This window comes from Pseudophryne corroboree, chromosome 8, assembly GCF_028390025.1.
Source record: "Pseudophryne corroboree isolate aPseCor3 chromosome 8, aPseCor3.hap2, whole genome shotgun sequence".
NCBI classification, from domain to species: Eukaryota; Metazoa; Chordata; class Amphibia; order Anura; family Myobatrachidae; genus Pseudophryne; species Pseudophryne corroboree.
Genome location: NC_086451.1, coordinates 485,904,966 through 486,026,861, shown reverse-complemented (window position 1 = coordinate 486,026,861; position 121,896 = coordinate 485,904,966). Strand labels below are relative to the sequence as shown.

At 49.7% G+C, this 121,896-nt stretch overlaps 1 protein-coding gene across 1 annotated transcript; it reads right to left on the bottom strand.

Moving 5' to 3' along the window:
- Positions 1 to 12,200: 12,200 nt before the first annotated feature.
- Positions 12,201 to 85,020, bottom strand: ITM2A (integral membrane protein 2A). Its single transcript, XM_063938415.1, has 6 exons — positions 84,906 to 85,020; positions 44,991 to 45,125; positions 44,156 to 44,338; positions 43,260 to 43,370; positions 23,957 to 24,107; positions 12,201 to 13,586 (listed from the first exon to the last, which is right to left on the bottom strand). The coding sequence occupies exons 1-6, from the start codon at positions 84,981 to 84,983 to the stop codon at positions 13,498 to 13,500; spliced, it is 747 nt and encodes a 248-aa protein (XP_063794485.1). The 5' UTR covers positions 84,984 to 85,020; the 3' UTR covers positions 12,201 to 13,497.
- Positions 85,021 to 121,896: the final 36,876 nt, after the last annotated feature.

Genomic DNA, 121,896 nt, shown 5'->3' with positions numbered 1-121,896 from the left:
GGAGATTGCGAGTTTAATTCTAACGGTTTTTTCCTGCACCGAGCACCCCCACCTTCCGTTCTGTACCAACCCACCACCCAGCAGTCTCTGAACGCTGCGCAGAAACCACTTCCCCTGACTTCTACTTATAGAATGTAAATACAGAATGTTGTAAGTGGTGTACAGAGAATACACGTGTAGTGGGGGCACAATGAGAGGAGTGATAATAGTATTATACATATATAATCATTTATACGGATGGAGTAATATATTCGGAGGAAGTGTCATTATGTCACTGGCTGTCGTTATTGCTCCAGTCTGTGTTATGCTGGGTAAAGGGGTCTGGGGTCCTGGAGTGGGTGCGGGGGGGGGGGGGCTACACTGGAGACCGGTCCTGATCAGTCAGAATTACCATTTCCTCTTCTGTGGTTATGGCACTGTGGCTGCGCTTTTACAATTATCTCAGTGTAGTCAGAAGGAAACACCAGGGTCTGGGCAGAGCCCCCACCTACATGGTGCATATGGCGGTCTCCCACCCCCTCCATGTACCAACCGCTCTGCATGTGGTGGGGTCGTGGGAATGGTCACACAACACCTGAGCTGCCGGGGGGAGGGTCACTGCATCCTGGCCCCAGACCACACGTAGGGCCCCTGTCGCTCCGTGGGAAAATGTTACAGCGGGACCGGGAGGTATCTGAGCCATACGTGTCTGCGACGGTCTGCCCATCGTGGAGTCACTGAGCTGTCCCTTATCCCTCCTCAATGGCCTGACGTTGAGATCATACTTATTACTGCCCCCTATTGTATACCGCTGTGACATCAGAGCAGATTGCGCATCACTCCTATATGCACCAACAAACGCCGACATGCTGCGTTATACAGGGAAAACAAGATGGCGCTTGGCACAGCTTCGCCCCACATGGGTCAGTCAGAGAGTTATCTGGCTGCTCCGCCAGGCGGGTGTCATGTGTGAGCCTGCGTTCCTTGCTACAGCTCTGCAGTCAGGGCATGCTGAGATGTGTAGTTCCACAGGTTGCCTACCTCTGCCTCATACTATGGCCCTCATTCCGAGTTGATCGGTCGCAAGGCGAATTTAGCAGAGTTACACACGCTAAGCCGCCGCCTACTGGGAGTGAATCTTAGCTTCTTAAAATTGCGACCGATGTATTCGCAATATTGCGATTACTAACTACTTAGCAGTTTCAGAGTAGCTCCAGACTTACTCTGCCTGTGCGATCAGTTCAGTGCTTGTCGTTCCTGGTTGACGTCACAAACACACCCAGCGTTCGCCCAGGCACTCCCACCGTTTCTCCAGCCACTCCTGCGTTTTTTCCGGAAACGGTAGCGTTTTCAGCCACACGCCCCTGAAACGCTGTGTTTCCGCCCAGTAACACCCATTTCCTGTCAATCACATTACGATCGCCGGAGCGAAGAAAAAGCCGTGAGTAAAAATACTTTCTTCATAGTAAAGTTACTTGGCGCAGTCGCAGTGCGAACATTGCGCATGCGTACTAAGCGGATTTTCACTGCGATGCGATGAAAAATACCGAGCGAACAACACGGAATGAGGGCCTATATCTATACATAGGGGTCTATTCATAAAGCAGAGAAAAGATCGGCTTTGTGGAAAACGGGGCTTTTCTCAGCTTCCTGCTACTCCTGGAGCTGGTTACCGTGCAGCGGTCCCTGACTTTCCCAGCAGCCTCCCTGCTCCGCGGCTAAATCACTTCACCATACTGCAGTATGGCGAGTATAATTTATGAAGGAGCGGAAGCCGTTTCTCCATGGAGTTCAGGTTATCCGTCTCAGGATGGCGTAACCTGAGCCATGGTGCGGTAACTGCAGAGCTCTCTGTCCGCACCCGGCGCTGGCTCCACCCACTGACCTCCCTTCAGCCTCTGCGGCCTTCCGGGAGGTCAGCCGGCAACACATGCACAGAAGGACTCGCCGGCTGACTCCAAGCACCGCAGAGGGGAACCGCCGGAGAAGAGCGTCACTGGAGCCCGGGACATTGCATCACTACGCCGGAAGGGCGAGTATACATGAATTGCTACGTATAACAGCTATATACCGCATTGGACCGATGCGACGCATAGTGGGAAGTATCAATTCATTTATCCTTTTTTTATGAATATACCCCTATATATATATATATATATACTACCCCCACCTCGTATGCTACTCCTATCCCAGTACTAAGGCTAGCCCTCATATGCAATAACTACCTTATATATATGGCAGCACAGATGGTGTAATGGTTAGCATTGCTGCCTCACAGCTCTGAGGTCATGGGTTCAATTCCAACCATAGTCGCAACTTTGTGGAGTTTGTATATTCTCCCCGTACTTGTGTGGGTTTCCTCCAAGCCAAATATATACTGGTAAGTTAATTGGATCCCAATAAAATTTAATGTGAGTCTGTGTGTACATGTGGATTGTAAACTCCACTGGGGCAGGGACTGATGTGAATGGTCAAATATTCTGTGTACAGTGATGCGGAATATGTGTGCGCTATATCAATAATTGGTAATAATAATATAATACAGGTTGCATATCCAAATATTCCAAAATACAGATTTTATTCAGTGATAGTGAAACATTTGTTTTCTGATGGCTCAATGTACACAAACTTTGTTTAATGCATAAAGTTATAAAAAATATTGTATTAAATGACCTTCAGGCTGTGTGTATAAGGTGTATATGTAACATAAATGCATTCTGTGCTTAGACTTAGGTCCCATCGGCAGGATATCTCATTATGGTATGCAATTATTCCAAAATACAGAAAATAAGAATTTACTTACCGATAATTCTATTTCTCATAGTCCGTAGTGGATGCTGGGGACTCCGTAAGGACCATGGGGAATAGCGGCTCCGCAGGAGACTGGGCACATCTAAAGAAAGCTTTAGGACTAACTGGTGTGCACTGGCTCCTCCCCCTATGACCCTCCTCCAAGCCTCAGTTAGGATACTGTGCCCGGACGAGCGTACACAATAAGGAAGGATTTTGAATCCCGGGTAAGACTCATACCAGCCACACCAATCACACCGTATAACCTGTGATCTGAACCCAGTTAACAGCATGATAACAGAGGAGCCTCTGAAAGATGGCTCACAACAATAATAACCCGATTTTTGTAACAATAACTATGTACAAGTATTGCAGACAATCCGCACTTGGGATGGGCGCCCAGCATCCACTACGGACTACGAGAAATAGAATTATCGGTAAGTAAATTCTTATTTTCTCTGACGTCCTAGTGGATGCTGGGGACTCCGTAAGGACCATGGGGATTATACCAAAGCTCCCAAACGGGCGGGAGAGTGCGGATGACTCTGCAGCACCAAATGAGAGAACTCCAGGTCCTCCTCAGCCAGGATATTAATTTTGTAGAATTTTACAAACGTATTTGCTCCTGACCAAGTAGCTGCTCGGCAAAGTTGTAAAGCCGAGAGCCCTCGGGCAGCCGCCCAAGATGAGCCCACCTTCCTTGTGGAGTGGGCATTTACAGATTTTTGGTTGTGGCAGGCCTGCCACAGAATGTGCAAGCTGAATTGTACTACAAATCCAACGAGCAATCGTCTGCTTAGAAGCAGGAGCACACAGCTTGTTGGGTGCATACAGGATAAACAGCGAGTCAGATTTCCTGACTCCAGCCGTCCTGGAAATATATATTTTCAGTGGCCCTGACTACGTCCAGTAACTTGGAGTCCTCCAAGTCCCTAGTAGCCGCAGGCACCACCAATAGGTTGGTTCAGGTGAGACGCTGAAACCACCTTGGGGAGAAACTGAGGACGAGTCCTCAATTCCGCCCTGTCCGAATGGAAAATCAGATAAGGGCTTTTTCAGGATAAAGCCGCCAATTTTGACACGCGCCTGGCCCAGGCCAGGGCCAACAGCATGACCACTTTCCATGTGAGATATTTTAACTCCACAGATTTAAGTGGTTCAAACCAATGTGACTTTTGGAACCCAAAACTACATTGAGATCCCAAAGTGCCACTGGAGGCACAAAAGGAGGCTGTATATGCAGTACCCCTTTTACAAACGTCTGAACTTCAGGGACTGAAGCTAGTTCTTTTTGGAAGAAAATTGACAGGGCCGCAAATTTGAACCTTAATGGACCCCAATTTCAGGCCCATAGACACTCCTGTTTTCAGGAAATGTAGGAATCGACCCAGTTGAATTTCCTCCGTCGGGCCTTACTGGCCTCGCACCACGCAACATATTTTCGCCAATTGCGGTGATAATGTTTTTGCGGTTACATCCTTCCTGGCTTTGATCAGGATAGGGATGACTTCATCCGGAAAGCCTTTTTTCCTTCAGGATCCGGCGTTCAACCGCCATGCCGTCAAACGCAGCCGCGGTAAGTCTTGGAACAGACAGGGTCCTTGCTGGAGCAGGTCCCTTCTTAGAGGTAGAGGCCACGGATCCTCCGTGAGCATCTCTTGAAGTTCCGGTTACCAAGTCCTTCTTGGCCAATCCGGAGCCACGAATATAGTGCTTTCTCCTCTCCATCTTATCAATCTCAGTACCTTGGGTATGAGAGGCAGAGGAGGGAACACATACACTGACTGGTACACCCACGGTGTTACCAGAGCGTCTACAACTATTGCCTGAGGGTCTCTTGACCTGGCGCAATACCTGTCGAGTTTTTTTAATCATGTGGACGACTTCTGGGTGAAGTCCCCACTCTCCCAGGTGGGGGTCGTGTCTGCTGAGGAAGTCTGCTTCCCAGTTGTCCACACCCGGAATGAATACTGTTGACAGTGCTATCACATGATTTTCCGCCCAGCGAAGAATCCTTGCAGCTTCTGCCATTGCCCTCCTGCTTCTTGTGCCACCCTGTCTGTTTACGTGGGTGACTGCCGTGATGTTGTCCGACTGGATCAACACCGGCTGACCTTGAAGCAGAGGTCTTGCTAAGCTTAGAGCATTGTAAATGTCCCTTAGCTTCAGGATATTTATGTGAAGTGATGTCTCCAGGCTTGACCCTAAGCCCTGGATATTCCTTCCCTGTGTGACTGCTCCCCAGCCTCGCAGGCTGGCATCCGTGGTCACCAGGACCCAGTCCTGAATGCCGAATCTGCGGCCCTCTAGAAGATGAGCACTCTGCAACCACCACAGGATGGATACCCTTGTCCTTGGTGACAGAGTTATCCGCTGATGCATCTGAAAATGCGACCCGGACCATTTGTCCAGTAGGTTCCACTGGAAAGTTCTTGCGTGGAATCTAACGAATGGGATTGCTTCGTAGGAAGCCACCATTTTTACCCAGAACCCTTGTGCATTGATGCACTGAGACTTGGTTCGGTTTTAGGAGGTTCCTGACTAGCTCGGATAACTCCCTGGTTTTCTCTTCCGGGAGAAACACCTTTTTTCTGGACTGTGTCCAGGAACATCCCTAGGAAACAGAAGACAAATCGTCGGAACCAGCTGCGATTTTGGAATATTGAGAATCCAATCGTGCTGCCGCAACACTACCTGAGATAGTGCTACACCGACTTCCAACTGTTCCCTGGATCTTACCCTTATCAGGGAATCGTCCAAGTAAGGGATAACTAAAATTCCCTTCCTTCGAAGGGATATCATTTCGGCCATTACCTTGGTAAAGACCCGGGGTGCCGTGGACCATCCCTACGGCAGCGTCTGAACTGATAGTGACAGTTCTGTACCATAACCTGAGGTACTCTTGGTGAGAAGGGTAAACTTTGACATGAAGGTAAGCATCCTTGATGTCCCAAGACATGTAGTCCCCTTCTTCCAGGTTCGCAATCACTGCTCTGAGTGACTCAATCTTGAATTTGAACCTCTGTATGTAAGTGTTCAAAGATTTTAGATTTAGAATCGGTTTCACCGGGCCGTCTGGCTTCGGTACCACAATAGTGTGGAATAATACCCCGTTCCCTGTTGCAGGAGGGGTACCTTGATTATCACCTGCTGGGTGAATGGCTTCCAAAACTGCCTCCCTGTCAGAGGGAGACGTCGGTAGAGCCGACTTTTGGAAACGGCGAGGGGGAGACGTCTCGAATTTCAATATGTACCCTTGAGATATTACCTGAAGGATCCAGGGGTCTACTTGCGAGTGAGCCCACTGCGCACTGAAATTCATTGAGAACGGGCCCCCACCGTGCCTGAGTTTGTAAGGCCCTAGCGTCATACTGAGGGCTTTTGCAGAGGCAGGAAAGGATTTCTGTTCCTGGGAACTGGGTAATCTCTTCAGCCTTTTTCCTCTCCCTCTGTCACGAGCAGAAAAGAGGAACCTTTTGTCCGCTTGCCAACAAAGGACTGCGCCTGATAATACGGCGTCTTATTTTGAGAGGCGACCTGGGGTACAAACGTGGATTTCCCAGTTGTTGCCGTGGCCACCAGGTCTAAAAGACCGACCCCAAATGTCCCCTTTTAAAGGCAATACTTCCAAATGCCGTTTGGAATCCGCATCACCTGACCATTTTACTGGTAGAATTGGACAACGCACTTATACTTCATGCCAGTCGGCAAATATTCCGCTGTGCATCATGCATATATAGAAATGCATCTTTTAAATGCTCTATAGGCAATAATATACTATCCTTATCTAGGATATCAATATTTCCAGTCAGGGAATCCGACCATGCCAACCCAGCACTGCACCTCCAGGCTGAGGCGATTGCTGGTCGCAGTATAACACCAGTATGTGTGAATACATTTTTGGATACCCTCCTGCTTTCTATCAGCAGGATCCTTAAGGGCGGCCATCTCATGAGAAGGTAGAGCCCTTGTTCTTACAAGCGTGTGAGCGCCTTATCCCCCCTAGGGGGTGTTTCCCAACGCACCCTAACCTCTGGCGGGAAAGGGTATACAGCCAATACTTTTTAAGAAATCATCAATTGTTATCGGGGGGAAACCCACGTATCATCACACACCTCATTTTATTTTTCAGATTCAGGAAAACTACAGGTAGTTTTTCCCTCACCGAACATAATACCCCTTTTTGGTGGTACTCGTATTATCAGAAATGTATAAAACATTTTCCATTGTCTCAATCATGTAACGTGTGGCCCTACTGGAAATCACGGTTGTCTCTTCACCGTCGACACAGGAGTCGTATCCGTGTCGGCGTCTGTATCTGCCATCTGAGGTAACGGGCGCTTTAGAGCCCCTGACGGCCTATGAGACGTCTGGACAGGCACAAGCTCAGTAGCCGGCTGTCTCATGTCAACCACTGTTTTTTTATACAGAGCTGACACTGTCACGTAATTTTCAACAGTACATCCACTCAGGTGTCGACCCCCTAGGTGGTGACATCACTGTTACAGACACTCTGCTCCGTCTCCACATCATTTTTCTCCTCATACATGTCGACACAAACATACCGACACACAGCACACACACAGGGAATGCTCTGATAGAGGACAGGACCCCACTAGCCCTTTGGGGAGACAGAGGGAGAGTTTGCCAGCACACACCAGAGCGCTATATATATACAGGGATAACCTTATATAAGTGTTTTTCCCCTTATAGCTGCTGTATGTTTTAATACTGCGCCTAATTAGTGCCCCCCTCTCTTTTTTTAACCCTTTCTGTAGTGCAGGGAAGAGCCAGGGAGCTTCCCTCCAACTGAGCTGTGAGGGAAAATGGCGCCAGTGTGCTGAGGAGATAGGCTCCGCCCCCTTTTCGGCGGCCTTATCACCCGTTTTTCTGTATATTCTGGCAGGGGTTAAATGCATCCATATAGCCCAGGAGCTATATGTGATGCATTTTTTGCCATGTAAGGTATTTTTATCGTGTTTTATTGCGTCTCAGGGCGCCCCCCCCAGCGCCCTGCACCCTCAGTGACCGGAGTATGAAGTGTGCTGAGAGCAATGGCGCACAGCTGCAGTGCTGTGCGCTACCTTATTGAAGACAGGAACGTCTTCTGCCGCCGATTTTTCCGGACCTCTTCGCTCTTCTGGCTCTGTAAGGGGGCCGGCGGCGCGGCTCCGGGACCCATCCAGGCTGAACCTGTGATCGTCCCTCTGGAGCGAATGTCCAGTAGCCAAGAAGCCCAATCCACTCTGCACGCAGGTGAGTTCGCTTCTTCTCCCCTTAGTCCCTCGATGCAGTGAGCCTGTTGCCAGCAGGTCTCACTGAAAATAAAAAACCTAAACTAAAACTTTCACTAAGAAGCTCAGGAGAGCCCCTAGTGTGCACCCTTCTCGTCGGGCACAGAGATCTAACTGAGGCTTGGAGGAGGGTCATAGGGGGAGGAGCCAGTGCACACCAGTTAGTCCTAAAGCTTTCTTTAGATGTGCCCAGTCTCCTGCGGAGCCGCTATTCCCCATGGTCCTTACGGAGTCCCCAGCATCCACTTAGGACGTTAGAGAAATATCCAATATCCAAAATACCTCTGGTTCCAAGAATTGTGGATATGGGATACTCAACCTGTATACATCCCCAATATAATATACCTCCCCCATGTAGTACACCTTTTCACTGCACCTACCTCAGCCATACTTGCCTACTGTTGAAGACTAGTTTGAGTTGAGGGGGCGTGTCATGTACCACATATGGGCGTGTCTAGGCCTAAATGCTGTTGCGGGATATTTCTATATAACATTAGTAACAATGTTGGCACATTTATTTAGGAATTGCCTTTCTGTGCGAGAGGGATATTAGACATTACTGGCACTATATACATTGCACAGACGTATATCGCGACAGACAGCGACATAGCAGGTGTCTCCTGTTCTCCCCATCACACAGAGCGAGACGTGCAGTAACAGAACTATACATAGATTCTTATACTGGAAATGAGACAGCAGAAGTCGCAGTACGCCTGTCTTACATGGGAACCCTCCCTGGAATAGTGCTGCCATCCAGTGGTATAATGAGAGCACTGCACATACACATCTAGTGCCTGGAACATCTACAGAACCACCAATATATTATTCCAAACAGGAAATACATGTGATCACAGTCACATTACCAATCAATAGAACATGATATATAAATCACCTCCCTTAAAATAATAATGCTGTTCCTTCTAGAACACAATGAGATTGTCAGCATCCCTAAAAACAGCGACAGCCGAGGAGCGCAGAAACGTAATCCCCAGTAACGTTATATAGACAATATAATATACAATCATAAGAAATACATGATAAGAAGGGAAGACGTTAGCTTCCTGATGGACGGGATCCAGCCGGTCGATAAACAAACGTCTGGATCCCGACGGAGGACGTAAACCCGGCGTCTAGATACAGACACCGCATGCCGGCAACCCAATCATCTGGACAGTGGGAGGTGCAGCCGTGGAGTGGGGGGTGTTAGGTTTAGGCAGGAGAAGGCGGGTTAGGATGCCGGGAAGGTTAGGGTTAGCCACAAAGAACAGGTTAGGTTTAGGCACCAACTGGGGAAGGGAGGGTTAGGGTAGGGTGCATGGGAGGGTTAGGCACCCACAAGGGAGGGTTAGGGTAGGGTGCAGGGGAGAGTTAGGCACCCACATGGGAGGGTTGGGGTAGGGTGCAGGGGAGGGTTAGGCACCCACAAGGGAGGGTTAGGGTAGGATGCAGAGGAGGGTTAGGCACCCACATGGGAGGGTTAGGGTAGGGTGCAGGAGAGAGGTTAGGCACCCACATGGGAGGGTTGGGGTAGGGTGCAGGGGAGGGTTAGGGTTAGGCACCCACAAGGGAGGGTTAGGGTAGGGTGCAGAAGAGGGTTAGGCACCCACAAGGGAGGGTTAGGGTAGGGTGCAGGGGAGAGTTAGGCACCACAAGGGAGGGTTAGGGGTTAGGCACCCACAAGGGAGGGTTAGGGTAGGGTGCAGAAGAGGGTTAGGCACCACAAGGGAGGGTTAGGGTAGGATGCAGGGGAAAGTTAGGCACCACAAGGGAGGGTTAGGGTGCAGAGGAGGGTTAGTCACCCATAAGGGAGGGTTAGGGTAGGGTGCAGAGGAGGGTTAGACACCACAAGGGAGGGTTGGGGTAGGATGCAGAGGAGGGTTAGGCACCCACGAGGGAGGGTAGGGTGAAGGGGAGGGTTAGGCACCCACGAGGGAGGGTTAGGGTAGGGTGCAGAGGAGGGTTAGGCACCCACAATGGAGGGTTAGGGTAGGGTGCAGAGGAGGGTTAGGCACCACAAGGGAGGGTTAGGGTAGGGTGCAAGGGAGGGTTAGGCACCCACAAGGGAGGGTAAGGGTAGGGTGCAGTGCAGAGGAGGGTTAGCCACCCACAAGGGAGGGTTAGGGTAGGGTGCAGAGGAGGGTTAGGCGCCCACAAGGGAGGGTTAGGGTAGGGTGCAGAGGAGGGTTAGGCACCACAAGGGAGGGGTAGGGTGCAGAGGAGGGTTAGGCACCACAAGGGAGGGTTAGGGCACCACAAGGGAGGGTTAGGGTAGGGTGCAGAGGAGGGTTAGGCACCACAAGGGAGGGTTAGGGTACGGTGCAGTGGAGGGTTAGCCACCCACAAGGGAGGGTTAGGGTAGGGTGCAGAGGAGGGTTAGCCACCCACAAGGGAGGGTTGGGGTAGGGTGCAGGGGAGGGTTAGGGTAGGGGGCAGAGGAGGGGGCTGTCAGGATTCTGATGTACGGTATGCCGCTGTCTGTATTCTAACCTCCGGCATCCAGTCAATAGGTAAATCATACTGAACCTGATAAGAATCACACATAATTACGCAGACATACAGTATATGGACTCAGTGTTCACCAGTCGCCCCCACACCCCTGCAGAACTAGTGCCCGCCGCTCAGTGGGGTGTGCTGGTATTATACTGTAACTTGCCCGCAGGAAACGGCATTTGGCTGATATAGGACAAGTAATAACACACCACCGGGAGACTCTGCTGTGTTCTGGTCTCATCTGTACATGGGCTCCAGTGTATAGGTCGGCAGTCACGAAGTCCACCCCTTATTATCAACATGGATTAGGCTGACAAGGTCAAAAGGTTGTCAGGCAAAAGGTAGACAGCGCTTAAAGTCAACAGGTGCAAATGGTCAACACATTTTTTTGGTGGGTGGGTGAAATTTTTCCAACTTCGGCTTTATTTACTATCCATATAGACTGTGATTGGGAATAGCACCCTGTGGCGAGAGGGGCAGGGGGGCTGCTGACACGGCGCAGGGGGGCTGCTGACGAGGCGCAGGGGGGCTGCTGACGAGGCGCAGGGGGGCTGCTGACGCGGCGCAGGGGGGCTGCTGACGCGGCGCAGCGTTACCGCTCACAACGTGCTGTCAGGAAACTGGATTTAATGCAACAGATGAACTGACAATATCCCCGGCCTTCTATTTATAAACCAAATGCAGAAGTGTCAGCCACACACCCAGAGACGTGCGTCACTTCTGCTCATAGGACGCTGTCACCACTCAGGGTGGGGCCGTGTGACTAGCAGCGAGGTCTTTTCTGGGCAGAGGCGGTATTAAGTAACGCAACGCTGCCCCCTGAAAACTGTTCTTTGAAGTTCTGTCTAAATTCTTATACGGTTAGGCGTAAGAGAGATCAGCGATAGTTGCCGACATTCTGGTTGCCCCCTTTGGGAGGCGGCACAGCAACACGAGATGGGGGTGTGGCCTCGTACAGTGAGCGGGCAGAGGGCGCGATGCGACGACAGGCAGTGGGTGGGGCATATCTTTACAATCGTTTCATCATAGTCACACCCCCACTATGCTATGACGACGTGAATTGCATCATCAGCCACCCAGCGGGCAAATCCAGGAGACTTGCCCACTTTTCCGGAGGTCCGGGAGTGACACCCAGTTTTCAGGAGCCTCCCAGCGGTTCCGGGAGAGTAGGCACATACAGTATGCATCAATAGCTGTGTACACACATACACAAGTTTAGCATCCAGCGGCCATTTATCACCACAGAGCTTGCGCTCAGACCCCATTCTGCCCCCTAGCCACTGTGCGCGCAATTTCCCAGCGCAGACGTTTTGCTGATGATCCGCTGCTGATAGAGCCATCATTCAGAGCTCATGCGTCATAAACCCATCACGTGACGTGTGATGTCATTAGCCTGTATATACCTTCCCCTTTCCAGTCTTATACAGAGTCATCCTATGTCAGCATTATCTGCAGAACGGCTGCTAATCACACAATGGCCACTGAGTGTATACACCCTTCTCTTATAAGCAACGGTTACTTGCCTATGTACACCGTCACGGCCTGTATAGGTCACATCTGCATATAGCGGAGGTTTGTCACGTTCCCTCGTCCATACACAGAACAGCCTCCCGGATTGTGGTGTTAAATAACAAAGCAGAACGCAAGTTAGAGAAACATATTTATTTCAAAGGTTAAAAGGAATTTTCCAAATCACACCAATAGACACATCTTTATCCCCTTCACCACCTCCGTACAGAGAGGAACAGCTATAAACAGACCGGAATATGGAACTTCTAAAGACACGCGTCAGGGATATTCCTGACCAACCCCCCCACAGACAAAGGACGGCAGAGTCACAATTTAACATACGTGGGAGAAACACAGCCATTGTATGTGAGTAGCGTTAGCTGGATTAACGGCATCTCCTGGCTATAAAACAATGTAGTGCTCTGCTGCCATATGGATGAAATACAGCAACTAGGAGTGACTTATAAACAGTCTTCAGTGGAAAACGGAGTTCCAGATACAAATAGTCAGCGCCTTGTAACAGCGGAGGCTGAGAATGAGAGGGGGGTGTACTGAAGACTCGCTGAAGATCGCCCCAGCGCAGGTCTCTGAACAGCACATAATGTTCTCGCTGCTTATGGCTGAAATGCAGCACTTCTACAAAAGGAGCGGAGTCTTGGAAATATGGATTGTTATTCTAGAAACAAATTGCGATGTCCTGGAGTGTAGTGATAACAATTGGCACTTGGATGTTATGTAACAGGAGAAAATGGGCGCTACGTTTGCTGAAGAGTTGTTAGGCCGCTTACTGAAGGACTATCGGATAAATACGGAGAGGAAACACAACCCCCCCCCCCCACACGTCTATTGGGGTACAGCCATTTCAGAGCGATGGAATACATACATAACAACAGCGCCGACTGAAGGCCAGGCCAAGCTACTGCACCCCTGCAATACAACTGAGTACATGGGTGCAACGCTAAATGGGAGAGTAAGAAGTAGCCAGTATACGCAGTCTATAACCAATATATTACACCACAACCCCAACACAATACTTATGGTCACTGTACAAAGTCTCCTGTCATACATCTAATGATACGTATGTATATATGGGAGAGCTGCACATATACATATATGAAGGTAATACAGTAGTAGCACAGAACATGCGTCCACCTAGTAGCAGGAGGGATATATGCATCTTATTGGAGAAGGATTGTGCAAAGAATACAACTTTTATTGCATCCACCATCATCTAAACCAAAGTGACATTTCATACAGAACAGTGCGTTACGGCCAGTAAGTGTCTACGTGAGTTATTCCTGAGGTTCCTGTCGCAGCAGGTCCTTACAGAAGCTAAAAGCAGAAAGCACACATCAAAAAATGCTCTGATTATCACTGCACGTTATACGAGGAGTCAGCAACCTCTTAGTGACTACGCGAGGACAGCGCCTTTCGCTCACTGCTCGCAGATCTTAGTATGCGTCGCAAAGAAGTTTTCAAAGTGAAAGATTTCGCGGCACGTCTCGGCCGACCTCTTCTGGAACCCTGCAAGACAGACAGATTTGGTGGGTCAGTACGGATGGCACGTGAGATCTCACCCATGTATGAGAATTACCCGACAGAGGGAAGCTTGCGTCTCTTTATATTGTGTGCAGTTATTGATAATAGGATTTTGGTACTTACCAGGTAAATCCTTTTCTTTGAATCCATAGGGGGCACTGGAGTACTCTTGGGGATATGGACGGGCTTCCGTAGGAAACAGCACTGAATATTTAAATTAGTAACACTCCACCCCTCCATATCCCTGGTCACTACCCAGTGTTTTTTACTGAGCCGAACAGGAATTAAGAGAGGTTAATAATGGAGTATTACATATAACATAACTGACAATAACGAAGTTAACACATAACGTTAGTGACAACTAACAGTTGACACCCTAACCAGCACTTGTAACTTGAACCAGTCGGTGAAAGTGTGTTACCATAAGATCCTCAGAACTAACCACAAGTAGGTAAAACTGCTCTGGGTGGGCGTCCAGTGCCCCCTATGGATTCAAAGAAAAGGATTTACCTGGTAAGTACCAAAATCCTATTTTCTTTTTCATCCACTAGGGGTCACTGGAGTACTCTTGGGACGTACCAAAGCTTCCCCCGTGGGCGGGAGAGCTGTTTGGCACTTGTAACACTAGGCGGCCAAAGCTAGATGCTGATGCCGCAAAAGTATCAAACTTGTAAAAGCGCACAAACGTGTGCACGGAAGACCATGTAGCCGCCCGGCAAAGCTGTGTCGCAGAAGCCCCACGACCAGCTGCCCATGAAGTTCCCACAGAACGTGTGGAATGAGCGGTTACTGACGTAGGCGGTTGTAACCTAGCATGAAGGTACGCCTGGCGTATGGTCAGTTTTATCCATCTGGATAAAGTTTGTTTAGATGCTGGCCAACCCATCTTGGCAGCATCATAGAGAACAAATAACGTATCTGTCTTACGAACTGAAGACGTTCGGGATACATAAACGCGTAATGCGCGAACCACATCCAGAGTTCCGGAATGTGCTGTCAACACAGGAACTACTATTGGTTGATTGATGTGAAAAGATGACACTACCTTTGGTAAGAAGGCGGGATTCGTCCGAAGTTCCGCTCTGTCATCATGAAACACCAAATACGGTGGCTTGCATGACAAGGCACCCAAATCCGAAACACGCCTTGCCGAAGCTAAGGCTAAGAGAAAAATTGTTTTCCAAGTGAGAAACTTTATATCCACTTGTTGTAAGGGTTCAAAATATGAAGACTGTAAGAACTCCAAAACCAGATTCAAGTCCCATGGCGCTGTAGGTGGAATGAATGGAGGCTGTACCCTGAGTACACCTTGTAGAAAAGTGCGTATAGACGGCAATAGAGCCAATCGTCTTTGAAAGTAAATTGACAAAGCAGATACCTGTACCTTTAGTGTAGATAAACGCAATCCTCCATCTAACCCTGTTTGTAGAAACAACAAAAGGCGGGATAACTTGAAAGCTGATGTCGGAAATTTCCGAGCTTCACACCAACCTATATAGGCACGCCATATTCTGTAATAATGAGCTGCCGTAACCGGCTTCCTAGCTCGTAACATGGTTGGTATAACTGAATCTGGCATGCCCTCTCTTTTTAAGAGGGCGGTCTCAACAGCCACCCCGTCAAACGCAGCCGCGCTAAATCGGGGTAAAGAAACGGACCCTGTTGTAACAGGTCTGGACGTATCGGGAGCGGCCACGGATCGTCTGCGAGTAATCCTCGAAGATCCGAGAACCAAGCTCTCCGAGGCCAATGCGGCGCCACCAGTATGACTGTGAGCGACTCTCTTTTGATCCGTTTTAGCACCAGAGGGAGCCGCGGAAACGGTGGAAACAGATACACAAGACTGTACGGCCACGCGACAGTGAGAGCATCCACCGCGACTGCCTTTGGATCTCTTGTTCTGGACACATACTGGAGCGTTTGATGATTGTGTCGAGATGCCATCAGGTCCACCTGAGGATAACCCCATCGCTGAACCAACATGTGAAACACTTCTGGATTTAATGACCATTCGCCTGGGTGAAAATCCCGACGACTGAGATAATCCGCTTCCCAGTTGTCCACTCCCGGAATGAACACGGCCGACAATATCACCTGGTGGCATTCCGCCCAATTGAGGATTCGAGCTACTTCCCGCATTGCCATGCGGCTTCTCGTTCCTCCTTGTTTGTTGATGTATGCGACCGCCGTCGCATTGTCCGATTGCACTTGGACAGGCTGAGAGCGAATCATGTGCACTGCTTGTCGTAGCGCATTGAAAATTGCGCGGAGTTCTAGAACATTTATCGACAGCAATTTCTCGTGATCCGCCCAGAGACCCTGGAGCTGACAATTTTGAATGACCGCTCCCCAACCTCTGAGACTGGCGTCCGTAGTTAGAATTATCCAATTGCAAACTCCGAACCGTCTTCCTGCGGTTAAATTGTGTTCCTTGAGCCACCATAGCAGAGAAACTCTTGCTATTGGTGACAACCTCACTCTGTGGTGAATCTGCAGATGCGAGCCCGACCACTGGGCAAGCACGTTCAGCTGAAATGGACGAGAGTGAAATCTCCCGAACTGAAGCGCCTCGAAAGCTGCCACCATTGTGCCTAACAGGCGAATGCACAAGTGTACCGACACTGTGCGTGGTTTGAGTACTAATTGTACTAGATGGCGTAGCATTTGTACTTTTTGTTGTGGTAGGTAAATCCTTTGATTGACCGTATCGAGAATCATACCTAGGAACTGAAGGCGTTGAGACGGAATCAGATGTGATTTCTTGAAATTTACAATCCAACCGTGGTGAACCAGTACATTGTAAGTTAGCAGCGCATGTTGGGTAAGTATCTGTTGAGACGGAGCTTTGATGAGCAGATCGTCTAAATACGGAACTATTGTCACTCCCAGGGATCTGAGGTGAGCTATCATCACCGACATTACTTTGGTGAATACCCGAGGCGCTGATGACAGGCCAAACGGCAGAGCCTAAAACTGGTAATGGTTCTGGCGTATTGCAAATCGTAAGAATTTCTGATGAGGCTGCCAAATTGGAATGTGTAAGTACGCATCCTTGAGGTCTAGCGCAATCAGAAATTCCTTGGTCTCTAACCCCGCAATCACCGAACGTAGAGACTCCATTTTGAATCTGTAGTAAGTTACGTACTGATTGAGGCCCTTTAAGTTCAATATTGGTCTGACTGAGCCATCCGGCTTCGGGACCACAAATAGACTTGAATAATAACCCTGACCCTGTTGGTGTACAGGGACTGGAATCAACACTGCCGAATCCAGTAAGGACTGAATGGCAATTTGCAAAACTGTCCTCTTGTCGTCCGACAGAGGCAAGCCTGTCTTGAAAAACCGCAGAGGCGGCAGACAGTCGAACTCTATTTTGTAACCTTTTAACACTAAATTGCGAATCCAGCCCTCCGCGGATGTGCGGAACCACGCCCCCTGGAACGTCTGAAGGCGTGCTCCCACAATTGGAGAACCGAGATGGGCTGGTAACCCGTCATGCCACTGGCTTGTCGGTAACCTTAGCGTCTTGGCGAGTTGTGTTGGTTTGATGGAAACCACGTCCTCGACCACGTCTAGCAGGCGTGGCTGATCCTCTGCCACGTCCTCGAAAGGGCTGAGGTCTAAAGGATCTGAACGAAGGTCCAGCGTACCTTCTTCTTGGCGCAGGTGGAGGCAATGGTAAGAACACAGACTTACCTCCCGTAGCCTCCTTAATCCATGCGTCCAATTCTGGCCCAAACAACTTCTTGCCATCGTAAGGCAACGCCTCTATACTTCGTTTGACCTCTGCCTCCGCCTGATAAGTACGCAGGTAGAGTGCTCTTCGTGCCGTAACTAGCGAAGATGAAATACGAGAAGTGAGCTGACAGACGTCAGTGGACGCTGTACAGAGATACTCTACAGCCTCAATCATTTGATTTACCTGAATTATCTGGTTTTCGTCCTGTAAAACAGATTTGAGTTCTGTAAGCCATATTATGAGCGCCTTAGTTACCCAAATGCCAACCAATCCAGGTCTTAGCATCACACCTGCTGCTACATACATGCTTTTTAGCATAGTTTCTATCTTGCGATCTGAAGGATCTTTAAGCGTAGTAGCTGCTGGCACTGGTATGGTTAATTTCTTGGTAAGCTTTGACACTGAAGAATCAACTATTGGTGGATTCTCCCATGTACACATTACCGAGTCTGGAAAAGGATAACTAGACTTAAATCTGCGAGGTATAGAAAACCGTTTATCTGGATTCTGTCTTGTTTCTACTAACATCTGATTTAGAGAATCCGACACAGGAAAACTTACTGGCGTCTTCCGTCGTTTAGTAAATACGACCTGATCATTGGTGAGAGGCTGTTCAGCTTCAGGAAACCTTAGCGACTGCCGTACCGCTCTGATGAGATCATCAATGCCGGAACTGTTAACATCCTCGCCATCTGACTCCACTTCGCCCTCCTCCCCCTCATCGTGTTCCGTGAGGTCTGGGATGGAATCGTCAGAATGCAACATAGCAGACACTGGAAAATCATAAGACATATGAAAATTATCCCGTTTGCCCAAAATGGATTTGGACCGTACGCAAGGTTGAGACGCCTCCGGTAGTTCTGGCGGTCTCACCCTAGACTCAGATCTTAACGTTTCTCGTTCCAGACGAGCCGCGGTCATTTCTGTCTGAAATCTCTCCAGTACATTTACTAACATACCCCACGGAGGGTCCGGTGAGGAAATTGGTTGTAAAACAGGAGGAGAAATGGTATTCTGAACGGAATCCACAAAACATACTTTACATGTAGCAGATCCATCCGGTAACACACTGCCACATACTTTGCAAATATGCTTTTTAGTTTTTGCTGGTGCCTTACTCATTATGGCGACAGACAATACAATACACAAAAAACAGACACTTGCACGACTCAGTAAAATAGCAGTAAGGTGTCTCTGTATATATATCTGGCCAAGTGCAGTACACGTGGCCAGTACTATGAAATTTGATCCCAAATTCCCACTAACACCCCTGTGCCTCCGGTGGTGTAGAGATGTAAGACAGGAATCTTCTGGAATCACAGAGGAAGACACAGGAAGCATGTTAAAAATGGCTGCCATGTTATACTTATACATATAATCACAGTGCTGTTACATTCACTGATTATACTGTAACATTCCTCTGCTGCTTATTATTATTGTCCCCCATGTAAAGGCTGCCTGCTCTTTTAGCTTATTACCGCAGCAGCGCAGCGTGTGGGCCCCCAGCGGGTATCGTAGAGCGCTATGTGCCTCGTGTTTCCCAGCGGTGGGCTCCTGTATAATAGCGTCAGCTAATCAAGTTAGCGCTGCGGCGGGCGGCGGCCTGTCGAACAGCGGTGCCTGCACGGAGCCTGAGCGGGGAGATCTGCGGTGCCTGCACGGAGGTCTGTGGCCGAACGTGCGGGCGCCTGAGCGGGGAGAGCCGCGGTGCCTGCACGGAGGTCTGTGGCCGAACGTGCGGGCGCCTGAGCCGCCTGAGAGGGGAGAGCTAGCGCGTCATCAAACACTATGTCCCCACACGTCGGGGCGGCAGCGGGAGCTGACCGCCCCGTTTCACATACCTTACTCCTGCAGACGTGCGGAGGCTCCGACGGGGCTTTTCAGTAAGCGCCGGCCAGCCAGTGCAGGAGGATGTGAGGGCTGTGAGGGAGCTCTTTCAGAGAGGCCCGACACGCCCGTGCTGCTATCAGCAGCTGCACTATCCCTGACCCTGCCTTTTGGAAGGGGGAAAGGGATGTGTACAAATAGTAGAAAAAATAAAAATAAAAGTTTCTTCAACAAAACCGTGACTTCAGGTATTAAGCTGCTACCACGTTCAGCACAGAAAAAACACTGGGTAGTGACCAGGGATATGGAGGGGTGGAGTGTTACTAATTTAAATATTCAGTGCTGTTTCCTACGGAAGCCCGTCCATATCCCCAAGAGTACTCCAGTGACCCCTAGTGGATGAAAAAGAAAAGTATATTTCAGCACAACTGTAACTCATTAATTACCTCCATTATGAAAGCGGCTCTCGTATTAATACAGCGCTAGAATATTCCATTGAGCTGTGTAACTGGGAACAAAACAGCTATAACATGAGACTGGGGAATAACAGACAGAGGTGGCAGTGCAACCACTGCCAACTCTCCTGCCTGTGCCACCTGAGGGCCCATCCTACAGTGCCACCTGCAACCACTGCTCACTCTCCTGCCTGCGCCACCTGAGGGCCCATCCTACACTGCCACCCGCTACCACTGCTCACTCTCCTGCCTGCGCCACCTGAGGGACCATCCTACAGTGCCACCCGCTACCACTGCTCACTCTCCTGCCTGCGCCACCTGAGGGACCATCCTACAGTGCCACCTGCAACCACTGCTCACTCTCCTGCCTGCGCCACCTGAGGGCCCATCCTACACTGCCACCCGCTACCACTGCTCACTCTCCTGCCTGCGCCACCTGAGGGCCCATCCTACACTGCCACCCGCTACCACTGCTCACTCTCCTGCCTGCGCCACCTGAGGGACCATCCTACAGTGCCACCCGCTACCACTGCTCACTCTCCTGCCTGCGCCACCTGAGGGCCCATCCTACAGTGCCACCTGCAACCACTGCTCACTCTCCTGCCTGCGCCACCTGAGGGCCCATCCTACACTGCCACCCGCTACCACTGCTCACTCTCCTGCCTGCGCCACCTGAGGGCCCATCCTACAGTGCCACCTGCAACCACTGCTCACTCTCCTGCCTGCGCCACCTGAGGGCCCATCCTACAGTGCCACCTGCAACCACTGCCCACTCTCCTGCCTGCGCCACCTGAGGGCCCATCCTACAGTGCCACCTACCACTGCCCACTCTCCTGCCTGCGCCACCTGAGGGCCCATCCTACAGTGCCACCTGCAACCACTGCCCACTCACCTGCCTGCGCCACCTGAGGGACCATCCTACAGTGCCACCTGCAACCACTGCCCACTCACCTGCCTGCGCCACCTGAGGGACCATCCTACAGTGCCACCTGCAACCACTGCTCACTCTCCTGCCTGCGCCACCTGAGGGCCCATCCTACAGTGCCACCTGCAACAACTGCCCACTCTCCTGCCTGCGCCACCTGAGAGCCCATCCTACAGTGCCACCTGCTACCACTGCCCACTCTCCTGCCTGCGCCACCTGAGGGTCCATCCTACAGTGCCACCTGCAACCACCGCCCACTCTCCTGCCTGCGCCACCTGAGGGACCATCCTACAGTGCCACCTGCAACCACTGCTCACTCTCCTGCCTGCGCCACCTGAGGGTCCATCCTGCAGTGCCACCTGCAACCACCGCCCACTCTCCTGCCTGCGCCACCTGAGGGCCCATCCTACAGTGCCACCTGCAACCACTGCCCACTCACCTGCCTGCGCCACCTGAGGGCCCATCGTACAGTGCCACCTGCAACCACTGCTCACTCTCCTGCCTGCGCCACCTGAGGGCCCATCCTACAGTGCCACCTGCAACCACTGCCCACTCACCTGCCTGCGCCACCTGAGGGACCATCCTACAGTGCCACCTGCAACCACTGCCCACTCACCTGCCTGCGCCACCTAAGGGACCATCCTACAGTGCCACCTGCAACCATTGCTCACTCTCCTGCCTGTGCCACCTGAGAGCCCATCCTACAGTGTCACCTGCAACCACCGCCCACTCTCCTGCCTGCGCCACCTGAGGGACCATCCTACAGTGCCACCTGCAACCACTGCTCACTCTCCTGCCTGCGCCACCTGAGGGACCATCCTACAGTGCCACCTGCAACAACTGCCAACTCTCCTGCCTGCGCCACCTGAGGGACCATCCTACAGTGCCACCTGCAACCACTGCCCACTCTCCTGCCTGTGCCACCTGAGGGCCTGTTCTTCCAGTGCCACCCGCAACCACCGCCCACTCTCCTGCCTGCGCCACCTGAGGGCCCATTCTACAGTGCCACCTGCTACAACTGCCAACTCTCCTGACTGTGCCACCTGAGAGCCCATCCTACAGTGCCACCTGCTACCACTGCCCACTCTCCTGCCTGCGCCACCTGAGGGCCCATCCTACAGTGCCACCCACAACCACCGCCCACTCTCCTGCCTGCGCCACCTGAGGGCCCATCCTACAGTACCACCTGCAACCACCGCCACTCTCCTGCCTGCGAAACCTGAGGGCCTGTTCTTCCAGTGCCACCCGCAACCACCGCCCACTCTCCTGCCTGCGCCACCTGAGGGCCCATCCTACAGTGCCACCTGCTACCACTACCCACTCTCCTGCCTGCGCCACCTGAGGGCCCATCCTACAGTGCCACCAGCAACCACTGCCCACTCTCCACCCTGCGCCACCCGAGGGCCCATCCTACAGTGCCACCCGCTACCACTGCCCACTCTCCTGCCTGCGCCACCTGAGGGCTCATCCTACAGTGCCACCCGCTACCACTGCCCACTCTCCTGCCTGCGCCACCTGAGGGCCCATCCTAGTGCCACCAGCAACCACTGCCCACTCTCCTGCCTGCGCCACCTGAGGGCCCATCCTAGTGCCACCAGCAACCACTGCCCACTCTCCTGCCTGCGCCACCTGAGGGCCCATCCTACAGTACCACTCGCAACCACTGCCCACTCTCCTGCCTGCGCCACCTGAGGGCCCATCCTACAGTGCCACCCGCAACCACCGCCCACTCTCCTGCCTGCGCCACCTGAGGGCCCATCCTACAGTACCACTCGCAACCACTGCCCACTCTCCTGCCTGCGCCACCTGAGGGCTCATCCTACAGTGCCACCTGCAACCACTGCCCACTCTCCTGCCTGCGCCACCTGAGGGCCCATCCTAGTGCCACCAGCAACCACTGCCCACTCTCCTGCCTGCGCCACCTGAGGACCCATCCTACAGTGCCATCCGCAACCACCGCCCACTCTCCTGCCTGCGCCACCTGAGGGCCCATCCTACAGTACCACTCGCAACCACTGCCCACTCTCCTGCCTGCGCCACCTGAGGGCTCATCCTACAGTGCCACCTGCAACCACTGCCCACTCTCCTGCCTGCGCCACCTGAGGGCTCATCCTACAGTGCCACCTGCAACCACTGCCCACTCTCCTGCCTGCGCCACCTGAGGGTCCATCCTGCAGTGCCACCTGCAACCACCGCCCACTCTCCTGCCTGCGCCACCTGAGGGTCCGTTCTTCCAGCCAATTGGGAGGGAGGGAGGGAGGGGGGGGGGGGGGGGTTCTATTGGGATTTCAGTTGTGGACTATGTTCTAGGACAGAAAAGTGCCTCTTGGTTTTATAATGACATTTTATGTTGGTCACATTCTATCACGGTATGAAACCTTGTATGGCAGCACGGATGGTGCAGTGGTTAGCATTCCTGACTCACAGCACTGCTGTCATGGCTCTGAGGTCAATCCCCACCATGGCTCTGTGTGGAGTTTGTATATTCTCCCTGTGCTTGTGTTGACTCTCAAAAAAAAAAAAAAAAAAAAAAGAGTAGATGGTCCAAGTAGTTCTTATCAGTCATCAAATTCTACCTTTCTATGTTTATATCTTCCCAAGTAATGCCTCCGGTCAGCGGAGGTGGTTACACACATGGGAGTATATACGTGTGAGGTCACTATCTAGTGCACTGCCGCACATCAGAGGAACTCACCAATGATCTGATCTCTCCGGTCAGCGGAGGTGGTTACACACATTGGAGTATATACGTGCGAGGTCACTATCTAGTGCACTGCCGCACATCAGAGGAACTCACCAATGATCTGATCTCTCCGGTCAGCGGAGGTGGTTACACACAGTGGAGTATATACGTGTGAGGTCACTATCTAGTGCACTGCCGCACATCAGAGGAACTCACCAATGATCTGATCTCTCCGGTCAGCGGAGGTGGTTACACACATTGGAGTATATACGTGTGAGGTCACTATCTAGTGCACTGCCGCACATCAGAGGAACTCACCAATGATCTGATCTCTCCGGTCAGCGGAGGTGGTTACACACATTGGAGTATAGACGTGTGAGGTCACTATCTAGTGCACTGCCGCACATCAGAGGAACTCACCAATGATCTGATCTCTCCGGTCAGCGGAGGTGGTTACACACATTGGAGTATATACGTGTGAGGTCACTATCTAGTGCACTGCCGCACATCAGAGGAACTCACCAATGATCTGATCTCTCCGGTCAGCGGAGGTGGTTACACACATTGGAGTATATACATGTGAGGTCACTATCTAGTGCACTGCCGCACATCAGAGGAACTCACCAATGATCTGATCTCTCCGGTCAGCGGAGGTGGTTACACACATTGGAGTATATACGTGTGAGGTCACTATCTAGTGCACTGCCGCACATCAGAGGAACTCACCAATGATCTGATCTCTCCTCTGCAGTCTGTACGTCTCCCGTCCAACACAGTTCTGATAGATAAAGATTCCCAGGTCGGATACATCCGTGATTCTTTCTGTCACCACCAGCTCCTCACGGACCAGGTAGGTCTGGGGCAGGTAGGTACCAGCCTGAGGTAAAAAAATCAATGACACATCCATTCATTGTTAGATAAACCCCACTCTCAGATAATGATCCCTGTGGCTCATTCCACAGGTTACACATGTCCAATACCACCATCCCTCCCCCAAAATTCATGTCCTGGATCTATACCTCCCCCATCTATCCCGCCGTACACAGCTATACTGTATAAACCACCCCACAGCCAGATCTGTAATAGATATAGATAGATGTCTACCCACCCCAAGCAGATCTACTACGTATACATCCCCACCACCAGCCAGATCTGCAATATACGAGGGCTGGTAGAAAAGTAATGAGACGGTCTCTGGTATACATGGCTGCGGTTATTGTGACGCTCATACATGTATCTGACCCCAAGGTTGGACTGTTGGACTCCTCTTTGTTTGGTCACAGAAGGTCTTCGAACGTTTCGCCATAACGGATGAGGAAGACGCATCTGTGAGATTACGTCAGAGATGTGTGATTGAATTTTGTGTTACAGTTGGAGAAAGCGGAAGTGAAACTCATGTAACGTTGCAGCGGCACACGGTGGAGACACGATTAGCCGTGCTGGAGTATTTCGGTGCATTTTCAGGTCCTCTGTCACAATGTGCTGAGCCTGTGCCAATGAGACGCAAAGTGAAGCCGGAAGTTTGCATAAAGTTACCCTCCTGTTACTGCAACGTCTCCGCAGCTTTGGCTGACATCTGTAACCGCGGTGGATGGTCTCCCAGAGCGACCTGCGCCAGTCACTCACATATTACCCTCTTTGTAGTGCTTCCACCACAGAAATAGTGCAGCGCGGCTAATTGTGTCTCCTTCGCACGCTGCCGTAACATTTCATTTCCTTTATCCAATTTAACACAACATTTAATCACACAGACAAGTCTTCCTCATCCGCCATGCGGAAACGTACGAAGACCTTCCAGCGACCAAACAGACGACTACAGCAGTATATACTCCCCACGCAGATCTACTGTACATATCCCACTACCACTCAGATCTAGAATGTACACATACCCACCCACCAAAATCTACCATGTGTTCACATACCCACTCCACCTCCCAATCTACCATGTGTACCCACTCCACCTCCCAATCTACCATGTGTACACCCCCGCCCACCCAGACCTACTCAATCACATGCAGATTTATTGTATACAATCCCAATACCACCCAGATCTACTATGTATATAACCCTTCCCAGCCAGATCTGCAATATATACCCCCCACCACATAAGTCACACAGATAGCGTTTGGGGAGAGGGGGAGAAGAAAAATACAGCAAGGATTGTAAGGGGGGGGATTAGAGAGAAAGGGTCACACATACAACGAGTGGTAATTACACATACAGCGTGGGGGGTGGGGGTGGAAAGAGTCACACATACAGTAAGTAGTAATTACACATACAGCGTGGGGGGGACTGGAAAGTCACACATACAGTAATTACACATACAGCGTGGGGGTGGAATGAGTCACACAAACAGTGAGTAGTAATTACACATACAGCGTGGGGGGGAGTGGAGAGTCACACATACAGTAAGTAGTAATTACACATACAGCGTGGGGGGTGGAAAGAGTCACACATACGTTGAGTAGCAATTATACATACAGCGTGGGGGGGGGGGGGGTGAAAAGAGTCACATGCAGTGAGTGGTAATTACACATACAGCGTGGGGGTGGTGGAAAGAGTCAAACATGCAGAGAGTAGTAATTACACATACAGCGTGGGGGGGAAAGAGTCACACATACAGTGAGTAGTAATTACTCATACAGCGTGGGGGGGGGGGTGTAAAGAGTCACACATGCAGTGAGTAGTAATTACACATACAGCGTGGGGGGTGGAAAGAGTCACACATACAATTAGTAGTAATTACACATACAGCGTGGGGAGGGGCTGGAAAGAGTCACACATACGGAGAGTAGTAATTACACATACAGCGTGGGGGGGGGGTGGAAAGAGTCACACACACAGCGAGTAGTAATTACACATACAGCGTGGGGGGGGGAAAGAGTCGCATGCAGTGAGTAGTAATTACACATACAGCGTGGGGGGGGGGGGGGGGGGGGGGGGAGTCAAACATGCAGAGAGTAGTAATTACACATACAGCGTGGGGGGGGAGAGTCAAACATGCAGAGAGTAGTAATTACACATACAACGTGGGGGGGGGGGTGGAAAGAGTCACACATACAGCGAGTAGTAATTACACATACAGCGTGGGGGGGGGAAAGAGTCACATGCAGTGAGTAGTAATTACACATACAGTGTGTGGGGGGGGGGAGGGGAGAGTCACATGCAGTGAGTAGTAATTACACATACAGCGTGGGGGGGGAGGGGGGAGTCAAACATGCAGAGAGTAGTAATTACACATACAGCGTGGGGGGGGAAAGTCACACATGCAGTGAGTAGTAATTACACATACAGTGTGGGGGGGGGGGGGAGTCACATGCAGTGAGTAGTAATTACACATACAGCGTGGGGGGGTGGTGGAAAGAGTCACATGCAGTGAGTAGTAATTACACATACAGCGTGGGGTGTGTGGATAGAGTCACACATACAGTGAGTAGTAATTACACATACCGCGTGTGGTGGGGGGGGGGGGACTGTAAAGAGTCGCACATACGGGGAGTAGTAATTACATATACAGCGTAGGGGGTGGTGGATAGAGGCACACATACAGTGAGTAGTAATTACACATACAGCGTGGGGGGGGTGGGGTGGAAAGAGTCACATACAGCGAGTAGTAATTACACATACAGCGTGGGGTGTGGAAAGAGTCAAACATACAGTGAGTAGTAATTACACATACAGCGTAGGGGGGGCGTGGAAAGGGTCACGCATACAGTGAGTAGTAATTACACATACAGCGTGGGGGGGTGGAAAGAGTCACACATACAGTGAGTAGTAATTACACATACAGCGTGGGGAGGGGCTGGAAAGAGTCACACATACAGTGAGTAGTAATTACACATACCGCGTGTGGTGGGGGGGGGGACTGGAAAGAGTCGCACATACGGGGAGTAGTAATTACATATACAGCGTAGGGGGTGGTGGATAGAGGCACACATACAGTGAGTAGTAATTACACATACAGCGTGGGGGGTGGAAAGAGTCAAACATACAGTGAGTAGTAATTACACATACAGCGTAGGGGGGGCGTGGAAAGGGTCACGCATACAGTGAGTAGTAATTACACATTCAGCGTGGGGGGGCTGGAAAGAGACACATACGGAGAGTAGTAATTACACATACAGCGTGGGGGGGTGGGGGTGGAAAGAGACACATACGGAGAGTAGTAATTATACATACAGCGTGGGGGGGGTGGAAAGTCACACATACGGAGAGTAGTAATTACACATACAGCGTGGGGGGTGGAAAGTCACACATACAGTGAGTAGTAATTACACATACAGCGTGGGGGGGTGGGGGGTGGAAAGAGTCACACATACAGTGAGTAGTAATTACACATACAGCGTGGGGGGTGGAAAGTCACACATACAGTGAGTAGTAATTACACATACAGCGTGGGGGGTGGAAAGAGTCACACATACAGTGAGTAGTAATTACACATACAGCGTGGGGGTGTGGAAAGAGTCACACATACAGTGAGTAGTAATTACACATACAGCGTGGGGGGGGGGGGATGGAAAGAGTCACACATGCAGTGAGTAGTAATTACACATACAGCGTGGGGGGGTGGAAAGAGTCACACATGCAGTGAGTAGTAATTACACATACAGCGTGGGAAGGGGCTGGAAAGAGTCACACATACGGAGAGTAGTAATTACACATACAGCGTGGGGGGTGGGGTGGAAAGAGTCACACATGCAGTGAGTAGTAATTACACATACAGCGTGGGGGGGGGGAAGTCACACATACAGTGAGTAGTAATTACACATACAATGTGTGGGGGGGTGGAAAGAGTCACATACAGTGAGTAGTAATTACACATTAAACATACAGCGTGGGGGGGTGGGGGTGGAAAGAGACACATACAGTGAGTAGTAATAACACATACAGCGTGGGGGTGGTGGAAAGAGTCACACATACAGTGAGACGTACAGCGTGGGGGGGTGGAGTCACACATACAGTGAGTAGTAATTACACATACAGCGTGGGGGTGGGGGGTGGAAAGAGACACATACGGAGAGTAGTAATTACACATACAGCGTGGGGGGGGGTGGAAAGAGTCACACATACGGAGAGTAGTAATTACACATACAGCGTGGGGGGTGGAAAGTCACACATACAGTGAGTAGTAATTACACATACAGCGTGGGGGGGTGGGGTGGAAAGAGTCACACATACAGTGAGTAGTACAGCGTGGGGGGGGGGGGGGGGAGTCACACATGCAGTGAGTAGTAATTACACATACAGCGTGGGGGGGGGTGGAAAGAGTCACATGCAGTGAGTAGTAATTACACATACAGCGTGGGGTGTGTGGAAAGAGTCACACATACAGTGAGTAGTAATTACATATACCGCGTGTGGTGGGGGGGGGGACTGGAAAGAGTCGCACATACGGGGAGTAGTAATTACATATACAGCGTAGGGGGTGGTGGATAGAGGCACACATACAGTGAGTAGTAATTACACATACAGCGTGGGGGGTGGAAAGAGTCAAACATACAGTGAGTAGTAATTACACATACAGCGTAGGGGGGGCGTGGAAAGGGTCACGCATACAGTGAGTAGTAATTACACATACAGCGTGGGGAGGGGCTGGAAAGAGTCACACATACAGTGAGTAGTAATTACACATACAGCGTGGGGGGGGGGGGAAAGGGTCACGCATACAGTGAGTAGTAATTACACATTCAGCGTGGGGGGGCTGGAAAGAGACACATACGGAGAGTAGTAATTACACATACAGCGTGGGGGGGTGGGGGTGGAAAGAGACACATACGGAGAGTAGTAATTATACATACAGCGTGGGGGGGGTGGAAAGAGTCACACATACGGAGAGTAGTAATTACACATACAGCGTGGGGGGTGAAAAGTCACACATACAGTGAGTAGTAATTACACATACAGCGTGGGGGGGTGGGGGGTGGAAAGAGTCACACATACAGTGAGTAGTAATTACACATACAGCGTGGGGGGGGGGATGGAAAGAGTCACACATGCAGTGAGTAGTAATTACACATACAGCGTGGGGGGTGGAAAGAGTCACACATGCAGTGAGTAGTAATTACACATACAGCGTGGGGAGGGGCTGGAAAGAGTCACACATACGGAGAGTAGTAATTACACATACAGCGTGGGGGGGTGGGGGGTGGAAAGAGTCACACATGCAGTGAGTAGTAATTACACATACAGCGTGGGGGGTGGAAAGAGTCACACATGCAGTGAGTAGTAATTACACATACAGCGTGGGGAGGGGCTGGAAAGAGTCACACATACGGAGAGTAGTAATTACACATACAGCGTGGGGGGGTGGTGGAAAGAGTCACACATGCAGTGAGTAGTAATTACACATACAGCGTGGGGGGGGGGAAGTCACACATACAGTGAGTAGTAATTACACATACAGCGTGGGGGTGTGGAAAGAGTCACACATACAGTGAGTAGTAATTACACATACAGCGTGGGGGGGGGGATGGAAAGAGTCACACATGCAGTGAGTAGTAATTACACATACAGCGTGGGGGGTGGAAAGAGTCACACATGCAGTGAGTAGTAATTACACATACAGCGTGGGGAGGGGCTGGAAAGAGTCACACATACGGAGAGTAGTAATTACACATACAGCGTGGGGGGGGGGGGGTGGAAAGAGTCACACATGCAGTGAGTAGTAATTACACATACAGCGTGGGGGGGGGGGGGAAGTCACACATACAGTGAGTAGTAATTACACATACAATGTGTGGGGGGGTGGAAAGAGTCACATACAGTGAGTAGTAATTACACATTAAACATACAGCGTGGGGGGGTGGGGGTGGAAAGAGACACATACAGTGAGTAGTAATAACATACAGCGTGGGGGTGGTGGAAAGAGTCACACATACAGTGAGTAGTAATTACACATACAGCGTGGGGAGGGGCTGGAAAGAGTCACACGTACAGTGAGTAGTAATTACACATACAGTGTGGGGGGGTGGGGGTGGAAAATAGGATTTTGGTACTTACCAGGTAAATCCTTTTCTTTGAATCCATAGGGGGCACTGGAGTACTCTTGGGATATGGATGGCTTTAGCAGAACAAAGGCACTGAATATTTAAATTTAGAACTCTCCTCCCCTCCATATCCCAGGGTACCTCAGTGTTTTTTACCGAGCCGAACAGGAGCGATAGAGAGGTTGACAATGGGGAATTACATATAACATAACGGACAACAACAAAGTTGACACATAACGTTACTGACAACGAAACAGTTGACACCATAACCGATAGAACCTTATAATTTGAACCAGTCGGTGAAAATAAGATTTTACTTACCGATAAATCTATTTCTCATAGTCCGTAGTGGATGCTGGGGACTCCGTCAGGACCATGGGGAATAGCGGCTCCGCAGGAGACAGGGCACAAAAGCAAGCTTTTAGGATCACATGGTGTGCACTGGCTCCTCCCCCTATGACCCTCCTCCAAGCCTCAGTTAGGTACTGTGCCCGGACGAGCGTACACAATAAGGAAGGATCTTGAATCCCGGGTAAGACTCATACCAGCCACACCAATCACACCATACAACTTGTGATTTGAACCCAGTTAACAGTATGATAACAATGAAGTAGCCTCTAAAAAAGATGGCTCACAACAATAATAACCCGATTTTTTTGTAACAATAACTATGTACAAGTAATGCAGACAATCCGCACTTGGGATGGGCGCCCAGCATCCACTACGGACTATGAGAAATAGATTTATCGGTAAGTAAAATCTTATTTTCTCTAACGTCCTAGTGGATGCTGGGGACTCCGTCAGGACCATGGGGATTATACCAAAGCTCCCAAACGGGCGGGAGAGTGCGGATGACTCTGCAGCACCGAATGAGAGAACTCCAGGTCCTCCTCAGCCAGGGTATCAAATTTGTAGAATTTAGCAAACGTGTTTGCCCCTGACCAAGTAGCTGCTCGGCAAAGTTGTAAAGCCGAGACCCCTCGGGCAGCCGCCCAAGATGAGCCCACCTTCCTTATGGAATGGGCATTTACAGATTTTGGCTGTGGCAGGCCTGCCACAGAATGTGCAAGCTGAATTGTACTACAAATCCAACGAGCAATAGTCTGCTTAGAAGCAGGAGCACCCAGCTTTTTGGGTGCCTACAATATAAACAGCAAGTCAGACTTTCTGACTCCAGCCGTCCTGGAATTATATATATATATATATATATTTTCAGGGCCCTGACAACGTCTAGCAACTTGGAGTCCTCCAAGTCCCTAGTAGCCGCAGGCACCACAATAGGTTGTTTCAGGTGAAACGCTGACACCACCTTAGGAAGAAACTGGGGACGAGTCCGCAGTTCTGCCCTGTCCGAATGGAAAATCAAATATGGGCTTTTGTAAGACAAAGCCGCCAATTTTGACAATCGCCTGGCCGAGGCCAGGGCCAACAGCATGGTCACTTTCCATGTGAGATATTTCAAATCCACAGATTTGAGTGGTTCAAACCAATATGATTTGAGGAATCCCAACACTACGTTGAGATGCCACGGTGCCACTGGAGGCACACAAGGGCTGTATATGCAATACTCCCTTGACAAACGTCTGGACTTCAGGAACTGAAGCCAATTCTTTCTGGAAGAAAATCTATAGGGCCGAAACTTGAACCTTAATGGACCCCAATTTGAGGCTCATAGACACTCCTGTTTGCAGGAAGTGCAGAAATCGACCTAGTTGAAATTTTTTTGTGGGGCCCTCCTGGCCTCACCCACGCAACATATTTTTACCACATGTGGTGATAACGTTGTGCGGTCACCTCCTTCCTGGCTTTGACCAGGGTAGGTATGACCTCTTCCGGAATGCCTTTTCCCTTAGGATCCGGCGTTCAAACCGCCATGCCGTCAAACGCAGTCGCGGTAAGTCTTGGAACAGACAAGGTCCCTGCTGGAGCAGGTCCTTTCTTAAAGGCCGATGCCACGGTTCCTCTTGGAACAGACATGGTACTTGCTGAAAGCAAATCCCTTCTTAGCTCCCGAGGCCATTAGTCCTCTGTGAGCATCTCTTGAAGTTCCGGTTACCAAGTCCCTCTTGGCCAATCCGGAGCCACGAGTATAGTTCTTACTCCTCTATGTCTTATAATTCTCAATACCTTGGTTATGAGAAGCAGAGAAGGGAACACATACACCGACTGTTACACCCACGGTGTTACCAGGACGTCCACAGCTATCGCCTGAAGGTCTCGTGACCTGGCGCAATACCTGTCCCATTTTTTTGTTCGGGCGGGACGCCATCATGTCCACCTTTGGTCTTTCCCAACGGTTCACAATCATGCGGAAAACTTCCCGATGAAGTTCCCGCTCTCCCGGGTGGAGGTCGTGCCTGCTGAGGAAGTCTGCTTCCCAGTCGTCCACTCCCGGAATGAACACTGCTGACAGTGCTATCACATGATTTTCCGCCTAGCGAAAAATCCTTGCAGTTTTGCCACTGCCCTCCTGCTTCTTGTGTCGCCCTTTCTGTTTACGTGGGCGACTGCCGTGATGTTATCCCACTGGATCAATACCGGCTGACCTTGAAGCAGAGGTCTTGCTAAGCTTAGAGCATTATAAATTTGCTCTTAGCTCCAGTATATTTATGTGGAGAGAATTCTCCAGACTTGATCACACTCCTTGTGTGACTGCTCCCCAGCCTCTCAGGCTGGCCTCCGTGGTCACGAGCATCCAATCCTGAATGCCGAATCTGCGGCCCTCTAGAAGATGAGCACTCTGTAATCACCACAGGAGAGACACCCTTGTCCTTTGATATAGGGTTATCCGCTGATGCATCTGAAGATGCGATCCGGACCATTTGTCCAGCAGATCCCACTGAAGAGTTCTTGCGTGAAATCTGCCGAATGGAAGCGCTTCGTAATAAGCCACCATTTTTACCAGGACTCTTGTGCAATGATGCACTGACACTTTTCCTGGTTTTAGGAGGATCCCGATTAGCTCGGATAACTCCCTGGCTTTCTCCTCTGGGAGAAACACCTTTTCCTGGACTGTGTCCAGAATCATCCCTAGGACCAGCAGACGTGTCGTCGGAACAACTGCGGTTTTGGAATATTTAGAATCCACCCGTGCTGTTGTAGAACTACTTGAGATAGTGCTACTCCGACCTCCAACTGTTCTCTGGACCTTGTTCTTATCAGGAGGTCGTCCATTTTCTTTGAAGACGAATCCTCCTTTCGGTCATTACCTTGGTAAGGACCCGGGGTGCCTTGGACAATCCAACGGCATCGTCTTGAAACTGATAGTGACAGTTCTGTACCACGAACCTGAGGTACCCTTGGTGAGAAAAGGCAAATTTTGGGACATGGAGGTAAGCATCCCTGATGTCCCGGGACACCATATAGTCCCCTTGTTCTTTGCTATCACTGCTCTGAGTGACTCCATCTGGATTTGAACCCTTGTAAGTGTTCAAATTTTTCAGATTTAGAATAGGTCTCACCTAGCCTTCAGTACCACCATATAGTGTGGAGTAATACCCCTTTCCTTGTTGTCGGAGGGGTAAATTTATTATCACCTGCTGGGAATACAGCTTGTGAATTGTTTTCAATACTGCCTCCCTGTCGGAGGGAGACATTGGTACAGCAGACTACAGGAACCTGCGAGGGGGGAAACCTCTCGACATTCCAATCTGTACCCCTTGGATACTACTTGTAGGATCCAGGGGTCCTGTACGGTCCCAGCGTCATGCTGAGAACTTGGTAGAAGCGGTGGAGGGCTTCTGTTCCTGGGAATGGGCTGCCTGCTGCAGTCTTCTTCCCTTTCCTCTATCCCTGGGCAGATATGACTCTTATAGGGACGAAAGGACTGAGGCTGAAAAGACGGTGTCTTTTTCTGCAGAGATGTGACTTAGGGTAAAAAACGGTGGATTTTCCAGCAGTTGCCCTGGCCACCAGGTCCCATGGACCGACCCCAAATAACTCCTCCCCTTTATACGGCAATACATCTTTGTGCCGTTTGGAATCTACATCACCTGACCACTGTTGTGTCCATAAACATCTTCTTGCAGATATGGACATCGCATTTACTCTTGATGCCAGAGTGCAAATATCCCTCTGCGCATCTCGCATATATAGAAATGCATCCTTTAAATGCTCTATAGTCAATAAAATACTGTCCCTGTCAAAGGTATCAATATTTTTAGTCAGGGAATCCGACCAAGCCACCTCAGCTCTGCACATCCAGGCTGAGGCGATCGCTGGTCGCAGTATAACACCAGCATGTGTGTGTATACTTTTTAGGATATTTTTCAGCCTCCTATCAGCTGGCTCCTTAAGTACGGCCCTATCCGTAGATGGTACCGCTACTTGTTCTGATAAGCGTGTGAACGCCTTATCCACCCTGAGGGGTGTTTCCCACCGCGCCTTAACTTCTGGCGGGAAAGGGTATACCGCCAATAATTTTCTATCGGGGGAAACCCACGCATCATCACACACTTCATTTAATTTATCTGATTCAGGAAAAACTATAGGTAGTTTTTTCACACCCCACATAATACCCTTTTTTGTGGTACTTGGAGTATCAGAAATATGTAACACCTCCTTCATTGCCCTTAACGTGTGGCCCTAAAAGAAAATACGTTTGTTTCTTCACCGTCGACACTGAAATCAGTGTCCGTGTCTGGGTCTGTGTCGACCGACTGAGGTAAATGGGCATTTTACAGCCCCTGACGGTGTTTGAGACGCCTGGACAGATACTAATTTGTTCGCCGGCCCTCTCATGTCGTCAACCGGCTTGCAGCGTGTTGACATTGTCACGTAATTTCCATAAATAAGCCATCCATTCCGGTGTCGACTCCCTAGAGAGTGACATCACCATTACAGGCAATTTGCTCCGCCTCCTCACCAATATTTTCCTCATACATGTCGACACACACGTACCGACATACAGCACACACATAGGGAATGCTCTGATAGATGACAGGACCCACTAGCCCTTTGGGGAGACAGAGGAAGAGTTTGCCAGCACACACCAAAACGCTATAATTATCCAGGGACAACCTTTATATAAGTGTTCCTCCCTTATAGCATTTTAATATATATACATATCGCCAAATCAGTGCCCCCCCTCTCTGTTTTAATCCTGTTTCTGTAGTGCAGTGCAGGGGAGAGCATGGGAGCCTTCCCACCAGCTTTTCTGTGAGGGAAAATGGCGCTGTGTGCTGAGGAGAATAGGCCCCGTCCCCTTTTCGGCGGGCTTCTTCTCCGGAGTTTTAGATATCTGGCAGGGGTTAAATACATCCATATAGCCTCAAGGGCTATATGTGATGTATTTTTCGCCATACAGGTATTATACATTGCTGCCCAGGGCGCCCCCCCCCCAGCGCCCTGCACCCTCCGTGACCGCTGTGTGAAGTGTGCTGACAACAATGGCGCACAGCTGCAGTGCTGTGCGCTACCTGATGAAGACTGAGAGTCTTCTGCCGCCTGGTTCCGGACCTCTTCATCTTCAGCGTCTGCAAGGGGGGTCGGCGGCGCGGCTCCGGGACGAACCCCAGGGCGAGCCCTGTGTTCCGACTCCCTCTGGAGCTATGTCCAGTAGCCTAAGAATCCAATCCATCCTGCACGCAGGTGAGTTGAAAATCTCTCCCCTAAGTCCCTCGATGCAGTGAGCCTGTTGCCAGCAGGACTCACTGAAAATAAAGAACCTAAAAACTTTTTCTAAGTAACTCTTTAAGAGAGCCACCTAGATTGCACCCTTCTCGGCCGGGCACAAAAACCTAACTGAGGCTTGGAGGAGGGTCATAGGGGGAGGTGCCAGTGCACACCATGTGATCCTAAAAGCTTGCTTTTGTGCCCTGTCTCCTGCGGAGCCGCTATTCCCCATGGTCCTGACGGAGTCCCCAGCATCCACTAGGACGTTAGAGAAAATGTGTTACCATAAGATCCCCTGAGCTTAATACAACCCAGGTAAAACTGCTCTGGGTGGGCGTCCAGTGCCCCCTATGGATTCAAAGAAAAGGATTTACCTGGTAAGTACCAAAATCCTATTTTCTTTTTCATCCACTAGGGGTCACTGGAGTACTCTTGGGACGTACCAAAGCTTCCCCTGTGGGTGGGAGAGCTGTTTGACACCTGTAACACTAGGCGGCCAAAGCTAGATGCTGATGCCGCAAACGTATCAAACTTGTAAAAGCGCACAAACGTGTTCACTGAAGACCATGTAGCCGCATGGTCAAGCTGCGTCGTAGAAGCTCCACGACCAGCTGCCCATGACGTTCCCACAGAACCTGTGGCATGAGCTATTACTGATGTAGGCGACTGTAACCTAGCATGAAGGTAAGCCTGACGTATGGTCAGTTTTATCCATCTGGATAAGGTCTGCTGAGAAGCTGGCCTCCACTTGGCAGCATCATAGAGAACAAACAACGTATCCGTATTACGAACTGTAGACGTTCGGGACACAAACGCGTAATGCGCGTACCACATTCAGAGTTCCAGAATGTGCTGTCAACACAGGAACTACTATTGGTTGATTGATGTGAAAAAGAGGACACTAGCTTTGGTAAGAAATCGGGATTCGTCCGAAGTTCCGCTCTGTCATCATGAAACACCAAATACGGTGGCTTGCATGACAAGGCACCCAAATCTGAAACACGCCTTGCCGAAGCTAAGGCTAGAAGAAAAATTGTTGTCCAAGTGAGAAACTTTATATCCACTTGCTGTAAGTGTTCAAAATATGAAGACTGTAAGAAATCTAAAACCAGATTCAAGTCCTATGGCGCTGTAGGTGGAATGAATGGAGGCTGAACTCTGAGGACACCTTGGAGAAAGGTGTGTATAGACGGCAATAGAGCCAATCGTCTTTGAAAGTAAATTGACAAAGCAGATACCTGCACCTTTAGTGTAGATAAACGCAGTCCTCCATCTAAACCCGTCTGTAGAAATAGCAAAAGGCGGGATAACTTGAAAGATGATGTCGGAAACTTCCGAGCTTCACACCAACCTATATAGGCACGCCAAATTCTGTAATAATGAGCTGCCGTAACCGGCTTCCTAGCTCGTAACATGGTTGGTATAACCGATACTGTAATGCCCTCTCTTCTTAAGAGGGCGGTCTCAACAACCACCCTGTCAACCGCAGCCGCGCTAAATAGGGGTAAAAGAACGGACCCTGTTGTAACAGGTCTGAACGTAGTAGGAGCTGCCAAGGATCGTCTGCGAGTAGTCCGCGGAGATCCGAGAACCAAGCTCTCCGAGACCAATGAGGCATCACCAGTATGACTGTGACAGACTCTTGTGATCCGTTTTAGCGACAGAGAGCAGCGGAAAACGGTGGAAACAGATACACGAGGCTGTACGGGCCCGCGATTGTGTGAGCATCCACCGCCACTGCCCTTGGATCTCTCGTTCCGGACACATACTGGGGCGTTTGTAATTGTTGCGAGATGCCATCAGGTCCACCTGAGGATATCCCACCTGTGGACCAACTTTTGAAACACCTCTGGATTTAATGCCCATTCTCCTGGATGAAAATCCCGACGCCTGAGATAATCCACCTCCCAGTTGTTCACTCCCGGAATGAACCCTGCCGACAAATCACCTGGTGGTATTTTGGTCAATTGAGGATTCGAGCTACTTCCCGCATGGCCATGCGGCTTCTCGTTCCTCCTTGTTTGTTGATGTATGTGACTGCAGTCGCGTTGTCTGACTGCACTTGGACAGTCTGAGAGGGAAGCATGTGTAATGCTTGTCGTAGTGCATTGTAAATTGCGCAGAGTTCCAGGCCATTTTTAGACAGCAATTTGTCGTGATCCGCCCAGAGACCCTGTCGCTGACAATTTTGAACTATAGCTCCCCAACCTCTGAGACTCACGTTCGCCGTTAGAATTATTCAATTCCAGCCGCCGCCTGCGGTTAAATTGTGAACCTTGAGCCCCAGAGTAGAGACACCCTCGCCCTTGCCGACAACCTCACCCTGTGGGAAATCTGCAGAATGCGAGGCCGACCACTATTGTTGAAATGGACGAGAGGGAAAACTTCCGAACTGAAGCGCTTCGAAAGCCACCACCATTGTTCCTAATAGGGGAATACACAAATGTACCGAGACTGTGCGTGGCTTGAGCACTTATTGTACCAGATGAATAATCTGTACTTTCTGTTGTAGTAGGGAAATTATTTGATTTACCGTATCGAGAATCATACCTAGAAATTGAAGTCGTTGAGACGGAAATAGATGCGATTTCTTGAAATTGACACTCCAACCGGGGTGTATGTTAGCAGCGCAAGTTGGAGGAGCATCTGTTGAGACGGAGTTTTCATGAGCAGATCGTCTAAGTACGGAACGATAGTCACTGCCAGGGATCTGAGATGAGCTATTATCACAGACATCACTCTGGCGAATACCCGAGGCGCTGACGAGAGGCCAAACGGTAGGGCCTGTGTGGCGTATTGCAAAACGCAAGAACCTCTGATGAGGTGACCAAATCGAAATGTGTAAGTACGCATTCTTGAAATCAAGCGCAATCATGCAATCTTGTGGCTTCAAATCTGCAAATACTGACCGCAGAAATTCCATATTCAATCTGTAGTAAGTGACTTACTGATTGAGACAGACGGAGCCCTCCGAAATCAGTACCACAAACAGATGGGAATAATAACCCTGACCTTGTTGGTGTACCAGGCTGGAATTAAAAACTGCTGAATCCAGCAGAGACTGAATGGCAATCTGCCAAAACGCCTTCTTGTCGTCCGACAGAGACAGTCCAGTTTTGAAAAAAAAACCCGCAGTGGCGGAAGTCTTTTAACACTAAATTGCGGATACATCCATCAGTGGATGTCTGGAATCCCGGCAAATGTAACATCTGAAGGCGCGCTACCACAATTGGAAATCCAAAATGGCCTGGGAGCCCGTCAAGCCACTGGCTTGTTGATGATTTTAGCGCCCTGGTGTTACAAGGCGTGGCTGTACCACAGCCTTGACAGGACTGAAGTCTAAAGTGAACGCCGGACCAGAGTATTTCCGTCTTGGTACCAGTGGAGGCAATAGCAGGAAACTAAACTCTCTTCCCTCCGCCTTGGCCTGAGAAATGCATCTGTCAATTTTAGGACCAAACAACTTCTGGCCACCGTATTCTTTTGACCTCTGACTTCGCTTGCCAAGAACGCAGCCAGAGAACCTGTCGTGCTGTAACTAGCGACGATGAAAGGCGAGAAGCGAGCTAACAGGCGGCAGCAGAAGCTGTACATAGCTACTCAGCAGCTTCTCCGATTAACGATAAGTATAACGTGATTGTCATTGTTTCCATACAAAAAGCGCCTTAGTGACCCAAATCTATCTTACGTCTGAAGGGTTTTCATAAGGTTGACACAGACGAATCCACCAATGGCGGATTCTCCAATGTAGATGTCACTGTGTGGAAACGGGTAAATAGAATTAAATCTGGGAGGTATAGAACCGGTTATTCGGTTATTTTGCGTTTCTACTAACATCTTATTAAGAAATCCTAAATAAGAGCCCGATTGCTCCTTAGTCTCTGTAAACTTCAGAGACTGACGCACTGGTCATTATCAATGTCTGGGCTGTCAAAAATCGCACTTCTGACTGCTGGTCTAATATGCCCTCCTCACCCTTATGTAGCGTCGTGAGGTTTGGCATAGAATTGTCAGACCGCAACACAGCAGAAACGGTTAAAGTATAAGACCAATTAATTAATATCCGTTAGATTTGACGGTCTTCTCCGAGACTCGGATCTAGCCGCTCGTGTCGAACGGTGGCCAATTGTAATTGCAACCCAGCCATTACATTTAGCATAGGAATGAAAACCTGGTTCCGGAGTGGAAACCACACAATAAACAAAGACCGACACTTGCACGCTCAGTAAAAGCGTTACTTAAGGTGTATAATATACCTATATATATATGGCCGAAATGCATTCACTTGGCCAGCCTATATAAAAGCTGAAACAAAAATTCCCACTAACACCCCTGCGCCTCCGGTGGAGTAGTGTTGTAGGACAGGAACGTTCTGGAATTAGAAAGAGGAAGAAACAGGAAGCATGGTTAAAATGGCCCCCATGCCATGCTTACACTGATAATCCCAGATCAAGTTACAATACATTCTGTGTGAATATAGGCTCAATAGTCTATTATACAGGGAGAATCACAGGTTAGGTTATTAATATAACCTATATGAATGTGGCAGCCTGTCATATTTTACTAACATATCTTCCCCTGCAGCAGCGCTGCCTGTGGCTTGTCCCCCCCCACCTCCCCCTGTGTTCCGTGTCTCAGCGGGGAGCGGGTGCCGGGAAGCTGATCTTGCAGGGAGGCAGGGGATGTTGTGAGAAGAGCGGCCGAGTGTTCGGCTGGCTGGAGCGGCGCGTAGCGGCTTCCGGCGGCTCTAGTGAGAGCGCTGTGCTGCGGCGGTCTCCCTGTCTTTGAAGTCCGTACAGCGCGGACGGAGCGGCTAGGGCGGGCGCTGGTATTAGCGGCGGGTGCGGGTAATGAAAACAGACCCCCACACAGCGGGGCGGCAGCGCGCGCTGACCGCCCCGTCCCCCCCCAGCATACCTTGTCTCGTAGGAAGGGCTGCGACGGGGCTTCTATCTGTAAGCTCCGTCCAGCTCTTGTTCCTGGCTGCGACGGGGCTTCTATCTGTAAGCTCCGTCCAGCTCTTGTTCCTGGCTGCGACGGGGCTTCTATCTGTAAGCTCCGTCCAGCTCTTGTTCCTGCCAGCTGATCACTCCTTCATGGCTGCGACGGGGCTTCTATCTGTAAGCTCCGTCCAGCTCTTCCAGTGTTGCAGTAGGCAGTGGGCTGCCTGTGAGGGTGCTCTTTGTGAGGACCGACACGCCATGCGCTGTCCGTGCAGCGGCACTATCCCGGACCCATGTTTTTACAGAAACTGGGAAGGAATGTGAAAAAGTAAAAATGTAAAAGTAAAAATGAAAAATTTATAAAATCTTCAACTAAGTGTGGGAACTCCACACAAGCCTTGTTAGTGCTGTGAGCACAGAAAAAACACTGAGGTACTCGGGGATATGGAGGGGAGGAGAGTTCTAAATTTAAATATTCAGTGCCTTTGTTCTGCTAAAGCCGTCCAGTGACCCCTAGTGGATGAAAAAGAAAAAGAGACACATACGGAGAGTAGTAATTACACATACAGCGTGGGGGGGGGTGGAAAGAGTCACACATACGGAGAGTAGTAATTACACATACAGCGTGGGGGGGGGGGCTGGAAAGAGTCACACATACGGAGAGTAGTAATTACACATACAGCGTGGGGGGTGGTGGAAAGAGTCACACATACGGAGAGTAGTAATTACACATACAGCGTGGGGGGGGGGGCTGGAAAGAGTCACACATACGGAGAGTAGTAATTACACAAACAGCATGGGGGGTGGTGGAAAGAGTCACACATACGGAGAGTAGTAATTACACATACAGCGTGGGGGGGTGGGGGCTGGAAATAGTCACACATACAGTGAGTAGTAATTACACATACAGCGTGTGGGGGGATGGAAAGAGTCACACAGAGTTAGTAGTACAGCGTGGGGGGGGTGGAGTCACACATACAGTGAGTAGTACAGCGTGGGGGGGTGGAGTCACACATACAGTGAGTAGTACAGCGTGGGGGGGTGGAGTCACACATACAGTGAGTAGTACAGCGTGGCGGGGGGTGGAGTCACACATACAGTGAGTAGTACAGCGTGGGGGGGGGGGGGTCGTCACACTAACAGTGAGTAGTAATTACACATACAGTGTGTGGGGGGGTGGAAAGAGTCACACATACAGTGAGTAGTACAGCGTGGGGGGGTGGTGGAAAGAGTCACACATACAGTGAGTAGTACAGCGTGGGGGGGGTGGAGTCACACACAGTGAGTAGTACAGCGTGGGGGGGGGGGGGGGGGAGTCACACATACAGTGAGTAGTAATTACACATACAGTGTGTGGGGGGTGGAAAGAGTCACACATACAGTGAGTAGTACAGCGTGGGGGGGGTGGAAAGAGTCACACATACAGTGAGTAGTACAGCGTGGGGGGGTGGAGTCACACATACAGTGAGTAGTACAGCGTGGGGGGGGGGTGGAGTCACACATACAGTGAGTAGTAATTACACATACAGTGTGTGGGGGGTGGAAAGAGTCACACATACAGTGAGTAGTACAGCGTGGGGGGTGTGGAAAGAGTCACACATACAGTTAGTACAGAGTGGGGGGGGTGGAGTCACACATACAGTGAGTAGTAATTACACATACAGTGTGTGGGGGGGGTGGAAAGAGTCACACACAGTGAGTAGTACAGCGTGGGGGGGGTGGAAAGAGTCACACATACAGTGAGTAGTACAGCGTGGGGGGGTGGAGTCACACATACAGTGAGTAGTAATTACACATACAGCGTGGGGGGGGGTGGAGTCACACATACAGCGAGTGGTAATTACACATACAGCGTGGGGGGGGTGGAGTCACACATACAGTGAGTAGTAATTACACATACAGCGTGGGGGGGTGGAGTCACACATACAGTGAGTGGTAATTACACATACAGCGTGGGGGGGGGTGGAGTCACACATACAGTGAGTAGTAATTACACATACAGCGTGGGGGGGGGGTGGAGTCACACATACAGTGAGTAGTAATTACACATACAGCGTGGGGGGAGTCACACATACAGTGAGTAGTAATTACACATACAGCGTGGGGGGGTGGAGTCACACATACAGCGAGTGGTAATTACACATACAGCGTGGGGGGGGGTGGAGTCACACATACAGTGAGTAGTAATTACACATACAGTGTGTGGGGGGGTGGAGTCACACATACAGTGAGTAGTAATTACACATACAGCGTGGGGGGGGGGGGGGGGGGGGGAGTCACATACAGTGAGTAGTAATTACACATACAGTGAGTGGGGGGGTGGAGTCACACATACAGTGAGTAGTAATTACACATACAGCGTGGGGGGGGGTGGAGTCACACATACAGTGAGTAGTAATTACACATACAGTGTGTGGGGGGGTGGAGTCACATACAGTGAGTAGTAATTACACATACAGCGTGGGGGGGGGAATTAATGATACGTACTGCGAGTCTCTTGAAGAGATCGATCAGGTTCTTGGGAGGGAGAACCACTGAGGTGTTCAGGGCGATCACGTAGCATTTCTGCAACTCGAGGTCCAGGTAAGCAGTCAGGAGCTGAGCGGGACAGAGAGACAGTGATCAGAACCCGTCTCACAAGAGACCGCAGGCTGGGGAAATCACCAGGAGAGGTCACGCTACATGGCCCTCGGCAGAGATAAGAGTCCTGCGCACCTGTAAGTATTATTCTGCAGGCGATGGGCACTACGGCCAGAGCTCACGTATCAGCCACCAATGCTTACATCTATGTCCGGCAGCCTGAAGCCGTATGGCAACGCTCGCCATCAGCTACGAGGACACTGAACCCGTCTCATGCCGACACGCGAGGAGGAACGTCCTGCTCTGTCATGGTCAGTACATAGAATTATTACTGTGTCTATTTACCATCTATTCTAGATAAAGTCTTAGAACAGTGCCAATGACAGTTTGCGCCAGACTCCTCCTACAGCGAGTCCGTGCAGATGAGCCCCAGTGGGGCACTGACCTATCGGGGCCATTCCCTGCGTGGGCTCAGCGGCACTCTATGGTTACGTCTTTCTCCCATAACCTCTCCGGCTTTTCACAGGCTCCCTTATAATGGAGGACAGGGAGACCGGCGGTAGCGGTCAGGATGGAGGAACTTTACACGAGACACGGGATGAAGAGTCAGCTCATCAACGTATGTCCGTGTTCTAGGAGACGGGACGGGTTCTCATGACCCCAAACCTGTCTCGTTTTTCCAGGTCACCCGTGGAGAGTTGGTAAAACACCTGTGCCCAGCTAGGTGACCCGGAAAACATGACCTGTTTGGGATCCCGAGGACAGAGTTGGATCACCGCTGATTTAGATTATGTGGAACTTACTCTATCGAAGTCGTGTACGATGGCAGCGGAGTCGCCTACTGAGAAGGACGGCACGGGAACATTGATCAAAGCCAAGTTGTCGTCTTCGCGGATATCGGCTTCTTCGGATATTGGAAGGTAGTACGGCTCCTCGTTCTGGTCGCTGTGCTCTATGTAGGACAACTGGCCTTCAAACAACTTGTGCTGAAACAAAGAAGATGAAATCAACGCGTTTACTCGTTACACGATGAGTCAGGCGCTTCTCTATCTCTGTACGAGACACCCCCCCCCCCCCGGAGGGTCCCCGCTGTATGTGCAATGTCCCTCCCGCCATCAGAAAGACGGCGAGGAACCAACAATGGAGATTGTTTTACTTAAAGAGCATCTCTGCGTTTCCCAGCTTATTGTATGTGCTGCCTGGCCACCCTCCAGCTGCCCCTAGTGGCGAGATACTGGTGTGGATGGCAGAAGCGGGCACTGACGCCCAACAGTAGTAGTCAGGGCAGACATTTATTATTTATTAACAGTTTCTTATATAGCGCAGCAAATTTCATTGCGCTTTACAACTGGACACAATTAGAAGACAAAACTGGGTAAAAACCAACAGTCAGAGGTAGGAGGGCCCTGCTCGCAAGCTTACAATCTTGGGGACCATACCCGTGCCCATACAGAAAAACCCAGAGCGCAGACGCTGGACAGGAAGCTTAGCATTTACTTCTATAGCGCACACATTATCCGCAGCGCTGCACAGAGAATGTATCCGTCCCTGCGCCAGAGGAGCTTACACTCTATATTCCCTACCACATGGGGGAGAAGGTGTCACACTGACCTGGCCCTCCCGTCACCGGTTACTTACCCTGGGCATAAAGAACTTGTAGATGCAGGCGCCCCCGACGATCAGCCCGGCCAAAATGAACGCCAGACCCAAGAGGGTGAGCAGGCAGCGGCCAGTGGAGGTACTGTCTGTCCCGCGGGTAGCAGCCTCAGGATCCTGCAATAAGACATAGGACAGCCCTGATTACCACGTGTGTGACGGGGAGAATGTGCGGGAACTGGAAAATAAGAATTTACTTACCGATAATTCTATTTCTCATAGTCCGTAGTGGATGCTGGGGACTCAGTAAGGACCATGGGGAATAGCGGCTCCGCAGGAGACTGGGCACATCTAAAGAAAGCTTTAGGACTAACTGGTGTGCACTGGCTCCTCCCCCTATGACCCTCCTCCAAGCCTCAGTTAGGATACTGTGCCCGGACGAGCGTACACAATAAGGAAGGATTTTGAATCCCGGGTAAGACTCATACCAGCCACACCAATCACACCGTACAACTTGTGATCTGAACCCAGTTAACAGCATGATAACAGAGGAGCCTCTGAAAAGATGGCTCCCAACAATAATAACCCGATTTTTGTAACAATAACTATGTACAAGTATTGCAGACAATCCGCACTTGGGATGGGCGCCCAGCATCCACTACGGACTTTGAGAAATAGAATTATCGGTAAGTAAATTCTTATTTTCTCTAACGTCCTAAGTGGATGCTGGGGACTCCGTAAGGACCATGGGGATTATACCAAAGCTCCCAAACGGGCGGGAGAGTGCGGATGACTCTGCAGCACCGAATGAGAGAACTCCAGGTCCTCCTCAGCCAGGGTATCAAATTTGTAGAATTTAGCAAACGTGTTTGCCCCTGACCAAGTAGCTGCTCGGCAAAGTTGTAAAGCCGAGACCCCTCGGGCAGCCGCCCAAGATGAGCCCACTTTCCTTGTGGAACGGGCTTTTACAGATTTTAGCTGTGGCAGGCCTGCCACAGAATGTGCAAGCTGAATTGTACTACAAATCCAACGAGCAATAGTCTGCTTAGAAGCAGGAGCACCCAGCTTGTTGGGTGCACACAGGATAAACAGCGAGTCAGATTTCCTGACTCCAGCCGTCCTGGAAATATTTTCAGGGCCCTGACAACATCCAGAAACTTGGATTCCTCCAAGTCCCTAGTAGCCGCAGGCACCACAATAGGTTGGTTCAGGTGAAAACGCTGGAACCACCTTAGGGAGAAACTGAGGACGAGTCCTCAATTCCGCCCTGTCCGAATGGAAAATCAGATAAGGGCTTTTACAGGATAAAGCCGCCAATTCTGACACACGCCTGGCCCAGGCCAGGGCCAACAGCATGACCACATTCCATGTGAGATATTTTAACTCCACAGATTTAAGTGGTTCAAACCAATGTGACTTTTGGAACCCAAACTACATTGAGATCCCAAATTGCCACTGGAGGCACAAAAGGAGGCTGTATATGCAGTACCCCTTTTACAAACGTCTAAACTTCAGGGACTGAAGCTAGTTCTTTTTTGGAAGAAAATTGACAGGGCCGAAATCTGAACCTTAATGGACCCCAATTTCAGGCCCATAGACACTCCTGTTTGCAGGAAATGTAGGAATCGACCCAGTTGAATTTCCTCCGTCGGGCCTTACTGGCCTCGCACTACGCAACATATTTTCGCCAATTGCGGTGATAATGTTTTTGCGGTTACATCCTTCCTGGCTTTAGATCAGGATAGGGATGACTTCATCCGGAATTTTTCCTTCAGGATCCGGTGTTCAACCGGCATGCCGTCAAACGCAGCCGCGGTAAGTCTTGGAACAGACAGGGTCCTTGCTGGAGCAGGTCCCTTCTTAGAGGTAGAGGCCACGGATCCTCCGTGAGCATCTCTTGAAGTTCCGGTTACCAAGTCCTTCTTGGCCAATCCGGAGCCACGAATATAGTGCTTTCTCCTCTCCATCTTATCAATCTCAGTACCTTGGGTATGAGAGGCAGAGGAGGGAACACATACACTGACTGGTACACCCACGGTGTTACCAGAGCGTCTACAACTATTGCCTGAGGGTCTCTTGACCTGGCGCAATACCTGTCGAGTTTTTTAATCATGTGGACGACTTCTGGGTGAAGTCCCCACTCTCCCGGGTGGAGGTCGTGCTGAGGAAGTCTGCTTCCCAGTTGTCCACTCCCGGAATGAATACTGTTGACAGTGCTATCACATGATTTTCCGCCCAGCGAAGAATCCCTGCAGCTTCTGCCATTGCCCTCCTGCTTCTTGTGGCACCCTGTCTGTTTACGTGGGTGACTGCCATGATGTTGTCCGACTGGATCAACACCGGCTGACCTTGAAGCAGAGGTCTTGCTAAGCTTAGAGCATTGTAAATGGCCCTTAGCTTCAGGATATTTATGTGAAGTGATGTATCCAGGCTTGACCCTAAGCCCTGGATATTCCTTCCCTGTGTGACTGCTCCCCAGCCTCGCAGGCTGGCATCCGTGGTCACCAGGACCCAGTCCTGAATGCCGAATCTGTGGCCCTCTAGAAGATGAGCACTCTGCAACCACCACAGGATGGATACCCTTGTCCTTGGTGACAGGGTTATCCGCTGATGCATCTGAAAATGCGACCCGGACCATTTGTCCAGTAGGTTCCACTGGAAAGTTCTTGCGTGGAATCTAACGAATGGGATTGCTTCGTAGGAAGCCACCATTTTTACCCAGAACCCTTGTGCATTGATGCACTGAGACTTGGTTCGGTTTTAGGAGGTTCCTGACTAGCTCGGATAACTCCCTGGCTTTCTCTTCCGGGAGAAACACCTTTTTTCTGGACTGTGTCCAGGAACATCCCTAGGAAACAGAAGACAAGTCGTCGGAACCAGCTGCGATTTTGGAATATTGAGAATCCAATCGTGCTGCCGCAACACTACCTGAGATAGTGCTACACCGACTTCCAACTGTTCCCTGGATCTTACCCTTATCAGGGAATCGTCCAAGTAAGGGATAACTAAAATTTCCTTCCTTCGAAGGGATATCATTTCGGCCATTACCTTGGTAAAGACCCGGGGTGCCGTGGACCATCCCTACGGCAGCGTCTGAACTGATAGTGACAGTTCTGTACCATAACCTGAGGTACCCTTGGTGAGAAGGGTAAATTTTGACATGAAGGTAAGCATCCTTGATGTCCCGAGACATCATGTAGTCCCCTTCTTCCAGGTTCGCAATCACTGCTCTGAGTGACTCAATCTTGAATTTGAACCTCTGTATGTAAGTGTTCAAAGATTTTAGATTTAGAATCGGTCTCACCGAGCCGTCTGGCTTCAGTACCACAATAGTGTGGAATAATACCCCGTTCCCTGTTGCAGGAGGGGTACCTTGATTATCACCTGCTGGGAATACAGCTTGTGAATGGCTTCCAAAACTGCCTCCCTGTCAGAGGGAGACGTCGGTAAAGCCGACTTTTTGGAAACGGCGAGGGGGAGACGTCTCGAATTCCAATATGTACCCTTGAGATATTACCTGAAGGATCCAGGGGTCTACTTGCGAGTGAGCCCACTGCGCACTGAAATTCATTGAGAACGGGCCCCCACCGTGCCTGAGCTTGTAAGGCCCTAGCGTCATACTGAGGGCTTGGCAGAGGCGGGAAAGGGTTTCTGTTCCTGGGAACTGGCTAATCTCTTCAGCCTTTTTCCTCTCCCTCTGTCACGAGCAGAAAAGAGGAACCTTTTGTCCGCTTGCCAACAAAGGACTGCGCCTGATAATACGGCGTCTTATTTTGAGAGGCGACCTGGGGTACAAACGTGGATTTCCCAGTTGTTGCCGTGGCCACCAGGTCTAAAAGACCGACCCCAAATGTCCCTTTTCAAAGGCAATACTTCCAAATGCCGTTTGGAATCCGCATCACCTGACCATTTTACTGGTAGAATTGGACAACGCACTTATACTTGATGCCAGTCGGCAATTATTCCGCTGTGCATCATGCATATATAGAAATGCATCTTTTAAATGCTCTATAGGCAATAATATACTATCCTTATCTAGGATATCAATATTTCCAGTCAGGGAATCCGACCATGCCAACCCAGCACTGCACCTCCAGGCTGAGGCGATTGCTGGTCGCAGTATAACACCAGTATGTGTGTGAATACATTTTTGGATACCCTCCTGCTTTTTATCAGCAGGATCCTTAAGGGCGGCCATCTCATGAGAGGGTAGAGCCCTTGTTCTTACAAGCGTGTGAGCGCCTTATCCCCCCTAGGGGGTGTTTCCCAACGCACCCTAACCTCTGGCGGGAAAGGGTATACACCAATACTTTTTAAGAAATTTGTTATCGGGGGGAAACCCACGCATCATCACACACCTCATTTTATTTCTCAGATTCAGGAAAACTACAGGTAGTTTTTCCCTCACCGAACATAGTATCCCTTTTTGGTGGTACTCGTATTATCAGAAATGTATAAAACATTTTCCATTGTCTCAATCATGTAACGTGTGGCCCTACTGGAAATCACGGTTGTCTCTTCACCGTCGACACAGGAGTCAGTATCCGTGTCGGCGTCTGTATCTGCCATCTGAGGTAACGGGCGCTTTAGAGCCCCTGACGGCCTATGAGACGTCTGGACAGGCACAAGCTGAGTAGCCGGCTGTCTCATGTCAACCACTGTTTTTTTATACAGAGCTGACACTGTCACGTAATTTTTTAACAGTACATCCACTCAGGTGTCGACCCCTAGGTGGTGACATCACTGTTACAGACACTCTGCTCCGTCTCCACATCATTTTTCTCCTCATACATGTCGACACAAACGTACCGACACACAGCACACACACAGGGAGGACAGGACCCCACACTAGCCCTTTGGGGAGACAGAGGGAGAGTATGCCAGCACACACCAGAGCGCTATATATATATATATATATATATATATATATATATATATATATATATATATATACAGGGATAACCTTATATAAGTGTTTTTCCCCTTATAGCTGCTGTATGTTTTAATACTGCGCCTAATTAGTGCCCCCTCTTTTTTTAACCCTTTCTGTAGTGTAGTGACTGCAGGGAAGAGCCAGGGAGCTTCCCTCCAACGGAGCTGTGAGGGAAAATGGCGCCAGTGTGCTGAGATAGGCTCCGCCCCCTTTTCGGCGGCCTTATCTCCCGTTTTTCTGTATATTCTGGCAGGGGTTAAATGCATCCATATAGCCCAGGAGCTATATGTGATGTATTTTTTGCCATGTAAGGTATTTTTATCATGTTTTATTGCGTCTCAGGGCACCCCCCCCAGCGCCCTGCACCCTCAGTGACCGGAGTATGAAGTGTGCTGAGAGCAATGGCGCACAGCTGCAGTGCTGTGCGCTACCTTATTGAAGACAGGAACGTCTTCTGCCGCCGATTTTTCCGGACCTCTTCGCTCTTCTGGCTCTGTAAGGGGGCCGGCGGCGCGGCTCCGGGACCCATCCAGGCTGGGCCTGTGATCGTCCCTCTGGAGCTAATGTCCAGTAGCCAAGAAGCCCAATCCACTCTGCACTCAGGTGAGTTCGCTTCTTCTCCCCTTAGTCCCTCGATGCAGTGAGCCTGTTGCCAGCAGGTCTCACTGAAAATAACAAACCTAAACTAAAACTTTCACTAAGAAGCTCAGGAGAGCCCCTAGTGTGCACCCTTCTCGTCGGGCACAGAAATCTAACTGAGGCTTGGAGGAGGGTCATAGGGGGAGGAGCCAGTGCACACCAGTTAGTCCTAAAGCTTTCTTTAGATGTGCCCAGTCTCCTGCGGAGCCGCTATTCCCCATGGTCCTTACGGAGTCCCCAGCATCCACTTAGGACGTTAGAGAAATACAGGTTATACACACCGACAGGTTATCCATCATGCCGACATCACTCAGAGACAGCCAGCCAGACTACACCAGCCAGACAGCCACACTACACCAGCCAGACAGCCACACTACACCAACCAGACAGCCACACTACACCACCCAGACAGCCACACTACACCACCCAGGCAGCCACACTACACCACCCAGGCAGCCACACTACACCACCCAGGCAGCCACACTACAACACCCAGGCAGCCACACTACAACACCCAGGCAGCCACACTACAACACCCAGGCAGCCACACTACAACACCCAGGCAGCCACACTACAACACCCAGGCAGCCACACTACAACACCCAGGCAGCCACACTACAACACCCAGGCAGCCACACTACAACACCCAGGCAGCCACACTACAACACCCAGGCAGCCACACTACAACACCCAGGCAGCCACACTACAACACCCAGGCAGCCACACTACAACACCCAGGCAGCCACACTACAACACCCAGACAGCCACACTACAACACCATACAACACCCAGACAGCCACACTACACCACCCAGACAGCCACACTACACCACCCAGACAGCCACACTACACCACCCAGACAGCCACACTACACCACCCAGAAAGCCACACTACAACACCATACACCACCCAGACAGCCACACTACACCACCCAGACAGCCACACTACACCACCCAGACAGCCACACTACACCACCCAGACAGCCACACTACACCACCCAGACAGCCACACTACACCACCCAGACAGCCACACTACACCACCCAGACAGCCACACTACACCACCCAGACAGCCACACTACACCACCCAGACAGCCACACTACACCACCCAGACAGCCACACTACACCACCCAGACAGCCACACTACACCACCCAGACAGCCACACTACACCACCCAGACAGCCACACTACACCACCCAGACAGCCACACTACACCACCCAGACAGCCACACTACACCACCCAGACAGCCACACTACACCACCCAGACAGCCACACTACAACACCCAGACAGTATCCGGTTGATAAATAGACAGTGTCTAGATAGACAGTCAATAGATAGACACCATATGTTAGACAGACATTAGGTCGACAGGGCCAAAAGGTCGACATGAAAATGGTCGACATAAAGATAGACAAATGTTTTTGGACTATTTCATACCTTCTCTATCCATGTCGGCAGTATATACAGGGGAACTACATTATATACAGGGAGGTGGGTCACAAATTATATATACATGGGGGGGGGCATACATTATATAAAGGCAGGAAGGGGGGGGGTAACATATATACAGGGGGGGTACACACACATACAGTATATATGCAGGGGGGGTAATAATTATATAAAGTCAGGGAGGTGGGTAGCACATTATATATAGAGGGGGGGGTCACACATTATACACAGGGGGGAGTGATATGACATATACACAGGGAGGTGGGTAACATTATATATAGAGGGGGGTCAAACATTATACACAGGGGGAGTGATATGACATTATACACAGGGAGGTGGGTAACATTATATATAGAGGGGGGTCAAACATTATACACAGGGGGGAGTGATATGACATTATACACAGGGAGGTGGGTAACATATATAGAGGGGGGTCAAACATTATACACAGGGGGAGTGATATGACATACACAGGGAGGTGGGTAACATATATAGAGGGGGGTCAAACATTATACACAGGGGGGAGTGATATGACATTATACACAGGGAGGTGGGTAACATTATATATAGAGGGGGGTCAAACATTATACACAGGGGGAGTGATATGACACATTATACACAGGGAGGTGGGTAACACATTATATATAGAGGGGGGTCATACATTATACAAAGCGGGGAGTGGTATGACACATTATACACAGGGAGGTGGGTAACATTATATATAGAGGGGGGTCAAACATTATACACAGGGGGAGTGATATGACACATTATACACAGGGAGGTGGGTAACATTATATATAGAGGGGGGTCATACATTATACACAGGGGGAGTGATATGACACATACACAGGGAGGTGGGTAGCACATTATATATAGAGGGGGGTCATACATTATACACAGGGGGAGTGATATGACATTATACACAGGGAGGTGGGTAACACGTTATATATAGAGGGGGGTCATACATTATACACGGGGGAGTGATATGACATACACAGGGAGGTGGGTAGCACATTATATATAGAGGGGGGTCATACATTATACACAGGGGGAGTGATATGACACATTATACACAGGGAGGTGGGTAACGCATTATATAAAGAGGGGGGTCATACATTATACACAGGGGGGAGTGGTATGACACATTATACACAGGGAGGTGGGTAACATATATAGAGGGGGGGTCATATATTATACACAGGGGGAGTGATATGACACATTATACACAGGGAGGTGGGTAGCACATTATATATAGAGGGGGGTCATACATTATACACAGGGAGGTGGGTAACACATTATATATAGAGGGGGGTCATACATTATACACAGGGAGGTGGGTAACATATTATATATAGAGGAGGGTCATACATCATACACAGGGGGGAGTGGTATGACACATTATACACGGGGAGGTGGGTAACACATTATATATAGAGGGGGGTCATACATTATACACAAAGGGGAGTGATATGACACATTATACACAGTGAGGTGGGTAACATTATATATAGAGGGGGGTCATACATTATACACAGGGGGAGTGATATGACACATTATACACAGGGAGGTGGGTAACATATTATATATAGAGGGGGGTCATACATTATACACAGGGGGAGTGATATGACACATTCTACACAGGGAGGTGGGTAGCACATTATATATAGAGGGGGGTCATACATTATACACAGGGGTGAGTGATATGACACATTCTACACAGGGAGGTGGGTAACACATTATATATAGAGGGGGGTCATACATTATACACAGGGGTGAGTGATATGACACATTCTACACAGGGAGGTGGGTAACACATTATATATAGAGGGGGGTCATACATTATACACAGGGGGAGTGATATGACACATTATACACAGGGAGGTGGGTAGCACATTATATATAGAGGGGGGTCATACATTATACACAGGGAGGTGGGTAACACATTATATATAGAGGGGGGTCATACATTATACACAGGGAGGTGGGTAACATATTATATATAGAGGAGGGTCATACATTATACACAGGGGGGAGTGGTATGACACATTATACACGGGGAGGTGGGTAACACATTATATATAGAGGGGGGTCATACATTATACACAGGGGGGAGTGATATGACACATTATACACAGGGAGGTGGGTAACACATTATATATAGAGGAGGGTCATACATTATACACAGGGGGAGTGATATGACACATTATACACAGGGAGGTGGGTAACATATATATAGAGGGGGGTCATACATTATACACAGGGGGGAGTGGTATGACACATTATACACGGGGAGGTGGGTAACACATTATATATAGAGGGGGGTCATACATTATACACAGGGGGGAGTGATATGACACATTATACACAGTGAGGTGGGTAACATTATATATAGAGGGGGGTCATACATTATACACAGGGGGAGTGATATGACACATTCTACACAGGGAGGTGGGTAACATATTATATATAGAGGGGGGTCATACATTATACACAGGGGGAGTGATATGACACATTATACACAGGGAGGTGGGTAACACATTATATATAGAGGAGGGTCATACATTATACACAGGGGGGAGTGGTATGACACATTATACACAGGGAGGTGGGTAACACATTATATATAGAGGGGGGTCATACATTATACACAGGGGGAGTGATATGACACATTCTACACAGGGACGTGGAAAAATAAGATTTTACTCACCGGTAAATCTATTTCTCGTAGTCCGTAGTGGATGCTGGGTACTCCGTAAGGACCATGGGGAATAGACGGGCTCCGCAGGAGACTGGGCACTCTAAAGAAAGATTAGGTACTACATCTGGTGTGCACTGGCTCCTCCCTCTATGCCCCTCCTCCAGACCTCAGTTAGGGAAACTGTGCCCGGAAGAGCTGACATTACTAGGAAAGGATTTGGAATCCAGGGTAAGACTCATACCAGCCACACCGTATAACTTGTGATAATTATACCCAGTTAACAGTATGAACAACAACTGAGCCTCATTAAACTGATGGCTCAGAACAAAAAACCCTATAGTTAAGCAATAACTATATACAAGTATTGCAGAATTCCGCACTTGGGACGGGCTCCCAGCATCCACTACGGACTACGAGAAATAGATTTACCGGTGAGTAAAATCTTATTTTCTCTGACGTCCTAGTGGATGCTGGGTACTCCGTAAGGACCATGGGGATTATACCAAAGCTCCCAAACGGGCGGGAGAGTGCAGACGACTCTGCAGCACCGAATGAGCAAACTCAAGGTCCTCCTCAGCCAGGGTATCAAACTTGTAGAATTTTGCAAACGTGTTTGATCCCGACCAGGTAGCAGCTCGGCAAAGTTGTAAAGCCGAGACCCCTCGGGCAGCCGCCCTAGAAGAGCCCACCTTCCTCGTGGAATGGGCTTTGACTGATTTAGGATGCGGCAGTCCAGCCGCAGAATGTGCAAGTTGAATCGTGCAACAGATCCAGCGAGCAATAGTCTGCTTTGAAGTAGAGATGAGCGGATTCGGTTTTACTCGGTTCTCAAAACCGACCCTTATTGGCTATCCAAAACACGTGACATCTGTGAGCCAATTAGATGCCGTTTTGAGAACCGAGTAAAACCGAGTAAAACCGAACCCGCTCATCTCTACTTTGAAGCAGGAGCACCCAGCTTGTTGGGTGCATGCAGAATAAACAGCGAATCAGTTTTTCTGACTCTAGCCGTCCTGGAAACAGATTTTCAGGGCCCGGACTACATCCAGCAACTTGGAAGCCTCCAAGTCCTGAGTAGCCGCAGGCACCACAATAGGTTGGTTCAAATGGAACGCTGATACCAACTTAGGGAGAAATTGGGGACGAGTCCTCAATTCTGCCCTGTCCATATGGAAGATCAGATAGGGGCTTTTACATGACAAAGCCGCCAATTCTGACACAAGCCTAGCCGAAGCCAAAAGCATGACCACTTTCCACGTGAGATATTTCAACTCCACGGTCTGAAGTGGCTCAAACCAATGTGATTTTAGGAAATCCAACACTACGTTGAGATCCCAAGGTGCCACTGGGGGCACAAAAGGGGGCTGAATATGCAGCACTCCCTTAACAAACGTCTGAACTTCAGGCAGTGAAGCCAGTTCTTTTTGAAAGAAAATAGACAGGGCCGAAATCTGGACTTTAATGGATCCCAATTTTAGGCCCATAGTCACTCCTGACTGTAGGAAGTGCAGAAAACGACCCAGCTGAAATTCTTCTGTTGGGGCCTTCATAGCCTCACACCAAGCAAAATATTTTCGCCATATGCGGTGATAATGTTTTGCTGTCACATCCTTCCTAGCTTTTATCAGCGTAGGAATGACTTCAACCGGAATGCCCTTTTCCATCAGGATCCGGCGTTCAACCGCCATGCCGTCAAACGCAGCCGCGGTAAGTCTTGGAACAGACAGGGCCCCTGCTGTAGCAGGTCCTGTCTGAGAGGCAGAGGCCAAGGGTCCTCTGAGATCATTTCTTGTAGTTCCGGGTACCAAGCCCTTCTTGGCCAATCCGGAACGATGAGTATAGTTCTTACTCCTCTCTTTCTTATTATCCTCAGTACCTTTGGTATGAGAGGAAGAGGAGGAAACACATAAACCGACTGGAACACCCACGGTGTCACTAGAGCGTCCACAGCTATCGCCTGAGGGTCCCTTGACCTGGCGCAATATCTTTTTAGCTTTTTGTTGAGGCGGGACGCCATCATGTCCACCTGTGGCCTTTCCCAATGATTTACAATCAGCTGGAAGACTTCTGGATGAAGTCCCCACTCTCCCGGGTGGAGGTCGTGCCTGCTGAGGAAGTCTGCTTCCCAGTTGTCCACTCCCGGAATGAACACTGCTGACAGTGCTATCACGTGATTTTCCGCCCATCGGAGAATCCTTGTGGCTTCTGCCATCGCCATCCTGCTTCTTGTGCCGCCCTGTCGGTTTACATGGGCGACCGCCGTGATGTTGTCTGACTGAATCAGCACCGGCTGGTTTTGAAGCAGGGGTTTTGCCTGACTTAGGGCATTGTAAATGGCCCTTAGTTCCAGAATGTTTATGTGTAGGGAAGCTTCCTGACTCGACCATTGTCCTTGGAAGTTTCTTCCCTGAGTGACTGCCCCCCAACCTCGGAGGCTTGTATCCGTGGTCACCAGGACCCAGTCCTGTATGCCGAATCTGCGGCCCTCGAGTAGGTGAGCACTCTGCAGCCACCACAGCAGAGACACCCTGGCCCTCGGGGACAGGGTGATCAGCCGATGCATCTGAAGATGCGATCCGGACCACTTGTCTAACAGATCCCACTGAAAGATCCGTGCATGGAACCTGCCGAATGGAATTGCCTCGTAAGAAGCTACCATCTTTCCCAGGACTCGCGTGCAGAGACGCACCGACACCTGTTTTGGTTTTAGGAGGTCTCTGACCAGAGATGACAACTCCTTGGCCTTCTCCTCCGGGAGAAACACCTTCTTCTGTTCTGTGTCCAGAATCATACCCAGGAACAGCAGACGCGTCGTAGGAACCAGCTGCGACTTCGGGATATTCAGAATCCAGCCGTGCTGTTGTAGTACTTCCTGAGATAGTGCTACTCCGACCAACAACTGCTCCCTGGACCTCGCCTTTATAAGGAGATCGTCCAAGTACGGGATAATTATAACTCCCTTCTTTCGAAGGAGTATCATCATTTCGGCCATTACTTTGGTAAATACCCTCGGTGCCGTGGACAGACCAAACGGCAACGTCTGGAATTGGTAATGGCTGTCCTGTACCACAAAACGGAGGTACACCTGGTGAGGTGGGTAAATGGGAACATGTAGGTAAGCATCCTTGATGTCCAGTGATACCATGTAATCCCCCTCTTCCAGGCTTGCAATAACCGCCCTGAGCGATTCCATTTTGAACTTGAACTTCCTTATATAAGTGTTCAAAGATTTCAAATTTAGAATGGGTCTCACCGAACCGTCTGGTTTCGGTACCACAAACATTGTGGAATAGTAACCCCGTCCCTGTTGAAGGAGGGGAACTTTTATTATCACCTGCTGGAGGTACAGCTTGTGAATTGCCGCCAGTACTACCTCCCTGTCCTGGGGAGTAGCTGGCAAGGCTGATTTGAGGTAACGGCGAGGGGGAGACGTCTCGAATTCCAGCTTGTATCCCTGAGATACCACTTGTAGAACCCAGAGATCCACCTGTGAGCGAACCCACTGGTCGCTGAAGTTCCGGAGACGGGCCACCACCGCACCTGGCTCCACGTGTGGAGCCCCAGCGTCATGCGGTGGACTTAGTGGAAGCAGGGGAGGATTTTTGTTCTTGGGAACTGGCTGTATGGTGCAGCTTTTTCCCTCTACCCCTGCCTCTGGGCAGAAAGGACGCGCATCTAACCCGCTTGCCTTTCTGAGGCCGAAAGGACTGTACTTGATAATACGGTGCTTTCTTAGGCTGTGAGGGAACCTGAGGTAAAAAAGTCGACTTCCCAGCTGTTGCTGTGGATACGAGGTCCGAAAGACCGTCCCCAAACAATTCCTCACCCTTATAAGGCAAAATTTCCATGTGCCTTTTAGAATCAGCATCACCCGTCCACTGCCGAGTCCATAATACTCTCCTGGCAGAAATGGACATCGCATTAATTCTAGATGCCAGCCGGCAAATGTCCCTCTGTGCATCTCTCATATATAAGACTACGTCTTTAATATGCTCTATGGTTAGCAATATAGTGTCCCTGTCAAGGGAATCAATGTTATCAGACAGGGAATCAGACCACACTGCTGCAGCACTGCACATCCATGCTGAAGCAATAGCAGGTCTCAGTATAGTACCTGAGTGTGTATACACAGACTTCAGGATAGCCTCCTGCTTTCTATCTGCAGGCTCCTTTAAGGCGGCCGTATCCTGAGACGGCAGTGCCACCTTTTTTGATAAGCGTGTGAGCGCCTTGTCCACCTTAGGGGATGTCTCCAAGCGTAACCTATCCGTTGGCGGGAAAGGGTACGCCATTAGTAACCGCTTAGAAATTACTAGTTTCTTATCTGGGGAACCCCACGCTTCTTCACACAATTCGTTTAACTCATCAGATGGGGGAAAAGTCACTGGCTGCTTTTTCTCCCCAAACATAATACCCTTTTTTGTGGTAACCGGGTTAATGTCAGAAATGTGCAACACATTTTTCATTGCCGTAATCATGCATCGGATGGCCCTAGTGGATTGTATATTTGTCTCATCCTCGTCGACACTGGAGTCAGACTCCGTGTCGACATCTGTGTCTGCCATCTGAGGTAGCGGGCGTTTTTGAGCCCGACGGCCTCTGAGATGCCTGGGCAGGCGCGGGCTGAGATGCCGGCTGTCCCAAAGCTGCGTCATCGAACCTTTTATGTAAGGAGTTGACACTGTCGGTTAATACCTTCCACATATCCATCCACTCAGGTGTCGGCCCCGCAGGGGGCGACATCACACTTATCGGCACCTGCTCCGCCTCCACATAAGCATCCTCATCAAACATGTCGACACAGCCGTACCGACACACCGCACACACACACAGGGAATGCTCTGACTGAGGACAGGACCCCACAAAGCCCTTTGGGAAGACAGAGAGAGAGTATGCCAGCACACACCACAGCGCTATATAATCAGGGATTTACACTAACAAAAGCGATTTTCCCTATAGCTGCTTTTATATATAGTTTTGCGCCTAAATTTAGTGCCACCCCTCTCTTTTTTACCCTTGATGTCTGGAAACTGCAGTGGAGAGCCTGGGGAGCTGTCTTCCAGCGGAGCTGTGAAGAGAAAATGGCGCCGGTGTGCTGAGGAAGATAGCCCCGCCCCCTTCTCGGCGGGCTTCTCCCGCTTTTTTATCTGTATAATGGCGGGGGATTATGCACATATACAGCTTAAAAGCTGTATTATGTGTCAATTAGCCATGTAAGGTACTCTAATTGCTGCCCAGGGCGCCCCCCCCAAGCGCCCTGCACCCATCAGTGACCGGAGTGTGTGGTGTGCATAGGGAGCAATGGCGCACAGCTGCAGTGCTGTGCGCTACCTTAATGAAGACCGAAGTCTTCAGCCGCCGATTTCCTCCGGTTTCTTCCGTCTTCTGGCTCTGCAAGGGGGACGGCGGCGCAGCTCCGGGAACGGACGAACGAAGTCGGGCCCTGTGTTCGATCCCTCTGGAGCTAATGGTGTCCAGTAGCCTAAGAAGCGCAACCTAGCCGCAGTTAGTAGGTTTGCTTCTCTCCCCTAAGTCCCACGTAGCAGTGAGTCTGTTGCCAGCAGATCTCACTGAAAGTAAAAAACCTAATACTTTTCTTTCTAGGAAGCTCAGGAGAGCCCCTAGAGTGCATCCAGCTCTGGCCGGGCACAGATTCTAACTGAGGTCTGGAGGAGGGGCATAGAGGGAGGAGCCAGTGCACACCAGATGTAGTACCTAATCTTTCTTTAGAGTGCCCAGTCTTCTGCGGAGCCCGTCTATTCCCCATGGTCCTTACGGAGTACCCAGCATCCACTAGGACGTCAGAGAAACACATTATATATAGAGGGGGGGTCATACATTATACACAGGGGGAGTGATATGACACATTATACACAGGGAGGTGGGTAACATTATATATAGAGGGGGGTCATACATTATACACAGGGGGAGTGATATGACACATTATACACAGGGAGGTGGGTAACATATATAGAGGGGGGTCATGCATTATACACAGGGGGAGTGATATGACACATACACAGGGAGGTGGGTAACATTATATATAGAGGGGGGTCATACATTATACACAGGGGGGAGTGGTATGACACATTATACACAGGGAGGTGGGTAACATTATATATAGAGGGGGGTCATACATTATACACAGGGGGAGTGATATGACACATTATACACAGGGAGGTGGGTAACACATTATATATAGAGGGGGGTCATATATTATACACAGGGGGAGTGGTATGACACATTATACACAGGGAGGGGGGGTCATACATTATACAAAGGGGGGAGTGGTATGACACATTATACACAGGGAGGTGAGTAACACATTATATATAGAGAGGGGTCATACATTATACACAGGGGGAGTGATATGACACATTATACACAGGGAGGTGGGTAACATTATATATAGAGGGGGGTCATACATTATACACAGGGGGAGTGATATGACACATACACAGGGAGGTGGGTAACATTATATATAGAGGGGGGTTATATATTATACACAGGGGGGAGTGGTATGACACATTATACACAGGGAGGTGGGTAACATTATATATAGAGGGGGGTCATACATTATACACAGGGGGAGTGATATGACACATTATACACAGGGAGGTGGGTAACACATTATATATAGAGGGGGGTCATATATTATACACAGGGGGAGTGGTATGACACATTATACACAGGGAGGGGGGGTCATACATTATACAAAGGGGGGAGTGGTATGACACATTATACACAGGGAGGTGAGTAACACATTATATATAGAGAGGGGTCATACATTATACACAGGGGGAGTGATATGACACATTATACACAGGGAGGTGGGTAACATTATATATAGAGGGGGGTCATACATTATACACAGGGGGAGTGATATGACACATACACAGGGAGGTGGGTAACATTATATATAGAGGGGGGTTATATATTATACACAGGGGGGAGTGGTATGACACATTATACACAGGGAGGTGGGTAACATTATATATAGAGGGGGGTCATACATTATACACAGGGGGAGTGATATGACACATTATACACAGGGAGGTGGGTAACATTATATATAGAGGGGGGTCATACATTATACACAGGGAGGTGGGTAACATTATATATAGAGGGGGACCATACATTATACACAGGGGGAGTGATATGACATTATACACAGGGAGGTGGGTAACATTATATATAGAGGGGGGTCATACATTATACACAGGGGGAGTGATATGACACATTATACACAGGGAGGTGGGTAACACATTATATATAGAGGGGGGTCATACATTATACACAGGGGGGAGTGGTATGACACATTATACACAGGGAGTTGGGTAACATATATAGAGGGGGGTCATACATTATACACAGGGGGGAGTGGTATGACACATTATACACAGGGAGTTGGGTAACATTATATATAGAGGGGGGTCATACATTATACACAGGGGGAGTGATATGACATTATACACAGGGAGGTGGGGTAGCACATTATATATAGAGGGGGGTCATACATTATACACAGGGGGAGTGATATGACACATTATACACAGGGAGGTGGGGTAGCACATTATATATAGAGGGGGGTCATACATTATACACAGGGGGAGTGATATGACACATTATACACAGGGAGGTGCGTAGCACATTATATATAGAGGGGGGTCATACATTATACACAGGGAGGTGGGTAGCACATTATATATATGGGTTGGAGATGGGGTAATAGATTATATATACACGGGGGATTACAGTATATATACAGGGGGGAATGATATGACATACACAAGCAGGGGGTTTAACATACAGCAGGGGTAACATATATACAGGGGGCCACACATTATATATAGAGGGTGGAGTCATACATTATGTACGGGGGGGGGGGGGTTACATTATATAAAGGCATGGATGTGTGTGTGGGGGGGGGGGGTCACGCATTATACACAGGGAATTGGGTAACATATATACGGTGGGGGGGGGTGTAATAAATTATATATACAGGCAGGGAAGTAACAGTACATATACGGGGGAGAGGGGGAAATAGACCATATATACAGGGGAGGGGGGTAACAGTATATATACAGTGGGGGGTAATAGAATATATACAGTGGGGAGGGGTAATAGTTTATATATACAGGTGGTGTAACAGTATATATACGGTGTGGGGGTAAGATTATATATACTGGGGGGGAGGGGGGTAACAGTATATATACAGTGGGGGGGTAATAGTTTATATATACAGGGGGTTTAACAGTATATATACAGTGTGGGGGGGTAATAGAATATATAGTGCCGGCATAACGATTCTGCTAGCGCTATATATAATAAGATTTTACTTACCGATAAATCTATTTCTCGGAGTCCGTAGTGGATGCTGGGGTTCCTGAAAGGACCATGGGGAATAGCGGCTCCGCAGGAGACAGGGCACAAAAAGTAAAGCTTTTCCGATCAGGTGGTGTGCACTGGCTCCTCCCCCTATGACCCTCCTCCAGACTCCAGTTAGGTACTGTGCCCGGACGAGCGTACACAATAAGGGAGGATTTTGAATCCCGGGTAAGACTCATACCAGCCACACCAATCACACCGTACAACTTGTGATCTAAACCCAGTTAACAGTATGATAACAGCGGAGCCTCTGAAAGATGGCTTCCTTCAACAATAACCCGAATTAGTTAACAATAACTATGTACAACTTATGCAGATAATCCGCACTTGGGATGGGCGCCCAGCATCCACTACGGACTCAGAGAAATAGATTTATCGGTAAGTAAAATCTTATTTTCTCTATCGTCCTAGTGGATGCTGGGGTTCCTGAAAGGACCATGGGGATTATACCAAAGCTCCCAAACGGGCGGGAGAGTGCGGATGACTCTGCAGCACCGAATGAGAGAACTCCAGGTCCTCCTTAGCCAGAGTATCAAATTTGTAAAATTTTACAAACGTGTTCTCCCCTGACCACGTAGCTGCTCGGCAAAGTTGTAATGCCGAGACCCCTCGGGCAGCCGCCCAAGATGAGCCCACCTTCCTTGTGGAGTGGGCCTTTACAGATTTAGGCTGTGGCAAGCCTGCCACAGAATGTGCAAGTTGGATTGTGCTACAGATCCAACGAGCAATCGTCTGCTTAGACGCAGGAGCACCCATCTTGTTGGGTGCATACAATATAAACAACGAGTCAGATTTTCTGACTCCAGCTGTCCTTGCAATATATATTTTTAATGCTCTGACAACGTCCAGTAACTTGGAGTCCTCCAAGTCACTTGTAGCCGCAGGCACTACAATAGGCTGGTTCAGATGAAATGCTGACACCACCTTAGGGAGAAAATGCGGACGAGTCCGCAGTTCTGCCCTGTCCGAATGGAAAATCAGATATGGGCTTTTGTAAGATAAAGCTGCCAATTCTGACACTCTCCTGGCAGAAGCCAGGGCTAGAAGCATGGTCACTTTCCATGTGAGATATTTCAAATCCACCTTTTTTAGTGGTTCAAACCAATGAGATTTTAGGAAGTCCAAAACCACATTTAGATCCCACGGTGCCACTGGAGGCACCACAGGAGGCTGTATATGCAGCACTCCCTTAACAAAGGTCTGGACTTCAGGGACTGAAGCCAATTCTTTTTGAAAGAAAATCGACAGGGCCGAAATTTGAACCTTAATAGATCCCAATTTGAGACCCATTGACAATCCTGATTGCAGGAAATGTAGGAATCGACCCAGTTGAAATTCCTCCGTCGGAGCACTCCGATCTTCGCACCACGCAACATATTTTCGCCAAATTCGGTGATAATGTTGCACGGTTACTTCCTTCCTTGCTTTAATCAAAGTAGGAATGACTTCTTCCGGCATGCCTCTTTCCTTTAGGATCCGGCGTTCAACCGCCATGCCGTCAAACGCAGCCGCGGTAAGTCTTGAAACAGACAGGGACCCTGCTGAAGCAAGTCCCTCCTTAGAGGTAGAGGCCACGGATCTTCCGTGATCATCTCTTGAAGTTCCGGGTACCAAGTCCTCCTTGGCCAATCCGGAACCACTAGTATCGTTCTTACGCCTCTTTGCCGTATAATTCTCAATACTTTTGGTATGAGAGGCAGAGGAGGAAACACATACACCGACTGGTACACCCAAGGCGTTACCAGCGCGTCCACAGCTATTGCCTGCGGATCTCTTGACCTGGCGCAATACCTGTCCAGTTTTTTGTTGAGGCGAGACGCCATCATGTCCACCATTGGTCTTTCCCAACGGGTTACCAGCATGTGGAAGACTTCTGGATGAAGTCCCCACTCTCCCGGGTGAAGATCGTGTCTGCTGAGGAAGTCTGCTTCCCAGTTGTCCACTCCCGGGATGAACACTGCTGACAGTGCTATCACATGATTCTCTGCCCAGCGAAGAATCCTTGCAGCTTCTGCCATTGCCCTCCTGCTTCTTGTGCCGCCCTGTCTGTTCACATGGGCGACTGCCGTGATGTTGTCCGACTGGATCAATACCGGTTTTCCCTGAAGCAGAGGTTCTGCCTGGTTTAGAGCATTGTATATTGCTCTTAGTTCCAGAATGTTTATGTGAAGAGACGTTTCCAGGCTCGTCCATACTCCCTGGAAGTTTCTTCCTTGTGTGACTGCTCCCCAGCCTCTCAGGCTGGCGTCCGTGGTCACCAGGATCCAATCCTGTATGCCGAATCTGCGGCCCTCCAATAGATGAGCACTCTGCAACCACCACAGAAGAGACACCCTTGTCCTTGGAGACAGGGTTATCCGTAGGTGCATCTGAAGATGCGACCCTGACCATTTGTCCAACAGATCCCTTTGGAAAATTCTTGCGTGGAATCTGCCGAATGGAATCGCTTCGTAAGAAGCCACCATTTTTCCCAGGACTCTTGTGCATTGATGTACAGACACCTTTCCTGGTTTTAGGAGGTTCCTGACAAGCTCGGATAACTCCTTGGCTTTTTCCTCCGGGAGAAAAACCTTTTTCTGAACCGTGTCCAGAATCATCCCTAGGAACAGCAGACGAGTTGTCGGCATTAACTGGGATTTTGGAATATTCAGAATCCACCCGTGCTGTTTTAGCACTTCTTGAGACAGTGCTAATCCCATCTCTAGCTGTTCTCTGGACCTCGCCCTTATTAGGAGATCGTCCAAGTATGGGATAATTAATACGCCTTTTCTTCGAAGAAGAATCATCATCTCGGCCATTACCTTTGTAAAGATCCGAGGTGCCGTGGACAATCCGAACGGCAGCGTCTGAAACTGATAGCGACAGTTTTGTACAACGAACCTGAGGTACCCCTGGTGTGAGGGGTAAATTGGAACGTGGAGATACGCATCCTTGATGTCCAAGGATACCATAAAGTCCCCCTCTTCCAGGTTCGCTATCACTGCTCTGAGTGACTCCATTTTGAACTTGAACTTCTTTATGTACAGGTTCAAGGACTTCAGATTTAGAATAGGCCTTACCGAGCCATCCGGCTTCGGTACCACAAAAAGAGTGGAATAATACCCCTTCCCTTGTTGCAGAAGAGGTACCTTGACTATCACCTGCTGAGAGTACAGCTTGTGAATGGCTTCCAACACCGTCTCCCTTTCGGAGGGGGACGTTGGTAAAGCAGACCTCAGGAAACGGCGAGGTGGATCTGTCTCTAATTCCAACCTGTATCCCTGAGATATTATCTGCAGGATCCAGGGATCTACTTGCGAGTGAGCCCACTGCGCGCTGTAATTTTTGAGACGACCGCCCACCGTCCCCGAGTCCGCTTGAGAAGCCCCAGCGTCATGCTGAGGCTTTTGTAGAAGCCGGGGAGGGCTTCTGATCCTGGGAAGGAGCTGCGTGTTGCTGTCTCTTCCCTCGACCTTTGCCTCGTGGCAAATATGAATAGCCCTTTGCTCTCTTATTTTTAAAGGAACGAAAGGGCTGCGGTTGAAAAGTCGGTGCCTTTTTCTGTTGGGGAGTGACTTGAGGTAGAAAGGTGGATTTCCCGGCTGTAGCCGTGGCCACCAAATCTGATAGACCGACTCCAAATAACTCCTCCCCCTTATACGGCAAAACTTCCATATGCCGTTTTGAATCCGCATCGCCTGTCCACTGTCGCGTCCATAAAGCTCTTCTGGCCGAAATGGACATAGCACTTACCCGTGATGCCAGTGTGCATATATCCCTCTGTGCATCACGCATATAAAGAAATGCATCCTTTATTTGTTCTAACGACAGTAAAATATTGTCCCTGTCCAGGGTATCAATATTTTCAATCAGGGATTCTGACCAAACTACCCCCGCACTGCCCATCCAGGCAGTTGCTACAGCTGGTCGTAGTATAACACCTGCATGTGTGTATATACTTTTTTGGATATTTTCCATCCTCCTATCTGATGGATCTTTAAGTGCGGCCGTCTCAGGAGAGGGTAACGCCACTTGTTTAGATAAGCGTGTTAGCGCCTTGTCCACCCTAGGAGGTGTTTCCCAGCGCTCCCTAACCTCTGGCGGGAAAGGGTATAATGCCAATAATTTCTTTGAAATTATCAGCTTTTTATCAGGGGCAACCCACGCTTCATTACACACGTCATTTAGTTCTTCTGATTCAGGAAAAACTATAGGTAGTTTTTTCATACCCCACATAATACCCTGTTTAGTGGTACCTGTAGTATCAGCTAAATGTAACGCCTCCTTCATTGCCAAAATCATATAACGTGTGGCCCTACTGGAAAATACGGTTGATTCGTCACCGTCACCACTGGAGTCATCGCCTGTGTCTGGGTCTGTGTCGACCGACTGAGGCAAAGGGCGTTTCACAGCCCCTGACGGTGTTTGAGTCGCCTGGACAGGCACTAATTGATTGTCCGGCCGTCTCATGTCGTCAAACGACTGCTTTAGCGTGTTGACACTATCCCGTAGTTCCATAAATAAAGGCATCCATTCTGGTGTCGACCCCCTAGGAGGTGACATCCCCATATTTGGCAATTGCTCCGCCTCCACACCAATATCGTCCTCATACATGTCGACACACACGTACCGACACACAGCAGACACACAGGGAATGCTCCTAATGAAGACAGGACCCACTAGCCCTTTGGGGAGACAGAGGGAGAGTTTGCCAGCACACACCAAAAGCGCTATATATATATCAGGGATAGCCTTATAATAAGTGCTCCCCTATAGCTGCTTTGTTATATAAAAATATCGCCATAAATTTGCCCCCCCTCTCTGTTTTACCCTGTTTCTGTAGTGCAGTGCAGGGGAGAGACCTGGGAGCCGTCCTGACCAGCGGAGCTGTGAGAGGAAATGGCGCCGTGTGCTGAGGAGATAGGCCCCGCCCCTTTTCCGGCGGGCTCGTCTCCCGCTATTTTGAGAAATCAGGCAGGGGTTAAATATCTCCATATAGCCTCTAGGGCTATATGTGAGGTATTTTTAGCCTTTATAGGTACTCATTTTGCCTCCCAGGGCGCCCCCCTCCCAGCGCCCTGCACCCTCAGTGACTGCCGTGTGAAGTGTGCTGAGAGGAAAATGGCGCACAGCTGCAGTGCTGTGCGCTACCTTTAGAAGACTGCAGGAGTCTTCAGCCGCCGATTCTGGACCTCTTCTGTCTTCAGCATCTGCAAGGGGGCCGGCGGCGCGGCTCCGGTGACCATCCAGGCTGTACCTGTGATTGTCCCTCTGGAGCTTGATGTCCAGTAGCCAAGAAGCCAATCCATCCTGCACGCAGGTGAGTTGACTCCTTCTCCCCTCAGTCCCTCGCTGCAGTGATCCTGTTGCCAGCAGGAATCACTGTAACATAAAAAACCTAGCTAAACTTTCTCTAAGCAGCTCTTTAGGAGAGCCACCTAGATTGCACCCTTCTCGGCCGGGCACAAAAATCTAACTGGAGTCTGGAGGAGGGTCATAGGGGGAGGAGCCAGTGCACACCACCTGATCGGAAAAGCTTTACTTTTTGTGCCCTGTCTCCTGCGGAGCCGCTATTCCCCATGGTCCTTTCAGGAACCCCAGCATCCACTAGGACGATAGAGAAATATATATATATATATATATATATATATATATATACACACACACACACACACACAGGTTGGGTATCCAATATCCGAAATACGGAATATTCCGAAATAAGGACTTTTTTGAGTGAGATAGTGAAACCTTTATTTTCTGATGGCTCAATGTACACAAACTTTGTTTAATACACAAAGTTATTAAAAATATTGTATTAAATGACATTCAGGCTGTGTGTATAAGGTGTATATGTAACAAATGCATTCTGAGCTTAGACTTGGGCCCCAGCACCATGATATCTCATTATGGTATGCAATTATTCCAAAATACGGAAAAATCCCATATCCAAAATACCTCTGGTCCCAAGCATTTTGGATAAGGGATACTCAACCTGTGTGTATGTATGTATGTATGTATGTATGTATGTATGTATGTATGTATATATATATAGGGAGGTATATAATAGGATTTTAATTACCTACCGGTAAATCCTTTTCTCGTAGTCCGTAGAGGATGCTGGGGTCCATATTAGTACCATGGGGTATAGATGGGTCCACCAGGAGCCATTGGTACTTTAAGAGTTTGAGTGTGTGGGCTGGTTCCTCCCTCTATGCCCCTCCTACCAGACTCAGTCTAGAAACTGTGCCCGAGGAGACAACATACTTCGAGATAAGGAATTACACAGATAGTGCCGAGATTCATACCGGCTCACACAACAGGCAAATCCGGCCAACATGCCGGAACAACTCAGCAACAGCTGAAACAGTAAATAACGCAGAACTTACCTAGGAACCAGGTAGTACTGAACTAAATAACCCCTGCAGGAAAACGAAGCACTGGGCGGGCGCCCAGCATCCTCTACAGACTACGAGAAAAGGATTTACTGGTAGGTAATTAAAATCCTATTTTCTCTTACGTCCTAGAGGATGCTGGGGTCCATATTAGTATCATGGGGATGTACCAAAGCTCCCAGAACGGGAGGGAGAGGGCGGAGGCTCCTGCAGAACTGCTTGACCAAACTTGAGGTCCTCAGAGGCCAAAGTATCGAACATGTAAAACTTAGCAAACGTGTTCGACCCCGACCAAGTAGCTGCTCTGCAAAGCTGTAAGGCCGAGACACCCCGGGCAGCTCCCAGGAAGACCCCACCTTACGAGTAGAGTGGGCCTTAACAGATTTTGGACACAGCAATCCTGCCGTAGAATATGCATGCTGGATGGTGAACCTGATCCAGCGAGAAATCGTCTTAGAAGCAGGACACCCAATTTTCTTGGGATTATACAGGAAAAACAGAGAGTCCGATTTTGTGTGACGAGCAGTCCTCTTCACATAGATCTTCAAAGCCCTCACAACATCCAAGGACTTTGATGAAATTGAGTCCGTAGCCACTGGCACCACAATAGGTTGGTTGATATGAAAAGCCGACAACCTTCGGAAGGAACTGTGGACGCGTCTTGAGTTCCGCCCTATCTTAATGGAAGACCAGATAGGGACTTTTACAGGACAAAGCTCCCAATTCCGACACACGTCGCGCAGAAGCTAAGGCCAACAAAGTGACCGCCTTCCACGTGAGAAACTTGACCTCAACCTCCTGTAGAGGCTCAAACCAATCCGACTGCAGGAACTGCAACACCACATCAAGATCCCAGGGTGCCGTTGGCACCACAAAGGGAGGCTGAATGTGCAGAACCCCTTTCAAAAAGGTCTGAACCTCAAGGAGGACAGCCAATTGTTTCTGAAAGAAAATGGACAAAGCTGAGATCTGGACCTTTATGGATCCCAAACGCAGGCCCATATCCACACCTGCTTGCAGGAATACGAGAAACCGTCCAAGTTGAAACTCCACCGCAGGAAACTTCTTGGATTCACACAGACACATTATTTCCAAATTCGATGGTAATGTTTAGACGTTACCCCCTTCCTAGCCTATATCAGGGTAGGAATAACTGCGCTCGGAATACCCTTCCGAGCCAAGATCTGGCGTTCAACCGCCATGCCCTCAAACGTAGCCATGGTAAGTCTTGAGAAGCGAACGGCTCCTGTAGTAGAAGATCCTCCCGAAGAGGCAGAGGCCTGGGATCCTCCAGCAGAAGATCCAGCATATCCGCGTACCAAGCCCTCCTTGGCCAGTCCGGAGCAATGAGGATTGCTAGAACCTTTGTGCTTTTTACAAGCTGTAGAACTCTTGGAATGAGAGGAAGTGGAGGGAACACATACACTGATGGGAACTCCCACAGTGTTACCAGTGCGGCCACTACCTGTGGGTCTCTCGACCTGGAACAGTACCTCCGCAGCTTCTTGTTGAGGCGGGAGGCCATCATGTCTATGTGAGGAACTCACCACCCCCTCCCCCTTTCCCCAAACCGGTTACGTCCTCGAACACCTCCGGGTGGAGGCCCCACTCTCCTGGATGGAGATCGTGTCTGCTGAGGAAGTCCGCTTCCCAGTTGTCCACTCCCGGAATGAAGATTGCGGACATCGCCACTGCGTGCCTTTCTGCCTAGAGGAGGATTCTTGTCCCCTCTGACAGTGCAGCCCTGCTCTTCGTTCCGCCATGTCGGTTTATGTAGGACACTGTGGTCACATTGTCCGACTGCACCTGAACAGCCCGATCCTGTAGAAGGTGTGCTGCTTGCAGAAGACCATTGTATACGGCTCTTAGCTCAGGATGTTTATTGGAAGAAGGGATTCCTGACTTGACCACCTTCCTTGGAAGGTTTCCCCCTGAGTGACTGCTCCCCAACATCTGAGACTTGCATCCGTGGTTAGAAGGATCCAGTCCTGAACCCCGAACCTTCGGCCCTCCAAAAGGTGTGGTAGTTGCAGCCACCAGAGGAGGGAAATCCTTGCCTTCGGCGACAGACGTATCCTCTGGTGCATGTGTAGGTGAGATCCCGACCACTGGTCCAGGAGATCCAGTTGAAAGGACAGAGCATGAAACCTTCCGTACTGCAGAGCCTCGTAGGAGGCCACCATCTTCCCCAGAAGGCGGATGCACCGATGAACCGATACCCGTGCCGACTTCAAGACATCCCGGACCATCGTTTGAATCACCAACTTTTTCTCCACCGGTAGAAACACACTCTGCACCTCCGTGTCGAGGATCATCCCCAGGAAAGACAGACAGCCTCCTTGTCGGCTCCAGATGAGACTTTGAAAGGCTCAGGATCCAACCGTGCTCACTGAGCAGATGCGTCGTGAGAGCAATGGATCTTAACAGCTTCTCCCTGGACGATGCCTTGATCAGCAGATCGTCCAGATATGGAATTATGTTCACCCCCTGCTTGCGGAGAACCATCATCTCTGCCATTAGGTTGGTGAAGACCCTCGGCGCTGTGGAGAGACCGAATGGCAGTGCTTGAAACCGATAGTGATCATCTATTCAGTGCAAACCTGAGATAAGCCTGATGCGGCGACCAAAACGGAATGTGGAGGTACACATCCTTGATGTCCAGGGACACCAGGAACTCCCCCTCCTCCAGTCCTGAGATTACCGCTCTGAGACTCCATTTTGAATTTGAACTCCCTGAGATAAGGGTTTAATGATTTCAAGTTCAGAATTGGCCTGACCGAACCATCCAGCTTCGGTACCACAAAAAGGTTCGAATAGTAACCCTTGTTTAACTGATGAGGTGGCACTGGAACAATGACCTCCGACAGTACCAATTTTCGGATAGTGTCCAGTAAAATAGCTGTCTGCCGGCAAAGCTGGCAAGCCTGATTTGAAGAATCGGTGAGGTGGAAGATTTTGGAACTCCAGCCTGTACCCCCGGGACACAATATCCTGTACCCAGGGATCCAGGCCGGACGACACCCAGACATGGCTGAAATGCCGGAGCCTCGCTCCCACCTGACCGACCTCCAGGCTGCGCGGTCCACCGTCATGCTGAGGACTTTGAGGCACCAGAAGCAGGTTTCTGGTCCTGGGAACCTGCAGGTTTTTTGCATTTGGCACGACCACCTCTAAAGAAGGTGTGAGAGGGCTTGTTCTTTCTAGACCTAGCGGATCGAAAAGACTTTGACGTGTTGGAAGAAAAGGGTTTCTTCGTAGCCGATGCAGCTGAGGGAAGAAAAGGAGACTTACCCTTGGTAGTCGTGTCAATCCACGCATCTAGCGGCTCCCCAAAAAGAGCCTGCCCTGTGTAGGGTAGGTTCTCCACACTTTTCCTGGATTCCGCGTCCACAGACCATTGGCACAGCCAGAGACCCCTGCGAGCCGAGACTGACATGGAGGAGATCCCCGCAGCCATGGAATCCAGATCCTTCATGGATTCTACCAGAAACCCCGCAGAATCCTGTATGTTACGTAAAAACAAATCAACGTCACCTTTATCCATTGTAGTCAAGTCCTCCTGCAGAGTGACTGACCACTTGGCTATAGCTTTTGAAATCCATGCACAGGCAATAGTAGGCCGCAGTATCGCCCCTGAAGCCGTGTATATGGATTTGAGCGTAGCATCCACCTTGCGATCCGCTGGGTCTTTCAACGCGGTAGATCCCGGGACAGGTAAGACCACCTGCTTTGACAGCCTGGAGACAGATGCGTCAACAATAGGTGGGGACTCCCATTTTTTTCCTGTCCTCCTCCGGGAAGGGAAAAGCTACCAGAACCCTTTTAGGGATCTGGAATTTTTTCTCCAGGTTTTCCCAGGTTTCTCAAATATAGCATTTAATTCCTTAGATGCCGGGAAGGTGAGAGGGGCCTTCTTATTGTCAGTGAAAAAGGCCTCCTCTACCTGCTCAGGAGGTGTGTCAGAAATATTCAACACATCCCTGATAGCCTCTTTCATCAACTGCACCCCTTTAGCAAGTGATGCCATCCCCCGCAACACATCCCCGTCACCGTCTGCTGTGTCAGAATCGGTATCCGTGTCATCTTGCGTAATTTGGGCAAGAGCACGTTTTTGAGAGAGTACCGCATGGGGGCCCGAGAGGACAGAACCGGACCATACTGCCATAGAGGACTGCAATACTCAGTCTGAGCAACCCTCTCCGAAATCAGAGAAATAACCCCCTTAATAGAGGCAAACCACTCCGGTTCTATAGCCGGGATCTGTGCTACAACAGTGCAATCCTGATTACATGGAATGGGATCTTCTTGAGAGGACATATCCTCTGCAGCATATGAGACAGTCTCTAGACATGGTAGTTAGCAAACACACACACCCCACATACACACAGAGTACTGGGCAGACAGTCGTCGCCCCCCCCGCCCCTCCCCCCCCCGCCCCCCAGAATGGCAGAGAGAGACAGGGAGTGGAGCCAACCCACATACAGCGCTATATAGGTATAGGGAGACCCCTTGTCAGCGCTGACTGTGTCCCTTAATAGGTGACGCAGTCTATACACAGCCTCCCCCCGCTTCTACAACCCCCTGGTACCGTACAGATAGCTAGAGGTGCTCCGGAGGGACTGCTCTTCACAGGTAGCGTGTCTGCAGGCAGGAAACTTGCGCTGAACGCTGCTGGGTCCGCTCTGAGAAGCTCCGCCCCCTTAATGGCGCAGTCTTCCTGCTCTTCCAAGATTATACTGGCCTGAGAATTTTACTGCTGGCTGAGATGCAGAGACCCCGACAGGCTTTGTGGTCAGTAAAGGGTGTAGGCGCCGGCTCAGGGCGCCCCTCACAGCGCCGCACTATGTACCGCTGAGCCCCGGAGCGCAGTTAGTACTGCACTCCTACCCTGATGCTGCCATTTTCACACCGGCTCCCCTCTTGCCAGGGGGCCGATTACTCGCTTGCCACCGATCTTCTGGCTCTGTAAGGGGGTGGCGGCATGCTGCCGGGGTGAGCGATCCCCTGTGGCGGGGAATGATCGATCCTCTCAGGAGCTCAGTGTCCTGTCAGCGGAGACAGTGGCTCAGACCCCGCAGGGCGGACACTACTCCCCCCCTTAGTCCCTCGCTGCAGGGAGACTGTTGCCAGCAGCCTCCCTGTAAAATAAAAAACTCTAAAATAACTTTCTAGAAAAGCTCTGGAGAGCTCCCCTAGCTGTGACCGGCTACTCCGGGCACATTTTCTAAACTGAGTCTGGTAGGAGGGGCATAGAGGGAGGAGCCAGCACAAACTGTTAAACTCTAATGGGCCCTACACACATACCGATCCGCAACCAACGGGTGACCTGGCGGCGGAGGGGGGGGGGGGGGGGGAGTGAAGTTTCTTCACTCCCCCCGTCACCCGGCTCCATAGCACTGCACGCTAATATGGACAATCTCGTCCATATTGGCCTGCATGCATAAGCGACGGGGCACCAACGATAAACAAGTGCGGGGCCGCGCATCGTTAATCGTTGTTGCCTACACACAGAACGACATGAACGAGTTAATGAACAAGAACGTTCATATCATGCAGTGAAATCTGCCAGTATGTAGGGCCCATTAAAGTTGGCTCCTGGTGGACCAGTCTATACCCCATGGTACTAATATGGTCCCCAGCATCCTCTAGGACGTAAGAGAGAGATTATATACCCACGGGGGGAGGGGGGATAATAGATTATATATAATCACCCCGTGTATATATAATCCATTACCCCCCCTGTCTATATATAATCTATTACCCCCCCATCTATATATAATCTATTACCTCCCCCCCTCATGTATATAATAGACAGGGGGGGGAGGGGGTAATAGATTATATATAGAATGTAAGCGCTCACGAGCAGGGCCCTCTTCCCTCATGTGCTTATCCTTTTTCTTACTTTAATAATCTTCAACTGCACCACATCCAGCAGTCTTCTGCCACCTGATACTTATTCCAGTGTCATCTGCTGATGTAACTGTGTATTTACCCTGTACTTGTCCTATACTGTCATCAACTGTAAGTTGCTGTTTTCCTGTTTGATTATTTGTTTATGTACTCTGTAATTGGGCGCTGCGGAACCCTTGTTGCGCCATATAAAGGATAATAAAAATAATAATAATAATAATAGGATTTTGATAACCTACCGGTAAATCCTTTTCTCCTAGTCCGCCGTAGAGGATGCTGGGGACGACATCAAGACCATGGGGTATAGACGGGATCCGCAGGAGACATGGGCACTCTAAAGGCTTTTCATTGGGTGTGAACTGGCTCCTCCCTCTATGCCCCTCCTCCAGACCTCAGTTGTAGGAACTGTGCCCAGGGAGACTTACATTTCGAGGAAAGGAATTACTTAACTAGTGGTGAGATATCTACCAACTCACACCCTCAACCATGCCGCACACATGGCATTCAACATAACACACGCCAACAGGCATGAACTAATTGCAGCAACATGCTGAAACCAAGATAACACAACTTGTGTAACTGTAATAACTAAACTGCAGGTAAAGTACACACTGGGACAGGCGCCCAGCATCCTCTACGGACTAGGAGAAAAGGATTTACCGGTAGGTTATCAAAATCCTATTTTCTCATACGTCCTAGAGGATGCTGGGGATGACATCACGACCATGGGGTCTATACCAAAAGCTCCAGTACGGGCGGGAGAGTGTGGATGACTCTGCAGCACTGATTGACCAAACTTTAGGTCCTCATTGGCCAAGGTGTCAAACTTGTAGAACTTAGCAAATGTGTTTGACCCTGAGCAAGTAGCTGCTCGGCAAAGTTGTAATGCCGAGACCCCCCGGGCAGCCGCCCAGGATGGGCCCACCTTTCTAGTGGAGTGGGCCTTTACCGACGTTGGTAATGGCAATCAAGCCGCAGTATGAGCTTGCTGAATCGTATTTCTAATCCAGCGTGCAATAGTCTGCTTAGAAGCAGGACAGCCAATCTTGTTGTGATCATACAGGACAAACAGAGCCTCTGTTTTCTGTACCCGAGCTGCTCTTGCGACATAATCTTCAAAGCTCTAACTAGTGTTCTTTCTAGGCTGTTTCAGCAGGGTGCTGCACCCTGGCCATTTTTGAAATGTGAAAAAGCACCCTGCCTGATCATAAATCGCCCCCTTGTATACAGAATGCAACAGTCAGAGTGCATGTTACAATGTAGTTGTCTACTCCTTGCCCACCTCTGAAATTGGAAACAATTTCTATACTTGATGAACTGGATGGCAGAGGAGGGACTGCACTGCCGGCATAACACAGCACTCTGATATAGAGGGAAAGAAGCATGTACTGCTTACACTATTTCCTTAGTAGAAGAACAGACTTTTATTTTGTACCTATACTGTATATTTTAACCCTCTGCTTAACTTTTCTGTTTTATAAGACATAAGGATTATAAGTACTTCAGCAGTGGAGGAGACATTTATTATAATCTACTTATGTGTATATACTGTAGCCGTTCTTTCACGAAGACTGGACAAATACAGTATTTTTCTCAGTACAGATGTTGGGTGTTACATGGGTGTCCTGTATGTGTGGGTAAATGATACATTAAGGGGAAAATATATATATATATATATATATATATATATATATATATATATATATATATATATATAAAAACTATAAACATATGCGCTATGCTTCGTGCGCAAAGCGTCCCACCAAAAATGTGCCCTTCAAAATTAAAATGTGCCCTCCTCAGTGATCACCACCCTGCCCTAAAAAATCCTAGAAAGAACACTACGGACCACATCTAGAGACTGTGACTCAGTGAAAGTGTCAGTAGCTACTGGCACCACAATAGGTTGGTTTATGTGGAAGGACGAAACCACCTTTGGGAGAAATTGTTGACGAGTTCTTAACTCTGCCCTATCTTCATGGAGATCAGGTAAGGGCTCTTGTGAGACAAGGCCCCCAACTCAGACACCCGCCTTACGGATGCCAAGGCCAAAAGCATCACCACTTTCCAAGTGAGAAACTTCAATTCTATCTCCTGCAGAGGTTCAAACCAATCTGATTGAAGGAATTGCAACACCACATTAAGGTCCCATGGTGCCACTGGAGGCACACATGGAGGCTGGATGTGCAGAACCCCTTTCACGAACATCTGAACTCCTGGAAAGGAGGCCAATTATTTTTGAAAGAAAACTGATAAGGCCGAAATCTGAACCTTGATTGATCCCAATCTAAGGCCCGCATCCACACCAGCCTGCAGAAAATGGAGAAAACGTCCCAACTCAAGCTCTTCCGTAGGAGACTTCTTGGATTCCCATCAAGACACATTTTCTCCAAATACAGTGGTAATGTTTAGACCAGTGATTTTCAACCTTTTTTTACTCGCGGCACACCGAACAATATTTTAAAATTGCCAAGGCGCACCATCAGTTCCCCACAGAAAAAAACAAACACGCGCATTGGCCCTCATAGTAAAAAAAAATCCACACATACATTGGCCTACACAGGAGAAACAATCACATTGCTCCCCACATAAATCAATCACATTTCTCCCCACATAAATTCTATTGCCCTCCACATGAATTATTCACAATGTTCCCCCATAAATCCTTATACTCCCCACATAAATCCTATTGTTCCCCACAGGAGAAATAAAATAACAAATATTAGCCCCTACCGGTCAGCTGTCCTCCTCCCTGTACCTCACTGGCGGGGGGTTGTTCATAGTGGAGTGCTGAGAATAATGAGCAGTGGGCGGTCGGGCAGGTGTGGATGTGGGTGGGCAAAGAAAGCTTTGTATGCAGGCAGGAACTTGAAGATGTGTATGCAGGTGGGTGGGCTGGCTGGGTGGTGAGACGCGGCGGCTGTGACCTAGGATATCACACCGCCGCATCTTCAAGGCATAGGTCACGACCGGAGCACGACTGATCCTCTAAGAAGAGCCCGGGCCAACAGTTGACTCTGAAGGTGCAGGAAGCTGCTCTGGCTTCGCGGCACACCTTGCAACTGGTCGTGGCACACTAGTGTGCCGTGGCACACTAGTGTGCCACGGCACACTGGTTGAAAAAGCCTGGTTTAGACGTTACTCCTTTCCTGGCCTGAATAAGAGTGGGGATGACTTCCTTAGGAATACCCTTTCGGGCCAGGATCCGACGCTCAAAAGCCATGCCGTCAAAAGTAGCCGCGGTAAGTCTTGATACACACACGGCCCCTGCTGTAGTAGGTCCTCTCGAGGAGGAAGAAGCCAGGGATCTTCTATGAGCAACCCCTGAAGATCTGGATACCAAGCCCTTCTTGGCCAGTCTGGGGCAATGAAGATTGCTCAAACTCTTGTTCTTATTATTTTGAGAACTTTTGGAATCAGTGGAAGTGGAGGGAAAACATATACCGACCGAAACACCCACTGGGTCACCAGTGCATTCCCTGCTATTGCTTGAGGGTCTCTCGACCTGGAACAATATCTCTGAAGCTTCTTGTCTAGACAAGATGCCATCATGTCTACTTGAGGAACTCCCCAAAGACTTGTCACCTCTGCAAAGACTTCTTGGTGGAGGCCCCACTCTCCTGGATGGAGATCGTGTCTGCTGAGGAAGTCTGCTTCCCAGTTATCCACTTCCGGAATGAAAATTGCTGACAGAGCTCTAACGTGTCTTTCTGCCCAGAGGAGAATCCTGGTCACCTCTGCCATTGCCGCTCTGCTTTTCGTTCCGCCTTGCCTGTTTATGTACGCGACTGCTGTTACATTGTCCGACTGGATCTGCACGGGATCTTGAAGATGTACCGCTTGTAGAAGGCCGTTGTAAATGGCTCTCAATTCCAGAACGTTTATGTGAAGGCAGGCTTCCTGACTTGAACATTTTCCTTTGAAGCTTTCCCCCTGTGCGACAGCTCCCCAGCCTCGGAGACTTGCATCCGTGGTTATTAGGACCCAGTCATAAATCCCAAACCTGCGTCCCTCTAGTACAGGCATTCCCAACCACGGTCCTCAAGGCACACTAACAGTGCAGGTTTTAGTGATATCCAGGCTTCAGCACAGGTGACTTAATTAGTAGCTCAGTTATTTTGATTTAACCATCTGTGCTGCAGCCTGGATATCACTAAAACCTGCACTGTTGGTGTGCCTTGAGGACCGTGGTTGGGAATGCCTGCTCTAGTAGGTGAGAACTGTGTAGCCACCACAAGAGCGAAATCCTGGCTTTGGGGGGACAGGATTATTTTCCGGTGCATGTGTAGGTGGGATCCGGCCCACTTGTCCAACAGGTCCCACTGGAATACTCTGGCATGAAATCGGCCAAACAGTATGGCCTCGTAGGCCACTACGATTTTCCCCAACAACCGAATGCATTGATGGATCGACACCCTTGTTGGTTTCAATATTTGTTTGACCATTTTCTGGTATTCCAGAGCCTTTTCCACTGGAATAAATACTGTCCATACTTCTGTGTCCAGTATCATCCCCAGAAAGGACAATCTTGTCGTCGGTTCCAACTGCGACTTTGGAAAATTCATGATCCAACCGTGTTGTTGGAGTATTGATAGGGAGAGTGCGATGTTCTGCGCCAACTGTTCCCTGGATCTCACTTTTAATCAGGAGATCGTCCAGATAAGGAATTATATTGACTCCATTTTAACGAAGGAGGACCATCATCTCCGCCATCACCTTGGTGAATACCCTCGGTGCCGTGGAGAGACCGAACGGCAACGTCTGAAACTGGTAATGGCAATCCTGTACTGCGAATCTCAGATAAGCTTGGTGAGGAGGATAAATGGGAACATGCAAGTAAGCATCTTTTATGTCTACTGACACCATGAAGTCCCCCTCCTCCAGACTGGAAGTCACTACCCTCAGGGATTCCATCTTGAACTTGAACCTTTTCAGGTAGAGATTCAAATTTTTCAGGTTTAAAATCGGTCTGACCGAGCCGTCCGGCTTCGGAACTAAAAAAAAGAGACTTGAATAAAAACCTTCTCCTTGCTGTGACAAGGGTACCAGGACAATGACCTGATCCTGACATCATTTTTGAATTGCCATTGTTACTGCCTCTCTTCCCGGAAGAGAAGCTGGCAAGGTCGATTTGAAAAATCGGCATGGGGGGACGTCTTGAAACTCTAGTTTGTACCCATGGGACACTATTTGTAAGACCCATTGGTCCAGTCCAGATTGAATCCAGATTTGGCTGAAAAGTTTCAGATGTGCTCCCACCCGAGCGGACTCCCGCAAGGGAGCCCCAGCGTCATGCTGCAGATTTGGCAGAAGCAGGGGTAGTCAGGAGATGCAGCGGATTTCTTTCCTTTTCCCCTTCCTGCAAAAAAAGGGGGAACCTTTGGCCTTTTTGTATTTGTTGGGCCGAAAGGACTGCATGTGAGAGTGATGTCTTTTTCGCCGGTGTAGGAGCATAAGGCAAGAATGTCGACTTACCTGCGGTAGCCGCCGAGACTAACGCATCCAGCCCATCACCAAACAAGGCCTCACCTTTATACGGGAGAGCCTCCATACTTCTTTTGGAATCTGCATCAGCATTCCACTGGCGAATCCACAACGCCCTCCGAGCCGATACTGCCATGGTAGCGGTTCTTGATACCAAGAGACCAATATATTTCATGGTTTCTAGTACGTACGCAGCAGCGTCTTTGATATGACCTAACGTTATGAGTATCTCGTCTCCATCTATTGTGTCAATGTCTAATGACAAGTTTTCTGACCACTTTTCAATAGCACTACTCACCCACTCACAGACAGTGGTAGGCCTGAGTAGTGTCCCATTGGCCACATGAATAGATTACCTCACTCACTTGCGGTCTCGCGGCTCCTTAAGTGAAGCCATTCCAGGCGCAGGGAGAAACACCTTTTCTGGAAAAAGGTAAGCTGCCTGATATCCTTTTGGGAATCAGAAATTTCTTTTCAGGTTAAATCAGACCTGAGGTGGAGGGAAAATGACATTACTTCTTTACTAAAGTAAACCCTCTCCTTGTGGTAAAAGCGGGGGCTTTGTAACTTCTAACACCTCATTTATAGCTAAAACATGTTTTGAATGCTTTTTTGCTAACTTAGGACCTATTCCCCTGGAATCACTAGTGTCAACACAGGAATCAGAGTCCGTGTCGGTATCAGTTTGTACTACTTGTGCAAATTTGTATGTGACCCAGAAAGGTCCCTGTGGATGAAAGGCAGAACTATTAAAAATCACATCTTCAACAGATTATTTTCATTTTCTGTATGAGATTCAGTCCAACCTCTTACTGATATGATTCACACTATCATGTAACCTTTCACCCAGTCAGGCTCTTGGTGTCATATTACACCTCTGTGTCCCTAACATGTCTCCACAGAGTTCCCGGCCACAGACATGTCACACACACGCACAACCACACCACAGACACTCCGGGACTTATAGGGGACAGACCCACAGTAAAATCTGTCAGAGGGACACAGATAGGATTTTGCCAGTTCACAACCCAACGCCAGTAACACAATATGCCCACTGACATTCAGCGCTTTTATAATGTTAATCACACAATTATATAGCACCAAATTCACTGTGCCCCCCCCCCCCCTGTTTTGCACCCTGATACTTGTTCAGTAGTGGAGGAGGACCAGTGTTGTCTCTGCAGCCTGAGGAGAGAGAGAAAATGGCACTGAGCAGTGTGCTGACTGACTGAGGAGGAAGCTCCACTCTTCAATGGTGTGTTTCTCCTCAGCTTTTATGAGGTCATTTTTTATACTGGCGGGGGTAGGACTGTGCCTCAGCAACTTATGCCCCTTATTTATGCCAGTTTCCATAGGTTTCATGCTGCCCAGGGCGCCCCCCACCCCTGCACCCTGCAGTGCCTGTGTATGTGTGGGCAACATGGCGCGCTGCGCTCCCGCCAGCCGCGCGGTAACTTTAGCCGTCACTTTCTTAATTGAAGATCTGTCTTCTAACACTCACCTGTCTTCTGACTTCTGGCTCTGTGAGGGGGGTGACGGCGGGCTGTGGGAGTGAGCATCTAGGCATGGCTAGCGTTCAGTACCCTTCAGGAGCTAATGGTGTCCTGTCAGCCAGAAGCAGAGCCATGAAACTCTTCAGGAAGTTGGTTCCTACTTCTGCCCCCTCAGTCCCACGAAGCAGGGAGACTGTTGCCAGCAGATCTCCCTGAAAATAAAAAACCTACCTTAAGTCTTTTCAGAGAAACTCAGTAGAGCTCCCCTGCAGTGCACCCAGTCTGCCTGGGCACATTTCTAAAACTGAGGTCTGGAGGAGGGGCATAGAGGGAGGAGCCAGTTCACACCCAATGAAAACTCCTAGAGTGCCCATGTCTCCTGCGGATCCCGTCTATACCCCATTGATGTCATCCCCAGCATCCTCTAGGACGTATGAGAAAGATTACATATACACGGGGGGTAATTGATTATATATACACACAGGGGGGGGTAATATATAGATACACAGGGGGGGTAATAGATTATAGATACACAGGGGGGGGTAATAGATTATAGATACACAGGGGGGGGGGGGTAATAGATTATAGATACACAGGGGGGGGGGGGTAATAGATTATAGATACACAGGGGGGGTAATATATTATAGATACACAGGGGCGGGAGGGTTATTAGTTTATAGATACACAGGGGGGGGGTAATGGATTAAGATACACGGGGGGGTAATACATTATAGATACACAGGGGGGGTAATACATTATAGATACACAGGGGGGGGTAATAGATTATAGATACACAGGGGGGGGTAATAGATTATAGATACACAGGGGGGGGGGTAATAGATTATAGATACACAGGGGGGGGGTAATAGATTATAGATACACAGGGGGGGTAATAGATTATAGATACACAGGGGGGGTAATAGATTATAGATACACAGGGGGGGTAATAGATTATAGATACACAGGGGGGGGTAATAGATTATAGATACACAGGGGGGGTTTAATAGATTATAGATACACAGGGGGGGGTAATAGATTATAGATACACAGGGGGGGTTTAATAGATTATAGATACACAGGGGGGGGGGGGTAGTAGATTATAGATACACAGGGGGGGTAATAGATTATAGATACACAGGGGGGGGTAATAGATTATAGATACACAGGGGGGGTTTAATAGATTATAGATACACAGGGGGGGTTTAATAGATTATAGATACACAGGGGGGGGGGGGGTAATAGATTATAGATACACAGGGGGGGGGTTAATAGATTATAGATACACAGGGGGGGGGGTTAATAGATTATAGATACACAGGGGGGTTAATAGATTATAGATACACAGGGGGGTTAATAGTTTATAGATACACTGGGGGGTTAATAGATTATAGATACACAGGGGGGTTAATAGATTATAGATACACAGGGGGGTTAATAGATCATAGATACACAGGGGGGTTAATAGATTATAGATACACAGGGGGGTTAATAGATTATAGATACACAGGGGGGAGGGGGCAACAGTATATATACAGGGGAATGATAGGACACATTATATACAGGGATGTGGGGTAATAGATTATAGATACACAGGGGGGGGTAATAAATTATAGATACACAGGGGGGGTAATACATTATAGATACACAGGGGGGGTAATACATTATAGATACACAGGGGGGGTAATACATTATAGATACACGGGGGGGGGGGTTAATACATTATAGATACACGGGGGGGGGGTAATAGATTATAGATACACAGGGGGGAGGGGGTAACAGTATATATACAGGGGAATGAAAGGACACATCATATACAGGGATGGGGGGTAATAGATTATATATACACAGAGTGGGATGGGGTAACAGTATATACACAGGGGGGAGGGGGTAACAGTATATATACAGGGGAATGATAGGACATATTATATACAGGGATGGGGGGTAATAGATTATATATACAGAGGGGAGGGGGTAACAGTATATATACAGGGGTATGATATGACACATATACAGGGATGGGGGGTAATAGATTCTATACACACAGAGGGGTAATAGTATTATATATACAGGGGGGAGGGGGTAACAGTATATATATATATATATATATATACACAGGGGTATGATATGACATTATACACAGGGATGGGGGGGTAATAGATTATATATACACAGAGGGGTAATAGTATTATATATACAGGGGGGAGGGGGTAACAGTATATATACAGGGGTATGATATGACACATATACAGTGATGGGGGTAATAGATTCTATATACACAGAGGGGTAATAGTATTATATATACAGGGGGGAGGGGGTAACAGTATATATACAGGGGTATGATATGACATTATATACAGTGATGGGGGTAATAGATTCTATATACACAGTGGGGTAATAGTATTATATATAGAGGGGGGAGGGGGTAACACAGAGTATATATATATATATATATATATATATATATATATATACTGTGTTACCCCCTCCCCTATATAGGGGTATGATATGACACATTATACACAGGGATGGGAAGGTAATAGATGACACACGGACACAGGCCCCGGATCCCCGGCCTCTCGCTCTCCCGCTCACCGTGTCAGGCACCAGGCACTGCGCGTCCTTGGCCGGGGCCTTGCCGGAGAACGGGGAGCTGAATGCGATGTTCACCATGGCGGCCAATGCTGTGTCTATCCGCTGCCGGGTGACGCAGATCCCTCCGCCTGGCCCCGCCCACCCCACCTGACGTCACCCCGGGGAGGAGCCGCGCCGCTGCTGCTGCTGAACTTCTCCTATACTGTACTGTCCTGCCATATACCGCACTGTACTTATCCTATGCTGCCATATACCACTCTGTCCTGCCATATACCACACTGTACTTATCCTATACTGCACTGTCCTGCCATATACCGCACTGTACTTATCCTATACTGCATTGTCCTGCCATATACCACACTGTACTTATCCTATACTGCACTATGCTGCCATATACCGCACTGTACTTACCCATACTGCACTGTCCTGCCATATACCACACTGTACTTACCTATACTGCACTGTCCTGCCATATACCACAATGTACTTATCCTGTACTGTACTGTCCTGCCATATACCGCACTGTACTTATCCTATACTGCACTATGCTGCCATATACCGCACTGTACTTATCCTATACTGCACTATGCTGCCATATACCGCACTGTACTTACCCATACTGCACTGTCCTGCCATATACCACACTGTACTTACCTATACTGCACTGTCCTGCCATATACCACAATGTACTTATCCTGTACTGTACTGTCCTGCCATATACCGCACTGTACTTATCCTATACTGCACTATGCTGCCATATACCGCACTGTACTTATCCTATACTGAACTGTCCTGCCATATACCGCACTGTACTTATCCTATACTGCACTATGCTGCCATATACCGCACTGTACTTACCAATACTGCACTGTCCTGCCATATACCGCACTGTACTTTTCCTATACTGTATTGTCCTGCCATATACCGCACTGTACTTACCTATATTGTACTGTCCTGCCATATACCGCACTGTACTTATCCTATACTGCACTATGCTGCCATATACCGCACTGTACTTACCTGTACTGCACTGTCCTGCCATATACCACACTGTACTTATCCTGTACAGCACTGTCCTGCCATATACCACACTGTACTTATCCTATACTGCACTGTCCTGTCATATACCGCACTGTACTTATCCTATACTGCACTGTCCTGCCATATACCACACTGTACTTATCCTATACTGCACTATGCTGCCATATACCGCACTGTACTTACCCATACTGCACTGTCCTGCCATATACCACACTGTACTTACCTATACTGCACTGTCCTGCCATATACCACACTGTACTTACCTATACTGTACTGTCCTGCCATATACCACACTATACTTATCCTATACTGCACTATGCTGCTATATACCGCAAACTGTCCTGCCATATACCGCACTGTACTTATCCTATACTGCACTGTCCTGCCATATACCGCACTGTACTTACCCATACTGCACTGTCCTGCCATATACCGCACTGTACTTATCCTATACTGTATTGTCCTACCATATACCGCACTGTACTTACCGATACTGTACTGTCCTGCCATATACCGCATTGTACTTATCCTATACTGCACTATGCTGCCATATACCGTACTGTACTTACCTGTACTGCACTGTCCTGCCGTATACCACACTGTACTTATCCTGTACAGCACTGTCCTGCCATATACCACACTGTACTTATCCCATACTGCACTGTCCTGCCATATACCGCACTGTACTTATCCTGTACTGCACTGTCCTGCCATATACCACACTGTATCTTATCCTGTACAGCACTGTCCTGCCATATACCACACTGTACTTACCTATACTGCACTGTCCTGCCATATACAGCACTGTACTTATCCTGTACAGCACTGTCCTGCCATATACCACACTGTACTTATCCTATACTGCACTGTCCTGCCATATACCGCACTGTACTTATCCTGTACTGCACTGTCCTGCCATATACCACACTGTATCTTATCCTGTACAGCACTGTCCTGCCATATACCACACTGTACTTATCCTATACTGCACTGTCCTGCCATATACCGCACTGTACTTATCCTGTACTGCACTGTCCTGCCATATACCACACTGTACTTATCCTATACTGCACTGTCCTGCCATATACCACACTGTACTTACCTATACTGCACTGTCCTGCCATATACCGCACTGTACTTATCCTGTACTGCACTGTCCTGCCATATACCACACTGTACTTATCCTGTACTGCACTGTCCTGCCATATACCGCACTGTACTTATCATGTACTGCACTGTCCTGCCATATACCACACTGTACTTACCTATACTGCAATGTCCTGCCATTTACCGCACTGTACTTATCCTGTACAGCACTGTCCTGCCATATACCACACTGTACTTACCTATACTGTACTGTCCTGCCATATACCACACTGTACTTATACTGTACTGCACTGTCTTGCCATATACCACACAGTACTTACCTATGCTGCACTGTCCTGCCATATACCGCACTGTACTTATCCTATACTGCACTGTCCTGCCATATACCACACTGTACTTATACTGTACTGCACTGTCCTGCCATATACCACACAGTACTTACCTATACTGCACTGTCCTGCAATATACCACACAGTACTTACCTATACTGCACTGTCCTGCAATATACCACACAGTACTTACCTATACCGCACTGTCCTGCCATGTACCACACAGTACTTACCTATACTGCACTGTCCTGCCATATACCACACAGTACTTACCTATACTGCACTGTCCTGCCATATACCGCACAGTACTTATCCTGTACTGCACTGTCCTACAATATACTGCACTGTACTTATCCTGCACTACACTGTCCTGCCAAATACCGCACAGTACTTATCCTGTACTGCACTGTCCTGCCATATACCACGCAGTACTTATCCTGTACTGCACTATGCTGCCATATACCTCACAGTACTTATCCTATACTGCACTGTCCTGCCATATACCACACTGTCCTTATCCTGTACTGCACTGTCCTGCCATATACCACACTGTACTTATCCTGTACTGCGCTGTCCTGCCATATACCGCACTGTACTTATCCTGTACTGCACTGTCCTGCCATATACCACACTGTACTTATCCTGTACTGCACTGTCCTGTCATATACCGCACTGTACTTATCCTGTACTGCACTGTCCTGCCATATACCACACAGTACGTATCCTATACTGCACTGTCCTGCCGTATACCATACTGTACTTATTCTATACTGCACTGTCCTGCCATATACCATACTGTACTTATTCTATACTGCACTGTCCTGCCATAAACCGCATTATACTTATCCTATACTGCACTGTCTTGCCATATACCACACTGTACTTATCCTATACTGCACTATCCTACCATATACCGCACTGTACTTATCCTATATTGTACTGTCCTGCATGTTCTACCCTCACTTGAGACTGCCCCCTGCACGTTCTACCCCCACCTGATACAACCCCTCTGCATGTTCTACCCTCACCTGATACTACCCCCTGCATGTTCTACCCTCACCTGATACTACCCCCTGCATGTTCTACCCTCACCTGATACAACCCCCCTGCATGTAATACCCTCACATGATACTACCCCTGCATGTTCTAGCCACACCTGATACTACCCCCTGCATGTTCTACCCTCACCTGATACTACCCCCTGCATGTTCTACCCTCACATGATACTACCCCCCTGCATGTTCTAACCTCACCTGATACTACCCCCTCCATGTTCTACCCTCACCTGATACTACCCCCTGCATGTTCTACCCCCACCTGATACAACCCCCTGCATGTTCTACCCACACCTGATACTACCCCCTGCATGTAATACCCTCACATGATACTACCCCCTGCATGTTCTAACCTCACCCGATACTACCCCTGCATGTTCTACCCACACCTGATACTACCCCCCTGCATGTTCTACCCCCATCTGATACTACCCCTGCATGTTCTACCCTCACCTGATACTACCCCCTGCATGTTCTACCCTCACCTGATACTACCCACTGCATGTTCTACCCTCACCTGATACTAGCCCCCTGCATGTTCTACCCTCACCTGATACTACCCCCTGCATGTTCTACCCTCACCTGATTCTACCCCCTGCATGTTCTACCCTCACCTGATTCTACCCCCTGCACGTTCTACCCCCACCTGATACAACCCCTCTGCATGTTCTACCCTCACCTGATACTACCCCCTGCATGTTCTACCCTCACCTGATACTACCCCCTGCATGTTCTACCCTCACCTGATACAACCCCCCTGCATGTAATACCCTCACATGATACTACCCCTGCATGTTCTAGCCACACCTGATACTACCCCCTGCATGTTCTACCCTCACCTGATACTACCCCCTGCATGTTCTACCCTCACATGATACTACCCCCCTGCATGTTCTAACCTCACCTGATACTACCCCCTCCATGTTCTACCCTCACCTGATACTACCCCCTGCATGTTCTACCCCCACCTGATACAACCCCCTGCATGTTCTACCCACACCTGATACTACCCCCTGCATGTAATACCCTCACATGATACTACCCCCTGCATGTTCTAACCTCACCCGATACTACCCCTGCATGTTCTACCCACACCTGATACTACCCCCCTGCATGTTCTACCCCCATCTGATACTACCCCTGCATGTTCTACCCTCACCTGATACTACCCCCTGCATGTTCTACCCTCACCTGATACTACCCACTGCATGTTCTACCCTCACCTGATACTAGCCCCCTGCATGTTCTACCCTCACCTGATACTACCCCCTGCATGTTCTACCCTCACCTGATACTACCCCCTGCATGTTCTACCCTCACCTGATTCTACCCCCTGCATGTTCTACCCTCACATGATACTACCCCCTGCAAGTTCTACCCCCACCTGATACTACCCCTGCATGTTCTACCCCCACTTGATACTACCCCCCTGCATGTTCTACCCTCACCTGATACTACCCCTGCATGTTCTACCCACACCTGATACTACCCCCCTGCATTTTCTACCCTCACCTAATACTACCCCCCTGCATGTTCTACCCCACACCTGATACTACTCCCCTGCATGTTCTACCCTCACCTGATACTCCCCCCGCATGTTCTACCCTCACCTGATACTACCCCCTGCATGTTCTACCCCCACCTGATACTACCCCCTGTATGTTCTACTCTCACCTGATACTACCCCCTGCATGTTCTACCCTCACCTGATACTAACCCCCTGCATGTTCTACCCCCACCTGATACTACCCCACTGCATATTCTAACCCCCATCTGATACTACCCCCTGCATGTTCTACCCCCACGTGATACTACCCCTGCATGTTCTACCCTCACCTGATACTACCCCTGCATGTTCGACCCCCACCTGATACTACCTCCTGCATGTTCTACCCCCACCCGATACTACCCCCTGCATGTTCTACCCTCACCTGATACTAGCCCCCTGCATGTTCTACCCTCACCTGATACTACCCCCTGCATGTTCTACCCTCACCTGATACTACCCCCTGCATGTTCTACCCTCACCTGATTCTACCCCCTGCATGTTCTACCCTCACATGATACTACCCCCTGCAAGTTCTACCCCCACCTGATACTACCCCTGCATGTTCTACCCCCACTTGATACTACCCCCCTGCATGTTCTACCCTCACCTGATACTACCCCTGCATGTTCTACCCACACCTGATACTACCCCCCTGCATTTTCTACCCTCACCTAATACTACCCCCCTGCATGTTCTACCCCACACCTGATACTACTCCCCTGCATGTTCTACCCTCACCTGATACTCCCCCCGCATGTTCTACCCTCACCTGATACTACCCCCTGCATGTTCTACCCCCACCTGATACTACCCCCTGTATGTTCTACTCTCACCTGATACTACCCCCTGCATGTTCTACCCTCACCTGATACTAACCCCCTGCATGTTCTACCCCCACCTGATACTACCCCACTGCATATTCTAACCCCCATCTGATACTACCCCCTGCATGTTCTACCCCCACGTGATACTACCCCTGCATGTTCTACCCTCACCTGATACTACCCCTGCATGTTCGACCCCCACCTGATACTACCTCCTGCATGTTCTACCCCCACCCGATACTACCCCCTGCATGTTCTACCCTCACCTGATACTAACCCCTCCATGTTCTACCCTCACCTGATACTACCCCCTGCGTGTTCTACCCTCTCCTGATACTACCCCCTGCGTGTTCTACTCTCACCTGATACTACCCCTGCGTGTTCTACCCTCACCTGATACTACCCCTGCATGTTCTACCCTCACATGATACTACCCCTGCATGTTTTACCCCCACCCGATACTACCCACTGCATGTTCTACCCTCACCTGATACTATCCCCTGCATGTTCTACCCTCACATGATACTACCCTCTGCATGTTCTAGAAAAAGAACAAGCGGCTGCGCTGAATATCAGGAACGGAACACAATGTACAGAGAGCCAACGTAAAAAATAACAATGTTTATTTGTAAAACATATAAAAAGATTAATTATCATATGCCATCACCACAATACTACACATAGTATTCCGGCAAGCGCAGACTATCAGGAACATAAAATTGTGATCATTTGATCCCACGAAACACGTATTGGTTTTCATTTGTCATTTGATGATTAGGCGCTTGTTTGTTGCAGTTTTTTGTTCTGGTCCTCTGCATGTTCTACCCCCACCTGATACTACCAGTGGCGTCATGAGGGGGGTGCGGTGGGTGCGGCCCGCACCCGGGTGTCACCCTTCAATGGGGTGACACCAAATAGAGCCGCGCACCCGCATCCCGTTAAATAGAGCCGCGCACCCGCATCCCGTTAAATAGAGCCGCGCACCCGCATCCCGTTAAATAGAGCCGCGCACCCGCATCCCAATAAATGAATGTGAGAGGCGAGACAGAGCGGCGGAAGTAGCAGCGGTGCATTGCACCGAAGCCCGCCGCTGTCAAGGGGCCCACAGCCGCCGGCATTACATTGAGTCACACTGACTCACTGTATTGCCGCAGTCAGCGCTGCGCCCGCCGCCAGTCAGTGTCCCAGCCAGGGGGAGAGGGGAGGAGGGGCCACCCTCCCCTCTCCGCAGCAGCTTCGTCTCTCCTTGCTGGTGCGCGCTGAATGTTGCCTGGGAGGAGGGACAGGAACTCTCGAGACAGACTGGAGCAGAAGAGCAGCCTGGGAAGAACCTTATATCATTTACAGTGGGAGCCAGCCATTCCAGTCGCCATAAAAAGTATGATGAGGGGTAAAGGGGGGGGAGGGGCGCCATGATATATATGTGTGTGTTTGTGTGTGTAGGTCTATATATATATATGTGTACGCATTGTGTATGTACATGTGTGTATGTATAGAGAGATATATATGTGTGTCGTGAGCAGCTGGTTCGGCACTCTGGTATTAGTAGTCTGTGTGCTCTTGCCTCAAATAAGGCAACTTTCTTGTGTAACCAAACATTTTCTATTACTCCTATCCAATCTGCCGCGGACCAGCAGCCAGTCATTGGCTGCCGGTCCGCGGCAGATTGGAAATAGTAGCGCTGGGTCATAGGAGCCAGTGCCGCACCACCAAAGGCCGCCGACCACAGCCTCCTCCATTGCACCGCTGCTGCCCTCTACCTCTTCCGCTGCACAGCCGCCACCCTCAGCCTCCTCAGCCACCCTCAGTCCTTCTCTGCCCATAACCTCCTCCGCCCCGTGCCGACCACAGCCTCCTCATGCACCGCAGACCACATCATCCTCCGCTCCGGCTGCTAAATAGGTAATCTTACCCTGCTGCCCTTCTCTTTCCCTAGTCCCTACTGTATGCCCTTGCTGTCCCTCTCTCTGTCACTTTCCCTGTCCCTATGTCTTTGCTGTCACTCTCCCTGTCCCTATGTCCCTGCTGTCACTTTCCCTGTCCCTCTGTCACTCTCCCTGTCCCTGCTGTCACTCTCCCTGAATTTTGTCTCATTCCGTGTGCTATAATGTGAATTTCTGCTCATACCGTGTGCTATAATGTGAATTTCGGCTCCTTCTGTGTGCTATAATGTGAATTTCGGCTCATACCGTGTGCTATAATGTGAATTTCGGCTCCTTCTGTGTGCTATAATGTGAATTTCGGCTCATACCGTGTGCTATAATGTGAATTTCGGCTACCGTGTGCTATAATGGGAGTTTCGGCTCATTCCGTGTGCTGTGAATTTCGGCTCATGCCGTGTGCTATAATGTGAATTTTGGCTCATACTGTATTCTATAATGTGAATTTCGTCTCATACCGTGTGCTATAATGTGAATTTCGGCTACCGTGTGCTATAATGGGAGTTTCGGCTCATTCCGTGTGCTGTGAATTTCGGCTCATGCCGTGTGCTATAATGTGAATTTTGGCTCATACTGTATTCTATAATGTGAATTTCGTCTCATACCGTGTGCTATAATGTGAATTTCGGCTACCGTGTGCTATAATGTGAATTTCAGCTCATGCCGTGTGCTATAATGTGAATTTCGGCTCATGCCGTGTGCTATAATGTGAATTTCGGCTCATACCGTGTGCTATATAATGTGAATTTCGGTTCATACCGTGTGCTATAATGTGAATTTCGGCTAATACTGTGTGCTATAATGTGAATTTTGGCTCATACCATGTGCTATAATGTGAATTTCGGCTCATACTTTGTGGTATAATGTGAAAGGGGCACCAGTATAAGGGGTCCTACTATTGTGGTGCATAATGTGTATAAGGGTTATGTAGTGTGGTAAACTACACTAGAGGACATGCCCCCTTTTGAGTGGCTACGCCCCCTTTCCCGAAGAGATATATATGTATATCTAATATCTATCTATCTATCTATCTATCTATCTATCTATCTATCTATCTATCTATCTATCTATCTATCTATCTATCTATGAAACTTGTGTGGCCGATACTCCTTGTATAAATTCTTTTTAAGAAGGGCACTAGCATTCATACTGTTTTAAAGTGCTTGGAGTGCCAGATTATATATAGACACACACACACACACACACACACACACACACACACACACACACACACACACACACACACACACACGCGCGTGTGGTGTGATACGGAAGGAGGTCCATGGGGGTGACACCATAAGTTGCCATACCGGGTGACACCAACCCTAGTGACGCCTCTGGATACTACCCCTGCATGTTCTACCCTCACATGATACTACCCCCTGCATGTTTTACCCCCACCTGATACTACCCCCTGGGTGTTCTACCCCCAACTGATACTACCCCCTGCATGTTATATCCTCACCTGATACTACCCCCCCTGCATGTTCTACCCTCACTTGATACTACCCCTCTACGTGTTCTATCCTCACCTGATACTACCCCTGCGTGTTCTACCCCTACCTGATACTACCCCCAGCATGTTCTACCCTCAGGTGATACTACCCGTTGCATGTTCTACCCTCACCTGATACTACCCCCCTGCATGTTCTACCCCCACCTGATACTACCCCCCTGCATGTTCTACCCCCACCTGATACTACCCCCCTGCATGTTCTACCCCCACCTGATACTACCCCCTGCATGTTCTACTCTCACCTAATATTACCCCCCTGCATGTTCTACCCTCACCTGATACTACCCCCCGCATGTTCTACCCTCACCTGATACTTCCCCCCTGCATGTTCTACCCCCACCTGATACTGCCCCCTGCATGTTCTACCCCCACCTGATACTACCTCCCTGTATGTTCTACCCTCACCTGATACTACCTCCCTGTATGTTCTACCCTCACCTGATACTACCCCCCTGCATGTTCTACCCTCACCTTTTACTACCCCCTCCATGTTCTACCCCCACCTGATACTACCCCCCTGTATGCTTTACCCTCACCTGATACTACCCCATCCAAGTTCTACCCCCACCTGATACTACCCCTTGCATGTTCTACCCTCACCTGATTGTACCCCCCTGCATGTTATACCCTCAGGTGATACTACCCACTGCATGTTCTACCCTCACCTGATACTACCCCCTGCATGTTCAATCCCCACCTGATACTACCCCTGCATGTTCTACCCTCACCTGATACTACCCCTGCATGTTCTACCCCCACCAGATACTACCCCCTGCATCTTCTACCCTCACCTGATACTACCCCTGCATGTTCAACCCCCACCTGATACTACCCCTGCATGTTCTACCCCCACCTGATACTACCCCCCTGCATGTTCTACCTCCACCTGATTCTACCCCTGCATGTTCTACCCCCACCAGATACTGCCCCCTGCATGTTCTACCCCCACCTGATACTACCCCCTGCATGTTCTACCCCCACGTGATACTACCCCTGCATGTTCTACCCTCACCTGATACTACCACTGCATGTTCTACCCCCACCTGATACTACCTCCTGCATGTTCTACCCCCACCCGATACTACCCCCTGCATGTTCTACCCTCACCTGATACTAACCCCTCCATGTTCTACCCTCACCTGATACTACCCCCTTCGTGTTCTACCCTCTCCTGATACTACCCCCTGCGTGTTCTACTCTCACCTGATACTAACCCTGGGCGTTCTACCCTCACCTGATACTACCCCTGCATGTTCTACCCTCACCTGATACTACCCCTGCATGTTTTACCCCCACCCGATACTACCCACTGCATGTTCTACTCTCACCTGATACTACCCCCTGCATGTTCTACCCTCAGGTGATACTACCCCCTGCATGTTCTACCCTCACCTGATACTACCCCCTGCATGTTCTACCCCCACCTGATACTACCCCCCTGCATGTTCTACCCCCACCTGATTCTACCCCTGCATGTTCTACCCCCCACCTGATACTGCCCTTGCATGTTCTACCCCCACCCGATACTACCCCCCTGTATGTTTTACCCCCACCTGATACTACCCCCTGCATGTTCTACCCTCAGGTGATACTACCCACTGCATGTTCTACCCCCACCTGATACTACCCCTGCATGTTCTACCCTCACCTGATACTACCCCCTGCATGTTCTACCCCCACCTGATACTACCCCCCTGCATGTTCTACCCTCACCTGATACTACCCCCTGCATGTTCTACCCTCACCTGATACTTCCCCCCTGCATGTTCTACCCTCACCTGATACTACCCCCTGCATGTTCTACCCTCACCTGATACTACCCCCTGCATGTTCTACCCTCACCTGATACTACCCCCTGCATGTTCTACCCTCACCTGATACTTTCCCCCTGCATGTTCTACCCCCACCTGATACTACCCCCTGCATGTTCTACCCTCACCTGATACTGCCCCCCTGTATGTTCTACCCTCACCTGATACTACCCCCTGCATGTTCTACCCTCACCTGATACTACCCCCTGCATGTTCTACCCTCAGGTGATACTATCCCCTGCATGTTCTACCCTCACCTGATACTACCCCCTGCATGTTCTACCCTCAGGTGATACTACCCCCTGCATGTTCTACCCCCTGCATGTTCTACCCTCAGGTTATACTACCCCCTGCATGTTCTACCCCCTGCATGTTCTACCCTCAGGTGATACTACCCCCTGCATGTTCTACCCCCTGCATGTTCTACCCTCACCTGATACTACCCCCCTGCAAGTTCTACCCTCAGGTGATACTACCCCTGCATGTTCTACCCTCAACTGATACTACCCCCCTGCATGTTCTACCCTCACCTGATACTACCCCCTCCATGTTCTACCCCCACCTGATACTACCCCCTGTATGTTTTACCCTCACCTGATACTACCCCCTCCAAGTTCTACCCCCACCTGATACTACCCCTTGCATGTTCTATCCTCACCTGATTCTACCCCCCTGCATGTTCTACCCCCACCTGATAATACCCCTGCATGTTCTACCCTCACCTGATACTACCCCCCTACATGTTCTACCCTCACCTGATACTACCCCCTGCATGTTCTACCCTCAGGTGATACTACCCCCTGCCTGTTCTACCCTCACCTGATACTACCCCCTGCATGTTCTACCCCTGCATGTTCTACCTTCAACTGATACTACCCCACTGCATGTTCTACCCTCACCTGATACTACCCCCTCCATGTTCTACCCCCACCTGATACTACCCCCCTGTATGTTTTACCCTCACCTGATACTACCCCCTCCAAGTTCTACCCCCACCTGATACTACCCCTTGCGTGTTCTACCCTCACCTGATACTACCCCTGCATGTTCTACCCTCACCTGATACTACCCCCTGCATGTTCTACTATCACCTGATACTACCCCTGCATGTTCTACCCCCCACCAGATACTACCCCTGCATGTTCTACCCCCACCTGATACTACCCCCCCTGCATGTTCTACCTCCACCTGATTCTACCCCTGCATGTTCTACCCCCACCTGATTCTACCCCTGCATGATCTACCCCCACCTGATTCTACCCCTGCATGTTCTACCCCCACCTGATACTACCCCTGCATGTTCTACTCTCACCTGATACTACCCCCTGCATGTTCTACCCCCCTCCTGATACTACCCACCTGCATGTTCTACCCCCTACCTGATACTACCCCTGCATGTTCTACCCCCACCTGATACTACCCCCCTGTATGTTTTACCCTCACCTGATACTACCCCCACCAAGTTCTACCCCCACCTGATACTACCCCCCCTGCATGTTCTACCCTCACCTGATACTACCCCCTGCATGTTCTACCCTCAGGTGATACTACCCCCTGCATGTTCTACCCTCACCTGATACTACCCCCTGCATGTTCTACCCTCAGGTGATACTACCCCCTGCATGTTTTATTCTCACCTGATACTACCCCCCTGCATGTACTACCCCCCTCCTGATACTATCCCGCTGCATGTTCTACTCTCACCTGATACTACCCCCCTGCATGTTCTACCCCCACCTGATACTACCCCCCTGTATGTTTTACCCTCACCTGATACTACCCCTCCAAGTTCTACCCCCACCTGATACTACCCCCCTGCATGTTCTACCCTCACCTGATACTACCCCCTGCATGTTCTACCCTCAGGTGAAGCTACCCGCTGCATGTTCTACCCCCACCTGATACTACCCCTGCATGTTCTACCCTCACCTGATACTACCCCTGCATGTTCTACCCCCACCTGATACTACCCCCCCTGCATGTTCTATCCCCACCTGATTCTACCCCTGCATGTTTTACCCCCACCTGATTCTACCGCTGCATGTTTTACCCCCACCTGATACTACCCCCCTGCATGTTCTACCCCCACCTGATTCTACCCCTGCATGTTCTACCCCCACCTGATACTACCCCCCTGCATGTTCTACTCTCACCTGATACTACCCCCCTGCATGTTCTACCCCCACCTGATAATACCCCCCTGCATGTTCTACCCTCAGGTGATACTACCCCCTGCATGTTCTACCCTCAGGTGATACTACCCCCTGCATGTTCTACCCCCACCTGATACTACCCCCCTGCATGTTCTACCCTCAGGTGATACTACCCCCCTGCATGTTCTAACCCCACCTGATACTACCCACTGCATGTTCTACACCCACCTGATACTACCCCCTGCATGTTCTACCCCCACCTGATACTACCCCCTGCATGTTCTACCCTCACCTGATACTACCCCCTGCATGTTCTACCCTCACCTGATACTACCCCCCTGCATGTTCTACCCTCGGGTGATACTACCCCCCTGCATGTTCTAACCCCACCTGATACTACCCACTGCATGTTCTACCCCCACCTGATACTACCCCCTGCATGTTCTACCCCCACCTGATACTACCCCCTGCATGTTCTACCCTCACCTGATACTACCCCCTGCATGTTCTACCCTCAGGTGATACTACCCCCCTGCATGTTCTAACCCCACCTGATACTACCCACTGCATGTTCTACCCCCACCTGATACTACCCCCTGCATGTTCTACCCCCACCTGATACTACCCCCTGCATGTTCTACCCTCAGGCGATTCTACCCCCCTGCATGTTCTACCCCCACCTGATACTACCCCCCTGCATGTTCTACCCTCAGGTGATACTACCCCCCTGCATGTTCTAACCCCACCTGATACTACCCACTGCATGTTCTACCCCCACCTGATACTACCCCCTGCATGTTCTACCCCCACCTAATACTACCCCCTGCATGTTCTACCCTCACCTGATACTACCCCTGCATGTTCTACCCTCACCTGATACTACCCCTGCATGTTCTACCCCCCACCTGATACTACCCCTGTATGTACTACCCCCCACCTGATACTACCCCCCTGCATGTTCTACCCTTAGGTGATACTACCCCCCTGCATGTTCTACCCTTAGGTTAAACTACCCCCTGCATGTTCTACCCTTAGGTGACACTACCCCCATTTCCAGTTCCAGGCACAATCAGACGGGTGGTCTTCAGGTTGCCGGTGACCGGGCTCCCGACGACCACCATTCCAGCGCCGGAATCCCGACCGCCGGCATACCGACATCTTTTCTCCCTCTTGGAGGTCAACGACCCCCCTGGAGGGAGAATAGATAGCGTGGCGAGCGCAGCGAGCCTGCAAGGGGCTCATTTATGCTTGTCCAGCCGTCGGTATGCCGGCGCCGATATGCTGGCCGCCGGGAGCCCGACCGCCGACATGACATACTACACCCAATCAGACAACCAGCATTTTACCCTAAGCCTTTTACATGAGGTGTCAGTAGTAACATGGTAATGGGTTGTATCTCTCTCTGGTGGGGAAGGTTGGGGGAGGGGTAGTGTGTGCTATAGAGAGTAATCCCTTCATCACTGTAACCTCCCTTCTCTGTGCATCATATGTAAATACCATGAGGATGGCGCAGCTAGTAACTCCACTAAGATTAGTTCTGTGATTCCCCACCGCATGTCTACCCGTGTAACCCATGGTACTACACCCAAGATGGCTGCCCAACCTGGTACTCTAGTGTGTAGGATGACCACCTTATATGGGCGGGATGTGTAATGTATCACATGTGTGATACATCCCGCTACTTATTGCACGCATTGTGGCGGTATTTAGCGCCATATGTATGAATAATTATGCATAGGACGGCTCTCCCGGAGAGAACTGTCCTGTGCGTTGTGATGAGTTCCGGGTGTATAGGCGGCCGGAGGCTTTTATACGTAATGCCATCTATAAATAGCGCTGGCTGTCAGGTACAAGCTCCGATACTTATGGGGATTGCGGCAAACTTCTGATAACTTGGACACATTTTTATTGTATGCTCCCACGCTATCTCATGTTACTGCGCTTACGCCGTCCTGCCTCTATCACTAACATGGCCGCCGGAACATGTACTGCGTATGCACGACCCTGCGCCTTCTTACCGTGCATGTGATGTGCTACAGGGATGTGCCACACGCGTTCCTCCTCTGTCTCATGTGACATAAACCACCTGATCTGCATTACCGCTGTTACCCATGACAACCGCTGTTATGCCTCTTACCGCTGTTATCCTTAATAAACCACAAACCTGGCTAAGGACACGCAGTCTGGCCTTCCGCAGATCCACCGGTGCCCAGTGTCACCCTCACAGGTTCTACACCTATTACTATTATTTATAAGGCACCACAAGTGCCCAGCAGTGCCGCACATCAATACGCCGCACATCAATACGCCGCACATCAATACGCCGCATATCAATACGCCGCACATCAATACGCCGCACATCAATACGCCGCACATCAATACGCCGCACATCAATACGTCGCACATCAATACGCCACCCATCAATACGCCGCACATCAATACGCCGCACATCAATACGTCGCACATCAATACAACGTATCATCTATTTTTCTCTTAGTACATCCCCCCGACTCTGATAATTATGTAAGGATTGTGCATCTCACTTTACTATTCTGTAGCTCTCCCAATACTCGTCATCACTCCAGACATCACCTATTCCTCCCCGTGTAACCTATGTAGCGCGCCCAAGATGGCTGCCTCGTGCATAATGAACAATCCATGGTTTTGATGACACAAAATGGCTGCCTCACCTGTGTATTATGCATACTTGCCTACACTCCTGGAATGGCCGGGAGGCTCCGGAAAATTGGGTGGCAATCCCGACCCCCCCCCCCCCCCCCGGAAAGGTAGGCAAGTGTCCCGCACGCCCCCTTGACCGCTCACAACGAAGCACCAGCGGGCAGTCCAAGGGGGACCTGATGACACGATTTGCGCACAATCGAGTCATCAAAGCTCCGCCTCCCGCTCTCCAGCGCCTGTTTCCTCGGCACTGGATAGCGGGGGGTGGAGCACAATGACGTGTTTTATGCCATCACGCCCCAGACACGCTCCCTCACTACTGGACACGCTCACCTGTTTGCTGACTAGGCTGCGCCCTCCCGGAAGAGTATGGTATTATGGTTATAGCAAATGTGGCGCTCCTTGTCTCTTACAACAGAAAGGAGCGGTATAAATGATTTTATTATCTCTGCTGCATGTATACAGAAGGCAGGACACCGATTCCCCGCCATCTCCTACAAGGCGTCTTGTGTCATTACATATTTGCAGCTTACTCCCTGATGGCTGTTTCTGGTGAATAAGCCACAAATATTTAGTACATACTTGCCTGCCCTCCTGGAAGATGCCGGAGACTGATGATTTTTCGGGCAGCCCCCTAGTGAAGCTGGCCGGATGGGGAGATAATCATCGGAATTGTGGCGTCGGTATAGAGGGGTGGGGCTAAATGTCACAAATTGCATAATTTAGTCCCACGCCCTCCCCACGGACCCGTAAATCGCGGGTGTTCCCTCATCTTGGAGGTTGGGCCTAATGACGTGCCAGTCCAGTCCCATCCCCCGCAGCTGACTGCAGCGTCCACTGCCTTATACTAAGATGTAGTATAACCTTAATGTAGGACTGAGGGGCCAGAGCACGTCTCCGATATCTGCTGCTATTCCTCCACTGCCGACAGCAGCCCCCATAGCAGATTTACCAAGCCGCAGCTATCGCTATCTGAAGATGGTGTGAGCCGCTGTAGCCTATGGGTACAGACTGCAGAAATCACCAGCAGATCCCTCCCCAGCAATGGGCGCCACACATGTGGTCAGCAGGCCGTGCATGCGCAGGAGCCCAGTTAGTCACTTTGGGGGCCCCTGTGAGTGCTCTTTGATACATGCAGGCGGCATAAGCGCGTACTGCATTGCGATTTTGGTGCTAATATCACGGCCAAAATCACGAAGTGATTATTGATAAATGCGCTGCTTCAGTCCTGCCCAACAGTCTCCTAAGCTGCTGCAGTCCTGCCCAACAGTCTCCTGCGGTGCTGCAGTCCTGCCCAACAGTCTCCTAAGCTGCTGCAGTCCTGCCCAACAGTCTCCTGCGGTGCTGCAGTCATGCCCAACAGTCTCCTAAGCTGCTGCAGTCCTGCCCAACAGTCTCCTGCGATGCTGCAGTCCTGCCCAACAGTCTCCTGCGGTGCTGCAGTCATGCCCAACAGTCTCCTGCGGTGCTTCAGTCCTGCCCAACAGTCTTCTAAGCTGCTGCAGTCCTGCCCAACAGTCTCCTGCGGTGCTGCAGTCCTGCCCAACAGTCTCCTGCGATGCTGCAGTCATGCCCAACAGTCTCCTAAGCTGCTGCAGTCCTGCCCAACAGTCTCCTGCGATGCTGCAGTCATGCCCAACAGTCTCCTAAGCTGCTGCAGTCCTGCCCAACAGTCTCCTGCGGTGCTGCAGTCATGCCCAACAGTCTCCTGCGGTGCTGCAGTCATGCCCAACAGTCTCCTAAGCTGCTGCAGTTCTGCCCAACAGTCACCTGCGCTGCTGCAGTCCTACCCAACAGTCTCCTGCGCTGCTGCAGTCCTGCCCAACAGTCTCCTAAACTGTTGCAGTTCTTCCCAACAGTCTCCTGCGCTGCTGCAGTCCTGCCCAACAGTCTCCTGCGGTGCTGCAGTCATGTCCAACAGTCTCATACGGTGCTGCATTCCTGCCCAACAGTCTCCTGCGCTGCTGCAGTCCTGCCCAACAGTCTCCTAAGCTGCTACAGTCCTGCCCAACAGTCTCCTGCGGTGCTGCAGTCATGCCTAACAGTCTCCTAAGCTGCTACAGTCCTGCCCAACAGTCTCCTGCGGTGCTGCAGGCATGCCCAACAGTCTCCTAAGCTGCTGCAGTCCTGCCCAACAGTCTCCTGCGGTGCTGCAGTCATGCCTAACAGTCTCCTAAGCTGCTGCAGTCCTGCCCAACAGTCTCCTGCGGTGCTGCAGTCATGCCCAACAGTCTCCTAAGCTGCTGCAGTCCTGCCCAACAGTCTCCTAAGCTGCTGCAGTTCTGCCCAACAGTCACCTGCGCTGCTGCAGTCCTACCCAACAGTCTCCTGCGCTGCTGCAGTCCTGCCCAACAGTCTCCTAAACTGTTGCAGTTCTTCCCAACAGTCTCCTGCGCTGCTCCAGTCCTGCCCAACAGTCTCCTGCGGTGCTGCAGTCATGTCCAACAGTCTCATACGGTGCTGCATTCCTGCCCAACAGTCTCCTGCGCTGCTGCAGTCCTGCCCAACAGTCTCATACACTGCTGCAGTCCTGCCCAACAGTCTCCTGCGCTACTGCAGTCCTGCCCAACAGTCTAATGCGCTGCTGCAGTCCTGCCCAACAGTCTAATGCGCTGCTGCAGTCCTGCCCAACAGTCTAATGTGCTGCTGCAGTCCTGCCCAACAGTCTCATGTGCTGCTGCAGTCCTGCCCAACAGCCTCCTGCGCTGCTGCAGTCCTGCCCAGCAGTCTAATACGCTGCTTCAGTCCTGCCCAACAGTCTCCTGCGGTGCTGCATTCCTGCCCAGCAGTCTAATACGCTGCTTCAGTCCTGTCCAACAGTCTCATGCGCTGCTGCAGTCCTGCCCAACAGTCTAATACGCTGCTTCAGTCCTGTCCAACAGTCTCATGCGCTGCTGCAGTCCTGGCCAACAGTCTCCTGCACTGCTGCAGTCCTGCCCAGCAGTCTCCTAAGCTGCTGCAGTCATGCCCAACAGTCACCTGCGCCACTGCAGTCCTGCCCAACAGTCTCCTGCGCTTCTGCAGTCCTGACTAACAGTCTCCTAAGCTGCTACAGTCCTGCCCAACAGTCTCCTGCGCTGCTGCAGTCCTGCCCAACAGTCTCCTGTGCTGCTGCAGTCCTGCCCAACAGTCTCCTGCGGTGCTGCAGTCATGTCCAACAGTCTCATATGGTGCTGCATTCCTGCCCAACAGTCTCCTGCGCTGCTGCAGTCCTGCCCAACAGTCTCATACACTGCTGCAGTCCTGCCCAACAGTCTCCTGCGCTACTGCAGTCCTGCCCAACAGTCTAATGCGCTGCTGCAGTCCTGCCCAACAGTCTAATGTGCTGCTGCAGTCCTGCCCAACAGTCTCATGTGCTGCTGCAGTCCTGCCCAACAGCCTCCTGCGCTGCTGCAGTCCTGCCCAACAGTCTAATACGCTGCTTCAGTCCTGCCCAACAGTCTCCTGTGGTGCTGCAGTCCTGTCCAACAGTCTCATGCGCTGCTGCAGTCCTGGCCAACAGTCTCCTGCACTGCTGCAGTCCTGTCCAACAGTCTCATGCGCTGCTGCAGTCCTGGCCAACAGTCTCCTGCGGTGCTGCAGTCCTGCCCAACAGTCTCCTAAGCTGCTGCAGTCATGCCCAACAGTCACCTGCGCCGCTGCAGTCCTGGCCAACAGTCTCCTGCGCTGCTGCAGTCCTGACCAACAGTCTCCTGCGCTGCTACAGTCCTGCCCAACAGTCTCCTGCGCTGCTGCAGTCCTGACCAACAGTCTCCTGCGCTGCTACAGTCCTGCCCAACAGTCTCCTGCGCTGCTGCAGTCCTGCCCAACAGTCTCCTAAGCTGCTGCAGTTCTGCCCAACAGTCTCCTAAGCTGCTGCAGTCCTGCCCAACAGTCTCCTGTGCTGCTGCAGTCCTGTCCAACAGTCTCCTTCGGTGCTGCAGTCCTGCCCAACAGTCTCATATGGGGCTGTAATCCTGCGGTGCGACCACAATTTCAGCGTGATCAAGAGGGGGCAGCGGTTATCATGCGATAAAAAGGATTGCAAATTCAAATCAGGTCCAATGGACGTAATTTAATCCGCCAGAGGACAACTGAATACATTGCTCTCCTCGCTCCATAACACCTTGGATCAGCGGCCTGTCCAGCTGACTTGGGGCCTAATTCATACCTGAACGCAGCAGCAAATTTGTTAGCAGTTGGCAAAACCATGGCCCTCATTCCGAGTTGTTCGCTCGTTGCCGATTTTCACTATGCTGCGATTTGTTGCTAAATGTGCACGTGCTTAGTTATTTTACTAAAAACTTTTCAGTCGCTCTGCTGATCCGTGAGTGATTGACAGGAAAGGGGTGTTTCTGGGTGGTAACTGAGCGTTTTCCGGGAGTGTGCTAAAAAACGCAGGCGTGTCAGGGAGAAACGGGGGAGTGGCTGGCCGAACGCAGGGCGTGTTTGTGACGTCAAACCAGGAACTAAACGGACTGCGGTGATCGCAATCTGTGAGTAGGTCTGGAGCTACTCAGAAACTGCAGGGAATTATTTAGTAGCAATTCTGCTAATCTTTCGTTCGCTATTCTGCTAAGCTAAGATACACTCCCAGAGGGCGGCGGCCTAGCGTGTGCAATGCTGCTAAAAGCAGCTAGCGAGCGAACAACTCGGAATGACCCCCATGGTTTTGCCAACTGCTAACAAATTTGCTGCTGCATTCAGGTCTGAATTAGGCCCCTGATCTCCAGTTCTTGCCACTGATGAAGGGCGACACAGTAAACCGTGATCCTTCAGTCCAACCTTTAGCGTTGTAACATGGACATTTACTTTGTCATTTTAGCATTGATTGGCTGCAAGGTGCGGTGTGAGGCCTATATATAGAATGTTCAACATCCGATCATCTATCAAATGCGCTATTGTGTCACTTAGGTGTGCAGTATCCAGCTCCACGCACACAAAGGCCGTTTATCTGATTTCTAGGCTGTGTGCAGGCGTCTCATGGTATCACATCCACCACACAACAAGCTCTATCTCATATATCTGCTCAACTGATGGTATACAGACAGCTGAGGCCTAGACGGAGGGTAGATAACCAACATCCGACTGCGCTGCACCTGTTCTCATAGTACATAGACACGCTCAGTACATGTGACCTGTGATCGTGTCTGACAGCGCCAGCAGCAGAACTCAGGGTTTTCTCTGTGTATATGACAGGAAATCCGCCCACAGCTGAGGAAGCAGCGCTTATAAATAGAAGCCAATTGTAGAACAGTCAGCGAGAAAATCATCCGCCTGGTATTTATATACATATAATATCCACACAGGTGTCAGAATGCAGGACCGCAGCCCGCCAATGATGCCTGATAGCTGGCCAGCTGCAGTGACTAGGCCGGAGCCTGTGCTGTATTTATATCACTGAATGTGATGAAGTGACTGTGATCTGTAGGGCACTGAATTGCCCATAGTTACTGTCTCTCTCTCTCTCTCTCTCGCTCTATATATATATATATATATATATACTGTACACGTATAGCTGCATATTCAGGGCCTCGATGCATGCGCAGTCATCCACAAGCGACAATATCCGAGCACATACGCCATTTGCTCGCTACTCAGAACCAGGCCATGGAGACGCAGAAAAACCGAAGCAACAAAATGTTATATTTTATTTTTCAGTCCGATCCTGGTTTGTAGAGTTGAAATGAATTCTTCATTCTTTATATTTATAGGAGAAATGAATCCAGGACCCACAATGCACATCGCTGCCCCGTCCTTAGCGCTACAGAAAGCGTGCGCCCCGCAGTCACTGGCGTACAGTAACCATACAATGGCGGGTGCCCAGAATGTAGTACTCACAATGCAGCAACTCACAATGTAACACTTTGTTTATCTGGACCGACCGCTTCTTGTTATTGTGTCATCGTGTCAGCGAGCGTTCTGTTCCGCTTTCCTGTCCACGGACCGACATCGCCTGAAAAAGAGGAAACGCTGCACATTTCTCTTGAGTAATAACCTGTAAATAAACAGCAATGTCAGTAATCCCCCCCCCCCTCCCCCCTACCGAAAATAAACCTTTGTATTAAAGTAACTGGTGCAAAGCTGCTGACGTCTTGTACATATCAGAGCGGAGCGTTCATGATCTACAGTATAAGAGTAGATGGGATGTACTAAAGCTGAAAATGTGGCCGAAACTCCAAAAAGGAGTTTTTCTGAAGTTTGGCCGCATTCCCATATGTACCAAGCTCTAGAATGCGATATATACCGGAGCGTGGACATGGAAGGCAATGTCATCTGTAGATGGCGTTACCAAATACAAGCCAATATGATCTCTCCCTATGTGTCCAGCGGCGCTTGTGTCATTATGCGCAGTCGTATACCCGGAAGTCCTATGTACGATTTATTATTATTATTATTATTATTATTATCCTTTATTTATATGGCGCCACAAGGGTTCCGCAGCGCCCAATTACAGAATACATAAACAAATAATCAAACAGGAAAACAGCAACTTACAGTTGATGACAGTATAGGACAAGTACAGGGTAAATAAACATAGTTACATCAGCAGATGACTCTGGAATAAGTATCAGGTGGCAGAAGACTGCTGGATGTGGTGCAGTTGAAGAGTATTAAAGTAAGAAAAGGGTAAGCACATGAGGGAAGAGGGCCCTGCTCGTGAGAGCTTACATTCTAAAGGGGAGGGGTAGACAGATGGGGGTGAGACAGATGGGGTACATAGAGAGCGTAGAACAGAGGGTTAGGATGAGATTTGGCTGGGTTTGGGGAAGAAGTGGGTCTTGAGAGCCCGTCTGAAGTTGTGTAGAGAGGTGGAGAGTCTGAGGGGAGAGGTAGGGAATTCCAGAGAAATGGAGCAGCACGTGAGAGATCTTGGAGGTAGGAGTGGGAGGAAGTAATCCGTAGACAGGAGAGTCGGCGTGCATTAGCAGAGCGAAGAGGACGGGTGGGAGAGTAAAGGGAGATAAGATCAGAGATGTAGATGGGAGAGGAGTGGGTGAGGGCTTTGTAAGTGAGTGTGAGAAGCTTGAAATGGATTCTGAAAGGGAAGGGGAGCCAGTGAGGGGCTTGTAGGAGAGGAGAGGTGGTCGTAGTGCGTTTGGTGAGGAAGATGAGCCGGGCAGCAGCATTGAGGATAGATTGGAGTGGAGAGAGGTATGTGTCAGGAAAGCCAGTCAGGAGGAGATTACAGTAGTCCAGTCTGGAGATGACCAGTGAGTGGATAAGAGTCTTAGTAGCATCCTGGGTGAGAAAGGGTCTGATCCTGGAAATATTTTTTTAGATGAAAACGGCAGGTTTACGAGAGGTGCTGAATGTGTGGTTTGAAGGAAAGGGAAGAGTCAAGGATTACTCCAAGACAGCGCACTTGGGGGCTAGAGGAGACAGTAGTGCCATCAATAGATAATGAGATTGTGTGAGGTGAGGTTATGCGGGAGGGAGGGAAGATGATCAGCTCGGTCTTAGACATGTTAAGTGTAAGAAAGCGCTGGGACATCCAGGAAGAGGTAGCAGAGAGACAGTTGGAGATATAAGTGAGGAGAGCAGGGGAGAGGTCTGGAGAGGAAAGATAGATTTGAGTGTCGTCAGCGTAGAGATGATATTGGAAACCAAAAGAACTAATGAGCTTACCTAGTGAGGACGTATAGAGAGAGAAGAGGAGAGGACCAAGGACAGAACCTTGGGGTACCCCTACAGTTAGTGGAAGTGAGGGGGAGGTGGAGTCATGAGAGGAGACAGAGAATGAACGGTCAGAAAGGTAGGAGGACGTAGCTCCTTACTCTGGGGTATCAGAAACTGATTTATTTGGGATCTGTTACCACTGATCAGCGCAGAAAGCTCCGCTCAGTACCTGAAATAAAAGAAGCAATAATTGATTACTATAGCACTGTTTATAAGACCCACCTAAATTAACCCTGGAGCAAGCTGTTGTCCTTACAGTTCATATCATTTATTGATCGGATATCCTGTATGTACAACTAAAGTACTGAAATGAATGTAAACATAATTTACGCCTATCTGTGCGAGCACCCAAGACTGGCTGGATCTTTCCACGCAAGAGCTTCATGAGGAAGATCAGAGAACACACAAATGAGATCTGAGACAAGGTGATAGAATAGCAGCAATAAGGTGAAGGATATACGAGAATATCACAGACTGTTACTATCCCCCAGAACATTATGAATTCCACCAGAAAGACATGAAGGGAATATGGCTCAACAGTGACTGTGTCTACAAGAGGCCGCCCCCTGGAAACTGGACATCCGTGTGAATATGGCATGTGATTGGGGCAACACGAGGCCAATGGTGACCGTTACAGTCTTCCATGGCAGAGATGGGAAAAGTGACCGTGTGACAATAGCCGGGGCACATCCCAAATCCCAGCCAGAGAGAAGACCATGCAGATGGAACCTTACATGAGAAGTGCCTAGAAATGGCCTGATAGCAGGCAGGAGACCCTCACGCTAAGGGGAGGAACATTCTATGGCCTAATGAGACCAAGAGTGAACATATTGGCCTCCATACTAGCTGCTGCATTTGGTGCAAGTCTTACACTGAGCACTGGGGGTCATTCCGAGTTGATCGCTCGCTAGCAACTTTTTGCAGCGCTGCGATCAGATAGTCGCCACCTTTGGGGGAGTGTATTTTCACTTTGTAAGTGTCCGAACGCTGCTGAAGCTGACGGCACAAAAAAGTTTTGTGCAGTTTCTGAGTAGCCCAGAACTTACTCAGCCGCTGCGATCACTTCAGTCTTTTTGGTTCCGGAATTGACGTCAGACACCCGTCCTGCAAACGCTCCGACACGCCTGCGTTTTTCCAACCACTCCCAGAAAACGGTCAGTTGACACCCACAAACGCCCTCTTCCTGTCAACCTCCTTGCGATCGGCTGTGTGAATGGATTCTTCATTAAATCCATTGCCCAGCACCGATCCTCTTTGTACCAGTACGACGCGCATGCGCATTGCGGTGCATACGCATGCGCAGTTCTGCAGAGATTTAACCTGATCGCAGCGCTGCAAAAAGTTGCTGGTGAGCGATCAACTCGGAATGACCCCCATTGTCCCAAGAGCACGGTCCTTACAGTGGAGTACACTGGAGGCAGCATATTACTATGAGGAACCTTCTCTGTGTCCAGGACTGGGGACACGATGGATGGAGAAGACGCAGACAGTCATGGAGGAGAACCTGCTGCAGCCTGCGAGAGGCCGAGGACACTGACCCAGCGTACAGAACAGCAGCCTCATCAAAAGGTCAACAGGTAAAAAGTGGACAGTACAAAATGCCGACAGGTATGACAGCGTGACATGGCGATGGTCGGGACACATAAGGGTGACACAATTTTTTTTTTGCTTTCCCCCTTGCTTGGTTTTCCATCCACGCGGACTACGATTGGGAATAGTAACTTGCCCGAAGTACGGCGAGCGTCTATGTTTCCGCTAATTAGGGTCACAGATTATAAAACATACAAAATGACACATAAAACTTGTGTTACATTTTTTTGTCAACCATTTCATGTCGACCTTTTGTCTATCTAATGACTGCCGACATGGCCTCGTCTCTCCCAATAATAATAACATTCAGTGCTGTGCGCACCCAATAGTACAGCCGGTGAGAGATGTGCAGGTCACCTCCTGTGAGATCGCTTGCCGTGCCGACAAGACACAACATGCCTGACATGCCGCGCCTGTAGGGGGGCGGTGACTATTATTCAAAATGGGGGAAGGGGGGGGGGGTCGCCCCATTTTGCAGGCGTGCCGAGGCCAGTTCTTCTGAGGCAGATATCCTGACAGAGGAGCACCATCGCCGATGGTCGCCGTGGTGATTACATGCTGCGTCTTTGGATGCAGCACTTGGATCAGCAGACTTAGCAAATATCGCCCGCCTCTGAATGAGGCCCTGATTAGCCGTAATCACTGATGCCTCCGTCGTTTCGGTTCTCCGTCTTATCCTGCGGCCGCCATAGGATGACATGGGGGCTGGTCACCAGCGGTATCTTATAGATTAGAGAAGTGAGGCGGCGCTCATCTTTCTGACACACATACTGTAGCACCGTCGCCCGCCTGCAGCTTGGAGACCAGCAGGGAACGGTCTGTCAGTAAGAATTTGGTGGGGAGCCTGCGGGATCCAGGTATTTCAGGGGAGGATTTAGCAGAGATCCAGTTGGATCCAGATATCTTTAGCGAGAAGTAAGGAGAGATCCCACAAAAACACAATAAATACTTTCACTTTCGTTTCTTATTCGTTTTTAGATTGAAATGTGTTTCACACTGACAATTAAATTGTAGACGGGTGACAGAGATAAAGAGGGCGGACTGGAAGCCGAAAGTGGCCCTGGAAACATTTATAGAAGTGGCCTCACAAGGGCAGCACCAGAAGTATACCGTGTAACCATGGAAACAGCACCAGAATTATACCGTGTAACCATGGCTGCAACACCAGAAGTATACCGTGTAACCATTGCGGCAACACCAGAAGTATACCGTGTAACCATGGCGGCAGCACCAGAAGTATACCGTGTAACCATGGAAACAGCACCAGAAGTATACTGTGTAACCATGGAAACAGCACCATAGGTAAACCGTGTAACCATGGCGGCAGCACCAGAAGTATACTGTGTAACCATGGCAGCAGCACCATAAGTATACTGTATAACCATGGCGGCAGCACCATAAGTATACTGTGTAACCATGGAAAGAGCACCAGAGGTAAACCGTGTAACCATAGCAGCAGCACCAGAAGTATACTGTGTAACCATGGAAACAGCACCAGAAGTATACCGTGTAAACATGGCAGCAGCACCAGAAGTATACTGTGTAACCATAGAAACAGCACCAGAAGTATACAGTGTAACCATGGAAACAGCACCAATAGTATACTGTGTAACCATGGTGGCAGCACCAGAAGTATACTGTGTAACCATGGCAGCAGCATCAGAAGTATACCGTGTAACCATGGCTGCAGCATCAGAAGTATACTGTGTAACCATGGCAGCAGCACCAATAGTATACTGTGTAACCATGGAAACCGCACCATAGGTAAACCGTGTAACCATGGCGGCAGCACCATAAGTATATTGTGTAACCACGGCAGCAGCACCAATAGTATACTGTGTAACCATGGAAACCGCACCATAGGTAAACCGTGTAACCATGGCGGCAGCACAAGAAGTATACTGTGTAACCATGGCAGCAGCACCAATAGTATACTGTGTAACTATGGAAACCGCACCATAGGTAAACCGTGTAACTATGGCGGCAGCACAAGAAGTATACTGTGTAACCATGGCGGCAGCATCAGAAGTATACTGTGTAACCATGGCAGTACCATAAGTATACTGTGTAACCATGGCGGCAACACCATAAGTATACTGTGTAACCATGGCAGCAGCACCAATAGTATACTGTGTAACCATGGCAGCAGCACCAATAGTATACTGTGTAACCATGGCAGCAGCACCAATAGTATACTGTGTAACCATGGCGGCAGCACCAGAAGTATACCGTGTAACCATGGCGGCAGCACCAGAAGTATACCGTGTAACCATGGCGGCAGCACCAGAAGTATACTGTGTAACCATGGCGGCAGCACCAGAAGTATACCGTGTAACCATGGCGGCAGCACCAGAAGTATACTGTGTAACCATGGTGGCAGTGGCGTAACTAGAAATTTTCCTCCCCCAAGCCAAAAAATTCTACGGAGCCCCCCCCCCCATAATTGGCACTAGTAAGGGGACACACATGTGCGCGCCGAAGGCGCGCCGACAAAAAGGGGGCGTGTTTTAGTTAAAATGGGCGTGGCTTCACATAAAGAGGCGTGTCATTGCAGGAAAAGACTACCTTATACCCCAGTTTTGCAACCTGCACGCCCAGACGTTAGCCACCACAGGAAAGAAAAATAATCCTGATTCATGCCCCTTACATTATTTGTCATTTTTCCTCCTTATAGTAATGCCCAGTATACATTATGCCACATACTGCAATGGCCCTTAGACATTATGCCACACACAATAATGCACATGACACAATATGCACACACCGTAATGCCCCCGACACATTATGCCACACACCGTAATGCCTGTGACACATTATGACAGGAATCGCAATGCCCGTTATACATTATGCTACACACTGCAATGCCCCTGATACATTATAGCACATACCACAATGCCCGTGATATAGTATGCCACACACCGCAATGTCCGTGATACATTATGCCACACACCGCAATGTCCGTGATACATTATGACACACACTGCAATGAACCTGAGACATTATACCACATACCACAATGCCCATGATATAGTATACCACACACTGCAATGTCCGTGATACATTATGCTACACACCGCAATGTCCGTGATACATTATGACACACACTGCAATGAACCTGAGACATTATACCACATACCACAATGCCCATGATATAGTATACCACACACCGCAATGTCCGTGATACATTATGACACACACCGCAATGTCCGTGATACATTATGACACACACTGCAATGAACCTGAGACATTATACCACATACCACAATGCCCGTGATATAGTATACCCTACACCGTAATGCCTGTAACACATACCGCAATGCCAGTTATACCCTATGCCACACACCGCAATGCCCGTTATACATTATGCTACACACTGCAATGCCCCTGATACATTATAACACATACAATGTCTGTGACACATTATGCCACACACCGTAATGTCTGTGACACATTATGCCACACACCGTAATGCCTGTGACACATGACAGGAATCACAATGCCCGTTATACATTATGCTACACACTGCAATGCCCCTGATAGATTATAGCACATACAATGTCTGTGACACATTATGCCACACACCGTAATGCCTGCGACACATTATGCCACACACCGTAATGCCTGTGACACTTGACAGGAATCACAATGCCCGTTATACATTATGCTACACACTGCAATGCCCCTGATAGATTATAGCACATACAATGTCTGTGACACATTATGCCACACACCGTAATGCCTGTGACACATTATGCTACACACCGTAATGCCTGTGACACATGACAGGAATCACAATGCCCGTTATACATTATGCTACACACTGCAATGCCCCTGATAGATTATAGCACATACAATGCCTGTGACACATTATGCCACACACCGTAATGCCTGTGACACATTATGACACACACTGCAATGACCCTGAGACATTATACCACATACCACAATGCCCGTGATATAGTATACAACATACCGTAATGCCTGACACATTATGACACACACCGCAATGTCCATGATACATTATGCCACACACTGCAATGACCCTGAGACATTATACCACAATGCCCGTGATATAGTATACAACACACCGTAATGCCTGACACATTATGACACACACCGCAATGTCCGTGATACATTATGCCACACACTGCAATGACCCTGAGACATTATACCACATACTACAATGCCCGTGATATAGTATACAACACACAGTAATGCCTGACACATACCGCAATGCCGTTATACATTATGCCACACTGCAATGACCCTGAGACATTATACCACATACCACAATGCCCGTGATATAGTATACAACACACAGTAATGCCTGACACATACCGCAATGCCCGTTATACATTATGCCAGACTGCAATGACCCTGAGACATTATACCACATACCACAATGCCCGTGATATAGTATACAACACACAGTAATGCCTGACACATACCGCAATGCCCGTTATACATTATGCCACACACTGCAATGACCCTGAGACATTATACCACATACTACAATGCCCGTGATATAGTATACCATACACCGTAATGCCTGTGACACATACCGCAATGCCCGTTATACCCTATGCCACACTGCAATGCCCCTGAGACATTATACCACATACCACAATGCCCGTGATATAGTTTGTCACACACCGTAATGCCTGTGACACATTCTGACACACACCGCAATGTCCGTGATACATTATGCCACACACCGTAATGCCCATTACACATTAAGTCCTACAGTAAGGCTTCTAATTACTTTTAAATTACCTGCTCGTTGCCAGGGGTTTCATGCTCTTGGTTCCATGCACGGTGCCAGGAGTTTTCATGCTCAGGGTGTCATGCTCGTTGCCAGGTGTTTCATGCACTCGGTGTCATGCTCGTTGACAGGGGTTTCATGCACTGGGTGTCATGCTCGTTGCTAGGGGGTAGTGCTTGTTGCTAGGGCTGTGCTCCCAGTGCCACATATGTCCTCAGTGCCAGATATTCCCCCACGGTGCCAGGTACTCACATGCCCCCAGTGCCAAATATAGCCTCTCCCCCCAGTGCCACATATGCCCCCAGTGCCAGATATTCCCCCACAATGCCAGGTGCTCACGTGCCCCCAGTGCCAAATATAGCCCCCCCATGTGCCAGGTACACATACAGTGCCATATATGCCCCCTCCGTGCCCCCCCAGAGCCATATATGCCCCCCCCAGTGCCATATATGCCCCCTCAGTGCCATATATGCCCCCTCAGTGCCCCCAGTGCCATATATGCCCCCTCAGTGCCCCCCCAGTGCCATATATGCCCCCTCAGTGCCATATATGCCCCCTCAGTGCCCCCCCAGTGCCATATATGCCCCCTCAGTGCCATATATGCCCCCTCAGTGCCCCCCGCAGTGCCATATATGCCCCCTCAGTGCCATATATGCGCCCTCAGTGCCCCCCAGTGCCATATATGCCCCTCAGTGCCTCCCAGTGCCATATATGCCCCCTCAGTGCCATATATGCCCCCTCAGTGCCCCCCCCAGTGCCATATATGCCCCCTCAGTGCCCCCCCAGTGCCATATATGCATACCTCCCAACTGTCCCGATTTTCGCGGGACAGTCCCGTTTTTGGGGACTGTCCCGCTGTCCCACCCGCGGGACGCAGTGTCCCGCGATGGGGGGGGGGGGGGGGGCAGTTGGAAGGCTCCTACACTCACTGCTCTGCATAGCACAGCAGTAGCGTCTATTCAGCGCAGACAGTGGGAGAGAGGGCATGCCAAGAGCTCACAGAGCGCTGGGCATGCCCCCTCAGTGATGAAAACGGGGGCGTGGCCTCCCGCGAAGCCACGCCCCCTTTTCCTAGACCACGCTCCCGACACGCCGGAGACTCAGAGGGACACGGGAGAGGCGCGCGCTGTGCCCTCCGTGTTCCTACTTCGCAGCGGGGGGCTAGTGACAACAGATTGACATGCGGACGCTCGTCCGCATGTCAATCTGCTCTAAATCAGTGGTGGCGCCTGAAAGGATTGCCCCTCTATTCTTTAACCCTCGATGTGATGGCCTCTCAGACGTCCGTGAGTGTAAACCTTTAGCCACAAGTAACATGCACAACACAAGCAGTAAAGATTCACACTGTTTATTGTTCGTTTAACAAAAGTATATAAAAGAAAGGATTTAGGGCGTGTATATCCAAAGTCAATAACTAATTGGACAGAACACAAAAAGGGGGCTAACATAACATGATTGGCTAGGAACTGCCGCAGTGGAAGGATATGCATATATGGGCAAGTTGGTACTCAAATAGGAAGGTTATTCACACGGTATAAAAAAGATAAGAGACAAGGACAGTAGCAAGAAATGTGCTGGAACATTAAGTTCTATAACACAAGCAATTCTATGACATTAAAGCAGAGACGAGCTTTAACCCTTTCAATCCCCTCTTAGAATCATTATTGTTATACTATATGATTCTTGCAAAGCTTACGTCTTTCTGCACACCAATGGCGCAATTTTTAGCCTGAGCGGGAGTTGCAGTAATTGTTGGGCATTTTAAGAAGGGTTAATCGTTGGGTTAATGATGTTCCGTGTTTATCCTTTTCATCTAAGGCTTCAGCGGGCTTATAGCCCCATGGGGTACCTGTGTTCCAGGCAGCCGCGGACCATGAGCTGCAATCATTTCCCCAGTTATGGCCTGTAACGCAAATATAAGGTACCTCGGGGCTTAGGTTGTCTGTGGTGTCAGCGCGGATCTGGTAGTCAACAGACTTTTGGACAGCAGCTAGTTGGGGGAATTGGAAATAATCTAGTATGTAGGTTGCGGTGTATGTGGTGGAAGAGTTATACCATAGTGTCAGTTTCCCTTATTCTGAGTTATATCAACCTCAGTCATTGAGAGGGGAAAATGGGCCAGTAGGGCTATCAAGATAGTCCCCAGGGTAAAGATAGGGGGCATTTTCTTCATCCTCCTCTGGTCTTCTGTCTTCGCTAGGTGGGAGGTCAGGGCTGTCCGCCCCTGTTCGTACCTCACTGGAATCACCTGTTTCCTCCTCTAGGTCTGGTCTAGGAATTTTCTTTACTCGGGAAGCATGGATCCAGGTGGGACTCTCTTCTGTCAGGACTGCGGTTCGGGTTACAGCAACGACTTCCGCCTCTGGGCCATAGGTGAAGTCTCCTGGGCTCTTGCTGCGGGGGAGGATCTTCACCACTACTCTGTCTCCGACCTTAAAAGGGTGTGTTGGTTCCTGTGGATTCAGAGGGTTTTTTTACAAGCGACATCATGTTCAATCTCATCAAGTTTTGGTTATGAGGGCCCTGACATACTCTTCCCTTATAAGTTCTAGATCTCCTTCCTGTATCATCAACGGTTTCTTAGCCCAGGGTGTGGGGAAGGGTCTACCCATTAATATCTCAAAAGGGGAGTACCCTAGGGTTTTCTGTGGGGTCATCCTCATTTCTGCTAGGATGATAGGGAGGACTTGCTTCCATTTGTGGAAGGTACCTCCTGTGGCCTTCCTTAGTTTGTCTTTGAGGGTCCTATTCATTCTTCCTACGACCCCTGAACTCTGCAGGTGGTACGGGATGTGAAACTTCCACTCCACCTGCAGAGCTTTTACTAAGGCCTGTGTGATTTTGGCTGTAAAGGCTGAGCCTTTATCACTATTTATTTGCAGGGGGCACCCCCATCTAGGGATGATTTTCTGTGTTAGGATTCTTGCTACTGTCTTGGCATCCTCTGACTTAGTTAGGAATACTTCTGGCCAGCGAGAGAACATATCTACAATGACCAGGGCATATTCTTGTTTACCTGTACCAGGGATATGGGTAAAATCAATTTGTAAGTGTGTAAAAGGGGTGGTGGGGTATTCAAGATGCTGGTGTTTAGCTTTATTAGGGTTGTTAGGGTTGTTCCTGAGGCAAGTGATGCATCTGCTAACATACTGGTCCACAAGTGATTTGGCATTAGTAACATAAAAATCATTGGTTAGTAGGAGGAGTGTTGTGGCTTTACTATGGTGACCAACACCATGGTAATGGGCAATGAGCAAAGGGGCACTGGACTGGGGTATACAGGGTTTCCCCTCTTTGCAGATTAATCCTGATTTAGGATTTTTCTGCAGAATTGGGTAAGTCCAGTCAGAGAGATCAGTATTAGTCGCAGCAGCTTGAAGTTGAGTGAGCAGATGGACGTTGTCAAGGGAGGGACATGCTCTAGTGAGTGCAATGAGTTCTGCGGTATTGGCAGGGTTTCCAACACAGTGTCAGGGAGGGTGACAATGGCATAGCCAGCCTGGTATGTATTGTCATTGGGCCTACTACAGGAGCCGTCAACAAAAACTATGTCTGCGCCTGGTATGGGAACGGGAGACATGTCAAGTCTGGGAGAAGTTTCAGCTTCAATGGAAGCAGCACAGTCATGTAGGTCGGGTGGTTCATCCTCGGGACCTTTCAAGCCTAAAAGGGCATTGAGAATGGGTGCAGGGCCAGAAGAACTAGCAGTGTACTTAATGGTAAGGGTAGGGTTGCCCAAAAGGAGTACTTCATATCCACTAAGGCGTTGTGCTGACATGTGCTGTGTGTGTAAGCCTTTAAGTATTGCCAGGACATCATGTGTGGTGTGGAGTACTGTGATGTGGCCTAAAGTGAGGGTAGTGGCCATTTCTGCAACCATTGCACAGGCTGCCAAAGCCCTGAGGCAGGCAGGCATACCGTGCACAGACACTGGCATGACTTTGAAAAAAAATGCCACGGGGCGCAACTTCCCTCCATGAAACTGTGTGAGCACCCCCGCCATGGTTTTACAATTGTCCCTTGCATATAGATGGAAAGGTAGTACATAATTGGGGAGGCCAAGTGCCGGACTTTTCATCAACATACATTTTAAACTTTCATATGCAGTTAACATTTCTTGTGACCATTGTACAGTTTTAGGTTTGTCCTTCAGTGTGGCTTGTCTCAAAATGTTATCATAATAAGAGCAATCAGATATCCACTGTCTGCAGTAATTTACCATACCCAGGAAGGACAGTAGTTCCTTCTGGGTAGTTGGGGTGACCAGGCCCAATACAGACTGTATGCGTTGTGGACTGATTTTCCTCTCTCCCTGAGTGAGCACAAAACCTAAGTAATCAACATGCTTTTTTACACCATTGCATTTTCTCTATCGTCCTAAGTGGATGCTGGGGTTCCTGAAAGGACCATGGGAATAGCGGCTCCGCAGGAGACAGGGCACAAAAAAGTAAAGCTTTACTAGGTCAGGTGGTGTGCACTGGCTCCTCCCCCTATGACCCTCCTCCAGACTCCAGTTAGATTTTGTGCCCGAACGAGAAGGGTGCAATCTAGGTGGCTCTCCTAAAGAGCTGCTTAGAGAAAGTTTAGTTTAGGTTTTTTTCTTTACAGTGAGTCCTGCTGGCAACAGGATCACTGCAACGTGGGACTTAGGGGGAAAGTAGTAAACTCACCTGCATGCAGAGTGGATTTGCTGCTTGGCTACTGGACACCATTAGCTCCAGAGGGATCGAACACAGGCCCAGCCGTGGAGTCCGGTCCCGGAGCCGCGCCGCCGACCCCCTTGCAGATGCTGAAGCGTGAAGAGGTCCGGAAACCGGCGGCTGAAGACTCCTCAGTCTTCATAAGGTAGCGCACAGCACTGCAGCTGTGCGCCATTTTCCTCTCAGCACACTTCACTGGGCAGTCACTGAGGGTGCAGAGCGCTGGGGGGGGCGCTCTGAGAGGCAAATATAAACCTTATACAAGGCTAAAAATACCTCACATATAGCCCATAGGGGCTATATGGAGATATTTAACCCCTGCCTGACTGGAAAAATAGCGGGAGAAGAACCCGCCGAAAAAGGGGCGGGGCCTATCTCCTCAGCACACGGCGCCATTTTCTGTCACAGCTCCGCTGGTCAGAACGGCTCCCAGGTCTCTCCCCTGCACTGCACTACAGAAACAGGGTAAAACAGAGAGGGGGGGCACATTAATGGCTATATATATATATATTAAAGCAGCTATAAGGGAGCACTTAATATAAGGATATCCCTTGTATATATAGCGCTTTGTGGTGTGTGCTGGCAGACTCTCCCTCTGTCTCCCCAAAAGGGCTAGTGGGTCCTGTCTTCATTAGAGCATTCCCTGTGAGTTTGCGGTGTGTGTCGGTACGTGGTGTCGACATGTATGAGGACGATATTGGTGTGGAGGCGGAGCAATTGCCAAATATGCAGATGTCACCCCCCAGGGGGTCGACACCAGAATGGATGCCTTTATTTGTGGAATTACGTGATGGTTTATCTTCCCTTAAACAGTCAGTTGAGGACATGAGGCGGCCGGACAATCAATTAATGCCTGTCCAGGCGCCTCAAACACCGTCAGGGGCTGTAAAACGCCCTTTGCCTCAGTCGGTCGACACAGACCCAGACACGGGCACTGATTCCAGTGACGACGGTAGAAATTCAAACGTATTTTCCAGTAGGGCCACACGTTATATGATTTTGGCAATGAAGGAGACGTTACATTTAGCTGATACTACAGATACCGTAAAACAGGGTATTATGTATGGTGTGAAAAAACTACAAACAGTTTTTCCTGAATCAGAAGAATTAAATGACGTGTGTGATGAAGCGTGGGTTGCTCCTGATAAAAAGTTGATAATTTCAAAAAAGTTATTGGCATTATACCCTTTCCCGCCAGAGGTTAGGGCGCGCTGGGAAACACCCCCTAAGGTGGACAAGGCGCTCACACGCTTATCCAAACAAGTGGCGTTACCCTCTCCTGAGACGGCCGCACTTAAGGATCCATCAGATAGAAAGATGGAAGTTATTCAAAAGAATATATACACACATGCAGGTGTTATACTACGACCAGCTATAGCAACTGCCTGGATGTGCAGTGCTGGAGTAGTTTGGTCAGAATCCCTGATTGAAAATATTGATACCCTAGATAGGGACAATGTTTTACTGTCGTTAGAACAAATAAAGGATGCATTTATCTATATGCGTGATGCACAGAGGGATATTTGCACACTGGCATCTCGGGTGAGTGCTATGTCCATTTCAGCCAGAAGAGCCTTATGGACACGACAGTGGACAGGCGATGCGGATTCAAAACGTCACATGGAGGTTTTGCCGTATAAAGGGGAGGAGTTATTTGGAGTTGGTCTATCAGACTTGGTGGCCACGGCTACTGCCGGGAAATCCACTTTTTTACCTCAAGTCACTCCCCAACAGAGAAAGGCACCGACCTTTCAACCGCAGCCTTTTCGCTCCTACAAAAATAAGAGAGCAAAGGGCTTGTCGTACCTGCCACGAGGCAGAGGAAGAGGGAAGAGACACCAACAGGCAGCTCCTTCCCAGGAACAGAAGCCCTCCCCGGCTCCTGCAAAAACCTCAGCATGACGCTGGGGCCTCTCAAGCGGACTCGGGGACAGTGGGGGGCCGTCTCAAAAATTACAGCGCGCAGTGGGCTCACTCGCAGGTAGACCCCTGGATCCTGCAGATAATATCTCAGGGGTACAGGTTGGAATTAGAGACGGATCCTCCTCATCGTTTCCTGAAGTCTGCCTTACCAACCGTCTCTTCCGAAAGGGAGAGGGTGTTGGAAGCCATTCACAAGCTGTACGCTCAGCAGGTGATAGTCAAAGTACCCCTATTACAACAAGGAAAGGGGTATTATTCCACTCTATTTGTGGTACCGAAGCCGGATGGCTCGGTAAGGCCTATTCTAAATTTGAAGTCCTTGAACCTCTACATAAAAAAGTTCAAGTTCAAGA

Coding starts and splice junctions, on each gene's coding strand:
- ITM2A (XM_063938415.1), bottom strand. CDS start 84,983: ATGGTGAACATCGCATTCAGCTCCCCGTTCTCCGGCAAGGCCCCGGCC. Junction 45,126..84,905: donor AGTGCCTGGTGCCTGACACG/GTGAGCGGGAGA, acceptor GTCTTATTGCAG/GATCCTGAGGCTGCTACCCG. Junction 43,371..44,155: donor TCGTACACGACTTCGATAGA/GTAAGTTCCACA, acceptor TGTCCCGCTCAG/CTCCTGACTGCTTACCTGGA.